General features: G+C 37.7%; 4 protein-coding genes across 8 annotated transcripts; 2 read left to right on the top strand and 2 right to left on the bottom strand.

Annotated features, from left to right (window-relative positions):
* Window positions 1-33,010: 33,010 nt before the first annotated feature.
* Window positions 33,011-38,076, top strand: LOC104098344 (uncharacterized). Its single transcript, XM_009605058.4, has 5 exons — window positions 33,011-33,454; window positions 33,933-34,055; window positions 35,077-35,173; window positions 36,358-36,467; window positions 37,736-38,076. The coding sequence occupies exons 1-5, from the start codon at window positions 33,122-33,124 to the stop codon at window positions 37,919-37,921; spliced, it is 849 nt and encodes a 282-aa protein (XP_009603353.1). The 5' UTR covers window positions 33,011-33,121; the 3' UTR covers window positions 37,922-38,076.
* A 33,868-nt stretch (window positions 38,077-71,944) lies between these two features.
* On the top strand, window positions 71,945-102,545 carry LOC104085966 (histone acetyltransferase HAC1-like). Its single transcript, XM_070199637.1, has 18 exons — window positions 71,945-72,102; window positions 73,606-73,918; window positions 74,951-75,062; window positions 75,184-75,463; window positions 75,565-76,077; window positions 76,177-76,725; window positions 76,875-77,986; window positions 79,000-79,293; window positions 79,491-79,769; window positions 93,386-93,514; window positions 95,642-95,842; window positions 95,918-96,060; window positions 96,165-96,477; window positions 96,997-97,136; window positions 98,490-98,568; window positions 98,661-99,053; window positions 101,057-101,274; window positions 101,761-102,545. The coding sequence occupies exons 2-18, from the start codon at window positions 73,728-73,730 to the stop codon at window positions 101,873-101,875; spliced, it is 5,061 nt and encodes a 1,686-aa protein (XP_070055738.1). The 5' UTR covers window positions 71,945-72,102; window positions 73,606-73,727; the 3' UTR covers window positions 101,876-102,545.
* A 3,041-nt stretch (window positions 102,546-105,586) lies between these two features.
* LOC104085965 (tricalbin-3-like) lies at window positions 105,587-114,157 on the bottom strand. Its single transcript, XM_009590093.4, has 9 exons — window positions 112,893-114,157; window positions 111,695-111,936; window positions 110,700-110,718; window positions 109,906-110,132; window positions 108,922-109,031; window positions 108,702-108,800; window positions 106,654-107,098; window positions 106,293-106,540; window positions 105,587-105,773 (listed from the first exon to the last, which is right to left on the bottom strand). Exons 1-8 carry the CDS (start codon window positions 113,693-113,695, stop codon window positions 106,452-106,454), a joined length of 2,034 nt encoding a protein of 677 aa, XP_009588388.1. The 5' UTR covers window positions 113,696-114,157; the 3' UTR covers window positions 105,587-105,773; window positions 106,293-106,451.
* Window positions 114,158-117,228: 3,071 nt separating this feature from the next.
* Window positions 117,229-125,628, bottom strand: LOC104085964 (autophagy-related protein 9). Of its 5 annotated transcripts, XM_009590092.4 has the most exons (11): window positions 125,013-125,628; window positions 121,812-122,458; window positions 121,259-121,579; window positions 120,893-121,115; window positions 119,811-119,990; window positions 119,680-119,702; window positions 119,459-119,600; window positions 118,785-118,862; window positions 118,622-118,692; window positions 118,400-118,510; window positions 117,229-118,310 (listed from the first exon to the last, which is right to left on the bottom strand). In XM_009590092.4, the coding sequence occupies exons 2-11, from the start codon at window positions 122,387-122,389 to the stop codon at window positions 117,503-117,505; spliced, it is 2,535 nt and encodes an 844-aa protein (XP_009588387.1). In that variant the 5' UTR covers window positions 122,390-122,458; window positions 125,013-125,628; the 3' UTR covers window positions 117,229-117,502. The 5 variants fall into 5 exon arrangements, with proteins under 5 accessions (XP_009588387.1, XP_009588383.1, XP_009588384.1 ...); XM_009590088.4 differs by having other exon boundaries at window positions 119,496-119,702; window positions 125,013-125,626; XM_009590089.4 differs by having other exon boundaries at window positions 119,496-119,702; window positions 121,812-122,419; window positions 125,013-125,626.
* Window positions 125,629-144,179: the final 18,551 nt, after the last annotated feature.

Here is a 144,179-nt window from a genome sequence, read left to right as displayed (position 1 = left end):
AGTGCCTCCACATGTAAACACATAGCATGTTTGATATCAAGCCTTGTGTGGGTCGGATACATACCAAGCATAGGCATAACCAACAAGATCAAGACTGCAATTATTGCCATAAAATAAGCCCATATCGGTAGTCCTTTTTAGATATCGCAATATGTGTTTGATTCCATTCCAATGTTTCCTTGTAGGGGCAGAGTTATACCATGCTAAGACATTAACTGAAAAAGTTATGTCAGGACTTGTAGTGTTAGCAATATACGTTAGTGCACTAATTGCACTACGATATGGTACTTCAAGACCAAGAATGTGATGACCCAAAAGGTCATCTGTAAATTTAATACTTATTTCTGTGATTTAAGACCTCGAAAAGTACTATTTATCATTCCTCGACTTGCGTGCACAATCCGTATAATTTTTTTTGGAAAGTTTTATATGAAATATTGACTAAAAGGTGAAATAGAGCCTCAAAACTCAACTGAATTAATTTTGGTCAACATTCTAAGCAAACATACTCAGATCAGTATTTTGACAGTTCTGATAGGTCCGTATCGTGATTTGGGACTTGGGCGTATGCCCAAAATTAAATTTTTTGGTCCCTAGCTTGAATTATCGCCAATTGGCGAAAACTAGAAACCTAAAGACTTAACGATTTCAAAGTTTGACTACAAATTGACTTTTATTGATATCAGGGTTGGATTCGAGTTCTGAAAATTTTTATAGGTTTGTTTTATTATTTATGACTTGTCTGTCGAATTTGGTGAGAAATGGAGTTGATTTGACGTGATTCGGACGTTCAGTTGTGAAAATATAAGTTTTAAAGTTTTCTTAAAAATTTCATTTGATTTGGTGTCCGATTCGTAATCCTAGGTGTTAAATTAGTGTTTTGATCATGAGAGCGAGTTCGTATGAGGTTTTTGGACTTGTGTGCATGTTTGGTTTGGAGCCCCGAGGGCTCGGGTGAGTTTCGGATGGTTAATGGATAAAAAATTTGGACTTGAACAGCTGCCGGAATTTTCTGATATCTGATTCTGTTTTTCTTCTACGCGATCGCGTGAATGTGTCTGCGATCGCGTAGGCTTAGTTGGGCAGTGGAGTTTTGTTCTATGCGATCGCGTGGGGATATCCGCGATAGCATAGGGGTAATTGGGGGCTGCTGAATTTGTTCTACGCGATCGCGTGAAGAGGGATGAGATCGCGTAGCTCTGGGAGTTTGTGACTCGCGAACGCGTGATGAGGGTTGTGATCGCGTAGAGTTGGAATCGTGTGCTTCGCGATCACGTGAATGTGTCTGCGATCACGTAGAATTAATTTGGACAGTGGAAAAATTGTTCTTCGCGATCGCGTGTGAATGTTCGTGATCACGATGAGTAAAAATCTGGGCAAAAAGAACTTAAGTTCTAAAAATGGGATTTCGACCCATTTTTTTTACCATTTTCGATTTTGAGCGCGTGTAAAATGATTTTTGGGCGATTTTCACGGGAAAATATTAGGTTAAGTGTTCCTTATCCTATATTGATTATATTTCATGTTTCCATACTCATTTACATCATGAATCCGTGAATTTATAGAAGAAAAATCATATTTTTATAAAATCTTCTAAAAATGTAAAATGAAGATTTGAAAGCCAATTCGATGTCGGAATTCGATAATTTTTATATGGTTAAACTCATATCGGAACGGGTGTTCAGATTTCGTGAGTTTTTCTGGAATTCGAGACGTGGGTCCCGCTGTTAAATTTTAAAATGAATTTCGAATTTTTATCTGGAAAGTTTGTAAATTCATATGGAATTAATTCCTACAATTTGTATTGAGTATATTGAATTATTTATGACTAGATTTGAGTATTTCGGACACGAATTCGCGAGGCAAAGGTTTATTGGATTCTTGAAATTTGGTTGCAAAGCGAAGTAAGTGTCGTGGTTAACCTTGACTTGAGGGAGTAGGACTGAATTGTCCATTTACCACATGATTGAATGTGCGGGTACAACGTATATGTGAGGTGACGAGTACTTATGCGTTGCAGTTGAGTCAAAGCATGCGAGTAGAATTTGTTTATTGTGAATAATTATTTATTTAATTAAGATATTCCTGGTTAAGTTTATTATTGATTATTTGATCATTATTCATGAAATTATTATTCATTTAATTATTGTTGAATATTTGGAAGGTGAAGTCGGTATTTGGTATTGAATTGATTGATAAGTGTATATCCCCGCACTTAAAAACTCTTCCGAATTTATATTATTATTTTCATGATAAGGAAGAGTATAAAAACATGAAGGGTGTTGTCGTGCCATTTGTGAGTGTAAAAGCATGAAGGGTGTTGTCGTGCCATTTGTGAGTGTAAAAGTACGAAGGGTATTGCCGTGCCATTTGAGAGTATAAAAGCACGAATGGTGATGCCGTGTCAAATGAGAGTAAAAGCACAAAGGATGGTGCCGTGCCATTTTCATATTATCATTTGCTCATTTTATTGTTGATAAATTAATTGGCTGCTAAATAACACTCCTCCGGCCGAAATTATTATATCCTTCCCCTTCGCATGTTCCCTCCCAATTTATAAATTATTATTTGTTGTATTATTGTTATTTTGTATTTGTATATACCTGTACATGTGGTTTACATATGTGTCTTGTCATAGCCTCGTCACTACTTCGTCGAGGTTAGGCTCGGCACTTACCAGTACATAGGGTCAATTGAACTGATACTGCACTCTGCACTTCTTGTGCAGATTTCAGAGTTGGTCCCAGCGGCGTACTGTAGATTTGCCCGGATACAGCTACCAGTGGAGACTTGAGGTATAATTGCACAGCGTTTACAGTTCTGAAGTCCCCTTCTATATTATCTCAGCTGTGTATTGTATTTCAAACAGCTTGAATTTTATTCAGACCTCTATTTGTATTATTCTAGAAGCTCGTGCATTTGTGACTCTAGTTCTGGGATAGTATTTAGACATCGCTATTATTATGGATTATTCAATACATTTCAGACCTTACTTTCGCATTTGTTTCTTTGTTATTAATTAGTTTAAAATTATTTTAAAATGGCTAATATTATTCTAACGTTGGCTTGCCTAGCAAGTGAAATGTTAGGCGCCATCACGGTCCCGAAGGTGGGAATTTTGGGTCATGACAGTTGGTATCAGAGTACTAGGTTACATAGGTCTCACGAGTCACAAGCAAGCTTAGTAGAGTCTGAAGGATCGGTACGGAGATGTCTGTACTTATCTCTCAGAGGCTATGAAGTTTAGGAATAATATCACTTCTTTCTTATCCTGTCGTGCGATCTTATTCTATCATCGATAATTGAACCATTCTATTATAATTCTCTCGCAGATGGTGCGAACACGTAATACATCTACCGACGGACAGGGACCAGATCCCCCGGTGACAACTATGGCCAGGGGTAAAGGCCGAGGTGGTGCTAGAGGCTGAGGTCATGCTAGAGGCCGAGGTAGAGGCAGAGGTAGAGCTCCGTCTAGAGCTCGAGCAACAGCACCTGTTGTAGAACCTCGGGTGGATCTTTAGGAGGAGGTTCCCGTTCAGACTGTACCGGTTAGACCAGTTCGAGTCCCGGAAGGATTTATAGCTACTCCAGTTCTTCAGGACGCTCTAGTCCGTTTGGTAAGTCTTATGGAGGGTGTGGCCCAAAATGGTACATTACCAGTGGCACCAGCCATCTCACAGGCTGGGGGAGGAGCACAAACTCCCACTACTCCCGCTCCAAAGCAGATGGCTCCCCAGAATCAGGCTCCAACAGTCCCGCCAGTTGGGGTAGTTCAGCCAGTTATTGCGGAACATGCCGGTGATAAGCCCGCCATGTCTTCTGAGGCCTTATTGATACTGAATAAGCTCTTTCCAATTCACTTCAGTGGTACACCTTCTGAGGACACACAGGATTATCTTGACCGGTGCTATGAGGTGCGGCAAAACATGGGTATAGTTGAGACCAGTGGGGTCGATTTTGCTGCATTTCAGAAGACGGGTTCCGCCATGAGGTGGTGGAGAGATTATACATTGACCAGACCAGTTGGATTGCCTGCATTGACATGGGAATAGTTCTCACGGCTATTTTTAAAGAAGTTTCTCCCTATCACATTGAGAGAGGATTACCGCAAGCAATTTGAGCGTCTACGGCAGGGCGGTATGACGGTTACTCAGTATGAATCCCATTTTGTGGATTTAGCCCATCATGCTCTCCTTTTACTACCTACTGAGGGATAGAGAGTGAGAAGTTTTATTGAGGGACTCACTCACCCTATCAGGCTTCAGATGGCTAAGGAGGCCGAAAGTGAGATTTCCTTTCAGGCGACTGCTAATGTCGCGAGGAGGATCGAGATGGTTCTTACACAAGAGAGAGGGCAGAGGTCTGATAAGAGGCCTCATTAGTTCGGTGGTTTCAGTGGTGCCTCGTCTGGAGGCAGGGGTAATTTTGGTAGGGGTCATCCTCCCAGACCGTTTCATTCAGCACTTCAGGCATCTCTCACTGCTTGAGAAAGTCACGGTCCTATTATGCCTTACTCTGGGAAACCAGCATTTAGTGCACATTCAGTTCCTATCAGTGCACCACCACTCCAGAGTCACTACAACGGTTATTCGGCTCGTTCGGGTCAGCAGTCACAACAGCCGAGGTCCTGTTATACTTGTGGTGATTCGAGGCACATTGTTAGACTCTGCCCCATATCTCAGGGCAGCATGCAGTAGCAGGGATTCTTCACCGCCTGCTCAGCTAACTAGAGGTAGGGGTCAGGCAGCTAGAGGTGGAGGTCACATCGTTAAAGGTGGAGGTCAGACCGTTAGAGGTGGAGGCCAGCTAGTTAGAGGTCGTCCTAGTGACGCAGTTCAGAGTGGTGGGGCTCAGCCTCGATTTTATGCTTTTCCAACTAGGCCTGAGGCCGAATCATCTGATGTCGTGATTACAGGTATTGTTCCAGTTTGCCATAGAGATGTTTCAGTTCTATTTGATCCAGAATATACTTATTCCTATATGTCCTTTTATTTTGCTTTATATCTGGTGATTCTCTGAGTGATCTTGTGTGTGTGTCCACTCCGGTGGGAGATTCTATCATGGTAGATCATGTCTATCATTCATATGTGGTTACTATTGGGAGTCTTGAGACTAATGTGGATCTTCTACTTCTTGATATGGTAGATTTTGATGTCATCTTGGGAATGGATTGGTTGTTACCTTATCATGCCAAGACGGTGACCATAGCCATGCAGGGGTTACCTTGATTAGAGTGGAAAGGAACTCTTGATCATTCTACCAGCAGGGTTATTTCTTATATGAAGGCTCGGCGTATGGTCGAGAAAGGGTGTTTAGCCTATTTGGATTATATTCGCGATCCCTGTGCAGATGTTTCTTCTATGGACTCAATACCAGTTGTTCATGAATTTCCAGAAGTATTTCCTGCAGATTTGCCAGGAATGCCACCCGACAGAGATATTAACTTCTGTATTGATTTAGCTCTGGGCACTCAGCCCAATTCTATCCCACCATACCGTATGGCCCCGCCAGAGTTGAAAGAATTGAAGGAGCAGTTACAAGAATTACTTGATCAGGGATTCATTAGACCCAGTGTCTCGCCCTGGGGTGCATCAGTACTATTTGTAAAGAAGAAAGATGGTTCAATGCGAATGTGTATAGATTATCGGTAGTTGAACAAGGCTACTATTAAGAACAAGTATCCACTGCCAAGAATTGATGACTTATTCGATCAGCTTTAGGGTGCCAAGGTGTTTTCAAAGATCGACTTGAGGTCTAGATACCATCAGTTAAAGATTAGGGCATCTGATGTCCCTAAGACAGCTTTTCGGACTCGGTATGGGCATTACAAATTCCTAGTGATGTCATTGGGTTGACAAATGCCCCAGATATATTTATGGATTTGATGAATCGGGTGTTCAAACCCTATTTGGATTCTTTTGTAGTTGTATTTATTGATGATATCTTGATTTACTCCAGCAGTTGAGAGGAGCATGAGCAACATCTTCGGAGTATGCTTCAGACTTTGAAGAATAATCAGCTATATGCCAAATTTTCAAAATGTGAATTTTGGTTAGACTCAGTTGCCTTTTTGGGGCATGTTGTATCGGCAGAAGGCATAAAAGTGGATCCTAAGAAGATTGAGGTTGTTCAGAATTGGACTAGACCTACTTCAGTTACAGAGATCCGGAGTTTCCTGGGTTTGGCAGGTTATTATCGTCGATTCGTGGAGGGAATTCATCTATAGCAAGCCCATTGACCAGACTGACCCGGAAAGGTGTTCCATTCAGATGGTCAAACGAGTGTAAGATGAGCTTTCAGAAGCTCAAGACTGCTTTGACTACGGTGCCAGTGTTGGTATTACCCATAGGTTCAGGATCTTATACGGTGTATTGTGATATATCTCGCGTTGGGCTTGGTGCAGTATTGATGCAAGATTGCAGGGTGATTGCATATGCATCGTGGTAGTTGAAAGTTCATAAGAAGAATTATCATGTTCATGACTTAGAATTGGAAGCCATTGTCCACACTTTGAAGATTTGGAGACATTACCTTTAGGGTGTCTCGTGTGAGGTATTTACTGATCATCGTAGTCTGCAGTATCTGTTTAGGCAAAAAGATCTCAATTTGAGGCAGAGAAGATGGTTGGAGTTGTTGAAATATTATGATATCACCATTTTGTATCACCCCGGAAAGGCTAATGTGGTGGCTGATGCTTTGAGTAGAAAGGCTGTGAGTATGGGCAGCCTTGCTTATATTCCGGTTGGTGAGAGGCCGTTAGCTGTAGATGTCCAAACTTTGGCTAATCAGTTTGTGAGGTTAGATATTTTGGAGCCCAGTCGGGTTTTAGCATACACAGTCGCTCGGTCTTCTTTATGTGAGCGCATCAGAGGGCGACAATATAATGATCCTCATTTACTTGTCCTAAAGGACACGGTGCGGCACAGTGATGCCAAACAGGTTGTTGTGGGGGAAGATGGAGTTCTACGAATGCAGGGTTGTATTTGTATGCCTAATGTGGATGGGCTTCATGAATTAAGTCTGGAAGAGGCCCACAGTTCCAGGTATTCTATTCATCCAAGTACCGCCAAAATGTATCAAGATTTACGGAAATATTATTGGTGGAGGAGAATGAAGAAGGATATAGTTGCGTATGTAGCTCGGTGTCTGAATTGTCAGCAAGTTAAGTGCGAGCATCAGAGACCTGGTGGTTCGCTTCAGAAGTTAGAAATTCCTGAGTGGAAGTGAGGGCGTATCACTATGTATTTTGTTGTTGGGCTCCCACGGACTCAGAGAAAATTTGATGCAGTTTGGGTCATTGTGGACAGGTTGACCAAGTCAGCACATTTCATTCCGGTGGCAGTTACCTATTCTTCAGAGCGGTTAGCTGAAATTTACATTCGTGAGATTATTCGCCTTCACAGTGTGCCCGTGTCTATTATTTCAGATCGAGGTACGCAGTTTACCTCACACTTCTGGAAGGTTGTACAGCGTGATTTAGGCACGCAGGTTGAGTTGAGTATAGCATTTCATCCATAGACAGACGGACAATCAGAGCGCACTATTCAGATATTAGAAGATATGCTACGCGCTTGTGTTATAGACTTTGGAAGTTCTTGTGATCAATTATTGCCACTTGCGAAGTTTGCTTATAATAATAACTACCAGTCAAGCATTCAGATGGATCCATATGAGGCATTATATGGAAGGCGATGTCATTCACCAGTTGGATGGTTTGAACCAGGAGAGGCTCGATTGTTGGGTACCTATTTGGTATAGGATGCTTTGGATAAGGTCAAAGTTATTCAGGATCGACTTCGCACAGCTCAGTCTAGGCAAAAGAGTTATGCTGATCGTAAGGTTCGTGATATTTCATTCATGGTTAGAGAAAGAATATTGCTCCGGGTTTCACCTATTAAAGGTGTAATGAGGTTCGGAAAGAAGGGTAAGTTGAGCCCTAGGTATATTGGACCCTTTGAAATTCTTGAAAGGGTGGGTAAAGTAGCCTACAGGCTTGCATTACCACCTAGTTTATCAGCAGTTCTTCCGGTGTTCCATGTGTCTATGCTTCAAAAATATCATGGTGATCCGTCCCATGTGTTAGATTTCAGCTCAGTCCAATTGGACAGAGATTTGGCTTATGAAGAGGAGCAAATAACTATTCTAACCCGGCTGGTCCGACAGTTGAGGTCTAAGAGTTACCCTTCAGTTCGGGTGCAATGGAGAGGTCAGCCGATAGAAGCATCTACCTGGGAGTCCGAGTCGGACATGCGGAGTAAATATCCACACCTTTTTACCAGCTCAGGTACTTTTTCTAACTCCATTCGAGTACGAATATTTGTTTTAGAGGTGGAGAATGTGATGACCCAAAAAGTCATCTTTAAATTTAATAATTATTTCTATGATCTAAGACCTTAAAAAGCATTATTTATCATTCCTTAACTTGCGTGTGCAGTCCGTGTAATTTTTTCGGAAAGTTTTATATGAAAAATTGACTAAAATGTGAAATAGTGCCTTAAAACGCAACTGAGTTAACTTTGGTCAACATTCTGAGCAAACAGACTCGGATCAGTGTTTTGATAGTTCCGATAGGTCCGTATCGTGATTTGGGACTTGGACGTATATCCGGAATTTAATTTGGAGGTCCCTAGCTTGAATTATCGCCAGTTGGCGAAAACTAGAAGCTTAAAGGCTTAAAGATTTCAAAGTTTAACTACAAATTGACTTTTATTGATATCGGGCTCGGATTCGAGTTCTGAAAATTTTCATAGGTCCATTATGTCATTTATGACTTGTCTGTCGAATTTGGTGAGAAGCGGAGTTGATTTGACGTGATTCGAATGTTCGGTTGTGAAAATAGAAGTTTTAAAGTTTTCTTCAAAATTTCATTTAATTTGGTGTCTGATTCGTAATTCTAGGTGTTAAATTGGTATTTTGATCATGCGAACGAGTTTGTATGAGGTTTTTGGACTTGTGTGTATGTTTGGTTTGGAGCCCCGAGGTCTCGGGTGAGTTTCGGATAGTTAACTGATCAAAATTTTGGACTTGAACAGCTGCTGGAATTTTCTGATATCTAATTATGTTTTTCTTCTACGCGATCGCGTGAATGTGTCTGCGATCGCGTAGGCTTAGTTGGACAGTGGAATTTTGTTCTATGCGATCACGTGGGGATATCCGCGATCGCATAGGGTTAACTGGGGGCTGCTGAATTTGTTCTACGCGATTGCGTGAAGAGAGATGCGATCGCGTAGCTCTGGGAATTTGTGACTCGTGAACGCGTGATGAGGGATGCGATCGCGTAGAGTTAGAATCGTGTGCTTCGTGATCGCGTGAATGTGTCTGCGATCGCGTAAAGTAATTTGGGCAGTGCAAAAATTGTTCTTCGCGATCGCGTGTGAATGTTCGCGATCACGATGAGTAAAAACCAGGGCAAACAGAACTTAAGTTCTGGAAATGGGATTTCGACCCATTTTCTACCATTTTCGATTTTGAGCTCGGGTAAAATGATTTTTGGGCTATTTTCACAGAAAAACATTGGGGTAAGTATTATTTATTCTATATTGATTATATTTCATGATTCCATACTCATTTACATCATGAATCCGTGAATTTATGGAAGAAAAATCAGATTTTTATAAAATCTTCCAAAAATGTAAAATGAAGATTTGAAAGCCAATCCGATGTCGGAATTCGATAATTTTTATATGGTTGAACTCGTATCGGAACGAGAGTTCGTATTTCGTGAGTTTTTCGGGATTCGAGATGTGGGTCCCATTATTTATTTTAAAATAAATTTCGGATTTTTATCCGAAAAATTTATAAATTCATATGGAATTAATTCCTACGGTTTGTATTGAGTATATTGAATTGTTTATGACTAGATTTGAGTATTTCGGACACGAATTCGTGAGGCAAAGGTGTATTGGATTCTTGAAATTTAGTTGCAAAGCGAGGTAAGTATCATGGTTAACCTTGACTTGAGGGAGTAGGAATTAATTGTCTATTCACTACATGATTTAATGTGCGGGTACAACGTATATGTGAGGTGACGAGTACATATGCGTTATGGTTGAGTCAAAGCATGCGAGTGAAATTTGTTTATTGTGAATAATTGTCTATTTAATTAAGATATTCTTGCTTAAGTTTATTATTGATTATTTGATCATTATTCGTGAAATTATTATTTATTTAATTATTGTTGAATATTTGGAAGGTGAAGCCGGTATTTGGTATTGAATTGACTGATAAGTGTATATCTCCGCACTTAAAATCTCTTCTGAATTTATATTATTATTTTCATGATAAGGAAGAGTGTAAAAGCACGAAGGGTGTTGTCGTGCCATTTGTCAGTGTAAAAGCACAAAGGGTGTTGCCGTGTCATTTGTCAGTGTAAAATCACGAAGGATGTTATCGTGGTATTTGAGAGTGTAAAAGCACGAAGGGTGATGCCGTGTCAAATGAGAGTAAAAGCACGAAGGGTGGTGCTGTGCCATTTTCATATTATCATTTACTCATTTTATTGTTGATAAATTAATTGGTTGCTAAGTAACACTCCTCAGGCTGGAATTATTATATCTTTCCCCTTTGCATGTTCCCTCCCAATTTATAAATTATTATTTGTTGTATTATTGTTACTTTGTATTTGTATATACTTGTACAGGTGGTTTACATGCGTATCTTGTCATAGTCTCGTCACTACTTCGTCGAGGTTAGGCTCGGCACTTACCAGTACATGGGGTCGATTGTACTGATACTGCACTCTACATTTTTTGTGCAGATTTTGGAGTTGGTCCCAGGGGCATACTGTAGATTTGCCTGGATATAGCTACCAGTGGAGACTTGAGGTATAACTGCACAACGTTCGCAGTTCTGAAGTCCCCTTCAATATTATCTCAGCTGTGTATTATATTTCAAATAGCTTGAATTTTATTCAGATCTTTATTTGTATTATTCTAGAAGCTTGTGCACTTGTGACTCCAGTTCTGGGATGGTATTTAGACATCACTATTATTATGGATTATTCACTACATTTCAGACTTTACTTCCGCATTTATTTTTTTGTTATTAATTAGTTTAAAATTATTTTAAAATGGCTAATATTATTCTAACGTTGGCTTGTCTAGGAAGTGAAATGTTAGGCGTCATCACGGTCCCGAAGGTAGGAATTTCGGGTCGTGACAAAGAAGCTCTTCATTCTTTTCTTGAGGTCGGAACGGGTCCTTATTCACATCAAGTGATCGAACAACCATCAGAGTACTTAATGTATGTGCTCCATCCATGTAAAACTGTTTCAATACCTTTTCTGTGTAGGTAGATTGATGAACAAAAATCCCGTTTGTCAAATGTTCAATTTTCAAATCGAGACATAATTTTGTCTTTCCGAGATCTTTCATCTTGAATTCCTTCTTTAAATAATCAATTGCCTTTTGGAGTTCTACAGGAGTTCCAATAAGGTTTATGTCATCAACATATACGGCAAGTACAATAAATCCCAATGTTGTTTTCTTTATAAAAACACACGGGTAAATGGCATCATTTATATAACCTTCCTTTAATAAATGCTCACTAAGACGGTTATACCACATTCGTCCTGATTGCTTTAGACCATACAAATATCTTTTTAATTTCATTAAAAATATTTCTCGGGACTTTGAATTATGGGTGTTAGGCATTTTATCAAGTGAGCCATAGTGGTAGGTTGTAACCACGTCCATTAAATGTATGTCAAGATTTTCATGGACAACAAAACTAATGAGATAACGGAACATTCATTAATAACCGGAGAATACGTCTTTTCATAATCGACACTAGGCCTTTGTGAAAATCCTTGTGCAACAAGGCGTGCCTTATATCTTTGTACCTCATTTTTCTCATTCCTCTTGCGTACAAAGACCCAAAAATTTCACGTTTCACAAGCGAATCCAACTCGAATTGGATTGCTTCTTGCCATTTTGACCAATCACATCTTTGTCGATATTCTCCAACACATTGAGGTTCAAAATTCTCACTATATTTTATAATGCTAAATGCAATATTATATGCAAATAATCCACCACCATATCCAATTGATTCAAATTTGTCTCAATATCGGTTGGATTTATTGATAGTTCCTTATTATCTTGAGTATCAAGCTTAGTGATTTTCTCATGAATCTCAAGATTGGTTAAATCATGGATTTCTTCATGAGACTATTTCGTAGTGTCATCTTGATCATTTGTTTTCTTTTTCTCGGATTTCGATCTTTAGAACCCAATGGTCTGCCACGTTTTAGGCATACTTTTTACACATTAGCTATGACACTAGAAGATTGTCCAACAGGGACATCAATACGGATTGGAATATTCTCTGCAGGGATATGTAATTTTGTTATACTTTTCAGATCTGTAAATGCGTCTGGCATTTGATTTGCTATTTTTTACAAATGAATAATCTTTTGCACCTCTTTTTCACAAATATAGGCACGTGGATCAAGATGAGACAATGATGGATTTTTTTACAAAATTTCCCATTTAGTTTCACCAATTTCTCCCCCTAATTTTGGGAAGAGTGTCTCATCGAATCGACAGTCTGCAAATCGAGTAGTGAACAAATCCCACGTTAATGTATTGAGGTAGCGAATAATGGATGGCGATTCAAAACCAACATATATTCCTAACCTTCTTTGGGGACCTATTTTGGTGCGATATGGCGGTTCTACAAGCACATATACTGCGCATCCAAAAATTTATAAATGGGATATATTAGGTTCATGACCCAAAACTAATTACAACGGAGAATATTTATGATAATTTGTCGATCTGAGACGAACTAGCATTGTTGCATGCAAAATGGCATGACCTCAAACAAAAGTGGGTAACCTCATTTTCATGAGTAACGAACTGTCTTGCTATCAATTGCAGACATTTAATCAAAGACTCTGCAAGTCCATTTTGAGTGTAACATGAGCTACAAGATGTTCCATTGTTATCTCAATTGATAAGCAATAATCATTACATTCTTGGGATGAAAACTCAGCAGCATTATCAAGTCTAATAGACTTAATTAGATTATCCGGAAACTATGCCCTTAATCGAATTATTTGTGCCATTAATTTTGCAAATGCCAGGTTGCGAGATGATAATAGCCACACATGAGACCATGTAGAAGATGCATCTATTAAGACCATAAAATATCTAAACGGCCCACTAGGTGGGTGAATAGGTCCATAAATGTCCCCTTGTATATGTTCCAAAAACGCATGGGACTCAATCCCAACCTTTGTTGATGATGGTTTAATAATTAACTTGCCTTGATAACAAGAAGTGCAAGAACATTCATTATTTAAAAGAATCTTTAATATCTTTAATGGATGCCCATTTGAGTTTTTGTGATGACCAAAAATTTTATCTTTAATTTAAACATTCATTTATATGTTATAAGACCTCGAAAAGCACTATTCATCACTCCTCAACTTGCATGCATAGTCCGTATAATATTTCGAAAAGTTTTTATGTAAAAAATTGATTAAAATATAAAATAGAGCCTAAAAACTCAACTGAGTTGACTTTGGTCAATATTTTGAGTAAACGAACTCAAATCAGTATTTTGACAGCACTGGTAGGTCTGTATCATAATTTGGGACTTGGGCGTATGTCCGGAATCGAATTCGGAGGTCCCTTGCTCAAATTATCGCTATTTAACGGAAACTAGGAATTTAAATGCTAAAGATTTTCATAATTTGACCGCGAATCTTACTTTTTGATATCGGGGTCTAAATCTGATTCTAGAAATTTGAATAGGTCTGTTATGTCATTTATGACTTGTGTGCAAAATTTGAGGTCAATTGGACTTGATTTGATAGGTTTCGGCATCGAATGCAGAAGTTGAAAATTCTTAAGTTCCTTAAGCTTGAATTGGGGTATGATTCGTGGTTTTAGCGTTGTTTGATGTGATTTGAGGTCTCGGCTAGGTTCATATGATGTTTTAGGACTTGTTGGTATATTTGGTTGAGGTCTCGAGTACCCCGAGTGTGATTCAGATAGAAATCGGAACAAAAATTGGACTTAAGCAAAATCTGGAATTTTGCTACTTCTGGTGTCTTCGCTTCTACGAAGCCTTGGCCGCAAAAGAGGCTCCGCAGAAGCGAGAAATCCCTCGCAGAAGCGGCCTAGGCAAGCTGGGCAAAAAGTCGCATGGCGGAACCTTGAACGCACTCGCGCGTCCGCAGAAGCGGACTCTTCGATCGCAGAAGCGGAAGGCAGCGCAGATGTGCATTTGGCTCCGCAGAAGCGAGACCGCAGGCGTGGTCAAGTCCACCGCAGAAGCGAAAATCAATGGACAGTGTATAAATCGAAGAGTCCGAGATTTTTACTCATTTTTTAACATTTCAAGCACGGATTTGGGCGATTCCAAAGGGGTTTTTTCACGATTTCGACTTGGGTAAGTATTCTATATCCGAAAGTGATTATATTTCATAAATACATGTCAATATTCATCATTTATTTCAGATTTAGATGGAAGAAATTGGAATTTTTGTAAAACTTTCCAAAAATAAAAATTTAAGATTTGAAGGTCCATTTGACATCGGAATTTGATAATATTTGTATGGTTGGACTCGTCTCGGAACGGGTGTTCGGATTTCGTAAGTTTTTTCGAGATTCGAGACGTGGTCCCCATTGTTAATTTTTGAGATGAATTTTGGATTTTAATCCGGTAAATTAGTAAATTCATATGGAATTAATTCCTACGATTTGTATTGAGTATATTGAATTGTTTATGACTAGCTTTGTGGATTTTGGACACGAATTCGCGAGGCAAAGGTTTATTGGAATCTTGAATTTGGTTGCAAAGCGAGGTAAGTGTCGTGGTTAATCTTGACTTGAGGGAGTAGGATTTATTTGTCTATTTGCTACGTGATTTAATGTGAGGGTACAATGTATATGTGAGGTGACGAGTACTTATGCGTTGTTGTTGAGTCAAAGCATGCTGGAAGAATTTATTTCACTTTGAATAATTGCTTATTTAATTAAGATATTTCTGTTTAAGTTTATCATTGATTATTTGATCATTAATCATGAAATTTTTATTGATTTAATTATTGTTGAATATGGTGAGAACGAGTGTAAAAGAACGAAGGGTGATGTTGTATCATTTTTATTATTTATACTATCATTGTCATGGTGAGAAAGAGTGTAAAAGCACGAAGGGTGTTGTCGTGTCATTTTTAAGAGTAAAAGCATGAAAGGTGATGTTATGCCATTTTCAGAGAGTGTAAAAGCACGAAGGGTGATACCGTACCAAAAGAGAGTTAAAGCACGAAGGGTGATATCGTGCCAATTATTATTATTATTATTATTATTATTATTATTATTATTATTATTATTATTATTATTATTATTATTATAATTATTATTATTATTATTTATTTATCGGTTTATGGGAGGAATGAGAGTAAAAGCACGAAGGGTGGTGCCGTGCCATTTTCATATTATTAGTTGCTCATTTTATTGTTGATGAATTAATTGGCTGCTAAGTGATACTGCTTCGTATGTCCCCTCCCAATTATTTATTATATTATTGTTGTTTCGTATTTGTAAATACTTGTACAGGTTGTTTACGTACGTGTCTTGTCATAGCCTTGTCACTACTTCATTGGGGTTAGGCTCGACACTTACGGAGTACATGGGGTCGGTTATACTCATACTACACTCTGCACCTTTTGCGTAGATTTTGGAGTTGGTCCCAGCGGCGTACCATAGACTTGCTCGGATTCAGCTACCTAGAGGAGACTTGAGGTATAACTGCATAGCGTCCCTAGTTCTGAAGTCATCTTCTATCTTATCTTAGTTGTGCATTGCCTTTCAAACAGTTTGAATTTTATTCAGACCATTATTTGTATTATCCTAGTAGCTCGTGCACTTGTGACACCAGATTCGAGTATGTATTTTGATGATTCGTTTGTTGTGGTCTTCCGCACTTTGTTTCAGTAATTGACTTCTACTTAAATTGATTTGTTTAAAAATGGTTAAGATTTTTCTTACGTTGGCTTCCCTAGCAAGTGAAATGTTAGGCATCATCATAGTCCTGAAGGTGGGAATTTCGGGTCATGACAAGTTGGTATCAGAGCACTAGGTTACTTAGGTCTCACGAGTCACGAGCAAGCTTAGTAGAGTCTGAAGGAACGGTACAGAGACGTCTATACTTATCTTTCAGAGGCTATGAAGTTTAGGAACAATATCACTTCTTTCTTATCCTGTTATGCGATCTTATTCTACCATCGATGATTGAACCATTCTATTTTTATTATCTCGCAAATGGTGAGAACACGTAATACATCTACCAATGGACAGGGACCAGAGCCCCCAGTGGCAACTATAACTAGGGGTAGAGGTCGAGGCAAAGGCAGAAGTAGAGCTCAATCTAGAGCTCGAGCAGCAACACTTGTTGTAGAACTTTAGGTGGATCTTCAAAAGGAGGTTCTAGTTCAAACTGTACCGGTTGGACCGGTTCAGGTTCCGGAAGAATTCATAGCTACTCCAGTGCTTCATGACGCTCTAGTCTGTTTGGTGAGTTTTATGGAGGACGTGGCCCATAATGGTACATTTCCAGTGGCACCAGCCGTCTCACAGGCTGGGGGAGCACAAACTCCCACTACTCCCGCTCTGGAGCAGATGGCTCCCTAGTATCAGGCTTCAGCAGCCCCGCCAGTTAGGGTAGTTCAGCCAGTTGTTGCGGCGCAGGCTGGTGATAGGCCTGCCATGTCTTCTGAGGCTTTACTAAGGTTGGAAAAGATTACTAAACTCTTTCCAGTTCACTTTTGTGGTACACCTTCTGAGGACCCACATGATTACCTTGACCACTGCCATGAGGTGTTGCGGAACATGGGTATAGTTGAGACCAATGGGGTCGATTTTGCCGTATTTCAGATGACGAGTTCCGCCAAGAGGTAGTGGAGGGATTATACGTTGACCAGACCAGTTGGATCGCCTGCATTGACCTGGGAGTAGTTCTCATGGCTATTTCTAGAGAAGTTCCTCCATATCACATTGAGAGAGGATTATCGTAGGCAATTTGAGCATCTACAGCATGGCAGTATGACTGTAACTCAATACGAAACCCGTTTTGTGGATTTAACCCATCATGCTCTCCTTTTACTACCTACTGAGGGAGAGAGAGTGAAGAGGTTTATTGAGGGACTCACTCACCCTATCAGGCTTCAGATGGCTAAGGAGATCGGAAGTGAGATTTTCTTTCAGGCGGCTGCTAATGTTGCGAGGAAGATCGAGATGGTTCTTGCACAAGAGAGAGGGCATGGGTCTTATAATAGGCCTCGTCAGTTTGGTGGGTTCAGCGGTGCCTCGTCTAGAGGCAGGGGTAATTTTGGTAGAGGCCATCCTCCCAGGCCGTTTCTGTAACGACCTAGACGGTCGTTTTGAATATTATGACCCCATTTCCCCATTTACTGCTCAATTTATGCCTTGCTATTGATTTATGACTTATCGGGTTAGTTGGTTCGGGTCCGGAAGGAATTCGGAGTGAAATGAGACACTTAGTCTCATAATTGAAAAAAACAATTAAGTTAGAAAAGTGGACCGGATATGGAACTATGTGTAAACGAACTCGGATTGGAATTCTGATAATTCTAATAGCTCCGTATGGTAATTTCGGACTTAGGAAAGTGTCCGGAAGAATTTGTGGAGGTCCGTAGAGGAATTAGACTTGAAATGCCGAAAGTTGAATTTATAGGAAGTTTGACCGAGGGGTTGACTTTTTGATATCTGGGCCGAAATCTGATTCAGAAAATTTTAATAGGTGTGTTATGTCATTTATGACTTGTGTACAAAATTTGAGGTCAATCGGACGTGATTTGATAGGTTTCGGCGTTATTTGTAGAAATTGAAAATTTCAAAGTTCAATAGGCTTGAATTGGGGCGTAATTCATGGTTTTAGCATTGTTTGAGGTGATTTGAGAATTCAACTAAGTTCGTATGATGTTTTAGGACTTGTTGGTACATTTGGTTGAGGTTCCAAGGGCCTCGGGTGGGTTTCGAATAGTTAACAGATAAAAAAATTGAACTACAGCATCTGCTACAATTTCCTTCTGTTGGAAATTTCTTTTGCAATATTCGAGCCCAGAAATCTCTCACGATCGAAGCCATGATCGAGCCCAGGTTCGAGGGCCACGATCGAAGCCATGATCGAGCCCAAGATCGAAGGCCAAGATCGAGGCAGAACCGAGGTTGTCTGGGCAGAATTATAAAAACAGGGACTTCGTCCCATTCGCCATTTTTGACAAATTGGAGCTTGAGGAGAGGCGATTTTTTATATATTTTCAATGAAAACTTGAGGTAAGTCCCTTGTGATTATTTCTACTCCATAATATTGAATTATCATCGAATAATCCGGCTAGATTACATGATTTTGAGGTGTAAATTGGAGATTGGAACTTAGAAATTTGGAAATAAGATTTGTAGATTTGAGGGTCGAGTTGAGGTCGAATTTTGGTAAAATTGGTATGGGTAGACTCGTGGTTGAATGGGCTTTCGGATTTTGTAACTTTTGTCGGGTTCCGAGACGTGGGATCCACAGGCGATATTTGAGCTAAATTTCGGATGTTTATGAAAAATTAGTATTTTCTTATGGAATTAATTCTAATAAATTTTATTGACTGAAACGAATTATTTGTGACTAGATTCGAGGCATTCGGAGGCTGATTTGCGAGGCAAAGGCATAGCACAGTAAAGAGTTTCACGTTTTGAGGTAAGTAACAGTTTTAAATCTGGTCCTGAGGGTATTAAACCCCAAATTTTGGTATCATGTGATTATTTTGGAGGTGACGCACATGCTAGGTGACGGGCGTGTGGGCGTGCACCGAGGGGATTATGACGTGGTCCATCCCGGGAAACTGTAAAGTTGAATAATTTGTTGTTAGCTATATGCTCTCTATGTGTTGATAAAATTTGACTGTAAATCATGTTAGAAATCATGCTTAGGCTAAATTTGACTGTAAATCATGTTAGAAATCATGCTTAGGCTATGTAATAGTACTGTTGGGACCCAAAGAGGTCGCGTACTTGTTGAATTGCCTGCTAAATGCTATATGTACTCAGTCTCAGTTTTTACTTGCACATTTTATCTCAGTCTCTGTTATTATTATTGAAAGATCATATCATTGTTGTTTGGGCTGATTTCATGATTAATGAGAGCCCGCGAGATTGGAGAGATCTATGACTGAGAGAGGCCGAGGGCCTGATTGTGAGATATTGATATCATAGCACGTGAGTTGTTCGTGCAGCACGTGAGTTGGCCGTGCAAATCCTTATATTATACTATAGCAAGTGAGCTGGCCGTGCAACACGTGAGTTGGCCGTGCGGATCCTTATATTATACTATAGCACGTGAGTTGGCCGTGCAGCACGTGAGTTGGCCGTGCAGACCCAGATATTTATATTATGGCACGTGAGTTGTCCGTGCAGATTATAGCGCTTGGGCTGTAGGAGTCCCTCCGGAGTCTGTACACCTCCAGTGAGCGCGGGTACCCATTGAGAGTGAGTGATGAGAGCTGGGAGCCCAGGTAGTGATAAGGTCTGGGAGCCCAGAGAGTGATTGTTGTCCTAAAAGGTTGTACTTGATTTCCATTTGTTGTTGTACTTAGTTGCAATCTGTCATTGTTGTAAAATCTCTAAAAGATTATTGATATACGGATTACATGAACATGAACTGTATAAAAATTTATTTGACATTAAACTACCAGATTTGATAGCATGTCTATTCTTTACTGGAATTACTGGAAATGAACCATAACTGTGTAGCTCATTACTATCTTCAGTTCCTTATTTATTATTGTTACTTGCTGAGTTGGTTGTACTCATACTACACCCTGCACTTCGTGTGTAGATCCACGTGTTCCCAGATATAGCGGGTGTTGATCCTTTCGCGCGGTTGATTTTCAGGAGATTTTGAGGTAGATGCCGTGTTCCGTAGACCTTGTCTCTCCTTCTCTATCTCCTTGTTTACTGTATTTGGTCTCAGACTATTATAGACTATATTTTCCAGACTTGTACTCATATTAGATGCTCATGTACTCAGTGACACCAGGTTTTGGGGAGTGTTTGTATTGTATTTAAACATTATATTTTCAGCCTTAAAGAGAAGTTTTGGTTTATTGAGATTATCGACTTGCCTAGTATCGAGATAGGCGTTATCACGACATGTTGAGATTTTGGGTCGTGACAGTTTCATTCAGCGCTCCAGGCATCCCACAGTACTTCAGGTGGTCACGGCCCTTACGTGTCTTATTTCGACCAGCTAGCTTACAATGCACCATCAGCTCCTATTAATTCACCTCCGATCCGGAGTCATCAGAGTGGTTATCCAAGTCGACATGGCCAATTCCAGGGTCAGTAGTCACAACAACCGAAGACCAGTTATACTTGTGGTGATCTGAGACAGATTGCTAGATTTTGCCCTCGGGCATCGGGATTCCAACACCATCTATTCTGTCACCTGCCCAGCCAGTTTGGGGTAGGGGTCAGACAGCTAGAGGTGGAGGCCAGCCAGTTAGAGGTCGTCCCAGGGACGCGGTTTAGAGTGGTGGGGCTCATCCCCGATTTTATGCTTTTCCAGCTAGGCCTGAGCCGAGTCATCCGATGCAGTAATCACATGTATTGTTCCAGTTTTCCATAGAGATGCTTCAGTTCTATTTGATCCAGGATCTACTTATTCTTATGTATCCTCCTATTTTGCTTCATATCTGGTTGTGCCTCGTGATTATCTGAGTGCTTCTGTGTATGTGTCCACATCGATGGGAGATTTTGTTGTAGTAGATCATGTCTATCGTTCATGTGTGGTTACTAATGGGAGTCTCGAGACTAGCGTGGATCTTCTACTACTTGACACAGAAGATTTTGATATCATCTTGGGTATGGATTGGCTGTCACCTTATCATGCTATATTGGATTGTCATGCCAAAACGGTGACCTTATCCATGCCAGGGTTACCTCAACTATAGTGGAAAGGGACTCTTGGCCATTCTATCGGCAAGGTTATCTCTTATGTCAAAGCTCGGCGTATGGTCGAGAAGGGGTATCTAGCTTATTTGACTTATATTCGAGATCCCAGTGCGGAAGTTCCTTCTATGGATTCAGTTCTAGTTGTCCTTAAATTTCCAGATGTATTTCCTGCAGATCTGTCGGGGAGGCCACCCAACAGAGATATTGGCTTATGTATAGATTTAGCTCCGGGCACTCAGCCCATTTCTATCCCACCATACTGTATGGCCCCGCCAGAGTTGAAAGAATTGAAGGAGCAGTTACAAGACTTGTTTAATCAAGGATTCTTTAGACCCAGTGTCTCGCCCTGGGGTGCACCAGTACTATTTGTAAAGAAGAAAGATGGCTTTATGCGGATGTGTATCGATTATTGACAGTTGAACAAGGCCACTATCAAAAACAAATATCTATTGCCAAGATTTGATGACTTATTCGATCAGCTTCAGGGTGCCAAGGTATTTTCAAAGAGTGACTTGAGGTCTGGTTACCATTAGTTGAAGATTATGGCATCTGATATCCCTAAAATAACTTTTCGGACTAGGTATGGGCATTACGAATTCCTAGTGATGTCATTTGGGCTCACAAATGCCCCAACATCATTTATAAATTTGATAAACCGGGTGTTCAACCCCTATTTGGATTCTTTTGTGGTTGTATTCATTGATGATATCTTGATTTACTCCAGCAGTCAAGAGGAGCATGAGCAACATCTTTGAATTGTGCTTCAGACTTTGAAGAATAATCAGTTATATGCCAAATTTTCAAAATGCAAATTTTGGTTTGATTCAGTTGCCTTTTTGGGTCATGTTGTATCGGCAGAAGGCATAAAAGTGGATCCTAGGAAGATTGAGGCTGTTCAGAATTGGCCTAGACCTACTTCAGCTACAAAGATCCGGAGTTTCCTGGGTTTGGCAGGTTATTATCCCCGATTTGAGGAGGGGTTTTCATCCATAGCATCCCCACTGACCAAATTGACCCAGAAGGGCGCCCCATTCAGATGGTCAGACGAGTGTGAGTTGAGTTTTCAAAAGCTCAAGACTTCTTTGACTACGGCGCCAGTGTTGGTATTATCCACAGGTTTAGGATCTTATACGATATATTGTGATGCGTCTCGCGTTGGGCTTAGTGCAGTATTGATGCAAGATGGCAGGGTGATTGCATATGCGTCGCGGAAGTTGAAAGTTCACAAGATGAATTATCCTGTCCATGAATTAGAATTGGCAGCCATTGTCCAGGCACTGACGATTTAGAGGCATTACCTTTACGGTGTCTCGTGTGAGGTATTCACTGATCATCGTAGCCTACAATATTTGTTCAGGCAAAAAGATCTCAATTTGAGGCAGAGAAGATGGTTGGAGTTGTTGAAAGATTATGATATCGCCATTTTGTATCACCCCGGAAAGGCCAATGTGGTGGCCGATACTTTGAGTAGAAAGGCTATAAGTTTGGGCAGTCTTGCGTATATTCTAGTTGGTGAGAGACCGACAGACCGTTAGCTGCTGATGTTCAGACTTTGGCTAATCAGTTCGTGAGGTTAGAAGTTTAAGAACCCGGTCAGGTTCTAGCTTGCACAGTCGTTCGGTCTTCTTTATATGAGCGCATCAGAGAGAGGCAGTATGATGATCCTCATTTGCTTGTCCTTAAGGACACGGTACGGCACCGTGGTGCCAAACAGATTGTTGTAGGGGAAGATGGAGTTCTGCGAATGTAGGGTCGTATTTGTGTGCCTAATGTGGATGGGTTTCGTGAATTAATTCTTGAAAAGGCACATAGTTCTAGGTATTCTATTCATACAGGTACCGCCAAAATGTATCAAGATTTACGGCAACATTATTGGTGGAGGAGAATGAAGAAGGAAATAGTTGCATATGTAGCTCGGTGTCTGAATTGTCAGCAAGTTAAGTACGAGCATCAGAGACCTGGTGGTTTGCTTCAGAAGTTAGAAATTCATGAGTGTAAGTGGGAGCATTTCACTATGGATTTTGTTGTTGGGCTCTCACAGACTCAAAGAAAATCGACGCAGTTTAGATCATTGTGGACAGGTTGACCAAGTTAGCACATTTCATTCCAGTAGCAGTTACCAATTCTTCAGAGCGGTTAGCGGAGATCTACATCCGCGAGATTGTCCGCCTTCATGATATGCCCGTGTCTATCATTTCTGATCGAGGTACGTAGTTCACTTTGCACTTCTTGAGGGCTGTACAGCGTGAGTTAGGCACGCAGGTTGAGTTGAGTACAGCATTTCATCCACAGACAGACGGACAGTCAGAGCGCACTATTCAGATATTGGAAGATATACTTCGCACTTGTGTTATAGACTTTGGAGGTTATTGTGATCAATTCTTGCTACTTGCGGAGTTTGCCTATAATAATAGCTATCAGTCGAGCATTCATATGGCTCCATATGAGGCATTATACGGAAGATAATGTCGTTTGCCAGTTGGCTGGTTTGAACCGGGAGAAGCTCGGTTGCTGGGTACCAATTTGGTACAGGATGCCGTGCATAAGGTTAAAATTATCCAGGATCGACTTCGCACAGCTCAGTCTAGGCTTGTGTTATGCCGGCCGTAAAGTTTGTGATGTTGCATTCATAGTTGGAGAAAGAGTATTGCTCCGGGTTTCACCTATGAAAGGTGTAATGAGGTTTGGAAAGAAGGGCAAGTTGAGCCCTAGGTATATTGGACCCTTTGAAATTCTCGAAAGGGTGGGTGAAGTAGCCTACAGGCTTGCATTATCGCCTAGTTTATCAGCAATTCATATGGTGTTCCATGTGTCTATGCTCCAAAAATATCAGGGTGATCCTTTCCATGAGTTAGATTTCAGCTCAGTCCAATTGGACAAGGATTTGACTTATGCGGAGGAGCCGGTAGCAATTCTAGTCCGGCAGGTCCGATAGTTGAGGTCTAAGAGTTATCCATCAGTTTGAGTGCAATGAAGAGGTCAGTCCGTAGAATCACCTACCTGGGAGTCCGAGTCGGGCATGCGGGGTAGATATCCAGACCTTTTTACCAGTCCGGGTACTTTTTCTAATTTCGTTCGAGGACGAACGTTTGTTTAGAGGTGGAGAATATGATGATCCAAAATGTCATCTTTAATTTAAACATTCATTTATGTGTTATAAAACCTCGAAAAGCATAATTCATCACTCCTCAACTTGCGTGCGCAATTCGTATAATTTTTCGAAAAGTTTTTATGTGAAAAATGGATTAAAATATGAAATAGAGCATTTAAAACTCAATTGAGTTGACTTTGATCAACATTTTGAGCAAACGGACTCGGATAAGTGTCTTGACAGTTCCGGTATATCCATATCGTGATTTGTTACTTGGGCATATGCTCAAAATAAAATTCGGAGGTCACTAGCTCAAATTATCGCTATTTAACGGAACTAGAAATTTATAGGCTAAAATTTTTCAAAGTTTGACCACATATTTGACTTTTTGATATCAGGGTCGGAATCTGATTCTGAAAATTTGAATAGGTCTGTTATGTCATTTATGACTTGTGTGCAAAATTTGAGGTCAATCGGACTTGATTTGATAGGTTTCGGCATCGAATGTAGAAGTTGAAAATTCTTAAGTTCCTTAAGCTTGAATTTGGGTATGATTTGTGGTTTTAACATTGTTTGATGTGATTTTAGGTCTTGACTAAGTTCGTATGATGTTTTAGGACTTGTTGGTGTATTTGGTTGAGGTCCCGAGTACCCCGACTGTGATTCGGATCGAAATCGGAACAAAAATTGGACTTAAGCAAAATCTAGAATTTTGCTGCTTCTGGTGCCTTCACTTCTGCGAAGCCTTGGCCGCACAAGCGGCTCCGCAGAAGCGAAAAATCCCCCGCATAAGCAGTTTGGGCAAGCTGGGCAAAAAGTTGCAGGTGCGGAACCTTGAACGCACCCGCGTGTCCACAGAAGCGGACTCTTCGGTCGCAGAACCGGAAGGTAGTGCATATGCGCATTTGGATCCGCAGAACGAGACCGCAGGCGCGGTCAAGTCCACCGCATAAGCGAAAATCCTTGGACAGTGTATAAATCGAAGAGTCCGAGATTTTTACTCATTTTTAGACATTTCAAGCACGTGATTTTTTACAATTCCAAAGGGTTTTGTTTTACGATTTCGACTTGGGTAAGTATTCTATATCCGAAAGTGATTATATTTTATAAATCCATGACAATATTCATCATTTATTTTGGATTTAGATGGAATAAATTGGAATTTTTGTAAAACTTTTCAAAAACGAAAATTTAAGATTTGAAGGTCCATTTGACATCGGAATTTGATAATTTTTGTATGATTGGACTCATCTCGGAACGGGTGTTTGGATTTTGTATATTTTTATGAGATTTGAGACGTGGGCCCCATTATTGATTTTTGAGATGAATTTTGGATTTTAATCCGGAAAATTAGTAAATTCATATGGAATTAATTCCTATGATTTGTATTGAGTATATTGAATTGTTTATGACTAAATTTGATAATTTCAGACACGAATTCGCGAGGCAAAGGTTTATTGGAATCTTGAATTTTGTTGCAAAACGAGGTAAGTGCCGTGGTTAATCTTGACTTGAGGGAGTAAGATTTATTTGTCTATTTGCTACGTGACTTAATGTGCGGGTACAATGTATATGTGAGGTGACGAGTACTATTATTATATCATTCCCCTTCGCATGTCCCCTCCCAATTTATAAATTGTTATTTATTATATTATTGTTGCTTCGTATATGTATATACTTGTATAGGTTGTTTACGTACGTGTCTTGTCATAGCCTCGTCACTACTTCGTCGAGGTTAGGCTCGACACTTACGTAGTACATGGGGTCGGTTGTACTCATACTACACTCTGCACTTCTTGTGCAGATTTTGGAGTTGGTCCCAGCGGCGTACCATAGACTTGCTCGGATTTAGCTACCTAGAGGAGACTTGAGGTATAACTGCACAACGTCCGCACTTCTGAAGTCCCCTTATATCTTATCTTAGATGTGTATTATCTTTCAAACAACTTAAATTTTATTTAGACCATTATTTGTATTATCCTAGTAGCTCGTGCACTTGTGATACCAGATTCGGGGATGTATTTTGATGATTCGGTTGTTGTGGTCTTCCGCACTTTATTTTAGTAATTGACTTCCGCTTAAATTGATTTGCTTAAAAATGGTTAAGATTTTTTTAACGTTGACTTGCCTAGCAAGTGAAATGTTAGGCGCCATCACGGTCCCGAAGGTAAAAATTTTGGGTCGTGACAGTTTTCTATAATTTGTCTCATCATAATTAATTCAAAATGTCTCAATCGATCATGCCAAAGTACAAAAGTATTGGAATTAGTAACCTTTTGATTTACGATAGAATGTGCTTCAATTGCACTACGATAAATATGGAAAATTCTCAATAACCCTTTTTTGACCAGAGACATTCCTGGTAACGATGCGATATTCAAGGTTATTCTCATCTATTGTCTCAATATGATATCAATTTCGGGGAATATCTTTAAAACTCAACAAGTTCCTTGTAATGACCCAACCGGTCATTTTGACTTTTATAATCCTGTTCCCTAAAATAAAACTTCCCGTATGTACTTTTATTAATTTATGACTTGCGGAGATGGTTGGTTCGGAATTTTAAAGTGTTTAGGTTGAAATCGGAACACTTGGTTCCTTAAGTTGGCTTTAAAAGGCCAAGTTTGACTTCGGTCAACATTTTGAGAAAACAACCACGAAATAGAATTTTGACGATTCCAACAGCTTTGTATGGTAATTTTGGACTTAGGAGCGTATTCGGAATTTTATTTGGAAGTCTATAGTTAAATTAGGCTTGAAATGGCTAAAATAGGAATTTAAGTTTGGAAGTTTGACGGAGAGTTGACTTTTTCATATCGGAGTCGAAATCCAGTTCCAAAAATTTTCATAGCTCCGTTATGTCATTTATGACTTGTGTGCAAAATTTGAGGTCAATCGGACTTGATTTAATAGGTTTCGACAATGAATGTAGAAGTTGGAAATTTTAAGTTTCATTAAGCTTGAATTGGAGCATGATTCGTGGTTTTAGCATCGTTTTATGTGATTTGAGGTTTCAAATAAGTTTGTATGATGTTTTAGGACTTGTTGGTGTATTTGGTTGAGGTCCAGAGGGCCTCAGTGAGTTTCGGATGGTTAACGGATCAAAAGTTGGACTTAAAAAGCTGCTGCAATTTTTTTCTCTTCTGCTGGATATTCTGGGCTTTGATCGAGCCCATATATCGAGCCCAGGGTCGACGGCCAAGGTCGAAGCTAGGGATGAGGCTCAAAATCGAAGCCATGATCGAAGGCCCAGCTCTAGGGCCATGATCGAAGGCAAGGCTCGAGGTTCAGGATCGAGACCCAAGATCGAGGGCACAATCGAAGGCCCAGGCTCGATGCCATGATCGAGTCCATGACCGACGCCCAGGATCGAGGCCATGATCGAGGTCATGACCGAAGCCCAGGCTCGAGGCCATGATCGAAGCCACGATCGAGGCCCAGTTCCGAAGGCTGCCTCACAGATTTATAAAAGAGGGCATTCGTCCCATTTGCCATTTTTGACGAACTTGAGCTTGAGTAGAGGCGGCTTTTGATAGATTTTCAAGGAAAGACATTGGGGTAAGTGATTCTAACTCGGATTTGGTCTATATACACAAATATATCGTTGTTTTCACCACTTAATTAGTGTTTTGAGATTGAAATTTGGGAAATTTTTAGAAATCTCATAGAAACGAATTTTTGTGATTTCGGTATCGATTCGGAGTAGGATTTGAGTGAAACTGGTATGGTTGGACTCGTAATTGAATGGGTTGTCGGATTTCGTAACTTTCACCAGATTCTGAGATGTTGGCCCCACAGACGAATATTTTAATTATTTTCAATATTTTTATTAAAAATGTAGTATTTTCTTATAGAATTGATTCCTATAAAATTTAGTGATTGTATCGAATTATTTTTGGTTAGATTCGAGCCAATCAAAGTTGGATAATCGAGGAAAAGGCATACTAGTGGATTAAATCGGAGCAAGACGGGGTAAGTCTCTTGTCTAATCTTGTAAGGAAAAAATTACCCCATAGGTAATTAAAGTAATAATTGTTGCTAATTGTGGGGGCTACGTACGCACGAGGTAACGAGAGTCCGTGCGTAACTACTATTAATGCTAAAGTCCAGGTAGTTTAGGACTCAAAGCGTGAATTACTTGTGTAAATTGTATTCTTTGTTTAATTAATATTATTTGATATATATGTATATATATTGTGAATTTTTAGATAAAAATATTAAAGGATGGAAATCTCATATGCTTGATTTTCTGTTTAAATTAATTAATTGTTAAGAGAAATTGTTCTTCCTCTCGAAATTATCTTAATAAATATACTCTCTTTCCGGAGGTACATAAGAAAATGTTCTCCTTTCTTGTGGAGCAGGTTGAACGCCTTGGCAGGATAGATGCATCTATGGATCGCGTCGCACGTCCCTCGGCAGTGTACACGACACTCTGGATCGGGTCGTACGACCTCGGCATAAATCGTGCCTAATAATAATAATTACACGATACTTATTGCAGCTTGTGAAGCTATATTGATAAATTGAAAATCTTTGGAATTTAAAAGGAATTATTATCTCTGTTTGTTAAGGAATTATTATTTTTTTCTGTAAATGAGGCTAATTGATAAATTAAAAATTTACTGGAATTGAAGGAATTTAATTAATATATTGAGAATTGTTGCGTTTGAAGGAATTTAATTATTTTTGCTGGTTAAATAAATTATTATTATATTTTGTGAATCATGCTGCTTTAGATATTCTAGTTTTATTTCAATTATTACTATTGACCCACAGTGAGTGTCAAAGTCGGCCATCTCGTCTCTACCACTTCGAGATTATGCTTGATACTTACTGGGTAAACATTATTTACGTACTCATACTACACTTGCTGTACTTTTTGTGCAGGACCTGAGGCAAGTATTAGTGGGGGACCTATCGTCTTACACCCACATTATCCAGAGGCATAGTAGTGAGCTGCCTTTCTGAGCCGTTCTGCAGCTACCAGTGTCTCTTCTTATATATACATTCTGTCTATTTTATTTCAGACAGTATTTGGAGTTTTGTATAAACTAATAGATGCTCATACACTTATGACACCAGGTCTTGGCACATACATTGGTAGAATTGGGATTTGAATATTTTTTGGATTTAAGTTAACCGGTATCTTTTCTATTTTCTTTAATATTACTAGTAAAAGAATAAAATTTCTTAGAATTTTTTTTTCCAATAATTGATATATGCTTAATTTATTTGTTGGCTTGCCTAGCTGTAGTGTTGGGTGTCATCATGACCTATAGGTGAAATTGGATCGTGACATTCCTCTTAGACTTGGAGGAGAATATTGCATTATCTATGATAAATATTGTTCCCCTAGACAAAGTTATAGTAGCTCTTCCAGAACCTTCAATTAAATTACTACTACCAGAAATTATGTATGTGTCATACATGAATCAATGGAGCAAATATTTTTAGTTTTTATAATTGAATTTTGATCCATGTTTGCTTTGTGAGATATTCATATTTGTTTCCCATGGTTTGACATACAAAACAAATATACGAATAAACATTAGTATTTTCAAAGAAAAAGGGAAAAAAAACAAAGTTAAATCAATAACTCAATAATGACTTATTCAATTAGTGTGCCGATAATTTTCCGTAAGACACTTTCTTTGATTGAACAACTTAATTAGAAAACAAATGTCGTATTTCAATACAAAAGTTTCATACAGTACCAGTTGATTTAAAACCAATCCTTTTAAACATATGGAAAAGCTTTAGCAAACAGTGGTACATCAATTTAATTTAGACTATGTACTAAGAGTACGAATTTAAGTCTATTAGCATGTTTCTAAAAATTCTTCTCATATATTAAAAGTAACACGATCAATTGAATGAAGTAAACAGCGGGCAAACCTTTACCTCTAACAAAGTAAGAAAGTAGATTCTTGTTTGTCCTTTAATAAGATCAATATTCAAACTCAATAAGGTAGTGCGATAACAAGCAGACTAAAACCAAACTTTATTCAATGAAGTATTATACTAATTCGACATACTAATTAATTCTAATAGCAAAGCTACTACTCATGTAAACTACGATAATTACATGATATTTATTCACTAACTGATACGAATAAGTAAAAATTAAAATCAAACTATTCAATCTTCTTTAACTACAAATTCATCTCCGATCAAGTGGTATATTTTTCCATCAGAGTAATCAAAGAAGTTTGCTACATTCAAGTGGGTGATGTCAAATTCATTGTCAGAGACAAAATTAATTTTAGGGCCTTTATTCTTTATGGATGCTTAAAGCTCATCCAAATGTCTTGGTGTATGACAAATATTTATCCAATGCCCTTTTTCCACCGCAACGATGACATTCAGTTTCTGAACCCTTTGTCTTTGGCCTCTCATCTTTCCTTCCACTTTTGGTGGTTATTTCTCTTTGGGGGATGATTAACACCAGAAAAATTTCTTCCTTGGCCACGACCACAATCATGAACACATGTAGGCCCACGACCTTTTTCACGCTTAACATAATAGGAAATACACCTCATCCACTTCAGGGAATGGGTAGACCCAGTGGGTTGATTATCGTGATTTCTCATTAGCAAGTCATTATTTCGTTCAGCCACAAGGAGAAGAAAAATCAACTCAAAGTACTTCTTGAAACCTTTCTCTCTGTAATGCTGTTGCAAGACCATATTTGAGGCATAAAACATTGTGAACGTTTTTTCAAGTATATCATAATCAGTGATACTATCTCCACAGAGTGTCAATTTAGAAGTAATTATGAACATCGCCGAATTATATTCAAAAATAAACTTAAAGTCTTGGAGCCTCAGATGAGCCCAATCATATCGTGCTTGTGGAAGTGTGACCAACTTTAAGTTGTTATATCTTTCCTTTAAGTCATTTCACAAAACAAGTGGATTTTGACTGTGAGATATTCTATTTTCAGCACTTCATCAAGGTGATGGCGCAAGAAAATCAAGGTCTTAGCATAGTCTTGGGTAAATACTTTATTTTTATCTTTAATGGCGTCTCCAAAACCCATTGCATCTAAATGGATTTCAGCATCCAACACTCATGTTATATAGTTCTTTCTCGAAATTTCAAGAGCAACAAACTTTCTTTTTATAATAGGGTATCATAATTAAAAAAGGAGAAAAATTATATCTTAATCTTCTCAAAGAACTTCTTGAGACGGTAGAGTTTCGTAGTGATAACATGTAATGAAACAATAAAGAAGAATATTGCAAAGAAAGAGAGAATTCTTATTGATTTTGGGATGAATTACAATGGAATAAAACACCTCTATTTATATGGAAAAAATGGCGTAGCTACCAAGTAACAAACCCTAAGACCTCTCTAAAATGTATACATTACCTTAAATATAATTCTATTTATAACACATTCAAGTTATTCAATTATTATTTGTTCCTTCGGTGGACATCTAACAATATTAGAATTCAACTATAAATTTTGTTCGTCCTTGAGAAGGAACAACAATCAATGAGGAACTTCTTTCTTTCTTATTTTTGATATTTTGAATTTTTTTCTTTGAAGATACTTTTTATTTTTTAGTTTAGTCTTAGTAAAAATATTTAAGTTTCGTTTATTATGTTATGAAAGTATGTTATAAAGTTTTGGACGCTTTCAATTCCAGCTATGATAGTTTGGGTATGAAAAGTTTAGTATGTTATCAACTAATATTTAAGTTGTTATATTATTATTTTGTATTTATTCCAATGACAACTCCTTGTTTATTTTATATATTAAGTTATTTGTTGTAAAAAATTAAATTAATATTGGTCATTTTGGACTTTATATTGTCACTTATTTAGAGATAGTTGAATGAAATTAATATTCATTATTTTTAAGACTTATACCTTTTTTATTTATAACTTACACACATTATTTGATAATGTCAATATTTTTTAAAACTATATATTCATTATATGGGTACGTGCATCGCACGTATCCTAAAGACTAATAGTAAATAAATAAGGGGAAATGCAGGCCTGCCTGTTGTTTTTGGTTGGCTTATAGAAAGAAAAATCATTGAGAATGAAAATAGTAAAAAGGTGCATATAAAGATCTCTCAAGAACATCATATTTAAAAAAACTAAATAGTACTGCCCATATCCCATTTTATATGGCAATATTTGATTACATAAGATGTTTAAGAATTTTCTTTATCATATATATTGGATAATTTAAAAAAAAAATCTAAAATTTGACTAGCTATATGAATTTGAATTCCAAAAGTTTGCCACAATTATATAGGATAATATTATTATCAGTGAAATGATGTTAAATATTTTGAAACATCCTAAACCTAAAATAACTTAAAAAGTTGTATAATTTGGAGCAAAAATATGATACAGCGGTATTTTAAAAATTAGAAATAACTAAAATGGAAGGTGCATATTCTAATTTGAGTATAAAAATGACGAAAGAGAAATGAACTTAAATAGCCATTTACTCAAAAAAGAAAACAATAATAGATGAAAAATGTATAATATATCTATAATTAATATAGAATTTATGTATATTGGATAATAATATAAATATTATTTGTCGGCCAAATGTGTAACTTCTCCCAAACGAAATATATAAGGGGCAAGTGCACATATAACTATTCTTAGGGGATTTTATTTAGAGATTAGTCAGTACTTATTTTGTCCTGAAATTTTAAACTAAAAATTTTAACTTCAGGACAATTCAGGATATTTTTGTCATGAAAAATTAGATTGAAAAACTGAAATTCAGGACGCACTGACTAATTTTTAAAATAGCAACCCTTTAGAGTGCTACATGGTGTCATTTCTACAATAGAGTGAATCATACGGCCCAATTTCTTAGCCCAGTAGGAATGTCTGGCCCAATGACCCATTAATACACATCGGCCCTCCTTTCACTATCTCATAGTTTCCCTCCTCAATTTCCCGCCAAACACTGAAAAACATCAAAATCTTAGATTTCGCCTTTACCAATACAACCAGAAATTGAAAAAAAATCATTCCACTCTAAAAACCTTCTGAATTTCAAAGAGTGCAAAAACGAGACAATGGAAAAATCCGGCAACGGCGGCGGCGGTGGTTCAGCGCCTACAGGTTGCTACAAGTGCGGTCGTCCAGGTCATTGGTCAAGAGATTGCCCTTCCAATCCAAACAGTACCGATAAACCTAATCCCAATACCACGATGGCGTATGCTTCAAAGTCCGGCGTCGATGCTGGATCCGGATCCGTTTCCGGTGCCGGAGCTTCTGCCTCTAAGCCGAAGAAAGTTCCTAGGTCAATGCCTAAGCTAACTCCGGATATCCTTCTCTCTGATAAAGGACTTGGCTACGTTCTCCGTCATTTTCCCCGTGCTTTCAAATATCGCGGCCGCGGTCATGAGGTACAGAGGCTGATCCACACTGACTAGTTCTATATGCACTAACTTTTGCTCTGACCTTGTAGATGTACTAAAAAATTCGCTAAATACATGTATAGTGAATACAAATTTGTAGAAAGACAACTTTGTTTTCTGGGGTTTTAATTTAATTTTATTTTATTTTATTTGATCCAGAATAACATACACTTTTTAAGCACTTAACATGCAGTACTATTAGTTTTATTTTATAAACGTTTTGAAGCAGACTTGCTGCTCCCTGTTTAATTTGTGCAAGTAGAAAAGAAAAATAAGCAATCATTCATCTTGTGTCTTATTAAGATTGGTAAGTTAGAATGCTTAGTCCATCGTTTTGGTTATATGATACGCTACCCGTTTAGTTGCATTCTTGCTATAAAATGAACAATATTGGAAGCATATGTACTTATATGTGGTACTCCATCATCGAGTAATTTGTTCATAGTGCAATCTTAATTTGTCGCAGGTTGCTGACTTGGGATACCTACTTGGCTTATATGCTGAATGGCACTCAGGGTTACTTCCTTATTACTCATTTGATCAGTTCATACATAAGGTGGAAAGACTTGGTGGGTCAAAGAGAGTTAAGGTAACCACTTTCACTTCCCCAGCTCTGATATTCCAATTTTGTTAGATACACTTGTGAAGAAATGCGTATCATATTTCAATTAAATTTATTATTTTCTTGGTTTTCACTAGAGTTGCGTGCCTGCATCATTAACTGGAATATATGGAAAAGAAAGCTTTTGGAAAATGGAGACCCTTTAATCATGTCTAAACAGAATACTCAGTCTTGGAAAAAAAAATACTGACAGTGCTTTTTAGCCTAACTCAACAAGTTACTAGAAGTCTAGAACTATTTTGTTGTACTCTTATGATGTTTTAAGAAGTAGATGTATCTACATCTAGTAAATTTGACAGTATCTGTGACCTAGAAGTTATCCATATTTTGATATTCTCTTGATTGTGTTAGTTTGATATTTGCGAATAGATAGCTCATAACTTAATCATCTGCATCCTGTCATATAAGAACTAAGAGGTCGTTATTCTTGTAGGTGGACCACCCTTCTTTAGATTAAATACCTATTTTATACGTGGATGAAAAATCGTCTTGTCATTTGCTTCTAGGTGTTTTCTTAATATTAAGAGGCCGAGCACATTAAATTTCAAGCCCGCCACTTTTTCTCCTTTCTTCATTTACTTACTCATGATCAAACAAGGTAATGACCTCTCCCCTTCACTAAACTCCTCTTCCTTCTTTACATCTTTCAACAAGGCATTCTTTCTCTTAGTGAATGTTCTATGGAAATCCTTCACCTAGATGCTGTGTTTAGGATATTACGTCCAAATTTATTGCCATAATGCATCATTTGTTGCTAAATAGCATTCTGTTGTAGATAGCCTGTTATATGAGCTTAATATTCACTTAACACATATTACATAGCTGACTTTTAACTAGATAAATCTCACTCCATGCAAGAGACTGTGTACCCCAATATATAATGATTGAAAGATAGTTTCTTGTATGACCTTCACTGAACACATAACAAGTATTAAAGATTCCATGTTTTCCTTAACAAGCTTACAGAGTTTCTTTTATCTTTGAACAGCTATGCATGAAAGGACTACGAGACAGGGTTGCCGATGGAGTGGATCCTGCAAAACTGTATGAGCCACAGGTTCAAGAACAAGAAACAAATCAACAGGGTATATCTCTATCAGTTTCTATACTCTTTAAGTATTTTTGTTTTCTAATCTTGAATTACTTCCAGCTGTGAAAAGCAACAATATATGGTCATTAACTAATTACTGGTAAAATGAACTTCTGTTAATTTTTTTAATATCACTTGTTTTACTTTTCTCCTAAAGCATATACTAAAGTTTGAAAGTACTATGATTTCAGTATCTCAGATACTAAACTTTAATATTTGAAATTCTGGTAAACTATTGAGATATTGGTTTGAGTAGTATTTCAAGTGAATAGTGGTTTCTATTCACAATGTTTCAACTTTTATAAACTATTTTCCCAAGTGAAGTTATATCCAAACACAACCTCAACTTCAAATTACTCCTTTTCAAATTCAACTTACAAATACTCTTTTTTCAACTTCATCTAAGTATTGTCCCATTGCCTACCTACTTAAATCAGGAAAACAAAATGCGGCTGTTCGGTAATTATAGGAGACATTAAATTATTTTTTGTCAAATGTGAATTCTAATTATTTCATTTGCAGAGTGCCTTAAACTTTGACTCTTACTCAGTCATAATTGTTTTATGTATTGATTCTCAACAATACCTCTTCTCTATGTTTACCCAAGGAAAATAACCTAATTTTAATCTTACGGGCTTGTACTTTATTCTTCAGTTTTCTATCACACGTCTATGTTCGGTGAATTATGTAAGATTTCATACCGTTTGAGATTGGAACATTTAGGCTAAGAGTTAAACTTGATAACTAGGAGCCGTCTTGTTATATTTCACTAACAAATAGTTATTTAGGGTATACGGTTTCAAGGCTAGCTTGACATTCTAGTGTTTTAAAATTGAATGTCTAAATGTATACACATATTAGCCCTTTCCTTCTTTTTAAACATTGAAGAACTACTATGATGAACAAGTAACGTTATTGATTATGCAAAGTTCAAAGAAGATGTGCATTTTTGCTCTGAAAAACTAAATATTGTTTTTCTACAGAATGTGATATACCTATGTATGCCAGTAGTCATTTGCAATCATGATGGTCACTTCCAAGTAAACATTTTGTTGATTCTGTAAATAGCAAAGAAGGAGAATTCATGTTATGTTTCTCCCATGAATAAGTTTGCTCTTCTACTCGTGAATGCTTGGATTTGAAATCAGAAATTGCATTTGTGCTGTATATTGAATGCAGAACTCAAGGACTCAGAACCAACTGACTATCCAGAAGATACCACACAAAATCCAAATCCTAAAGATTTTCAGGAAATCATGCTTAATGATGTGTGGGAGAAGGCAATTGGGGTAAGCATAATGGAACTTCCAACTGATTTCTATGTCAATGTTTGTTTTATTTCCAAAAATAACTATCGAGTGTTTACTTTTATCTGGCATACTTTAAGCCCAAATTTTACATCTAATCAGTGATCATTATTCCCTACTTAGAAGCATACAATAACATTCTGTTTTCTTTCATTTTGTATGCCAAAATGCCGTTGGTCACAAGTATTTACACAGTTATTCCCTTGTGTTTGGAATACCAATTTACCATCTGTCACCCAAGAAAAAAAAGAAAAAGAAAATGATTCTTTAAGATTTTGAGAGTCAAACAGTTGTCAATTTGCATTTGATGTGCTTGGGCTACATCTATTTCAAGTGAGACAAGATGAACTACACATTGGAAAGTATATACACTTGTGCTTTGAAAGTGATGCTCAAGTACTGTGATTCTGATAACTTTTACCAGGTTCATATAAATGCCCTTGGAACTATAGGGGATGAAACTCTCATCTTAACACCCAAAATAGGGCCCAACAGCCCTTTCTATTGAATCACCTCTAGAGTAAGAAATTAAGCCTATTCGTAGTCTATTTATTTTCCTTGTTTCTGTGTTATGATATTTTATGCAGTTTGCTACAGCACACTTCCACAATAGTACAACTAGAATGAGAGTAGGGTTTGTTGAGACCAGGATCAGGCCATTCCTTGAACAATTTGTCAATCCCTTGTTCGGCTCTCCATGTGCCACCTCAGAGAAATTGATATATAGATCGTTAAAGGTAGTGCAACAGAAGACTAGTGAATTCAATCAATTCATTCTAGTATTTCTTATGCGTACCAATCTCTAACTATCTGAATAGCACAAAGTAGATTAGGGTTATTTTTCTAGCTAGCTTAAGGAAAATATCAAGCTTGACCCATAGCAACTAGGAAATCGTTTGTGCTTCAAGTTCAAAGGGAGTGCTCTTAGAACTTGAAGTTCTCACTTTACTCTTAGAAGCTTGAGGATATTTGCTAGAGAAAGAGTAGTGTGTGCTATATTCGGCTTTAGAATAGTTTTTTGAAAGTAACTCTTGGAGAATTTTTCTGAAGTATTTTGAAGAACTTCCAATTAAATTCTCATATGAAGAGAACTTGCCTGATAGTTACCTATCTAGCCAGTGACTTATCCTCACATATGTTTTAGTCTCGTGTGCCACACTGGTAATATATTTGGCTACAATGATTATTAGCATCCTTTACTTACCTACTGCTGCAGATTTTTTGACCATATTGTGTTGCATATTTGGCAGGAGCCATCTCAACTATCCCCTCAAAAAATTGTTGCTGCTGAGAAAGATAGAGTAAATCAGGCTCCGGATAATGTAGCACGAAGTTCTATTCAGATCTCTGAAGAACAAAGAGCTCGGATGGAGGCTAATAAGTTGAAGGCATTGCAGAGAGCTGCTGCTCGAACCTCTCATATCAAGTCTACGTGATGGTTTTTACATAGAGCTCCATAGAGGTTTCTAACTAATTATATCCTTTCTTATTGTAAATGCTTCAGATTACCTTCAATCTTGAACGTCCAGAGACTTGTCCAAATGATAAATCTTTTTACTCTTTCACCCAAATTGTATGTCATTTTCATTAATTGACTATTTAAACAAACATAGGAGATGATTAAAGCTTGTTTAATTAATCCGTTAAAGGAACTACATTCTAGTCGTCTATTGTACATTCTTAGTGTAAAAAAGAAAACTACTTAATCCATCGAGTCTTACTAATAGAAACGCTTCACAAATGAAAAAAAACATATTATTTTTTGGTACTATAGTAATTCAATAACAAGCCAGTGGATTTTGTATTTGATAAGAAACTTCGTATGAATTATAATACTTAGATAAAACTAAGACACAAGTTTGCAATAAGGGTTAATTACGTGGATTTTCACTTTATTATAGCAAAACTGTTAAATTCTTTTTGTAATGACAAAGTTCTAACTTGATTTTAAGTATTATGAAAGTTATTGAATTATTTTTTTGTAGTAAAAAAGTTGCTTTAACTTTGTTTAATCATATCATCAAAGTCACTAAAGTAACTTTCTGTCATATGTGGGCAAAGTTGAATGATTTCTTTGTTACAAAAGATAGTTTCATAATTTTAGTGCAATAAAGAAAAACTACACATTTAAAGGAAGAATTTGTTGTATTATTCAATACCTGGTGATGTTATTATTAACAGAACTTAATTAAGCGTAGATACCTCTAAATTTTTACACAAATATCTGATACTACTTCCTTGAATTCTGTTAGTATATGTTTTTAACATTTGAAGTAAAGAGCTTTTAAATGAAAAAAAGTCTCGTGATTTCTATCTTATTTTTAATTTAGATAAATTGGAATAATTATATAATCACTTTTTTGTCCATAAAACAAATCTGATGCTGGGTTTATTCTTTTTATCAAAGGGAATGGAACTTTATCCTAATATAATTTGCATGATTAAAAGATTTTAAACGAATATCAAGTGATTTTAGTAGCATATAGTTTCATATTTAGCATAAAAGGAAAATAAAATAAAATAAAATATGAAACCATGTAGAATCTTTAATGAAAAATATCGATCAAAGAACTCATGTAATTTTGATATAAAAGATATGTTAACTTCAACAACGGGCGTTGATGAATATCGATTACTTCTCCAAGTAGAATGTGACCATTTTTGTGCAAAGAGAGTTGAAGAGAATGTTCGATATTTCAATATCAGAAACATCACCTAACATTAAGAAATTGATTTTTACTCGAATAGCTTGCCGAATTCATTATTTATTTTTCATAGCTGTTAAACGTAAACTATACATTAATTATACATTATTATCCACATATTATACATGAGTTATACATGAAAGACTTTCTAATATATTGTATTGAAAATACTCTATCATATTTATACATACAAATCACGTAAAAGTGCTAGAATAAGTCGTGTACAGAGGATAACAATCCTATGCAAACTAGGACACAAGTAGACAAAACCAATTAGAAATATACTACAACTGAACATTATTTTTCTTCATTCCCCCTCAATTTGAGCAGGGGTCTCGACCACCATCAACTTGAATTTCAACTCAAGAAAGCGTGACTTCGACAATGGCTTCGTCAATACATCCGCAACTTGATCATGAGAACTAACATACCGAACTTAAAGCGTCGTAACGCGAACCTTGTCTCAAACAAAATGGAAATCAACTTCCATGCGTTTCGTACGAGAATGGAAAATGGGATTGGTTGTTAAGTATGTAGCACTTGTTGGGATTTTAAGCTTGTGTAGCTTAAAGAGGGTGAATGAGAAATGGAGAAAAAATAAAATATTTGAGTTTCCCTCCTTGGCAAAGGGACATTGTCCCATATTGGAGGAAGAAAAGGCTTTTGATGGGTATATATATAATTGCTCTTCTTCTAGCTCTTAAAGAGTTAAGAAGAAGGCAAGCCTCGTGCCGTCGTCGCTCGCTCGACCTCGGATTGATTGATTAATCTTTTTAGACAAAATTTCTTTCAATTATCCATGACCCGCGACCCGGTCCGGTCAAGCCCGTTTTCTTTTCCGAATTTTTTAAAATCTGCTTTCCCGCAATATTTCAAACAACCTGTTCCAACAGCCATAGCTGTTTCTGAAAGGTTGCAAACCTTTTCAGAAACAATGCCAGCAACTCTATAAATATACTTTGAATCCCAGAATCTTTCCTTACGAAATTTTTTGATCTTTTTCTTCTTCTTCTGCACAAAAATTTCAGTGTGTTTTACAGCCTTCGAGTGGCTCGCTGTTCACCGGCGTTTTTGGTACTTACACTCCGGTGAGTTAAATTGTTCTATCTTGGGAGGATATATTCCAGCACCTCGGGTACTTGAGGGGAATAATTTTCTTAAGGATACACTGTGTATTCAGTGGGCTCGATTTATTCCTATACTATTTTTCCAGAATTTATTTCGTTAAACAAGTATTACTAACTTTCTGTTTTGTTTATATATTTCAGAAAGTTTAATGGTTTAATTATTTATTACAGCAACCCAGATTTATAACAATCTTAAGAAAATTATTTTATTATATTCTGTATTTTGTTTGTGGAGATTAAAACCTGGGTGGTTTTCTACTCCTTCTGAATTTTACTATTCTGATTTGAAGATATAAAATTTTTATCAGAGTATTGAAATTCAGAAAACGATTTGAAGAACATAAAAATTTCATCGTTTTCTGTGAAACAGTATATAAAAACTTCGGTTTTATTTATTATACATACTGTTTGTTATTAATAACAGTATTGTTTATTGTTCTGGTTTTGCCATTAATTGGACTCTTCTGTTGTTTACAGTGAGAAATGGTAATTGATAACGGAAATTCTTCTTTGACTGTTACGGCAACGACGATAGCCTCGTCAAGCCGGACTGTTGTTCCACCGGCAGAGAAACCGGGGAAATTTTCCGGAGCCAACTTCAAAGGATGTCAGCAAAGAGTGTTCTTGTGGCTTACCATACTTGGTATGCAGAAATTCACTAGTGAAGAACCTCCAGTGCCTGCTGCGGACATGCCGGACAACGAGAAATTCATGATTGCTGAGGCGTGGAAGCAGGCAGATTTTCTTTGCAAAGGTTATATCTTAAGCGCTTTAGAGGATGACTTGTACAATGTCTACAGTGCGATGAATAATTCAAAAGAATTATGGGACACACTTGGGAAGAAGTACAAGACTGAAGATGCATGCTTGAAGAAGTTCGTGGTTTCCAAGTTTCTAGACTATAAAATGATAGACAGCAAAACTGTTGGAACCCAAGTTCAGGAGCTTCAACTTATTTTTTATGACCTTATTGCTGAAGGTATGGTCGTGAATGAAGCATTTCAAGTGGCTACAATGATTGAAAAATTGCCTCCTTCGTGGAGAGATTTCAAGAACTATCCTAAGCACAAGCGCAAAGAAATGAAGTTGGAAGATCTTGTGATTTGTCTCAAGATTGAGGAAGACAACAAAACAGCCGAGAAGAAGTCTCGTGGAAATTCAACGATCATGGGAGCTAATATCGTTGAGGAGACTGCTCCAAAAAGTAAGAAGAGAAAGAGGTCTTCTGGACAGACTAAGGAGCAGAACAAAAAGAAATTCAAGGGCAGGTGCTACAATTGTGGAAAAATCGGTCACAAAACCCCTGATTGTCGTCTCCCAAAAAACTATAAGAAGAAGGGACATGCCAACATAGTGGAGAAGAATGATGACATTGATGATCTGTGTGCAATGCTTTCGGAATGCAACCTAGTTGGAAATCCGAAGGAGTGGTGGATTGACTCTGGAGCCACTCGACATGTTTGTGCTGTCAAGGAAGCATTTGCGACTTACTCTACTGCTGGCCCCGAAGAAGAGTTTTCCATGGGAAATACTGCAACAACCAAGATTGAAGGTTATGGGAAGATATTCCTGAAGATGACTTCCGGCAAGGTGTTAACGCTCAACAACGTTCTTCATATTCCTACTATTAGGAAGAATTTAGTTTCTACTTCTTTACTTGTTAAGAATGAATTCAAATGTGTATTTGTTTCTGATAAAGTTGTTGTAAGCAAGAATGAAATGTATGTTGGAAAGGGCTACCTCACAGAGGGTCTCTTCAAACTAAATGTAATGGTTGTTGACAGTATGAATAAAATTTCATCTTCTTCTTAATTATTGGAGTCAAATGATTTATGGCATATTCGTTTAGGACATATCAATTACAAAACCTTGCGGAAGTTAATTAATTTAGAAGTATTGCCTAAATTCGAGTGTAATAATTCAAAATGTCAAATATGTGTTGAGTTTAAGTTTGTAAAACATCCTTATAAGTCTATCTGAAAGAAATTCAAATCCTTTAGACTTAATTCATACTGACATTTGTGATATGAAGTCGACACCATCTCGAGGTGGGAAAAAGTATTTTATTACTTTTATTGACGATTGCACTCGATATTGTTATGTTTATTTGCTTAATAGTAAGGATGAAGCAATTGAAGCATTTAAGCAATACAAGAATGAAGTGGAGAATCAATTGAATAAAAAGATCAAAATGATTAGAAGTTATATGGGTAGAGAATATGAATCTCCGTTTGCAGAAATATGTTCGGAATATGGAATTATCCATCAAACTACTGCACCTTACACACCTCAATCCAATGGAATTGCGGAAAGAAAAAATCGGACATTAAAGGAAATAATGAATTCTTTATTAATAAGTTCCGGATTACCGCAGAGTTTGTGGGGCGAAGCTATCCTTACAATTAACCGAATACTCAACAGAGTACCCCACAGCAAAACGCAATCTATTCCATATGAAAAATGGAAAGGAAGAAAACCCAACTTGAAATATTTCAAAGTGTGGGGGTGTCTAGCAAATGTAAAAATTTCTTTACCTAAAAGGGTTAAAATCGGACTAAAAACTATTGATTGTATTTTCATTGGATATGCTACAAACAGTAAAGCATGTCGGTTTTTGGTTCATAAATCCGATAATCCCGAAATTCACGTTAATACGGTAATGGAATCAGATAATGTTGAATTCTTTGAAAGCATCTATCCGTATAAAACTGAATGTGAGTCGTTAAGTGAAAGACCTAAACGACCTAGGGAAGAACCAAAGGAAAATACTCATAAGTACAGAAGATCCAAGGCGTAGCAAACGTCAAAGAACATCTACTTCCTTTGGACCAGATTTTATGACATTCTTGCTTGAAAATGAGCCTCAAACTTTTAAAGCAGCTATGTCATCTTCTGATTCAGTGTTTTGGAAAGAGGCAGTCAATAGTGAGATTCAATCAATTTTGGATAACCATACATGGGAATTGGTAGATCTTCCTCTGGGAAATAAGCTTTTAGGTTCGAAATGGATCTTTAAACAGAAAGTGAAAGCTGATGGCACTATTGACAAATATAAGGCAAGACTTGTTGTCAAAGGTTATAGACAAAAGGAAGGCCTTGATTACTTTGACACTTACTCGCCAGTAACGAGAATAACATCTATTAGGGTATTAGTGGCACTAGCGACCGTGTATGGTCTTGAAATCCATCAAATGAATGTTAAAACGGCTTTCTTAAATGGAGAATTAGAGGAAGATATTTACATGGAACAACCTGAGAGTTTTGTGGTTCCTGGTAAAGAAAAGAAAGTGTGCAAACTTGTTAAGTCACTTTATGGACTTAAACAAGCACCCAAACAATGGCATGCCAAATTTGACCAAACAATGTTGGCAAGTGGGTTTAAAATCAACGAGTGCGATAAATGTGTTTACATTAAAAACACTCCAGGTCATGAAGTCATTATTTGTTTATATGGTGATGACATGTTGATAATGAGCAAAAACATGGCAGATATAAATGCTACTAAGCGCATGTTAAATTCTATATGAAAGACTTAGGAGTTGCTGATGTGATCTTAGGAATCAGAATTCACAAGACTCCACAATATCTAGCATTATTACAGTCTCACTACATTGAAAAGGTACTTGACAAGTTCAAGTATTTGGCTTTCAAAATTTCCAAGACTCCAATTGACATGAGTTATGCACTTCAAAAGAATGAAGGTGAAAGTGACTCACAACTGGACTATGCAAGAGTATTGGGAAGTTTGATGTATATCATGAATTGTATGCGACCAGATATAGCATGTGCTATTAGTAAATTGAGTCGGTTTACAAGTAATCCCAATCACATACATTGGATGGCAATGAAACGAGTTTTGGGGTATCTCAAACATACCCAAAATTACGCTTTGCATTATAACAAATATCCCTCCGTGATCGAGGGATATAGTGATGAAAATTGGATCACTGGATCATCTGAAGTTAAATCCACGAGTGGATATGTTTTCACAATTGGGGGTGGAGCAGTGTCTTGGAAATCATCCAAACAAACATGCATCGCCCGTTCTACAATGGAATCTGAATTCATAGCTTTAGATAAGGCCGGTGAAGAAGCTGAATGGCTCCGGAATTTCTTAGAAGATATTCCATTTTGGCCCAAAACTTTGGCACCTATTTGTATACATTGTGATAGTCAATCGGCAATATGCAGGGCAGGGAGCGTTATGTATAACGGAAAATTTCGTCATATACGATGGAGACACAATACCGTTAGACAACTACTCTCTAGTGGTGTTATCACAATTGACTGCGTAAAGTCAAGAGATAACGTGTTGGATCCACTTACAAAAGGCATATCTAGAGAGGCAGTTGAAAGATCATCAAAGGGAATGAGGTTAAGGTCTAGGACAAGTCATCATGGCGGTAACTCTACCTAACAGACTGGATATCCCACGAGCTAGGTTTAAAGAGATCAAACAAAATTATGAATGACGGTTCAACATTGTCAAATAACTCAACCCATTCTCGTGATGAAGACAGTGTTCAAAAATCGAGGTAAAGCATTAAGGCTTTTTGATGAGTCAACAAAGCTTAAAGGTTTTTTAATAATTTGCTAAGTCTGGCAGAATATGACCAGATAGTGTGTCTATAGGATTACACGTTTAGAAATCACCTATGTGAGTGTAAAGTGTAAGCCGCTTCAAGGGGAATGAAAGTAAAGGCCTATTCTCTAACCACTCATGAAACCACGCGGTGTTCATGGCTGAAACGAACACAACTGTGAGAACCATATATGGTTAAGTATTGATTGTGTGACTTATGTTGTCTAGGTATACAACAAAGCTCGACGGTTCAAGGATATCAAATCTTCCGATTGACCGAGTATATCAGATATAAGTTCACTACGGAAAGTTCAAAGGGAAACCTACTTATCCATATGCAATTAATTCTTGCATGTAAAACACACACGCGTCCGTGCATTCCTTTATTTTATAGTCATTCCCCATTCATGTGGGGAATTGTTGGGATTTTAAGCTTGTGTAGTTTAAAGAGGGTGAATGAGAAATGGAGGAAAAATAAAATATTTGAGTTTCCCTCCTTGGCAAAGGGACATTGTCCTATATTGGAGGAAGAAAAGGCTTTTGAGGGGTATATATATAATTGCTCTTCTTCTTGATCTTAAAGAGTTAAGAATAAGGCAAGCCTAGCGCCGTCGTCATCGTCGCTCGCTCGGTTCGGCTTCGGCTTTGGATTTGGATTTGGATTTGGATTTGGTCAAAGATCGATTGATTGATTAATCTTTTTGGACAAAATTTCTTTCAATTAATTAATTAATTAACGAAAAATTTAATCCGGAATAACCCATGACCCGCGACCGGATCCGGTCAGGCCCGTTTTCTTTCCCGGATTATTTTAAATCCGTTTTCCAGCAATATTTCAAACAACCTGTTCCAACAGCCATGGCTGTTTCTGAAAGGGTTATTTCTGAAAGGTTGCAAACCTTTTCAGAAACAATGCCAGCAACTCTATAAATATACTTTGAATCCCAGAATCTTTCCTTACAAAATTTTTTGATCTTCTTCTTCTTCTTCTGCACAAAAATTTCAGTGTGTTTTATAACCTTCGAGTGGCTCGCTATTCACCGGCGTTTTTGGTACCAACACTCCAGTGAGTTAAATCGTTCTATCCTGGGAGGATATATTCCAGCACCTAGGATACTTGAGGGGAATAATTTTCTTAAGGACACATTGTGTATTCAGTGGGCTCGATTTATTCCTATACTGTTTTTCCAGAATTTATTTCGTTAAACAAGTATTACTAACTTTCTGTTTTGGTTATATATTTCAGAAAGTTTAATGGTTTATTACAGCAATCCAGATTTATAACAGCACCCAAATTGTCACACCATATAATAGGAGTGGAAGAGGTAAAACATCCAATTTCTCTAAGCAGAAACTCCACCCAAGTGATTTCTCAAGTTGCAGCAGCTAGTGCTTGATCGGGATACAATTTTTTGCTTTCGTGGTGACCATGATATCAAATGATTACCCAGGTATATGGCGAAACCAATGGTGGACTTCCTATAATCCATGTCTCCCCCAAATCAGAATTTGCATAGCCATGAAGTAATGTAGTAGATCTACGTGAAAAGAACAGACCATGAGCTAATGAACCTTTGATATATCGCAATATACATTGCTCTACCACCCAATGAATATCCCTAGGACAATGCATGAATTGAGAAACCTCGTTCACTGCATATGCCACATCTGGATGCGTGAAGGTCAAGTATTGCAGCACACCAACTATGTTACGATAAAACGTCAGATCATTGAATGGAACACCACTAGATGATGAAAGTTTGGAAGCCGGGGAAATCAATCCTTTACTTGTCCAAGATGTTGTTATACCCAAAAAATAGGATAGAGTCCCCAAATCACGTACTGCAAATTGACTGGAGTTGCGCAACCAAAGACTTAATACGAGCAGGGTAATTACCAAGCACCAAGATATCATCCACATATATTAGACAAAAAAGCTTGTCACTAGGAGTAGACATTTAGAACAAAGAACTATCTATCTTAGATCCCGAGAATCCTAGCGAAGTAAGACATCAGTGAGTCGCTTGTTCCACAATCGAGGAGCTTGTTTGAGACTATAAAGGGATCACTTGAGAAGACACACATGATCTGGACGAGAGAGATCTATAAACCAGGAGGTTGAGACATATAGACAATTGCATCCAAGTTACCATGAAGAAAAGCATTGGAGATGTCCAACTGTGTGATATGCCAACCATTAGTCACATCCAAGAATAAACAACAACCAAATCGTGACTCACTTAACTACAGGACTAAACGTATCCACAAAATCGATCACAGGTCGTTGATGATGCCGTTTGGAAATAAGTCAGGCCTTGTAACGATCTAAAGAACCACCGGCTTTCAGCTTTGTCTTAAACACCCATCGACAACCAATAATATTCTGAGTTGGAGACGAAAGAACAAGCTGCCAGGTTCCATTGCATATTAATGCATTGTATTCGTTAGCCATACCACAGAGCCAATGCTCATGCTTAATATTCTGAGAATAGCAAGAAGGTTCCTCAAAGGCAGTAGTGACAACAGACATGGAGAATAGCTGCTTGGGCTTTATTGAACCAGTTTGAGCCCGAGTGACCATACGCTGAGTAGGTGGTGAATGTGGCAACTCAGGCTGAGGTAACACATGTGTGTCAGTCGAATTTGGAGGCTAAACAACAAGAGGTGGGAGATGTGAAGATCTTTCGGATACATGTAGCTTAGGTATTGGCGAGGTAAGGGTCTGATCTGATTCAGAATGATTTAGTAAAAGAGGATGGGAACGATTAGAAAGAAAATTATCTGGAGATGGAGGTCTTGTATAAGCAAGAGTTATTTGTAGTGTGAGAGGCTTTGTAGGAGTAGTGGTTGATTTCATGGGCACCAAGGCATCTTGTGAAGAAAACGGAAACACGGATTCATCAAAAATTACATGACGTGATACAAAAAGTTTCGAGGAAATAGGATCAAAAATTTTATATCTGTTAGTTTACACATATGTACATAATGTAGTCTTGTCCCACATTGGAATATGAGTAATATGTCCTTGTAGAGTATAACTATAAATAAAGATCTCTTGTATTGTATTGAGTATCTAATATCAATAATATATTTTCTCTCGTGCTTTATCACATGGTATCAGAGCAATCGTGAGAGATTTATCGTTGTGCATAAATTCCAGCGACTCAGGGAAGAGAAATCAGTCACCGAAAGTCTTTTTTCGGTGACTTTTTTTTCCAAGGTTGTTTGCGTCTTCTTTGTCTCCATGAGTGTTGTGCAAAATCCAACACTACCACAAGAGTCGTCATTGTTCGGAAACCAAACCCCAGTGAAAATATCTAGCAGCAGCCTCCTCATGCGCCACCAGAAGCTCACGCGCGTGAGATCACGCGCTTGCGCGTACGACCACTTCCGGCCATTTTTTGAAAAAATTTCTGCAGAACAGTTGGGTCGCCTGGTAATTCTAATCCTACCCTTACTGTTTTCCTTTCATTCCAACCACTTTGAGTTTTTTCCGGCAACTACAACAAGATTTCGATGACTACAGTATTCCCTTATTTTGTTTCAGTATTTCCTTACTCTGTTTCAGTAGATTACAATTGATTCTTTCTCTTATTTGGTAATAATTTGCAATGATGTCTTTGGGATTTGATATTTTTGGGGTTAGAAACATGAGTTCTGGAAGCTTTAGTGTTATGATTACCTCGGAACCTTTAATGGGAAGTTCAAACTACTTAGCTTGGGCTTCATATGTCGAGTTGTGGTGTAAAGGTTAAGGTGTTCAATATCATCTAATCAAACAGTCTAACGAAGGATATGAAAAGGCGATAGCACTTTGGACAAAGATCGATACTCAGTTATGTAGCATCTTGTGGCGATCTATTGATTACAAGTTGATGCCCTTGTTTCGTCCATTCCAGACATGTTATTTGGTTTGGGCAATTGCTCGTACCTTATACACTAATGACATATCTCGCTTCTATGATTTGATATCACGGATGACAAATTTAAAGAAGTAGGAATTAGATATGTCTACTTATTTGGGTCAAGTATAGACAGTCATGGAGAAATTTGAGAAGTTGATGCCAGTTTCTGCTAGTGTTGAAAAACAACAAGAGCAACGACAGAAGATGTTTATAGTTCTTACCCTCGCTGGACTTCTTAATGATCTTGATTCAGTACGCGACCAGATTTTGGCTAGTCTGATTGTCCCCACATTTGATGAATTATTCTCTCGATTACTCCGCCTTGCTGCAGCACTAAGTCACCCAATGATCTCATCACAGATACTTGATTCCTCTGTTCTCGCATCCTAGATAGTAGATGTTCGGGCATCTCAAACTATGGAGAATAGACGAGAAGGAGGTTATTTTGGAAGATCTAGACCTAAGTGTTCTTATTGTCACAAACCTGGACACACTCGTGAAATGTGATGTTCCTTACATGGTCATCCACCCAAAAATGCTTATATTGCTCAGACCGAGACTACAGGTAACCAGGGATTTTCCTTATATAAAGAAGAATAAAATGAGCTCCAGTATTGAGCAAGTAAGTAGACATCTCCACAAGTAGCCTCAGTTACTCATACTGATACTTTTGTTGCTGGTAATTCTTTTGCTTGTGTTTCCTAGTCTATTACTCTTGGACCATGGGTCATGGACTCAGGCGCTTCTGATCACATCTCTAGTAATATATCACTTTTGTCGAATATTGTATATTCACAGCCTCTACCCACTGTTGCTTTAGCCAATGGATATCAAACTAAGGCAAAAGGAGTTGGACAAGCTAATCCCTTGTCTTTTATCACCTAGATTCCGTTCTTTATGTCACTGGCTGCCCTTTTAGTCTTGCATCTGTTAGTCATTTGACTCGTTCCCTCCATTGTGGTATATATTTATTGATGATTCTTTTATTATGAAGGACCGTAGTACGGGACAAACAATTGGTACAGGACGTGAATTAGAAGGCCTTTACTACCTTAACTCACTCAGTCCTTCCACAACATGTCTAGTTACAGATACTCCAGACCTAATCCACAGACGTTTAGGATATCCGAGTTTATCCAAACTTCAGAAGATGGTGCCTAGTTTATCTAGTTTGTCTACATTAGATTGTGAGGCGTGTCAGCTTGGGAAACATACCCGAGCCTCCTTTCCGCGTAGTATTGAGAGTCATGCAGAGTCAATTTTCTCCTAATTCATTATGATATATGGGGTCCTAGAAGAGTTAGTTCAACCTTGGGATTTCGTTATTTTGTTAGTTTTATTGATGATTATTTAAGATGTACTTGGATTTTCTTAATGAAAGATCGTTCTGAGTTATTTTATATATTCCAGAGTTTCTGTGCTGAAATCAAAAACCAATTTGGTGTTTCTATTCGCATTTTTCGCAGTGATAATGCCTTAGAATATTTATCTTCTCAGTTTTAGCAGTTTATAATTTCTCAAGGAATTATTCATCAGACATCTTGTCCTTATACCCCTCAGCAAAATGGGGTTGGAGAGAGAAAGAATAAGCACCTTATTTGGACTTCTCCCACACTTCTAATTGAATCTAGTGTTCCGTTGTATTTTTGGGGCGATGCAGTTCTCACAGCTTGTTATTTGATTAATCGTATGCCTTTATCTCCCATCAAGGATCAGATTCCACATTCAGTATTGTTTCCCCAGTCACCCATATACTCTCTTCCACCTTGTGTTTTAGGAGCACGTGTTTTGTTCATAACTTAGCCACTGGGAAAGATAAGTTAGCTCCTCGTGCTCTCAAGTGTATCTTCCTTGGTTAATCTCGTGTTCAGAAGGGATATCATTGTTATTCCCCTGATCTTCGTAGGTATCTTATGTCAGCCGACGTCATATTTTTTGAGTCTAAACCTTTTTTTACCTTTGCTGACCACCATGATATATCTGAGGTCTTACCTATACCGACCTTTGAGGAGTTTACTATAGCTCCTCCTGCACCTTCGACCGTTGAGGAGTCTGGTGTTCCTCCTCCTAGATCCTCAGCCACATGAACACCATTTTTGACTTATCATTGTCGTATGCGTCTTACATCAGGCCCAACTGGTTCTTGTCCTGCACTTGACTCTGATCCTACTGCGGACTTGTCTCTTCCTAGTACACCGATTGCACTCCGGAAAGGTATACTGACCACACTTAATCCTAATCCCCATTATGTCGGTTTACGTTATCATCATTTGTCATCTCTCCATTGTGCTTTTATATCTTCTTTATCCTCGATTTCTATTCCTAAGTCTACAGGTAAAGCGTTGTCTCATCCAGGATGGCGACAGGCTATGAGTGATGAGATGTTTGCTTTACAAACAAGTGGTACTTGGGATCTTGTTTCTCTTCCTTCAGGTAAATCTACTGTTGGTTGTCATTCGGTTAATGCATTTGTCATGCCCCAAACCTGAAGAGGCGTGGCCGGCACCCGACACCATACTTGACCCGAGCGTACCACTCTGTAACTATGAAATCTAGAGAGGTAACCCTCAACCTAGGCCGATGAGGCAATATAAGGGCATTAGTAGAGAGAGAATTCTTGACTATGTGGCCCTGTTTGAGATCCTATTAGATCGTGCTTACCATATTGTGCGAATTTCCCATTTACCCTAAGACGGGAATATCTAACATACCCCGTGAATAGCAGGCCATGGAAGTATCAGAAGGTAAAAGTATAAGTTTCAACAGGTAACAGAAGCAAGGTGAAGAAGGGTACGAGGTACATAGTTAATAAAGATTATCCGAATTTCCACGTCATACAGAGAAATAAAAGGATTCTAAGTTACCTTCAACAGAAATAGAGGTATGTACAATTGGCCACACCCATCTCAGTTATGCCCTATGAGAGCTAACATATATAGTTTAAGAGAAAGATAGGATATCAAGATCCAACTTGGGTTAGAGTAACCCGAAATGGTGGATTGAGCCAGGGGAGCTAAAAGTGAAACAATGTTTTGTTGAAGTTTTCAGAATAATGCGATAGACAGAAGTATTAATAGGAGAATACGAAGAGAGTAAATGAAGTATTATGAGTAAGATGTGATAAATCGGTGATATCGATAAATCAAAATATGATATGATGACAGAGTCTATAGTCAAATGAAGGAAAAGACAAGAGGTGACAGACCTTGAGACAATAAAAGAGTATAGGCCAAAAGTCATATTCTCATTTTGAGAAATGAGTTGGTGCGTCCAACGTGATTACCAAAATAAAAAATTTTAGACCCTTGGAGTAATAGAAATCAGCATGGGCTAGTGAACAAGTTAAACTAAACATCAATTAGGGATCAAATAAGGTGATGATAGTCGACATCAAAAGAATTTCAACGATCGCATTCCAGCAATAATACAATCGACAATAGAAGAATAACCTTTAAAGGTCACTCAGGAAGACGCTTCCCTAAAGCAAGCACTTTGAGCAAAGTTAAGCTTAAGGGACTAAGTGTTCCAGTTACACTAGCTATCTGATACCGTCGTGTGTAAGATATTCAATTATCTTTGGTACATAGGGGTTACTGCAAGACGACTAAGAATCAATAAAGACGTGAAAAGACGTTGAAGATGAAGAGGTAAAATATTTATAAGTAAGTCTTCATAGCATTAAATGTTAATACTCCCCTAAAGGGGGGAAGATGATGTAATATGGTATTAAGTCGGAGTTAAGTGGTTCAGGTAACTATGGAATAGTAAAGGAAGAATGCAATAAATGGCGAAAGGAATGATATTACATTTATTCAGATACTACAGACATAATACAACTCCAGAACATTATGCAAGCACGACGCCGGGGAGAGGCAGTAAGGGATCCCACACCAGATTCTATTGATAAATAAGTGTGAATGAACACTTGATACATTAGGAGCCGGTGCAAAAGTTAAGTTAAGACAGAAGACATAACCCAAGAGAGGTTACCTATAATGTAAATATGAGCATGGACCGACAAGTAGTTAGTAGTTCATTCAGGAATTCAGGAAGAGCCTAGTCATGGCTAGACAAGAGGTCTCAGATAAATCAGTAGATCATGCAAGATAAACGAAGTGAAACCCAGCATAGGAAAATCGGTCTCGTAGATACGACATCGTAATCCTTGAGAAATATTCTGATAGGAGTTGGGGTAGTAAAAGGTACCGTATAAGTGTTATGGAAATAAAAGAGAGAGTGCCACTAAGGAGATAATAAATATTTGAGTGCAAAAGTAACTCTACGAGCATAAGGGTGCAGAGATAAGTAACAAAGGATAATTATTGGCGAGTCAGTACATCAAAATTTTTGCTGGGTATATGATGTAAAATTCTCCCAGCTTTACAAGAGTCATAAGGTCTTTCCTAAGTGTTACAACGAAAGACTAGCTGAGAAAATAAGGAAGAAGGCTTCAACATAAGCACGATGACCTAAAGAAGAAATGATCTTGTAACAACAGTCTCACTACAATATTGTATACACTCCATAAGAAAGTGACACCTATCGTGGCTAATGATTGGGAAGTAAAAATCAAAAGTAATATTTGATATCATATGAGTTGCACGAAATTCCAATAGGTGTGGGCACTGAGATAAGCCAAGTATTCATGCAACAAGTGGCAGAACGACCAGGAGAAGTAGTTGCGCACTTTTAAAGAAAACTGAGAAGGCACGAAAGGAATTATTCAATCAATGACCCAGAGTTAGTCACGTTATGACCGTACTTAACATTTCAGAGTATTATCCATGCAACATATATGTTGACATTCCTACAGCTATAGAAGATTCCGGTATAAAGTTAAAAGAAAGAATTGAGTCCACCTCACAGACAAAGGCTTGAATTGTTAGAAGATTATATTATGGATGTTCCATGGCGTCCACCAAAGGTGAAAGTAATAATACCCTGAGCAGCAGATCGGAAGATAGCTTAAGCCTACTTAAAGGCTGGGAGAGAATAGGAAACTAACGAGTTACATCAGGTAAGTAAATCAGGAGTCTGATTATTAGACCAATATAATTATAGAAATCATGATTCTAAACATTGCAAAATCACTCTTAATATTAGAGGTACAAGAAAGATAGTACAACAACCATATTCTATAACGGCTCTATAATAAAGCCAGATAAAAAAAGAGTACCAACCTCATAAGGAGTAAGTATGAAGCTCCTACCGGATTGTGTACGCACTAGAGGTATAAGTTTATAGTAGAGCTTCAAGTTGTAGATGTGAATTCTACCTATGTGGAAGGGAGGTTATAAAAGAGACAGAAGATACAATGCGAGATTTAAAGCTAAGTAAGGTAAAGGTTAAGAAGGTACGAGATGCTCAAGTGTAGAAGGTTATGAATAGTCCATACATCAGATATAGGTCTAGAACCATCGTGATTCAGTATCCAAAAATGATAGTGGTATTGTCAGTGACATATCTTCTAATCTATAGTTTCCAAGTACCGAGAGGTCTAGTTAAGAGAGTAAAGAAGTGTTAGAGACGATTTGATGTCTCACTTGAACTTACAGAATAACATAAGGAAATGTATGGTGCTAGAAAGTTAAAGGAAAGTTGTGAGTACTATAAATAGATATGTGCAGGTCGCAAGCTAAAGTATAGTAGAGCAACAAAGTTTCTGGTGGACAAGAGTAAGGATAAGCAGAGGTGATTGAGAAGGTGACGAGAATAGGTAAGGCCTAAGAATTAAGCCCATCAAAAGAAGAGAGCTGGTGGTTTCCGTAAGTTATAAAGAATCCCAGTATAGCCTGAATGAACTCAGAGGAGTCTAATACTATGAGCAATTTGAAGAGAAGAAATGTTGCCCTGGTAGTAGAATAAGGGTGTAATTACTCTGAACATATAATGTCATACTTTGGGGGTCATGGGCCACATTGCAAGACAATTGCGAATGCTGACTAAACATTAATATAAAGCTAGACCGATAAGGCCGTCATAACTACTACGGCTGGCAAACCAACAAAATATACATAAAAGGCTTACAAGCCCAACATACTGCACTAACTGACAGGATATGTCTACAAGCCTCTACTGATGGATATATTGTGATCAGAATAGGGCCCCGACCTACTCATAACATATATACATATATACATAAGATGTACATAAAGCTCTAGACCCGGCAACTCTGAAGGGCATGGAGCTTGCCGATCAAGCTGAACTCTGGCAACACCTAATGGGGAGGTCTACCCGTCTGTCTGTCTGAACCTGCACGCATGAAATGCAGCGCCCCTAGAAAAGGGACGTCGGTACGAAATAATGTATCGAGTATGTAAGGCAATATACTGAAAGCTGAAACTGAACTGATAATACAATAACTGAAAGTAACTGGAAGTCAAAGATAATCTGAAGATATGCTTACCTGCTGATATTGACTCAACTCTCCCAATATAATAAGTAAAATAGTTGTCTGGCCCTATAAGGCTCAGTATATATATATATATATATATCCGGCCCTATAAGGCTCAGTATATATATAACTGCTCTACCGTAGTAGGCTCGCTCATAGGTGCTCGGCCATACTAGGCTCTGTATCTCGGCCATTCTGGGCTTGCTTATAGGCGTTCGGCCACAATAGGCTCGGTATATAACTTACCATCTGATCAGAGGTTGCCCAATAGGGGCCTGCCCACCGATTATAGCTTTATGGTGGTGAAAATACTGTAGTACTGTATATATATATACACACACACACACTCTCTGCTCTCTTGGCTGAAAGAAGATAATACTAAACTGAATATGAAGTCCCGATAAGAGAGAATATTGTAACTTACAAGACTAGAAAAATATACATAAATTCCGGGACATGAATTTTTTCTTTATACCTTGTTATCAAACTTGTGTAATTACGAGATCATGCAAAATAAAGGAAGAGCTTTGCCTTAACATACCTGGAGTAGAGAAAAATCCGTATGACATTCTTGGAAAAGGTTGCACCGTACTCCTTTAGAATCGCAAAATCGCACGTTACTAAAGTGCTAAGAAATCTCGTTGGAATTTTTTTGTGTTTCAAGAAGTCTTGTTGAAATCTTGTTGGGTTGAAGCTACGTCCATTTTGAAATTATTTACTATATATAAGTGAGAATTGGAATGATCCCATCGTACAAACACAATCCTCCCTTATTTCACCATATCAATATCAAGAATAACATGTAAAATCTGTTGCGGTGCGCAACCCGATCCCACCATATAATCAGAATCAATATCTTAATCATCCCTTATTTCACCATATCAAAATCACATATAAAATTCAATGCGGTGTGCAATCCGATCCCACCATATCAATATCAATCCTCTCTTATTTCACCCGTTGCGATGTGTAACCCGATCCATAGACAAAATCAATAAATATAATCAATTAAGCAACTCAATTCACAAGAATCTCTATGACTAAATAATATGAAAGCAAAGCCATATAGGAACCCCGTACCAAATCAAGGAATGCTACAATTAATACAAAGCAACATGACAAGCCCAATATATGACAATTAAAGTGTACAAGTAACACAACTAAGGCAAGTAGCAATTAATCATGTAATCATGAAAGAAATGAGCATTTCAATACAAGAGTAAATAAATGACAAGTGACAAGTTACGACATAGAAAGCAATTAAAACATGTAACAGTTGAGACATGGAATAAGATAGTTAATGAAATATGGGAAAGCATGAAAATAACTATTTTACACATAAGAACACCTGTACTGCACTGTTCTGTAACATTGTGTACTGTTTTCCTCTTGATAAAATACGCGTACTGTATTTTAGCATCTAAAAATATACACTGAACCTCTTTCCCTCTCTCACCAGTGATTTTACTAAGGTGTTGTGCATGGATTTCAGTAGTTGTAAATCATTTTCTTTGTAGTCTTTTGCCTATATTTTATTCCTCCTGTTACGATACATCTTTATGAGTAAGTAAAAGTTTGATTTTCTTTGTCGTGGAGATTACTGATAGATAAGAGGATGTCGTTAAGGCCATTGATTGGTTAATGATTCAAAGAGAAGGGATTGCATGAATTGTATGAGATTAGAATACCCCTCATAAGATGAATCACGTTGGGATGCGATGAAATACGGTTATTGAAGTATAGTATCGTCCCTAGGTGGATCAAGAAAATAACTTCAAATATTCCCTGATGAGACGTGATCCCTAAGGACAATGTATTACGTAAGAGGTTTCAAGTTATAAGTGGTAGATTATAGATAAACATTAAGGTGAATCAACAATAGGTAGATAAAAGTTCCAAAGTATGAGATGATATTAGACCGTCATTCTTAAGATGAACAGTAATGAGGAAGAACTAAAGGACTTAGATTTATACATATAGGATAAGCAACGAGAGGGTAACCTGGAGTTAGGTAGCAAACCTCGGCAATAATAAACCGAAGTAAGTGTGATGGTGTAGTATAACCTACCTAGATGTAGTAAAGCCATAAGGATATATTTACAAGGCTACGAAACAAGATATCGCAACAGTTGTAAGTTTGACAAAGTACCGAGCGAAGAACTTCACTACACCTATATACACCGGGAGGGACAACTTGTCATAGTTCTGTATATGTTCCTAAAGTGAGGCCTAGAGATTGGCTAAAAGCTAGAGAAAAAGGAATAGAAGAGTCGCATAGGCGCACATACAAGGACAAAGTCGTACAGGCTGCATAATAGAATGTCGTAATAATTACGATATTGGAAGGATTCCGACCACAAGTCGTGGTGTGAGAAAGAGGCCTAAAAGGGGGAATGCCCTGGCATATGGATTTATTCATAGAATAATTGCCTAGATGGAAAGGCCAACAATAAAGTATTTATAAGAGCTATAGGTTATGAGACTGATAAGTGCACCAGTCAACATTCGAGGACGAATGTTCCAAAGGGGGGGAATGATGTTACAACCTATGTTTTCGTGCGTACGAGTACGTCGTAAGTCAATTGATGTAAGATCAGAAATGAAATCATATTTGAAAAGTTTACAAAGTAATTTAATCATGTTACCTTTGAGGTTACAAATATTGAAGATCATGAACAACAAGTACAAAGAGAGTTGGAAGTTTCAGAAGCTAAAGAAATTGAAGAAATTAATGTTTCGTCGAAAGTCGACAAGTTGGGACTTGGAAATGTTATAGCATATACTTTTAGGGTGATAACACGGTGTTTAACATGATAAGGAGGTTATGTTATGAGTTATGTTAGTTGCTTGTTATTTTTTGAAGTCAAGCTAGTGGTGGAACAAAAGTCGATGGAAGTCATCACAAGTTACGTTCATAAGATTTATTGAAACTTTAGGTCAAATGTAATTGCCATTTTATCCTAATATACTTAGAGTTATGGGGTATTCTACACATAAAATTAAATATATATGAGTCTATTTTCTAACGCATTAAACCGTTTGTCAATACGATATCGGAGTACAGAGATATGGGCATTTTTGCGATACTGCGCAGACTGTCACCTACTTGCTTAAACGAGAATCCAAAATTGGGCCAGATCAGGTCGTCCAAATAGAAATTTTTAAAGGCCTATCCCCTTCATATATTAAACTGATAATAGGGCAAAATAACCAGACATAATCTCTGCAAAAATCCTCCCAAAAATTGCTCACAAACCCTAATTGATTTTCTCTTCCTTTCAAGTTCTAATTGGAGGTAAAGCCTAGAGTTTGAAGAACCAAGATAGGAGCTGAGTTATCCAACAAATAAGGTAAGTTTACTGCTCATTTTCATCCATTTTTTTCTGCTGTAGATTCATAGTAAGTCGTTCTATATTTGTAAGAACTCACGGGACGGTGATCGGAAGCCGCGAGTTCGAGTTATTCACTTGTAGCGGACTGTTTTGTAAAAAGTTTTGTGGTGCTGTTGGGCTGTGTATTTTACTACTATTTTGTGGAGTTTTGGAGGAGGAATGGTGTGGAGAAACACCACATAAATACAGGGTGGTGGGCTGGTCGTTCGTCGTAACATTTTCAGATTGTTTGACACTACTACGGTGGTCGTTTTGCGTATGAAGAGATTGGGGTGTGTTGGACTGTTTTATAGTATTTTGTGGTGTATATAAGGTTGGAAATCAATGTATACATGTTGATATATTGTATTCTTGTGTTGTTGGTGTTATCTTGAATTTGGAGGAAGTAAGGATTATAGGGGAGATGATGCCCATTTTAATACAAAATAAGCTTGTCGTTCATTGTGCGATAGTTCTACCTTTCGTAACTTAATGATAGTATTATTATCGTTGTTGTAGATTAAGGTACGAAGAGGCGAGTTCAACTTGGTGATTGGAAAGATTGTGATAAGGTATATTAAGGCTAAACCTTTCTTCATTTTGGCATGATCCCGTAACTACAATAGTTTGATAATGAGGCATAAAGAGAAGTTCGTATTCCTGAACTTATGTACATTATCCTAGTCTCATAAGTTATAGTTTTCTCCCTTATCGGGACTTCATATTCAGTTTAGTATTATCTTCTTTCAGCCAATATATATATATATATATATATATATATATATATATATATATATATATATATATATATATATATATATATATAGTATTACAATATTTTCACCACTATCGAGCTATAATCGGTGGGCAGGCCCCTATTGAGCAACCTCTAATCAGATAGTAAGTTATATACCGAGCCTACTGTGGTTGAGAGCCTATAAGCGAGCCCAGAATGGCCGAGATACAGAGCCTAGTATGGTCGAGCGCCTATGAGCGAGCCTACTACGGCAGGGCAGTTACACATACCGAGCATTATAGGGTCGGACAGCTATTTTACATACTATATGGAGAGAGTTGAGTCAGTATCAACATGTAAGCATATCTTCAGATTATGTTTGACTCCCAGTTACATTCAGTTATTATATCATAAGTTCAGTTTCAGCTTTTAATTATTCTGTTACCTTACATACTCAGTACATTATTTTGTACTGACGTCCTTTTGTTGGGAACGCTGCATTTCATGCCTGCAGGTCCTGATAGACAGATGAATAGACCTTCCCAATAGACCGAGCCAAATATCAGCTTAGTTGGTAAGCTCCACTTCCTCGGAGTTATCATGTCTAAACCTTGGAGTCTGTTTTATATGTACAGGTTTGATGGGTAGGTCGAGGCCCTATCCCGACCATGATACAATTCAACTAACTCTAGAGGCTTGTAGACAAGTCCTGTATAGTTTGTATCTCAGTAGATGTTCATGATGACCTTGTCAGCCTACACATTTATATATATATATATATATATATATAAAAATATAAATATAAATATATATGAGTTTTTTGGTATGTTTACCCCTTAGATGAGAGAGACGATATTTTTAGATGATTCAGAATATGGCCTCATCGGCCTAGGTTGAGGGTTACTAGAGTTCACAGTTACAGAGTGGTACGCTCGGGCCGAGTATGGTGTCGGGTGCCGGTACCTCCTCTTCAGGTTTCGGGCGTTACAACAGTCAAAGTTGGTCCCGATGGCCAGGTTGATCGACTTAAGGCTTGTCTTGTTGCCAAAGGATATACTCAGATATTTGAGCTCGATTACAGTGATACCTTCTCTCCCATGGCTAAAGTTGCATCAGTCCGCCTTTTTCTATCCATGGTTGTGGTTCGTCATTGGCCTCTCTATCAACTGGACATTAAGAATGCCTTTCCTCACGGTGATCTTGATGATGCGGTTTATATGGAGCAACCACCTGGTTTTGTTGCTCAGGAGGAGTCTCGTGACTTTGTATGTCGCTTGCGTCAGTCACGTTATGACCTAAAGCAGTCTCCTCAAGCCTAGTTTGGTAAGTTCAGAACAGTTATTCAGGAGTTTGGCATGACTCGTAGTGAAGCTGATCACTCTGTGTTTTATCGGCACTCTGCTTCAAGTCTTTGTATTTATTTAGTAGTCTATGTTGATGCAATTGTTATTACTGTCAATGATCAGGATGGTATTACCAATCTGAAGCAGCATCTTATCCAGCACTTCCAGACTAAGGATCTAGGCAGATTGAAGTACTTTCTAGGTATTGAGGTTGCTCAGTCTAGCTCAGGTATTGTTATTTCTCAAAGAAAATATGCTTTAGACATTCTTGAGGAGACAAGGATGATACGTTGCAGACCAGTTGACACTCCGATGGATCCGAATTCTAAACTTTTGCCAGGACAGGGGGAGTCGCTTAGCGATCCTACAAGCTATAGGCGGCTAGTTGGTAAATTAAATTATCTCACAGTGACTAGACCCGACATTTCTTATCATGTGAGTGTTGTAAGTCAGTTTATGAATTCTTCTTGTGATAGTCATTGGGATGTAGTTGTCCACATTATTCGATATATAAAATCGGCTCCAGGCAAAGGGTTACTATTTGAGGATCGAGGTCATGACCAAATCGTTGGATACTCATATGCTGATTGGGCAGGATCACCTTCTGATAGACGTTTTATGTCTGGATATTGTGTTTTAGTTAGAGGAAATTTGGTATCTTGGAAGAGCAAGAAATAGAATGTAGTTGCTCGGTCTAGTGCAGAAGCGGAATATCGATCAATGGCTATGACAACATGTGAGCTAGTCTGGACCAAACAATTGCTCAAGGAGTTGAAATTTGATGAAATCAGTCGGATGGAACTTGTGTGCGATAATCAAGCTGCCCTTCATATTGCATCAAATCCGGTGTTCCATGAGAGAACTAAACACATTGAGATTGATTGTCACTTCGTCAGAGAAAAGATACTTTCAGGAGAGATTGCTGCAAAGTTTGTGAGGTCGAATGATCAGCTTGCAGATATTTTTACCAAGTCCCTCATTGGTCCATGTATAGGTTATATATGTAACAAGCTTGGTACATATAATTTGTATGCAACGACTTGAGGGAGAGTGTTAGTTTATAAATATATACATAATGTAGTCTTGTCCCACATTGAAATAGTAATAACATGTCCTTGTAGAGTATATCTATAAATAAGGATCTCTTGTATTATATTGAGTATATAATATCAATAATATATTTTTTCTCGTGCTTTCTCACAATATCCTTTATGAATTTTACTGTACCCTAAAAACACACAGAGTTTAGATCGAGGTGAAAATTTGTCCTTCGTGTAAGGACGAAGCCAGGGGAAACATAGGTAACCAAAAATACGCAATAGAGAATAGTCGAGATCCTTTTGAAAAGGTACGTAAAATGGTGATCGATTTTTCAACCGTGGTGTGGGTAATCTATTAATAGTATATACTACAGTCTCAAATGCATTTGTCCAAAAATGAGAAGGGATATTGGCATAATGTAATAATGCTCTACCAGTTTCGACAATATGCGTATGTTTACGTTCTGCACAACCATTTTGTTCAAGAGTGTAAGGTCAAGAAACGCGCCGTATAATTCCATTATCACGTAAATAATTGGTCAATACTCGAAACTTCCCCCCCCCCTCCAGCTTGAAAACATTTAATTGGGCGACCAAAGTATTTTTCAACAAGAGTGCGAAACTGAATAAAAACTGAAAGAACTTCAGATTTAAAGCGAATAAAATAAATCCAAGTGTATTTACTGAAATGATAAGAAAAATATCACATAATAATGATAACCATCTTAGAAACAACTGGGGCAGGGCCCCAAACATCGGGACAAATTAATTCAAGAGGGCCAGATGCTTGAAAACTAGACTCACTAAAAGAAATCTTATGACTTTTGCTAACAACACAACTAGTGCATAAATTGAGAGGTTTACTAGACTGAAAAATAGTAGATGGTAATGCTTGACGAACTGTAGGATAAGATGCATGAGCCAGATGAGCATGCCAAACACCAAGAGAAGCTGCAAAGGAAGCTGAAGATGGTAGTATTGTCATAGGAAGCGAATATTATCCTCTACTATTCCGCGCTGTGTGCAGTGGTGTCCTCGTTGCCAAATCCTTAATAAAAATGGTTAAGAAAGAATCCAACGAAAACAGTATTAGATTTAGTAAAGGAACTAATATAAATCAAATTTTGAGTAGCAGTAGGGACATGAAGAATATCTTCAAGATTGAATTTTTTGTCAGAAGCAATAATAGAACTTGCATCTATATGTGAGATTGGTAATTTAGAGACATTACCTAGAGTTACTTCCTCGGGACCTTGATATTTAGAGTGAATGTCAAGGTTATCCAGATCATATGTCAGATGATGCGTGGTGCCTCCATCGACCAATTTTGGGTAGTAAGATTTTGGGTGTTTGCTAGGTTAGAGATAGGTCGTCCAGAAACACGAGTGCCTTTAGATGTCCTGGGTGATGGGAAAAATCGTGCGATATGGCCTTTTCCTGCAAAATTGTGACAAATAGTTATTGACATATCTGAGGTTGAAGACAAAATATTGGAGGATTAAGTGGTGTCCTGGAAACCACGTTGTTGGTCATCGAAAGAAAACCATAATTTTGAGAGCGTCCACAACCTTTATTACCTCTACCTCTACCACGATCACGAGTGGGGGCAACAAAACTTTGAGTAAATTGTGATTTGGGTGCTATGACATTAAGAGTCTCATCTCTCTTTAATTGTCGTTCTTCATTCAACAATAATTCATATAAAGCATCAAACGAGATATCCTCTTGACGCGATTCAAGCGATCTTGTAAAGGGATGATTGGCTGATCCCAGTCCAGCAAGAACAAATTTGACTAAGTTATCATTAGGAACTTGATGCTGCAATGCAGCTAACTTGTCCGCAATTTCTTTTGCCTTTTGCACATAAGAATCAATGCTAGAATTGTCTCTTTGCAATGTGTGTGGTTGTGTTTTGAACTCACGAATCTGGGGATTCGAACCTGAGGCATAGGCAGTAACCAGTTTGTTCCAAGCTGTTTGGGCCGTCTCAGCACCAACCAGTTGGGGCAGTATTTATTCCGACACAAAATCAACAATCCAACTTAACACAAGTTGATCTTCTCTTACACAAATATGATTATCTGGGTTAGGTTGATTACCAGTCAGAAACTAATCTGGAATCACCTTACTACCATCAATATGGTGACCAAGTCCACAACCTCGAACCATCGGAAGAAACTGTGTATTACACAGCAAAAAACTTTACGATGTAAGTTTAACCGGTAACTGATGTGCAAGATTAAGAGATGGTAGAGTGGCGAACATGAAGGTCTATGTTCCAGCAGCTGTTCCGGAGGAACCGGATGAGATGTTGTCATCCACCATTGAAGTTGTTTCGAAGCTTATGTGATTTTTATTTGGGTTGCTTTAACCTCTTAAGTCTCTTGATACCATGAAAGATTTTTTAATATATTGTATTGAAAATACTTTGCCATATTTATACCTACAGATCACGTAAGAGTCCTAGAATAAGTCATGTACATAGGATAGTTATCCTACGCAAACTAGGACACAAGTAGACAAAACCAATTGATAATATTCTACAACTGAACGTTATCCTTCTTCAATACATATATTATACATCTACCTTGTAGATTACGTATAAGCGGTTGAGTGAGCAGCTATTTAGGTTAATTCTTCTATGAAGTTTCTAGCATATTTAAATAGTGGGCATTTCCCCCTAAAATTAATGACAAAATTACGTAAAAGTTTTGTGTAAAGCACTGTAATTGTTCAATATATTATGTTGCTACTACATGCTAAGAATTCAACAAAAAAGTTATGCAGCTTACTAAAAGATGTCGTATTTAAATCATAATAAGATGTCAGTACTGGATATGGATGACATGATAGGTGAAATTTCAGTTACCATGGCTGAGGTAACTAATTTTCAGCAATGTGTAATTTTGTATGGACTGATAGAGCTTCCCCAAAAGGAAGTAGATACACATGAAGTGATAGACAATGAAGCAACGTGGTATATTAAAGATTGATTGGTTTTTTTTTATTAATAATGACTGGTTGGATGTGTTGTGCTATTTGATTCTGTTATCTTATTTTTTTGCCATTGTTACTATTTGCTTATTGTGTCCTTTTCACTATTCTTGAGTCGAGGGTCTATCGAAAATAACCTATCTTCCTTCATAAGATAGGGATAAGATCTGCGTACAAATTACTCTCCCCAGACCCCATGCGTCGGATTGCACTGAGTTTGTTGTTGTTGTTGACAGGTTGAATGCCATGCCTGACTTAATAGTTATCTTCCAACATGAGGGAATCAATGACCAATACCTAATGAAGATAGAACATGTTCATGTAACAAAGAAACCAATCAGACCTTTTAAGTATTACAATGTATGGTCATGCCATCCAAAAATTGTGTCTAGAGTTGAAACAGTTTGGCAAACACCTGTTGAGGGATGCCTTATGCTACAAGTAGTGAAGAAATTAAAGTTAAACAGGAAACATTTCGGAAATATAATAACTGAAGTTGCAGAGGATAAAGGTGAGTTAACAAAGGCTCAACTAGCATTGCAAATGGATCCAATGGACCAGGCATTACAAGAGAAGGAAAAAGCTAAATTTCAAAAGTTTAGGAGATCCTTATATCTAGCAGAAGTGTTTCTTCAATAAAGAAGTAAAGCAACTTGAATACAATTGGGTGATGACAATACAAAATACTTCTATGTTGTCATTAAGCATAAGAAGCTTCAACAAGCAATAGTACAAATGAAGGATAATGAAGGAGTAGTGCAGACTGATCCTGAGGCTTTCAATAGTTATTGGGAAGGAAAGAAATTCACAGACTAAAAGCTTTTAATTTTTTCCTAAAGAATGGGCATACCCTCATAGTGGATCAACAACTAAAACTAGTAAGAGATTACACTGGGGGAGATGTGAAAAAAGCCATGTTTAGTATTGATGTAAACAAGAGCTAAGGTCCAGATGGTTATGGAAGTGGTTTTGTAAGAAAAGCTTGGAATATTGTGGGGGAGGAGGTGACCAATGTTGTGTTGCAGTTTCTCATAAATGGAAAGCTACTTAGTCACATAAACTCAACTCTTATTGCTTTGATTTCTAAAGTACCAACATCTCATACTGCAAGTCAGTCCAGGCCAATTTCTTGCTGCAATGTATTGTATAAATGTATCTCAAAGTTGTTATGTATTAGGCTGAAGAAATCACTTAAGCATTTGATCACAGACACACAAGCTGTTTTATGGAGGGAATATCACTGGTCCATAATGAACTGATTTGCCAAGACTTACTGAGACACTATAAACGATATGGTTAGTTGGGACTTCATAAAAGAAGCCTTAGTTGGTGAATGTAATGATTCAATCGATCGTTTTGCCTTCTAGAATCCCGTTTCCTTAAATAAGACTCCCCATATATACTTTTACTATTTTATGACTTGCGGGGGTGGTTAGTTCAGGATTTTGAAGGGTTCAGGTCAAAATCGGAACACTTGGCCCCTTAGTTTGGCTTTAAAAGGGTAAGTTTGACTTTTGTCAATGTTTTGAGTAAACGACCCCGGAATCGGGATTTGACAGTTCCAATAGGTCCATATGATGATTTTGGACTTGGACGTATATTCGAATCGGTTTTTGGACAACCCGAGAGCGTTTCGGCGCTTAACAGTGAGAGCTCACTATTTGAAGGTTTTAAAGTTATTTAAATTTGGTTTGGAGTATGTTTTGGAGTAATTGAGGTCCATTCAGAATTTCGGGCCTGAGAATAGTTCGTATGGTGATTCAATACTTGCACGCAAAATTTGGTGTCATTCCGAGTAGTTTAAGTATATTTTGGCGCGTTCAGAGTAAGTTTGAAGAATTTGAAATTTCTAAGTCGAACAGATTTGGTTTGGGGTATGATTCTTCATTTTGATGTTGTTTTATGCGTTCCGAGAGTTCGAGCGAGCCCGTTTTATGATTTTAAACTTGTTGGTATATTTGGACGGCCCCCCGGAGACCTCGGGAGTTAATCGGACGAGGGTCGGACCAAGTTTGGACTTAGGAGCAGCAATTGAAGCTTCCAGCTTCTGCTGCAATCGCATCTGCGCTTGGCCAGCCACATGTGCGAGCTCGCATAAGCGGCCAAAAGGGGGCTGCTAGACCGTAGAATAAGCGTGGTGTGCGCATAAGCAACCACGCTTCTGCGATGAAGAGCCGCAAAAGCGAGACCGCAAAGGCGAAAAAACGCCCGCAGAAGCGGCCAGCGCTGGCCCTGTGCATCACCGCAGATGTGGCCCTCCGCCCGCAGAAGTGGAACCGCAGGTGCGGCCCTCTGCTCGCAGATGCGAAAATTGCAGAAGGCAAAACCTTCATTTAAGTCGGGGTTTGAGTATTTTTGACTCATTTTCTCTATTTTTGGGCGATTTTTTGAGCTTCTTGAGAGGGGTATTCACCTAGCAAATTGGAGGTAAGTTAATTCTACCTATTGTGAGTTAAATACATAGATTATGGATAGATTATAACATGTAAATTGTGAAAATCAAGGGTTTAGATGAAAAACCTAGGTTTTGATAAAAATGAGATTTTTAACCACGAAAATAGTTATGGAATGAGATAAAAATTGTATATTTGAGTTCTTGAGGTCATGGGTGATGATTTCCTCCAAAAATTTTCGGAATCCCGGCATGTGAGCCCGGGGTAAATTTTAAGAATTTTACCAATTTGGGTTGGGTAATTACTCTAATAGATAAATTATGAAATTTTGAGTATTTATTGATTAAACTTTGTATAACATTTGGCTAGTTTCGTATTTTCGGCACCAATTGAGGCTTTAACGCGAAATTGTGATCGGGAAGTGAACTTTGAGACGAGGTAAGCCTCTTGTCTAACCTTGTAAGGGGGAATTTACCTCATAGATTTTATAAATAAATATTTGTTTCAAATTGTGGGGGGCTACGTACGTACGAGGTAACGAGAGTTTGTGCGTAGCTACTATTATGCTATTGTTCGGGTAGTTTTAGGACCCAATTCATGAACTATTTGGAATTTTGCACTATACTTGTTAAATTAAAATGCCTAAATTATATTAGAACTTGTTAGAGAAATTTTGAGAGGTAGTTAATGAAATTTGCATTATCTTGGATATAAATTATTAATAATGTTTAAGTCAAATGCTTATAAAATATCCTTCTCTTCTTGTGGAGCGGGCCGAACGCCTCGGCAGTAGATAAATGCATCTGGATCGTGCCGCACGTCCCTCGGCAATGTACACGTTACTCTGGATCGGGTCGTACGACCTCGGCATAAATCATGCCTAATAATAACAATCACACAATGCTTTGACATTTTATTGCAGCTTGTGAACATAAATGATTTATTGGAAATTATTAAATTATGAGAGAATTATTTATTTCTGCTTGTTAAGGAAATTATTATTATTCACATAAAATCGTGTTTATTTAAAAATCTTTATCTTAATATTATCGACCCATAGTGAGTGTCAAAGTCGACCTCTCGTCACTACTTCTTCGAGATTAGACTTGATACTTACTGGGTATACGTTGTTTACGTACTCATACCACTCTTGCTGCACTTTTGTGCAGGATCTGAGACAGGTGCATCGGGCGGTCCTACCGATGCGCATCCCCGTTATCCCGGGGCCTAGTGGTGAGCTGCCTTCCTTGAGCTGTTTTGTAACACCTAGTGTCTCTCCTTGTATTTGTATTCTATCTATTATGTTCAGACAATACTTGAAATTTTGTATAATCTACTAGATGCTCATACACTTGTGACACTAGGTCTTTACACATACACTAGTAGAATTGTGGTCTTGAAATTAATATTTTGGTTTTTATTTATTTAGACTTTCTATTTTTCTTAAATATTGCAAGTAAGGAAAGTTTAATTACTCGAAAATTTATTAAAATAGGAAATATATGTTTAATTCACTAGTTGGCTTGCCTAGCGGCGATGTTGGGCGCCATCACGACCTATAGGTGAATTTGGGTCGTGATAGTTATGGTTTCCCAAGCTCATTTGTTAATATGATTATGGCTTGTATTACCTCTACTAAATTCTCAATAAGTATGAATAGGGAAAGCTATAAGTACTTTGAAGGAGGAGAGGGCTTAGACAAGAGGACTCAATATCACCATTATTATTTGTTTTAGTGTTGGAGTATCTATCCAGAACCTTGAAGAGAATGGGTGAACTGCCATATTTTAAGTTCCATCCAATGTGCAAGAGTCTGAAGCTTACTCATTTGATCTTTGCAGATGTTCTCATGATCTTTTGTAAGAGTGACAAGAAGTCAATACAGAGAGTAATGGAAGTATTAGGGAATTTTAACATAGTCACAGGATTGGTGGCAAATACTGAAAAGTCAAACATTCAGAGATCACAAAAGAAGAACATGGAGAGATAATTGCTATGATAGAATTTATCCAGGATACTTTACCCATGAGATATCTTGGTCTACCCCTCTCATCCAAGAAATGGAGCAAAATGGAATGCAACCAGCTGCTAGACACGATAAGACATAAGATTACCAAAGCATACTCAAAACAATTATCCTATGCAGGAAGATTGTAGATTCTTAATGTTGGGGGCTATTTTTATACTCCCCTACAGTATTTTTAAGGAGGTGGATAAGATATGTAGGGATTACTTCTGGGGCACCTCTGAAGAACAAAAGAAAGTCTCATTGGTTGCATGGGAGAAAATGTGCAGGCCTAATAAATATGGGGGTCTAAATATAAAAGGGTGTAGGAGCTGGAATGTGGCTTTAGTTAGGAAGTTATTATGGCAGCTAAATGAGAAAAAAGATCTTTTATAGGTGATATGGGTGCATGGAGTATATATAAAGCAAGATGGAAATATATGGGATCATAACCCTCCAATTGATAGTAGTTGGTATTGGAGGAAACTAAATACCCTTAAGAGTGGGATGGTGCAATGGTACCAGAACAATAGATATTAACTTACAACTAATGGTGAGTACACAGTGGCTAATAGTTACAATGCAATGCTAACATGGTTAGAGAGATTAAAGGAGGCTAACTTAATATGGACCAAAGCATTGTAGCAAAGCACATGTTCATCGTTTGGTGAGCCAATCAGAAAAAGTTTCTCATAAAAGAGAGGCTCCAGATATAAGTGGAAGACACCACATATTGTCTGTGTAATGAAGGAAAACAGAAACTCCACAACACCTATTTGCAGAGAGTGCATGGATAACTAAAGTTAGGTATGGTCTTAGTAATTGGTCTGGAATAATATAGCTAATAGGGGAGTCACACATCAGTTGCAGTGGATGAAGAATAGGAGATGAAAGCATATGAAGAAAGAAGTGGCGGCAGCCATATCGGGAGCAATGGGATACCATACATGGCAAGTAAGGAATTAGAGGATTTTTAGAGGCACCAATGTGAATACACAATTTGCAATTGCATATATACATAAAGAAAACAAAATTAGATAGAAAAGTATACAAACATCAAGGAAAGCACAGAGTTGTCAAAGTCTGTTCCAACAGTTATGTAATTAGCTAATTATGATTTCTTTGTTATTGTTTCTATTTGCTTGATTAAAATAGGAGGATGGGCAAGGACATCGTGAAAAGTTAATTAATTATTTTATTTTTAGTTGATTGGAGACTTGTAGCACGCACCAGGTCTGATTTGAAATTCAAAAATGAGTAGAGCGAGGGGCTTTAGAGGGAGGGGGCTTTTAGTTGAAGTAGGGGCGGAGCTCCTCTCCTTATAGTCAAGCGACTTTCACTCCTCATAAAGAGTTAGAAAGTGCCAGTTTTCATACCAAGGCTTAGGCCGACGAGGTAGGCCCCTCCCCCTCCTTGTTGATGGAGGTTGCAAACCTAGGCGCTCATGAGTTGTACAAAAGTTGGTTGTTAGTAGTAATATTTTCACATTTATTACTAATTTTTTTTCCACAAAATAATTTAAAACTCTGAATAGTATAGAACAAATCGTCTAATAATGGTCAATCTACTCCTCTTTATTATTATACGAAATTAAGTTGAGTTGCTTTTCAAATGCGATTCCATCATAATTCAAGGTATTAGAAATAAAGAAAATACTCATCTATGCTTTAAGGAACCGAGTCTCGCCAATTTGACATTCTTGAGTGATATCCTCAAGGGCTGATTGGACTACTCAAATGGTTGTTAAGCTCCTCATTCGAGTTATTGAATTCTATGACAACTCATTAGCCTTTGGTACTGGATGCTCAAAAATGTCGAACACTTGACATAAGTGATGATTATACTCCATATATTTGGGAAGGATAAAAACCTCTTTACCAACTGAATAGTTGAGTTGCCTCTCCTCACTTGACATAAGTGATGATTATACTCCATATATTTGGGAAGGATAAAAACCTCTTTACCAACTGAATAGTTGAGTTGCCTCTCCTCACTTGACATAAGTGATGATTATACTCCATATATTTGGGAAGGATAAAAACCTCTTTACCAACTGAATAGTTGAGTTGCCTCTCCTTGAGCTTCATGTGTTGACTTGTGAGCACAACATGGTTCACTTGCAAGCAAGATCGTTGGCATAAACATATAATAATGGGACGACACTACACTTTGGGGACATAATTATGTTTGTGAGAAAAATATTTGCAAATGCCACAAAATGCTTGCGCACACTTTACGGATGCACGTGACATAAGCCAAGGAATAGGAGTTGCCTTAATCGAGCAAGGCAATGCCGCATTTGTCATGGGTAGGCACACAACAAGTATTACAATGAGAATTGGATTGTACACCAACGAGTGATGTTCAGTGCCCAGGTGAGGGACAAGCATGTCGCCAACCTCGAGTGTGCACTTAGACGAGACACAACATATGAGAAGCGCACCATGAGTAAGATGTCTAATTAAGTTTTAAGTTCTAACATATAAGAGGTGGCACAATTGAAAGCCAAGCCTTTGTGTCACTTGGAATAAGAAAAGGCTCGTTTTTTATTGAGCAAGAGCGAGAGAAGTTGACCATCGACATTCATTACTCACGTTACAAAGAGTGTAACATAAAATTAATAATTCTATAATGACATAAATACATTCTTTTATTTCTCATTTTATGTGTATTTGTCATCAATTTCTATACTCCTTTTAGTTGAAAGAAAATTTATAGAATAAATTCTAAAATTAAATTTATATTCTTACTAATTTAATCTAACATCCATAATTCAAGTGTATCCTATAAGAAAAAGAAAAACCTTGTATTAGTAAAAAAAATTAAAAACATATATCCCAAAATAATTCCAAAAAAGTTACTACAACAAATTACACACACACGAGTCTTCCAAACAGCATCTCTTCCCCATTCCCCTGTCTCTGTATATCGTTTCGCGAACTTTCAATTTCTCTTTCTCGCCAATCTCTCACCGCCGATCACCGCCGTATATCTCCACTACCCACCCTATCGGTCTCACAAGGTTCGACGTTAACTCTTGCTTCAATCTCCCCAAAAAAGAAAAACCTGTTATTTCACTTCGATTCTTCTTCGCCACCGGCAATTTCTATAAATTCGTGGGATTTCAGTCATATTTTTTCAGAAATTTTGAAATTCAAAATGTAATTGGAATGTTTTATGTAGGTATTTGAATTCAGCTTTCTTCAATTTCTCCAATGAAAATGATTTTTTCCTTCCTATGTTTAAAAAATTAGGGCTTTATATGCTCTCATTGAATTCGGTAGGAAAGCTATGTTTTTTGGTGTGTTTGTTAGTTTATGTATAAAGTTTTGTTAATTTTTTTTCATTTTATATTTGGTTAACATAGTTGTGATTAGTTGAGCTTTTTTCCCTCTTTCTATTTTGGTTAAAATAGTTGGTGTCTGCTATATGAATCTTTGTATATCATTTTTGCTCTATAAAGCCATGATCAGAGTATTGATCATAGACTATTCTATCGGGTACCTGCGACCTCCTAGTAATACAAGTACCAGGTAACTCTCCCCCGGCTTAGGTAGATGAGAAGAAATCACATAGTGTTCTTTGCCTCTATTGCTGCTAACTTACTACAATGTTCCTTGTTTACCTGGGTTTGGGAACTGCTGTACATTGTGAAGCTCACATAGGTTGAGTCAGTGAAATTAGTTGAGCAGTTGTTTTCAGCCTGAGTTTTGAGCTGATATTGGGGCTTGATCATGCACCAATTTTTTTGGCTTTATTGAAGTTCAGCTAATAAAGTTCAGCTTTAGAGAGCGTTCCCTCAGAGTCTCTTGCTTGATTGTACACATGGCTGATATAAGTGATTATACCATTTTATGTCTTGGATATGGTGAACGTAAATGTTGATCAAATATGGTAAATTTAATGCTGTTTAAACATGATATCAGTGCCTTAGACTGTGATTTTAACAGCAAACTAACATACTCTGTTTTTTTGTAAGTGGAATTTCATTAACAAAACACAAAGTTGGTGTCGAAAATTATGTATATTTGTGTCTATGACTCAATCTTGTCCTACACATTCTTCTGAATTTACTTTTGGTTATATGGCTTGTGTATCACTTTTTCTTGATTGTCATATGACTTGTGTATCTCCTTTGCCTCGAAATTGTCAACATGAGCACTCACTGTTTTTTATTCGGAGTCAAGTATTGTATTAGTTAGTGGTCTTTTTTTTAAAATTTTTATACAATGCTGTTGTTCTTTTGAATATGAATCATGTGTAGAGTCTGTTGTTTAGCGAGGAAGCTAGTTGGAGTCCCCATCACTGGGAATGTATTGCTGTTCCTGTGCTTGTCCTGTTGTTCATATACATGAGAATCGTTATTTGATTTTTTCTCTTTTCTTTTTTAATGACATCATGTTGTAGCTACTGTTTTTTGCTATTTCCCTCTTTCAAATTGCAATTTCTCTTGTATTCTTTTAGATTACGTGATAAATTAGACACCCAACCTTTTATTTATCTTTGGTTATTATTTCAACTGCAGGTTTCACAATATTCCCAAAATTGATTAAGCAGCTAATGAAGTATGGGATTCTCACCCATTTGATGGGGTGCTGATAGTTCACTTTATGAAGTATACCTTATTTAGAAGGATACAAGAAAGAGATGAATTTCCAGCATATGTCAGGGCAGATTTCAGGGCAGGTTCCAAATCAAAGTGGCACTTCTTTGTCTGGGCTAGCCCAGCAGAATGGAAGTCCTTTTCCTATGCAGATGCAAAATCCAGGTGTCCATCGTACTATGCCCAACATGGAGTCTGAGTTCTTGAAAGCTCGCAAACATATTTCACGGAAGATGTAAGATATTATATTTCTTGTCTTTTTTTATTTGATTTAAAAATCAACAAAGGAAGATATTATATTTCTTTTTAAAATATGAAGGAAGATACATTATACATCCAGGCATCCATTAGTATTTTCCTAAGGCAATTTCTTTCTTTCTTAGTCCTTATAGAGAAGGATGTGGAGTTGGATTGTGTAGACAGACTGAGGTGAAGTGCTACTAATGACCAACTTATTAACATTAGTTAAACACATTTTCTTTGATAACTAAGTTTTCTTCAATGCTGAAAGAATTTTCTTGCTGCAGCACTTTGGTGGTCATATTTGATAACTAGAGGTTGGATACACATATTTTGTTCTTCTAGTTATTCCAGTATGAACTTATTTGAAAAGCTTTTTAAGGAGGCAAAACTTATTTGTTCTGGTCATCTTGTCAGACTCTGCTATTTGTTCATCTGCTGGGCTCCTTACCATTCTTTTGCTCCTAAAGCACTGACTCTCTTGAAAGTTGTTTTAACAAGCTATTGTTCTGTTTTAGTGATGAATTTTTATAGAAGTATTATTAATTAGGATTCTAGAAAGCACCTCAACTTCGAAATGCTAGAGTATTCCGTTGACATTTAAAGACAACAATAGAAGATGATGAAAGAGAGTATTTGAGGTGTTGTTTAGCTTCTACAAAAACTTGTGGAGGGCTTTGTTATCTACCCTTCGGTACGAACTCTGATGCGTTGATTTGATGACTTTTGGGAGGTAAACACTATAAATACTCGGGGCAATGGTGTGTGAACATAAAGAGGTGCTTGAGTGCTTTTCAAAACTTCAATTACATTGTTTAAAATGAGCCTAGTGTCTCATTATTTTAAGATTCTCCGTAACGTACTCTCTCTTCAAAAGGATGCTCTTGTTTTTGCATTGTTCGTGATTCTTCTTCCAAAATTTCCAGTTATTTGCTAAATCTCTTTTGTATGGAATTGATTCCTCTGCATTGCTGCTGAGTTATCTGATGATAGCTGATGTGAAGTTGACAACCTTTTTATTCTCCAGCTATGAGTATCTCATGCGGCGGCAGCAGCAAGCCCAGGAGATGCAACCACAGAGGGTTATAGATCTAGTTAAACGCCTGGAGGAGAGCTTGTTTAAGACTGCTTCGTCGAAGGTTTATTGTTGTTTCAGTTTTGCTTATTATAATATTGTTATGTTGTACAAGATGGTGCTATCATGAAAGGTCATTTCTATTCATTTTGCAAATGAAGCTTCTTCTTTTTTCATGTTTTTAGGAGGAGTATCTGGATCTATCGACTCTGGAAAACCGATTACTTGCCCTGATTAAACGCCTTCCTATGAATAATCATAACCAACAATTTTCCCAGATTAATTCGTCAACCTCCATTGGTACAATGATACCAACTCCAGGCATGTCTCGAAGTGTGAATTCGTCCCTTATTGGGACATCATCTGTCGACAGTTCCGTGACTGGTGGAAGTACTATTCCATCCTCTGCAGTTAACTCTGGAAGCTTCGTGCCGACAACCGATTTGCCCTCTGGCAGTATACATGGTGTTTCATTTATTTATGCTGATAGTAACTTTAAGCATTACTGTTTTCCAAATTCATAAGGTATTTACTTCACTCTGGTGTAACAGAACTCATCGTTGCAGGCCCCTTGGCAAATGGATATCAACAGTCTACATCCAATTTCTCGATCAATTCTAGTGGGAACAACCTGGTACCATCCATGGGTGGACAAAGAATAACAAGCCAAATGATTCCCACTCCTGGGTTTAGTAATAGTAATAAATCCAATAGTAATACCAGTGTACCGTCTTACATCAATTTGGAATCATCTAATAGTGGTGCTGCCTTTTCTGGCGTTGATTCCACAACCGTGTCACAGCCACTACAACAAAAGCAGCATATTTCTGGTCAAAACAGCCGTATACTGCATACACTTGGCAGCCATATGGGTGGTGGAATCAGGTCAGGATTGCAGAATAGATCCTATGGACAGTCAACTGCGCCTCTGAATGGGGGGCTTGGAATGATTGGGAATAATTTGCAGCATTTGAATGGTCCTGGAGCCTCCGAGGGCTATACATCAGCGACCGTGTATGGGAACTCTCCAAAGTCGCTATCTCAACATTTTGATCAACATCAGCGACCAGTAATGCAAGGTAACTCCTCAGCACCACACATACCGTTAAGCTAATTCCGGCAATATACTACTTTCCATGTTTTGAGTATTGTGAGCTATTTCATTGTTTTGATAACAGGTGATAGATATGGTATTAGCGACTGTGAAACTTCAGTGTCTGGAAACTTGTATGCTCCTGTGTCTTCTGCAGGGACGGTCATTGGCAATCAGAGCTCGAGTGCTGTAGCCTTACAGTCCATGTCCAAAGTAAACTCAACTCTGATGAGCAATCAGTCGAACTTGACTGCCTCTCAGCAGATGCCAAATCTAAAGGTTCAATCTGTCGATCAATCGGAGAAGATGAACTTTCAGTCCCAGCATTATCTGGGAGATGACCATTTATCTTCTCGTCAGCATCAACAATATCAGCAGCAGCCTCAACAATTCCATCATCAACATCGATTTGCTCAGCATTTAACCCAACAGAAGCTACAAAGTCAGCACCAACTTTTGTTAAGGAGCAATGTTTTTGGTCAAGCTCAGCTGCCATCTAATCCTGGTACTCAAGTAAAATCTGAACTTGAAAATCATGATGATGCCCAGCGCTCACAGATCTCTGCTGAGCAATTTCAGTTTTCTGATATGCAAAATCAATTTCAACAGAATACTGTTGGAGACCAATCTAAAGGTAATCAGTTGCTTCTCCTTTATTTAGTCAGCAGGATATCTGTTCATCACTTTCTCAATCTTCAGATCCAACACAACAACGTTGCATCCAAACCAGCTTATTGCTTCTTGGTTTAAGCTGTCGCTCTGATAGAGTTTATTCTGATGCAGCATTGCAGGGTCAATGGTATCCCAAGTCTCATGATGGGTCTCAGATACCAGGTAGCTTCTTTGAACCGAATGCACAAGAGGAATTGCGTCAGAGAACTTCCACACAAGAGGAAGCCCAGCCCAATACAGAGGGGTCTTTGGCCAGTCAATCTGTTGCTAATAGAGCAGTTGAAACCAATAATTCGAGCAGTACGATATGCAGATCTGGTAACGTTCCTCGTGAACGACAGTATCTTAATCAGAAGAGGTGGCTGTTGTTTTTGATCCATGCACGTCGATGTTCTGCTCCTGAAGGAAAATGTCCTGAAAACAATTGCATACATGCACAAAAACTATTGAGGCATATGGAAAGATGCATTAAATTTGATTGCCCATATCCTCGGTGCCCTGAAACAAAGGTTTTAATTAACCATCATAAGCATTGCAAGAATGAAAACTGTCCCGTTTGCATTCCTGTTAAGAAATTTCTGCAGGCGCATCAAAAAGTGTGTGCTCGTCCTGGCTATATGTCTGATATGGCAAATTCTCTCAATGGTACTTGTAGAACCTATGATGCTGTTGAAACTGCTTCTAAGTTCACTGCCAAGACGAGTCCAGTGGCAGTTAAAACTCCAGAAGATTTGCAGCCTTCTCTTAAACGCATGAAAATAGAGCCATCTTCTCAACCTCTTGTCTTGGAAACTGAAAATCTTGTGCCAGTTTCGGCCGGTGAGTCTAATGTTTTACAAAATGCTCAGCTTGTCGAACAGAATGATGCTGTGGCAATGAAGACTGCAGACACTGAAGTAAAGAGCGAAACTCTTGCAAATGCTGTGCAAGTTAACCCTGGTAGTACCAATATAGCAAATGATAATTTGGAGGATACATACACTCAAAGGCCTGCTGGTGATTCTGTTGCATCAAGTACTCCAGCTTGTCTTGTGAAGCAGGAAAATGTTAATGCTGACAAGGACATAGATCAGCCTAAACAGGAAAATACATCAGCGCCTTCTGAAAGTACGAGTGGATCCAAATCTGGGAAGCCTAAAATAAAGGGTGTCTCAATGATGGAACTTTTCACCCCCGAGCAAGTCCGGGAACACATTAAAGGTCTGAGACAGTGGATAGGCCAGGTCTGTCAAATATGGTTTTCCTAACTTGGGATTGTTTTGCTCACGCTTTGTTGTCCGACATACTTATTTACATTTGGAATTTTGCAGTTGATTGCTAAAGAACATGCCATTTAAGTATGAGTTGATTTACTTTTTCTTTTCCTTTTCTAGATAAGAACTCGATAACCAGTTAGTTAAAAAAAAATACGGATGCTCCGTAACCTGAAGAAGTGGCCAGAGTTGCTTAAAGGATTAAATAGAGGGCATGTTTTGAGAAATTCCTTAAGATTTAGCAGTTCTACACCTTGACCAAGTATGCTAAAGTTATAAGGGCATACTTTGAATTGAGTTTGTATTGCATTGGGCTGAAATGATTTTTCCAATGTCAAGAGCGTGCATTTTCTGTTTTAACTGTTGGTTGGGTCATATATATTTGTTGTCCTGGTCTCAATTGTGTTACCTGGGGTCATTGAAGCTGGAATGAACCATGTTTCAAATACTAGCAGAAGCAAAAAACGGTTCCTTTCTGTATGTCTAAGGCCTTGGGGACAAAGTTATGTGGTACTTGTGCTGGTGGGAGATAGCAAGTACCCGGTGAATTAGTCTTGAGATGCAATGCAAGAACTTCTTGTACTCAAGCTGAAGTTGAAATCAAGAACAATGGGTAATTTGGGAGTTATATTATGTATCTTAATTTTCCATATAGTCAGTGAGTGGCTAATCAAATCTGTTAGACATAATTCGTTGTCAAGGAAGGTTTAACTCTGAGTTGTTGATGATAATGAAGTGCTATGCTATTTACAGGAATTGTACTATTCTAACTTCTTTCATGTATGCCTTCTACCATGTTATGTTGACTTTATAAAACTGTTAATACTCGTTTTTTTCCTATTAGTCTTCAATGTGTGTGGTTCGACAAGTAGCTGATTTGTTGCCCTCTACGGTCTTTATTCCAGTGACATGTTTGGTTTCATTTCTAATCTGCATGAGTAAACTCTTTCCATGGATGAAATTCTGTTCTATTTGTTTGACAGAGCAAAGCAAAAGCAGAAAAAAATCAAGCAATGGAGCATTCTATGAGTGAAAATTCTTGTCAGTTATGTGCAGTTGAGAAGCTAACTTTTGAACCTCCACCCATATATTGTACTCCATGTGGTGCTCGTCTTAAACGTAATGCGATGTATTATACCATTGGAGCTGGTGATACGCGGCACTACTTCTGCATTCCATGCTATAATGAGGCCCGTGGAGACACCATTGTTGATGGAACCACCATTCCAAAGGCGAAGATGGAGAAAAAGAGAAATGATGAGGAAACTGAAGAATGGGTATCTACTCTATGCATTTTATTTGACAAATATAGTATCTCTTTTGCTGTTGAAATGGGGCGTGGAAACTTGTATGGTCCATGCTTTGTGTCAATAACATGTTTTGTTTCTTCTAATTTTAAATTTTATTGGTCTTAATTGCCAAAAACAATAAATTTTATTGGTCTGATCAAATCAGAGGTTACTGCTTTGTGCAGTGGGTGCAATGTGACAAGTGTGAAGCTTGGCAACATCAGATTTGTGCTTTATTTAATGGTAGAAGGAATGATGGTGGGCAAGCTGAGTATACCTGTCCCAATTGCTACGTAGCAGAAGTTGAAAGAGGTGAGCGCACACCCTTACCACAAAGTGCTGTTCTTGGAGCAAAAGATCTGCCTCGAACAATTCTCAGTGATCATATTGAGCAACGATTAGCTAGCCGTTTGGAGTGGGAAAGGCAAGAAAGAGCAATGCGTGAAGGAAGAGGTTATGATGAGGTAATTTATCAGGCCAATTTAAGTGATTAATGCATTGAGACTTGATTTCTCTGATAAGTAAACAACAAGAACTACCATTTCGCCTCAGTCCTAAACAAGGTTATATGAATCCTCACTGACAATCTTTGTCTATTTAATTAATCTCAACCCAACATCATGCAAAATAAAAATAAAAAGTATTAGAATTTCTCTATATTTTATAATGGCATAAAATCTGTGATGGGGCTAAAAGACTTTTAGAAAGCATGCCCAAAGATTCAGTAAAATCTTATTACTTTAAAAATTGAGTCTTAGAGAGCATAAGATCTAAAATAAACGCACTAACATGGCTAAAACACATTTCCAACTAGTTGGTATCGCTTGTGTTGATCTTTTCTTCCATTATACTCTATCTTTCGCCAGGTTTGATTGGATTCCAAGAGATGTAGGTCCTTAGACGACTTTTCTGTGTGGTTTTAGGTCTAGCTCGTCCTCTTATACACCTTCACTCATCACGGTTCACACTTACAAATCAACACATTTGGAGGTCGATGTAGGACATGACCAAATCATCCTAAGATTGTCTCAGTTCATGCTTTTTAAGTGCTTCTTGCACTTTCTGGCGGATGTGTCATGTTTAGTCTTATCTAATCTTGTATATACATTCATCTTAGTATTTGCATCTGGCATCTTGGGAACACTGATACTGTGGATGTGTGGCCTTTAACACCTTTACATTCACTCCCATATAAATTACTTGGCGTATAACTGTTTATAGAATTTACCTTCCACTTTGATAGGCATCCTTATCATATAACACTCTGGTAGCACTTATCCATTTCAATCATTTGATTTTGATTCCGTGTGTAACATCCTCATCTATCCTTCCATTCTCCGGGAACTAAGAGCCTAAATATCTAAATTGTTTGCATTTAATTACCACAACCCCGTCTAATCTCACTTCAGTCTTCTTATGAAGACTAAACTCGCAGTGCACATATTCAATTTTACTTTTACTTATCCTAAAACCATTGCTCTCTTGAGTGCTTCTCCTTAGTTTAAGCTTTTGGTTGACACCGTCGCAGTTATTGTCAAGTAGCAGTATCATCAAACAGCATGCACCACAGGACCTGCTGGTTAGCTCATGTTCCTGGTGTAAACCCACGATTATGGGTAACTCCTTTGTATTTGCTGCTACTATGGCATTTACATATTTGACTTGGAATTAAAAAATAACTTAAGTAGTGTTGTATACAGGGGTGGTAAAGATGCTCTCAGGCACTTACCCCGAGGCATTTTTCTTCATGAATCCTAGGATTATACCACCACCATCCAAGAGACAAACCTATCGCGACCAAAACCCAGCTAGAATCTCCGGTGTACGACCACCCACGCGCCTTCACGCGCGGCGTAGCTCCGATGACTCCTTTTCCACGCGCCGGCGCGTGAGCCATTTCCAGGCCAGATCTCACTTCTTCTTCAGACAGCCCCATCGCGAGGCTGTTCCGAGCCCTCCAGTCCAAGAATATCCTAATTCCGACGTCTTTTACTATTTTTCGGTGTACCTTCTCATCGGAATCCTCTTTTTCTTTCTTAAAAACCAGTGTCCACCCACTGTAAAGTCCTCTGCTCATCCATACAAATACTGCAATGAGAGAGGATAACATCATCTATTTTGCAGTGGGCTTAAAGTCATATGACATTGTTAGATGCTTATCCAATGCTGAAGAATGGTATGAATGGACAGAACGAGGTCGGAATCTCATTCGAAGATCTACTTTCAGCAGGAAGACGATGGTGTGGTTGTGTGAAAAATTAAAGGAAGCATCGAAGATGAAGGGAAACTATGTGAAAAGATGGAAAACCAAGGAGCATTACTCAGAAATCTTCTGTGCGAGGAACTACAACAAACATGGTCGTTATACAACCATCATTAGGGTCCAAGGCAGGGGGAGGTCAGTAATTATTGTTCCAGAAGTAGCATTCAATTCGGGTTGGTTAGATATTGCAGCAAAAATCGAAAGATTCATTAATAGCGGGGTACGGAGGAATGTCATTAATGCTCCCAAAATCATTGAGGAAGGTTTTACTCAAACACAGTCAGAAATCATAAATGGGCAAGCAGAGAAATGAATGAAGCGGCGGTCCAACCAGAAGGAGACATTATTCACATCTCTGGTGATCTAACACACAACGATGTGCTAGGCAGGTGCTTGGTGGGGTTCATTACAGAAGAAAATTCCGAAATTGCAACTCTATCGGAAATTCGTAGATGGGCATCTAGTTCTTGGAAACAAGCACATGGAACCAATATTTATGAGATGGGTCAGAATCGGTTTCTCTTCGAATTTTCTTCGAAATTAATTGCTGACCATGTTTTGAGTAGCGACTGGTACGGGAAGAAACACAAAGTTAAGCTTCAGTGGTGGACTCCGACGGTGGGATCCGTTCCAAGCAATAAGACGATGAACCATGCATGGATTAGGCTAGTAGGGCTTCTGTTACATCTATGGTCCCAAAAAGTCTTCAAAGAAGTTGGGGAGTTTTACGGTGGCTGGATTCAAACTGAGGAGGAGACGGAGCTAAAAAATCACTTGAAATGGGCAAGAATAAAGGTTAGAGGAGATGGATCCGCAGTACCAAAAGCAGTGAAGGTAGAATTTGAAGGGGTAGTCTTCGAAATCCAGATCTGGTGTGAAGCTCCGGTGAGAACGTTCAACGGTGCAAATGGTGAAGAAATTCGCTCGAACCAGCGGGTAATAGAGGACAAGCAGAGACCAGGGGGAGAGACTCAATGTTATACAGTTCTGACGGGGCACGTGGGGAGTTCGAAAGAAGTACAACCTATTCCTAAAAACTCACGTGACCAGTCACGTGAATCTTTAGTCACAACTAAAAAGGCTGCCCAACAATGTAATTTAAAGGAATTGGGCCCAGATTTTTGGCCGAATTTATATCTGAAGAAAAGGCTTTTAAATTGCCCAATACAAAGCCGAGGCCAGATCCTTTTAATGAAGAGGTTACAGCTCTACACTTTGAACCTTATGTGGGAAATCAAATAACCATTTGCGTAGTGGATCCCAGTGACAACAAAATCAACTACAATACAGAAGAAGATGAAGAAAAGAGGGACGATGATGGAGAAAAGGAGAATCAACAAGAATCTATCCATGGGGAACATGCTATGTCGATCATTACTGAGCACGAAGGGAAGGGAGACGTTTCAGAAGATTACAATAACATGCACATGCAATTAAAAGAATCTGATATGTTTGTGGACTGGGTAATTGAAGAAGCAGTGCCTCTAAACCATCAAAGCTTAGAAGGCATCGATTTGGGTGCATCAGAAGGCATCGACAAGGGGATCCCCTTTCCCCTTTCCTATTCATTATCGCCATAGAAGGATTGAATGATATGCTGAAAAGAGCTCAGACAAATAATTGGATAAAGGGCTTCAATGTGAATTGTAGGGCTGATAGCAACATGATGATTTCCCACTTGCAGTATGCTGATGACACCTTGGTGTTTTGGGAAGCTGATAGAGAACAACTGAAAGTATTAAGGGTGATCTTCATTCATTTTGAAGCCATTTCTGGGCTACACATAAATTGGCACAAAAGCTACATTTATCCAGTCAATGAGGTAATGGAGCTACAAAGTCTTGCTGATATTCTTGGTGGGAATGTAGGTGAATTACCTGCTGTATATTTGGGGATGCCATTGGGAGCCAAGAGCAAATCAAAAGAAATTTGGAATGGTGTGCTAGAGAAATGTGAAAAGAAGCTAGCAAATTGGAAGAATCAATATCTATCTAGGGGGGTAGACTAACCTTGATTAACTCCGTACTTGATGCCATGCCTACTTATATGATGTCTCTATTCCCAATTCCAGCCAATGTAGTGAAAAGAATTGATGCATTAAGAAGAAATTTCTTATGGGAAGGCAACAGTGAGAAAAAGAAGATTCATCTAGTTAAATGAAATTTTTTTACTACTAGCAAGAGACAGGGGGATTGGGAATAAAAAACCTGAGAGCCCAGAATCATAGTTTGATGATGAAGTGGCTATGGAAATTTGCGGCAGATGAGCAATCACTGTGGAGAGAGGTCGTTAGGGAGAAGTATGGAATGAAAGGAAAATGGACAACCAAACCAGTGAGAAGTCCATATTCAAAGTATTAGGAATTTGTGGCCAAAGGTGATTAAGAAATGGACAACCAAGTTTGTGGAAGTCAATTAGGAATTTGTGGCCAAAGGTGATTAAGAAATCCAGATTCAAAGTAGGAAATGGTATGAAGATTTCCTTGTGGGATGACAATTGGCTAGGCCAAGGTTCGTTGAAGCTACTTTTTCCAGACATATATACTTTGAATCAACAACAACAAGCAATGCTAGATGAGGCATGGACTAGTCAAGGTTGGAATCTTACCTTCAGAAGACTTCCAAATGATTGAGAGATTGATAGAGTAATAGAGTTTTACAATACTTTGGAGCTATTCAATGGAATCAACTTTAATTAAGATCTCATCATATGGCAAGGGAATAGGCAGGGGAAGTTTTCTGTTAAGTCTGCTTATAAGGAATTCAACCTGTCTAATAACCAGGTTGGATGTTAGCCATGGAAGATGATATGGAAAGTAAAAATCCCTTACAAGGTTGCTTGCTTTACATGATTACTAGCAAAAGAAGCGGTTCCAACACAAGATAATCTAATTAAGAGAGGTTTTCACTTGTGCTCTAGATGTTACTTATGTGGAGAGGAGGCGGAGACAATCAGTCATCTCTTTTTGCATTGCAAATTCACTGTTCAAATATGGAGGATTTTTATCAGTTTTACGGGAATTTTATGGGCAATGCCGGGAAGAATTCTTGATGTTCTAGCTTGCTGGAATAAAGAGGGTTGCCTTTCTAGTTATAAAGAGAGATGGAGAATTGTCCCGGCGTGCATATGGTGGACAATTTGGGAAGAGAGAAATCAGAGATGTTTTGAAGACAAATCCAGAAACATCCAGAAGACGAAGATGAAATGTCTAGCTCTCTTCTATTTTTGGTGTAAAGGATAGTTTTTGGAGGATCATGAATCCATTTTTGATGTGATAGATTCCTTGTGAGAAGAACAAGGATTATAAGTGTTTTAATTTCCTTTTTGGGCACTCATTTTGTAATTATGGGTGACTTCACAAATTTAGTGAAGTCTATATATTAATATACAAATATGTTTCCATCTCAAAAAAATATTTGACTTGGAATTTCTTTCTTCTCCAACATCCACCGAAGTACCTTTTTTGGTACTCTATCACATACTTTCTAGAGGTCAATGAACACCATGCTTAGATCTTTCTGCTCCTCACGGTAAATTTCCATCAATCTTCTTAGCAAGAATGTAGCCTCTACTGTAGATCTAAAGGGAAAAAATCCAAATTGATTCTCCGTCACTCTTGTAGTGTCCTAATAGATGAAGATTAGGTGTGTACACTATTCCATTGGAGAAAACGATACCTAACTGTTGAGTTCAGTTTAAATGGTTTGGTTTATTGGTTTTTTCTGTTTTTTCCTGTAATTTCGAATTTATTATTTGATCAACTGGTTTGCTTTTTGATATTTTGTACTGGAAATTGACCGAACTAAGTGACTCTTAAAAAATTAAAAAAAGAATTTTCATAAAAAGGGACGACTTTGATTAAAAAATAGAAGAGGAATATATATGTGTGTGTGAGTATATTTTTTTTGATAAGGTAAATTGTATTAATCAAAAGGGAGAAAAAACTCCCGCATACAAGAAGTATACAAAAAGTAGAGAATTTACATCAGTACATGATTCCCTACAAATGACGCCCAATCTTCTACACAAGTAGGGGCTACATGTGTGCACCAAAAAACGATCAGAGATAAAAGACTATTCTTAAGATGTGAAAACGAAGACTCAATCCCCTCAAAAACTCTCCTATTTCTCTCTCCCCAGACTAACCACATGAGAGCTAACGGGGCGAACTTCCACGCCTTTTGCTTGCTTCTTCTACGGAAACCGGCCCAGCTATATAGCATTTCCTTTACAGTGTTTGGCATCACCCATTGAACACCAAAGAGATTCAGGATTGCCCTCCATAGACCCCAGGACACAGGGCAATGCAACATAAGATGATCAACTTCTTCCCTGAGCTTTTATACATGTAGCACCAACTAACATGTGTAATTCCTCTCTTTCGCAGATTTTCAGATGTCAAGATCACTCCCCTCGCTGCTAGCCACGCGAAGAAACACACCTTCGTGGGCGCCTTGGGAATCCAGATCGATGAGTATGGGAAAGTAGCCTCCTGTCTCACCAACATACTCTGGTAGAAGGACTTTACGGTGAACAAGCCATCATCACGCAACCCCCATCTCCAAGAGTCATAAGATGGATGGGGCATATCTTGCCCGTATAGCAGTGCCAATAAATTTTGGAGCTCCGCAATCTCCCAATCTTGCATGTTCCTTCTAAAAGAGAGGTCCCATACTATCTCCCCTTCATGCTCCTTGCGTATTTGTTGGACCATCAATTCCTTCTGGTTTGAAGCTCTGTAGACGTGTGGGAAAGAGACCCTCAGAGTAGCCTCTCCACACCACTTGTGATTCCAAAAGCTGATTCTCCTTCCATCTCCCACCCTGTAAGTGATGCTGCTATAGAAAGCTTCCCAGTTCTTCATGATGTTCCTCCACATGCCACACCCGAACGGTGTTGTGATTGCCTTGGTCCTCCAACCCCCTCCCGTGGAATCATACTTTTCTGCTATGACCTCCCTCCATAGAGCATGCTCTTCTACCCCGAATCTCCACAGCCACTTCCCCAGCAAAGCTCTGTTGAATACCCTGAGATCTTTTACTCCAAGTCCACCCCACTTCTTTGGGGAAGTGACTGTCTGCCAATTCACTAGATGAAACTTTCTAGTTCCATCTGCCGCATCCCAGAGAAAATTCCTTTGAAGTCGCTCCAGTTTTTCTGTGATGCTCATAGGTGCTTGCAACAGGGATAAGTAATAGGTAGGGATACTTGACAAAGTGCTTTTAATAAGCACTTCCTTACCGCCTTTTGACAAATACCGTTTCTGCCAGCCTGCTAATCGTTTTTCAACCCTTTCAATGACTGGATTCCAAACAGTAGTATCCTTTTTCAAAGCACCCAACGGTAGACCCAGGTAAGTAGTGGGGAGAGAGCCCATCTTGCATCCGAGAACATGCGACAAAGCATCAATGTTAGCAACCTCACCCACCGGGAAAATCTCACACTTGCCGAGGTTGATTTTGAGTCCTGATATTATCTGAAACCACTGCAGTACCTGCTTCAGGTAGGTCAACTGATCCATATCGGCATCACAGAAAACTAGGGTGTCATCCGCAAAAAGCAAATGAGAGACTCTTCGGGCACTGAGCACCCCGATCGGAGCTGAGAAACCTCTCAAGAAGCTTCCACTCGCCGCACGATCCATCATTTTACTCAGAGCATCCATCACTAAAATGAATAGCATGGGGGATAGGGAAAGAAACCACACGGGCTACCATTAACTAGGACAGAGAATCTGACTGTTGAAATGCAAAACTTGATCCATCCCCTCCATCTTTTCCCAAACCCCATCTGTTTCATAATGAAGTCCAGGAACTCCCAATTGACATGATCGAAAGCCTTCTCAAGGTCCAACTTGCACAGTAATCCGGATTCTCTATTTTTCCTTCTGGAGTCTACAAGTTCATTTGCCACAAGAGCAGCATCCAGGATCTGCCTACCTTCCACAAACGCATTCTGGGAGGACGAAACGGACACGTCAAGAACCTTCTTTAGTCTGTTGGAAAGCATTTTAGAAATAATCTTGTAAATGCTCCCCACTAGACTGATAGGCCTATAGTCTCTGATACAAGATGCGTCTTCTTTCTTAGGCACAATGGTAATAAAAGAAGCATTGATGCTTCTCTCGAAAGCACCATTCACGTGGAAGTATTCGATGGCTTCCATCAACTTCCCCTTAACAGTGTCCCAACAGAGCTGGAAGAAAGCCAAGGAGAAACCATCAGGCCCAGGGGCCTTATCACCAGCACAACTCGATACAGCATCGTGCACCTCCTCCTCCTCGAAAGCTCTTTCTAGCCACTCATTGTCTCCCTCCCCTATGTGGTTGAACTCTATTCCCCCCAAAGTAGGCCTCCAGCTAACTTCCTCTTTGTATAAGTTCTCATAAAACCCCACTATCACCCCTTTTACCTCTTCCTCTCCCTCGATCCTTACCCCATCTACAACTAAGGACTCTATGAAGTTTTTCCTTCGATTTGCAATCGCAACCCTGTGGAAAAACTTAGTATTCGAATCCCCCTCCTTTAACCAGAGCGCCCTTGATTTTTGTCGCCAACTAGTCTCCTGAGCTATTGCTAGCTCGACTATTTCACTTTTAACCTCCCCCAATCTCACTTTCTCAGTTTCATCTAGCTCCCTCGCCCCTTCCCCTCTCTCTAATTCCCCCAATTCATGCATAAGCTCCCTCATTTTGACCTCCACCCTCCCGAAGACCTCCTTGTTCCATCTAATAATATCTCCCTTGAGCAATTTGAGTTTCTTCGACAGACGGAATGAGGGTGACCCTGATATCCCGTAATTGGTCCACCATTCTTTCACTTTGTCACAAAATCCTGGCCCTTTCAACCACATGTTCTCGAACCGGAAGGGAGCACGGACCCCCCTCCCTCTGCATCCATCTAGCAAGATAGGCAAGTGATCCGAAGTCAGCCTAGGTAAAGGGATCTGCAACACATTCGGCACCAGCTCATCCCAAGAGGACGATATTAGAAATCTATCGAGTCTGGACTTTGAGTTTGAATCCTCCGCCCTGGCCCAAGTAAACCTTTCCCCTGACAGAGGAAGATCAATGAGAAAGTGATCATTGATGAAGTCAGAAAACTCCTCCATGGCCCTCGAAATCACATTGCACCCTAATCTCTCCTCCGGGAATCTAATTGTGTTAAAGTCTCCACCTATAACCCATGGAATGTCCCATTCCCCCATAATATTAGCAAGCTCCTCCCAGAAAGACACTTTGGACCCTTCCCCTACCGGCCCATACACTCCCCCAAATCCCATTCCATTCCACTCACTCTATCTTTGACGAGAGCTGCCAAAGAGAAAGCTCCCTTCCTAATCTCCTTTACCTCCAAACTTCTATCATCCCACATAAGTAGAATACCCCCGGCACTTCCCGCTGCAGGGACCCAGTCATATTTCACCCAACTACCTCCCCAGAGACTTCTCACGATCGCATCCGACAAAACTTCCATTTTGGTCTCCTGAAAACAAACTAGGTTGGCACCCCACTCCCTAACTCCCACTTTGATGATGGCCCTTTTGTTCGGGTCATTCATCCCCCTGACATTCCATGAAAGGATCTTAACTTCCATAAGCAACAATAGCCCCCATTTCCCCACCCCCCTAGACGAGGTCCCCTTCTCCGTGTCACCCACTCGACCCCTTCTCTGATACACCACTACATCCCCTGTTTTATTTTGATTAACACATTTACCCAACTCCCTCCCTGCGCCTTCGTAACAGGGTTGTTGCTCAATCTCCCTCAACAGTTCCAGCACCCTATCTTCCTTCCCTTCAAAAGAAACACCTAAGAACTTCCCAAAGTTTAATAGTTTATCCTCCATCCATAAGGACATGTCCACTTCTCTGATCCGTGACGAAATTGTACATGCGTCTTCTGTAATTACCTTTTCCTTGCCCCTACCGGAGGAATGCAAGACCATAGCATTGCTAGTAGTAGGAACTCTGGGTGCCTGGTGGATCACGTCGTTTCGTTGAGAGGCACCAACCTCAGGAAATAATGCCTCTCTCGGAGGAGATTGTATTGCAGCCTCAGCACATCTAAGCACAGTGGGAGATTAAGGGGCGATGGAGCTGGGTCCATCACAGGCGGGGGGCCGTGGAATAACACCGCCAGCTTTTGCCGGTGCTGCCCCTGGAACAGTGGCTGAAGAGGAGCACAAGCCCCTAGTGTTTGGTACAGCACTGTTTGAGGCATCATTGGCAGAAGGAGGAGGAGTGACTGCTCCCATATGATTAGGAGCCTTATCGGACGCCGCTTGATATAATTTGGGCCCCTTTGGATCGATTCTAATAGAATTGGGAAAGGTTGCTGGGCCCATGTGTAGAGGCCCGGACATATGCTTGCTGAAATCTTGCCCGACCCTATGATAGTTAAAAGAGGACCGACTCATTCTACCTTTCCAGCCCGCATCACTAACCCATTCACGTTTTGTACTCCTGTTAGGATTTTGTCTTCTTCTCCCAAGTTTAAACCTCCCGTCACTTCTCGATCTACCGTCTGATTCCAGCTTAGTCCACTGGTCCGGTGAGCCCTCCCCTCCTCTCAGAAACTGGTTTCCCCTTCCCTCCCTTCTATTTGACTTTTCCTTTTCTTACGCCAAAATCGCAGGCATAAAGACAGGGCGAAATTCAGGGCTCAACCAAACCCTGTAGCTCAGGTAGCCATCTTCCACAACAGTGGAGACAGGGATTCGGCCCCCTTTCCTCACCACAATCCTTACTCGCGAGAGATCGTGCAAGCTGCAAGTGACATCAATGAAACCCCCACAGATTTCCCCAACCTTCTTGAATAGGTCAAGACACCAGAGATGCACCGGGAGACCCACCATGTTGACCACCAATGTTTCGGCAGGGAAACGAGGGTCGAGACACCCATCGTGCTCCACCCATCTGTCTAACTTCAAGAAATTCCCATCAAACCACCTGTTTCCTCTTACGAGAATTTCTGAAGCTTGAGACTCGGTGACAAATCGAAAGAGATATTGCGTGTCACCCAGTTTCGATATTTTCAGCCCGTCCTTGACGTTCCATGCCTCTGCTGCCCAGTTCCTAACAGCTTCTGGGGAACCAACCCATTTGGAGAAAGAGCCAATCAAACAAGAGTCCAAGAAACCTTTACGCCTGAAAGTGTGCTCCTCGGACAGCGAGAAGTGTGGCTCCTGCCCTCCGTCAAGCTTTCGCTGGCATCTTCCCCCAAGTTCGAGGGCTGGCCAAGATGCAGCTTTGCTAAAAGACATGCTTTCTAATTTTCTAGATTCTAGGGAGAAGTAGGAGCTTCTCTCTGTAGAGTCCGTCATAGCTAAACCAAGAGCCTCGCAAGGTGACTGACTGAAGAAGGGAAAGTGAGAGGGAGTGAAATCTGGCCGGAAAAAGACACCTCTGTCGCTGGAAAATAGCAAAAGTGGTCGGAAGTTGGAGGTTGATGGATGGGTGAGGTCGGAATAGCCTCTCGAAGAGGCTGTCCGAAGGAAAAAAGTTGGGATCTTGCCTGAAAAGGCGTCACGCGCCGGCGCGTGGGCTAGGGGTCGTCGGAGATCTGCAGCGCGTGACGGCGCGTGGGGTGTCAGATCCCGGCGATTCTTTCTGGGGTAGAGTCGCGGCAGGGTTGGCTCTCGGATGGTGGTGGTGGAATCCTAGGATTCATGGTTCATGGTGGTGGTGAAGGGGTGGGTTAGTATGTCTGTGTGCTACAGTGCTTCCGAGTCATTCTTTATTTTGGGTTAGTCTTATAAAAGAAGGGAAAGTTCGATAATGTACACATTTTTGTGTTCATTCCCCTTAGATCTCCCTCAACTAGTAGTCCAGTGCCCACGTTATCAACCCTCGCTATTTAGCTTATGTCCGTCTTCACTCTCTCACTCATCTTCCCAGCTCCTTTTACTCTCGCCCGTGCTTGACAACATAGCTAAATGTAGCTTTAAGCACCCTCTTCCAACGGGCTCCTTAGTGATCTCCAGTTATGCTTCTCTATCTTGTGTTCTACATGTTTCTAGATGTGCTTGGTTTTGAAATTTGTGACGGATCTTTACTTTGCTATTGATATCTTTATAATATCTTTAAATTTCAAAACCCCATGGCAGTGATCCCACAAAAAAGAGAAGATTAAAATCCCTAGTAGACTATGACTTGCGCAGTGGAAAGGGCTTAAGGCCTTTGCTTTGGAGCTTAACTCCTTTAATTTATCATTTGGTTTCTCTCTCTCTCTCTCTCTCTCTCTCTCTCTCTCTCTCTCTCCTCCTCCTCTCTGTTTCCTTTTCCTTTTCCCCTGTTGAGTTACAGAGTTGTCTGAACATGGGCTGTGTTGTGTAAGGGCTTCCTAAGGGGTTTATACTTTATAAAGGTTTTGGGCTACTCCATCCATTCCCTAAGATTTTGTAGTGGAAGCACATTCTTTCTCATGGTATTAGGCTGCCTTAGGTAAGCTCATTCTCGCTCTGGTAAGTCGCATTAAAATTCACATGTGAACCCAAAATTGGGTTACATGTTTTTTGAAAATGAAAAAAAAAGAACATGTAAGGTTTTGAATTTTGGATGCTCAGATTTTATCATACTCCCCTTCAAGTTGCTGATCTTTCTTCTGCTATGTTTTTTTGCTTGCTTGTAATCTTGGCCGTCTTTCCCTGTCAACTTGTTTCATTTGTACTCCTTCATCGGTATGAGGTCATTTCAGTCATTCGATTACTGGGAGAGAGGTGCTATTCAAATCTTAAGAATTTCAGATTAAAAGCAAACATAAGATTGTGTTGGAAAATCTCAAGAAAGAAGAAAAGTTGAAATGGACAAGAAAAAGAGCTTAAGAAAAAATAATTTGGCCCATTCAAATTGTCCCAACTGAATTTGTAACTGAGCGGTAGTCGAATTCGGTTGGCCTCACCTTTTGAAATTATAAACCGAAGTTCAGACACTAAAACAAATAACATTTCAAAACTGATATAACTGAATGAACAGCCACTCTTGAGTCCAAAGTATATACAAGGAGGGCAGTTGGAACGTATAAGAACTAATAGGTCCCAGTGTTGTTAAAGACACGCTTAAAGTGCGGTTAAGCCCTGAAGCGAGGCTCAAAACATGTTGAGCGCTTCGCCTCGCTTTGTGGGTGCTTCAGTGTTGTATCAAGGCTCTAAACCATACTTTTCCTTGCCAATGAGTGTAATCCTAGAAAGACGACACTAAATAATTGATACTTCACTTTATCATAATTTTTTTCCAATTTCTTTGTCCATATATTTGTTATTCATGCTTATAATTATTGGTGTTAGACTACATATACATATTTTTACTCTTTCTCTAGTTGCGCCTTTTTTCATTGAAGCTCACGCTTTATTTGCGCTTATAGCCCCAACGGACCTTGGAGCTTTTTTTGCGCTTTTCGCCTTTGATAACACTGATAGGTCCAGACATCCACAAATCAAGGTCTGCTCTGTTTTATGGATGCTGCATTTGTTACTTTCAACCGATATTGTTGTTATAGTCCAGAATATTGATTAGATCCAGCCTTCTAGAGGAAAAGACTAGAAATTAAAGTTCTAGGATCCTGATCTGCGGTTATAAGTGTTTGGAGATGTTTAGAAGTGAATTTGCATTTGTCTGTAGCTTATGGGTTTTAGCTAATTAGTGAACAGGTCACTGTCATCTGCCTTTTTCCTTCAATGCTCCTTTCTGGCTTTCTTCTTGGGAAAAATATCATCTTTAATTTTTGTAACTTCTGTCTCTGCATTTAGTGATTCGTAGTGGTGTTAGCAAGTTCACTTGTGCCTTCCTACCTTAGCTCCTGCTTATACTGGTTTCCAGGTTCCTGGAGTGGAAGGACTTGTTGTAAGAATTGTGTCATCAGTGGACAAAAAGTTAGAAGTGAAACCACGATTTCTTGAGATATTTCAGGAAGAGAACTATCCGCTGGAGTTTCCATATAAATCAAAGGTATCTTCATGCAGAATCATTTAACGTCAAATTTGGGTTTAATGATTTGAATGAATGTCACGTTGTTAGTTTTTTTTTTCCATCTAAAAAAAAAGAACGTTTTTTATGTTAGAACTAGATCTTTATCTCGCACTATTTTACTGAGAATTAATTGCAGGAGGATCTGAATAATTTATTTTTTTGTAAAGGTAAGGTGATTTATAGATAAAAACAAACACAAAGGATGTGCTGTTGCAGGTGTTCACTATTTAAAGAAGCCAAAACAGCAAAGCATGCCCGTTTTAGTCTAATCTCCTAGTCTTTTAGGGCCTCTAACATCTTAAAACTGTTTCAACTTTCAACATCATTTACACGTTTTGATCTACACCATGAGAAAAACAGAAGTATACATTTAGACTTTATGTTAACGGCAGAATCAGTGAAGTCATCAAAACAGCTACTGTTTCTTTCTGTCCAAATAGTCCACCAAATATATGCAGGTCTCCTGTTCCACCACCTATGCTTGTTCTTTCGTCGTCTAATTCTGTTTCAGCATCTCAGCAACTCAGTTGTTGAATAGGCATGACCCAATGCAGACCAGTGCCTAAGAGCATAAGGGGTTTGCTAGAATGCTGGCAGGGGCAGGAAATTCAGAAAGACCTGAAACAGGTCTGGATCATTGTCCCTCTGGGCATCCTTTGGACACTATGGCTGGAGAGGAATAAAGCTTGTTTTGAAGGACAAAAAAGCGATATTTCTAGAATTAAGAATAAGTGTTTGCATACTTTCTTTCTCGTGTAAGAGGAGACATATTGGAAGTATGGATCAGTATATGGATTTCTTAGAATTGTTATGAGGAAGTAAGTAGTTGCATATTTGTCGTAGTATAGTATCTTCTGCTCTTTCTCGAGTCCTGTACCTTTCTGTGCCATGATACCTTCTAATAATACCTTTACCATTTCAAAAGATGACCAAATGCGGACCAGTAATATTCAGGAAAAGCTGCCACAGTTGTGCAGTAACTTGGCAGTGCAAAAACAAATGAGAATGGCTTTTTGTTTGTTTCCCATGTAGGAGGCATTTACTTCATAGAACCAGCCGTCTTTCTTGTAGATTCTCTGAATATAAGCTTTAGTAGAACTCCAAAATGTCCTCCTTGATCTCCTCTGTTTCGTCCTTCAAGACTCCATTGACTTCCAATCTCCCAATGTAATTGTATTCTTTATTAACATTGGTCACCCTGTGAAAGAACTTGGTATTCTATCCCTTGCGTCAACCATAAGTTCTCGACTTTGTCTTCAAGCAATCTCTTCGTATTTGGCAATTTCCTCTACTTCCATCTGTAAATTAGCCCGGACCAACAATTCTTACTCCTGAATATTATCATTTCCGGTGCACTATCCAACTGTGCAACTTGTGCAAGAAGTTCGTTTTTTTATATTTTCCAGACTTCCATAGTTGCTTTTGTTCCATTTCCTCAGCCTTCCTTTCAGAAGTTGTAATTTTTTTGACGGTACATGATCTGGTGTTCCAGTTATCCCAAAGGAATTCCACCAAACATTAACCTTTTCTACATATCCCTCAACGTCCAACAACCATTTTTCAAACTTGATATAGGATCAGCTCCTTTCCCAGTCACTGCATAGAAGTCGTATAGGAGCATGATCCTCGTTCCGTTGGGTAATAAAAAGAAAAAAGTTTTAGATATATATAGATAAGGGCTGGTGTGCCATTAGAAAAAGCTTTTCACGCGCAAAAGGTGATGGCATCATGGTCCTGTCTATATCATATTCATTTGTTTCATCTTCCATGACCCGAAATATTGTCTCAAATGTTTCCTCCAGATCTTGAATAACCTTCAACTTTACTTTCTTTAATCTCCTCCGTTGTCCCCTGCAAAGAAGGCGTTCTTTGGAGGACGTTTGACATCCATAAAAGTTTTGATCATACTATGATTGTGGGAGGCCAAGTTTCAAAGGGTTGTTTCTGAAATACGATTGTTTACTGATTAATGAAATGCCAGATAATGTTCAGACATTGTTATGTCTCAATATGTTTAACTCTGGCATTATCCTCAGATAGGAGTCTGTCTTTTCCATTTCACTTGCAATTTGGCGATAATTGTTACTGAAAAGTCGCATTCTTCAGGTGTTATTGTTATTTCAGAGAATTGAAGGTGTAGAAGTGTGCCTCTTTGGCATGTATGTTCAGGAATTTGGATCTGAATGCCTACAGCCAAATCATCGCCGTGTTTATCTCTCGTATCTAGATTCTGTTAAATATTTCAGGCCAGAGATCAGAGCAGTGACTGGAGAGGCTCTCCGCACATTTGTGTACCATGAAATTTTGGTAATCTTTCTTCACATCAATTCCAATGTTGATTCTAGATGTTTGTTGTATATTAATATATTTGATTCCACTCAGATTGGATATCTAGAATATTGCAAAAAGCGTGGTTTCACGAGTTGTTATATTTGGGCGTGTCCTCCATTGAAGGGTGAAGATTATATATTATATTGCCACCCCGAAATTCAGAAGACCCCAAAATCTGACAAACTCAGAGAGTGGTGAGCTTAATAATTTTTTTCCATATAGATTACATATTGCTGTAATATGAATTTTTTTTCTCATTCTTGTTACATTGATTAAACTAGTGTTTCTCATATTTCAGGTATTTATCAATGCTAAGAAAAGCTAAGAAGGAAAATATAGTTGTTGATCTCACTAATTTATACGACCATTTCTTTATATCCACGGGAGAATGTAAGGCTAAAGTTACTGCAGCTCGTCTGCCTTATTTTGATGGGGACTATTGGCCTGGTGCTGCAGAGGATATGATTTATCAACTTCAGCAAGAAGAGGATGGGAGAAAGCAGCATAAGAAGGGAACTATAAAGAAGACCATAACAAAAAGAGCTCTAAAAGCATCTGGTCAATCTGACTTGTCTGGGAATGTATCTAAGGATCTGCTTCTAATGCACAAAGTAATTCTAATTGCTAAACATCTTCGTTTACTCATTTGCCTTCTACTTTCTATATATTAATATTATGGGAGTTGTGGCTTGCAACTCCCGAGCAATTAAACTATGATTAAGTATTACGCTTTAGAGTGAATTTTGCACTCGTTTCTGCATCCAAAGGTGTGCCTAATGGTTAATGAAGTAGGTGAAATTCATGGGATACCAGGATTCAGAACCCAGCAGGGATAGAAAGCTAGGTGATCTTTTCCTATCTGCCTCTTAAGCTTTGATGGACAGGAGTTACTCGGTGCCTGTGACAGTGAGAGGTAGCAGGCACCCGGTGGAATAATCGAGTGTGCACACATGGTGGTCTGGATACCCCCTTATATCAGGAAAAAAAAAATTGCACTTATTTTTCATCTTAATGTGATGTTTTGTCTCTGTTTCGCTTTATTTTTTATTCTTTGTTATGAAAGCTGATGGTACTGCCAGTCTCCATTGATTCTGCACTTTTAACTCTGTCCATTTTTTTACTTGCCACAGCTCGGTGAGACAATTTCTCCAATGAAGGAGGATTTTATTATGGTTCATTTACAGCACGCATGTACCCATTGCTGCATACTAATGGTATCTGGAAATCGTTGGGAGTGCAAGCAATGCAAGAACTTTCAGCTCTGTGACAAGTATGGATCTCATCTCTCTATATGCTTAGAGTTGTAAAAGTTCTCTGGTTGTTTATGCTCGTTGCAACCTTGAATGTGGATTGGTTAAAAGTTTACTCAGTTGTAGATCATGTACTGTTTTGTTTTTCCTCCACACACACACCGAATGAATTTAAGTCTTAGTTTAATGCCAACTGCATCCTTGATTTGGTGAAAGGGATCTGCAATTACCAAGTGTTTCTTTATTAGTTTAAGTATTTTATGCAATCTCAGAGCCAACCAGAGAGATCATGTGAAGAAAGGTATTACGTCTATACGAGGCTAGAAAAGACACTGTATAACGTTCAAAGCAGGAATCAAAACATAAAGGAAGGCAGAGGCCTTAAATTTTTTAAAGCAACTAGCTTTTTCTGTCATTCCTCTGTTACTCCAGAAATGGAGTTGTGTGCTGCACGTTTTTCAATTTTAAGTTTGAACCCCGAGCACAAATTTTCTGGAAATGTAGCTGTGCACTGCGCATTCCCAGATTCTATATGTCTTCTCATTTACGAGGCTTGAACTTCTACTGTCTGCAGTACAACTCATTGAATGACACACCTCCACTTTGTCATCACTGGTGTGTTTCACCAGTACAGGTGAGTTGGGAAATGTAGTGTCATTTGGTGGTGGTTGTGCCATTTTGCCTCTTTGTGAGCATGAATTAGATAGATCTCCTTCTCAACTATCCATCTTGCTGGCAGAGAAACAAAGAACCCCCTGGCGGGGTTGCTGTCTAGGTGGGAGATCTTTATGGAGCAATTTTTGGTTCCGGTGGGGAGACCTTATCTCTCCCCCTCCCCCCCAAAACCCCCTTTATTTTCCCTTTGTGGTGACTGGTGAAAACTAGGTATATTTAATATATTATTGATTGAAGTGTCTAAAAATTTTTATGCTGTGAAGGTCGAGGTTATAGAATAAAGTTGTTCAATAAGAGCATCTTTAAAGACCCAAATAATGTGAAAAGTATATGATGTGAAGAAGCTCAGTTTTTTGCTGCACCCTTCCCTGGGTAGGTTTAGCTCAAATGGGTCCCTAGTTTTTTCATTATTTTTTTTATAGCTGACAAAGAGATGACATATTGATAAATAAATTAATCTTAGGAATTTCTAGGAATGTAAAAAAAAAAACAAAAAAAAAAAAAGAAATGTTGCAGTTACATTTTGTTTTGCCAAGTTCTTTTTGGTGTATGAAAATTTTCACAAAAGAAAATTTTGTTTTGCCAAGTTCTTTTTGGTGTATGAAAATTTTCACAAAAGAAACCATTTGAGGATATGATAGTTTCATATTCCTAATGTTTTTCTTTGTAACATTTGGTCTGTATTGGTACTGTTTCAGGTGCTATGAAACTGAGCAAAGACTTGAAGATAGAGAAAGACATCCTATTAATCAAAAGGACAAGCACACACTTTATCCAGTAAGTACTTCTCCCCCCCCCCCCCCCCCCCAAAAAAACCCCGGAATAGGTATTGGGTTCCATGATTGAGAAATACAATGAAAATTTTCCAGTGTGAAATCAAGGAGGTACCTCATGACACCAAGGATGAAGATGAAATTCTTGAGAGTGAGTTTTTTGATACAAGGCAGGCATTTTTGAGCCTTTGTCAAGGAAATCATTACCAGTATGATACCCTGAGGCGTGCTAAACATTCCTCAATGATGGTCCTTTACCACCTTCATAATCCCACTGCACCAGCATTTGTGACAACTTGCACCATTTGTCACCTTGATATAGAAACTGGTCAAGGTTGGCGGTGTGAAGTTTGCCCAGATTATGATGTTTGCAATGCCTGTTATAAAAAAGATGGTGGAATTGATCATCCTCATAAGTTGACTAATCATCCATCCCTGGCCGAACGTGATGCACAGAATAAAGAAGCTAGGCAACTACGAGTTTTGCAGGTGCATTCTTCTTGGCCCTTATTTAATTTGTTGTTTTCGTGCTGCTTCCTATGTTTAGTCTATGAAGTTGTAAAAAGCTAGGCAACTACGAGTTTTGCAGGTGCATTCTTCTTGGCCCTTATTTAATTTGTTGTTTCGTGCTGCTTCCTATGTTTAGTCTATGAAGTCCTCTGTTACAACTTTTGGGTCAGTTCTAGATCCCTGGCACCTACCTCTGCTTTGTTCTTTCGGAGCACTTTCATCCTCTTTGAATAACTATATGTTAGTCCTAGTTCACTGCAGCTTCTATGTGGTTCTCTCCTTGTGTTTGATTCACTTTAGGTTACTCGATATTCTTTTTTTTCTTTTTTGAGACGGTAACATTGTGTATTAATATATAACAGTACGTAGGTTGTACTGAAACCATATTTACAAGAGAACAAAAGGGAAGAATAACTGATCTACGATCCTAGCAGTATTGTAAGACTTCTAGGATTGATACAGTATCTTCTGGACACTTCTGTTTACACCAAAAAATAAAAAAGTAGAACACAATTCAGTTTGATCTTTGCTACTGTCTTCAAAACACCTAGAGTTTCTCTCCTTCCAGATTGTCCACCATATACATGCAGGGACAGTCCTCCATCTATCTGTCTCTAGCTGCAGTTCCAGCTTCATCCTAACTAGTAAGCACTTCAGTATTCTTACAAGGCATTGTCCATGAGATACCTCTGAGATTAATAAAGATCTTCCATAGTTGATCTGCTATCCTGCTGTGTAAAAATAGATGGCTAACTGTCTCAGCTGTTTCCCCACATAGAAAGCACCTTGAGCACAGTAGAATTCCTCTCTTTATGAGATTATCCTGGGTCAGAACTGCCCCCTTTGCTAGTAACCAAGTGAAACAAGATACCTTGTAGGGTATCTTGACTTTCCAGATATGCTTCCATGGCCAAGTAGTAATCTGTAGATTAGTGTGATTCAGAATCTTGTATGCAACATTCACCTTATAGATGCCTCTGTTGTGGCCCTTCCACCATAGTGAATCCATCCCATTTTCAAGTCCTTTGAAGACTTACCAGTTGCTTGTACAGCTCAGTTCCCAATCATTCAGCATTCTTCTAAGTATCAGATCCCAACCTTGAGGAGTCCGCATTCTTCTAAGTTCTAGGTTACTCGTTATTCTACTACCCACTTTCCTATGAAATAAGCTATTGTATAGCTACATGTTAGTGTATCACACCTTAAGGCTGAAGTTTGCACTAGATGGGTACTACTTGCTCAAAATTCCTGCGACCATTCTCCGGAACAATTGTTTTTTTGGACAAATAAATATTCTTTCATTAATAACACGCCAAGATGGCGTCAAAAGTATGTACAATTTAGCGATGTTGCTCAATGACAATCACCAATCAAAATTATCCCAATTATCTCTTCTTTGAGTAGTAGTGATGATTGCTTTTCACCAATCAAAATTATCCCAATTATCTCTTCTTTGAGTAGTAGTGATGATTGCTTTTCACCAATCAAAATTATCCCAATTATCTCTTCTTTGAATAGTAGTGATGATTGCTTCATTCATTTTCCTTATGTGAATACAAGGTCTTATTTGTGATGTGAATTTGCAAATTTGCACAACAGGTCTGTCTTTTGAAAAACTTTTTTTACTTTGAAGATTAGAGCTATCCAAGACTGTTATCTTTCTGCAAAAACTTTTTCTTTTTCAATTTTTTTTACAAATGTTATCCAAACAACTCCTTAAGAACTTCTTGATTGAACATCTGGAAATTCATTTGAAAGAGAAAAGTATTAGATGCTTTAGCAGTTCTCCATCCTAATTGAAAAGATAAGAGGACAATGATTAAGCGATACCTTACGGTTTAAGTATCATTCTATGATATCGATGGCTCTGTTCACATATAAATGAAATTATTTTAGCCAGATTATATTTTCTTCCATTTTATTGAAAATATATATACTAGACATTTGAGATCTGACATGATTTCTCCCTTTTAACTCTGCAGCTTAGGAAGATGCTTGGCCTTCTGGTGCATGCTTCTCAGTGCCGCTTTCTACATTGTGAATATCCAAACTGTCGCAAAGTTAAGGGGCTTTTCCGCCACGGTATACAGTGCAAAATACGAGTTTCAGGAGGTTGTTTACTCTGTAAGAAGATGTGGTATCTCCTTCAACTGCATGCTCGTGCATGCAAAGAATTTGAATGTCGTGTTCCACGTTGCAGGTTTGTTGGCTAATGCTTCTTTACATTTTTGTAATCAATCAATTGTCAGTTGTCATAGTTTGATAATGTCATAATAATTAATTAAATGATGATTAGCCAATGCTACTGTTTCCTGCTATTAACAGCAGTAGCTACTACGAGTAGTAATCAATCAGAATCAAACAACTATGATTCAGCCCAAATTGATTGGGGTTGGCTACATGAATCCTCTATACCCCATTTCGGTCTATTCTTCCGAGTATTAATCATAGTTATTGAATATTCTTTATGCTTTGCAATCAACCTGCGGCAACCCTCTTTTATCTTACTGGGGATTGGTTAAGCTTTGCATAGGTCATATAGGTGGATTTTAGTGATTGATAGATTAGCAAAAGATTTTCATAAAACGCAATCACTTTATCTCCCTCTCCGCCTCTCCTTTTTGGCAGTTCTCACTTTTGAATTTCAGCTTAAATTAAATTTGCTATATTTCTACCCTTTATACAGAGATTTGAAAGAACATCTGCGGAGGATGCAGCAGCAATCTGATTCTCGGCGGAGGGCTGCTGTCATGGAGATGATGAGACAGCGTGCCGCAGAGGTTGCAAGCGGTTCTGGGTGAAGATATTGTACATACTGAAATAGGCGTCGTTCTTTAGTCTTATTGGAGGTAGGAGTACAGAAGTAAGGAAGCGTTGGACAAACCTGCTTCGAGCAAACAGGGTGTGTTCATCCCTAGGAAGATCCTCTCCCATGACAAAAGAAACTGGACGTGTCTGGTTGACTAATGATTCTTCCTTCTATGGCACATCTTTGGATTACCTCTATTATGATGGTTATAGATCCAAGCTGCTCTTGACAACGGTTCCCTGGAGTATAGCATACCAACGAGCTCATATGCCCGTGGCTCATAGGCGATTCTTTGATTTCATTCTCTTTGCATTCTACCAAAAGCAGCCATCATTTGATGGCAGATGTAACATAGCGTTCCTTATTTAACTTGAGCTTGCACTGCAAAGGGGGGCAAATCAGTTTTTCTTTAGTGAAATTGTTTTGTTTTGTTCCGTTCCGTTCCAGTTCATGGGTTCTCAAACTTGTCTTCCGTTCTATGGATGTTTCCCTTATTTAAAGATGCAAGAGTTACAATTAGCAACTTGCAATTGATTCAGTTTTCCAAGCCAAAATGTACACAGTATGAGTGTAATTATTTCCTCATGTTTTCCATTTCAATTAAACAACCTTACTTCTTTCCTTAGCTTGACCGACAATAAATTGGATTTTGATTAATGTTATCTCCAAAGCTTTTAAAAGATTTTGTAGTTAGGCATGAATGGCATTTTGAAATTTGTTTAGCAAGCAAGGTTACATGTTAAGAAGTACAAAAACAGCTCTTGTTCCTTTCTAAGTATTAATTACAGAATACATTTGACCACACAAGATCAGTAAAGAGGATAGTTTATAATATTCGCCAACGAATTGTATAAACCTCTTATACTACAATCAAATAATTACTCCTCCATCCAACATACATAGCGCTAGCGGGTAGTAATGATAGGATGTCCAAATACTCTACCAATACGTAATGTGCAACATTGACAGTATCGTCATATAATAATACAGTTTCCCTTCTCTTACCACTTTAACAATGAAGAAAAAGAAAGGTTAGGTTAGGTTGAAGGGGACACCAGTTTATGACAACTATTTTCACTAGTCTCAACGGCATAATAGAGAAAGAAAAATGCTCATTTCATTCACGACAAGGACAATTACAACGGAAACACTGCTATATAGAAGGAAAATAACAGAAACAGCTAATATCCTAACAAACCGACACATGGGACGACATGTGTTTATATTCTAGAACCTCCTAAAGGACTGATTAATGTAAAGACCAAGCTGGACTCAATATGGACTATGTCACACCTGCTTTTTCCCGATAGGGTAGTGGTAAATTTTTTCAATTAAAGCGACATTAATTAAAATACGATTATTTTATTTATTCGGAGTCGTCACTTGAAATAATTTATGGTGTCCCAAGTCACCGATTTATTTTAGAATCCCAAATCGAGGAAAATTGACTCTTATTTATGGTATGCGAACACAGAAGATCGGGTAGGAATTCTGTTAACCCGAGAAAAGGTGTGAGGCACTCCCGAGTTCCGTGGTTTTAGTACGGTCGCTCAACTATTAATAATTGGCCTAGTTATCTAATTTAATACATGCTTTAAACCTATATGTGCATTTTTATTCCTTTTACCGCTTTTATTACATTACTGCATTTTAAACTTTTATGGAATTAATATGAGACGAGTTACGTTATCGTACACTCGTTTATACACATCGCAAATCGCGTCACGTGAAACGCACCCGCAATCTACATCGTGTTTAATTTTATTTATTATTGTTTGAAGTTGTGGTCAAGTCGCGTAAAACGCGCATTCGAATTGGGATTTACGTATCGTGACCATGCCACGGGAACCGTACACATTGCCACGATAATTTATTAATCGCGCCTAAAGTAAGCTACGAAATTTATGAATTATTTGTCTTAAACTAATTTGAGATTTGTAAAGCCATAAGAGTATGTCATTGTAGAAAAGCATGAAATAAATTAAATTAATTATTCAAGAACTACAAAAATGGGTCATTGTATGGGATTTATGGACCTAGCAGATTTCAAATTTTGGCCCAAAAATAAAATAACTTTCTCCATTAGCTTATAGTAACCTCACAACTCCACTTCCTTCAACAACCCATGTGTCTAGGCCCAAACATTGGATCTTCACCAGTGACATAATTCTAGTTAAACTTGTTTAACAACTTAACTCGATACTTTAGACAATTGACATCTTAATTTAAAATAAAGATGGAACTACTAAAGCTCATTTATTAACACATGAAGGACTAAATAACCAAATAGAGACATAACATTGCTTGAGCTTCCATTTCAATAAAAAATTATTTTTTTTATGAACAATCACAACTCACTTATCAATTAGCAAATTTCATTAAATCATTCATGGATGAACCCTTTTTCAAGAGAACATGCTAATAAACTAAAATAAATATACAAAGAGGAAGCTCAAAAATTGGTATGTTTAACAGAGAATAATTTCATTCATTCAAGATATAAATGAACACCAAAGAACACCAAAAGAAAAAGAAGCAACTCATATCATTAATCAAAACAAGATAAGAAGTGGACCTCAAAAGTTGAATCTAAAACTTTACGGTTTTACAGCTTTGAATCTTAAACTCATTCAGACCGCACGCAAGACCTCAAAGGGAGCATCGAAACTCGCCGACGACCTCAACTAAAAACCTCACTAAATTTATTTTCTTCTCTCCCTCCCCTTTTTCCCCCCACATTTCTCTTCCATTTATAGAAAAAAAATTCGGAATTTTCAGTTTTTTTTTTAATTAAAAGGAATTCCCACTTCTCATTTTTTTAAAATAAAATAAAATAAATAATTCCCCACTTTTCTTTACTTTTATTTTTAAATTTCTCACTTTTTTAATTAAAAATCCCACTTTTTTTACTTTTCTTTTTTTATTTCCCACTTTTTTACTTTTCTTTTTTTATTTTTCACTTATTTTACTTTTTTTTAAAAATTTTCACTTACTTTTACTTTTATTCTTTTATTAAAAAAAATCAGATACCCTTACTTTATTTTACTTTTCATTTTTTTAAATTTTCACATTCTTTTACTTTTATTTTTTAAATTTTTCACTTTCTTTTACTTTTTTTTATTAAACAATTTCTACCTACTTTTACTTTTACTTTTAAATTTTATATTTCTACTTTTACTATTTTTTTAATTCCCATCCGCAATTTTAAAAAAATAAAATAATAACAATTAATTTTTATTTATTTTCGATTTTTTTAATTTATTTTATTTAAAAATAAAGATAAAAAAAATACTAATATTAATAATTGACCCTTTTAAATTATTATTAATTTTTACCCTATATAAAAAAAAGTAACAAAGCTAAAAATATATATATTAAATTTCTGAAAATATTTATATAGTAAAAGGTGATAAAAATTTAAATATAATCAAAAATTAGGTGCCGAGACTAAATGCCACTTGGGCCTTATTAAAGAGAACTAACGTGAGTTGATCCCAAAATCCCTTCTCACCCGCAAGACCCAACTCTTAACATAGCCATGGTTACATGAACCACGCCAAAAATAACTTATCACATTAAAGTCAAAGTTCAATGGCTGAATCCAACTCCGAGAGAGAGAGAGAGAGAGAGAGAGAGAGAGAGAGAGAGGCGAGAGAGAATTTACAGGATGAAACAAATACCTAGAAGAAAGGGATGGCCAAAATTTTCCGCCAACAAGAATATATACCTCATTGTATATATTTGAATATTCTCTTTTACATGTGTTTGGGGATCCTCTTCATTTGCTTTTGGAGGTTGTAGGGGGAGAGAGGGAGAGGGTTTGAGTATTTGATCTTGTTAAAATGTTAGTGTACACATTTGACAGAAAATGGAGGAGTCAGTTGCCCAGCCTGCCAGCAAACGAGAATAAGCAAATTAAGTTAAGAGCTCAGGAATTAAAAAAACACAACTTAAGATAACAATAGTAAACCGAGTTATGTTTTCATGAAAATAACTATCATGAATGAATATTTTTTTCCTAGTGTTAAAATCCCTATTTTCCTAGAAAAGTTCCTCGTGGATATGAATCTGTGATATGCAAATAGCACCATTCAGGGCATCTTTTGTGTTATCCACCAATTGTTAAGTCATACTATATTCTTCAAGGATATAAATAACTATCAAAGTGATAAAATTTTGAAACTGAAACACCAAGAAACAATGGTAAATCTGCTTATTTATACAAGGAAATAAGAAATATGTTGGTATTTTTCAATCTGAAATTAGATCAAACTGTAGGCTGTCAATATTCAAGATTAACTTAGTAATTGGTTGCTAAAGGTATACAGCAAGAGGTAGAGAAATGAATTTTAAGTGACAAATGCATGTGGAATAGTGAGTTAAGGTATAGAATCAGAAGAACAACATACCTCGAATGGAAGAACGACAAAAGGCACGAACTATGATAAGGTTTCCGTACGGGCAATCCCAGAGTGGGGACAACTGTGTGGTCTTGACAGAATCATCCCAGCAGAAGCTCTATATTGTATTCTTTACTAGGTGCTATCAATTTTATTTTGTTTCATATATCAGGGATTGAAAATGCTAGAACCACTGACATTGAGAGCAATTAGAACTGAGATACTTGTGATAACCGCAAGCCAAAACAGGGCCGATTCTGCAAATAAGAGATGTTAAATGAGACAAGTAAGAAATGAGAAGAACTTAAGATTTCCTGGGAGAAAACAAAATTGAAATTTGAACTATCCAGAGCAATTCAATGCACTTTACCTCCGAAATTTTCAGGGGTATCAGAATTTTGCTGTACAGGTTTAGCAGGAGTACGTTGTCTTGATGCTGACACTCTAGTTTTAAAATCATCTACAGTTTTAATATTGCCTGTTTCAGATGCCACGATCCCTTGGAATTCCTCACTGACAATTAACGCTGCTAATAAATCCACAAATGATTCTTTATCTGTTCCACTAGACACAGTCTTTCCACGCTGCTCATATACAGCAGTATCTCGTTCATCAAAGTCGGATAATTCATCATCTGAAGCATCCAAATCCAAGGACCTTGCTTCAATCCTTTCATCTTCCTCATCTTCGACATAAGCTTTATATGTCAGTCGGAGTAAGACCTCTCCTACAGGCCTTGGTCCCAGTAGTCCCCAGCCTCTGATGACCACAATTATGTCTGTCGGTACAGTATCTTCAAGAGATCCCAGATCAACCTAGATATAGCAGTCATTAGCAGGATACCTTTCAAAAAATTGTAAGTTACCCTCTTTTTTATTCTGTATATCATAAAAACCTCTACACTAATTTTGACCCATTCTCACCTAATATCAGTAAGCACAAAATTATTTCAAAATCTAGCAGTATCCACAAAGTTTTATTAAGTTCCAAGCAGAAGTTTGTAACTTTGCTGATACTTGACTAATATCTGAACTTAGCTAAGAAAAACAAAACAACAGAGAACGCAAATCCTCATACAATCTAGTAAAGAAGAATTACAACTTCGAAGCATATTTGTTTTATTGCAAGAATCACCTAACATAGCACTAAGCACAAAATTATTTCAAAATCTAGCAGTATCCACAAAGTGTTATTAAGTTCCAAGCAGAAGTTTGTAACTTCTGCTGATACTTGACTCATATCTGAACTTAGCTAAGAAAAACAAAACAACGGAGAACGCAAATCCTCATACAATCTAGTAAAGAAGAATTACAACTTCGAAGCATATTTGTTTTATTGCAAGAATCATCCTTAGCTCTTCACCCCAGAAGTGAAATAAGATGCGTCTTTTTTTCTAATAATTCAAAACAACTTCATCAATAATTGACCAATCAGTATTATTATTTAAGATGGGCTTAAGCCCTGAAGCTAGGTACAGGGCATGTTGGACGCTTCACCTTGCTTAGGCGACACTTCAATGCAGGTAAGAAAGCATTATGGCATGCACCTCATTGCCCATGTGCTGTCTTGAAGAAGGCAGCACCAAACAATAAATATGAGTGACAATGAGATATGCCAATTGGTAAAGAGAAGACGTAATTAATATGTTAGTAATTATTAGGAAACATAATTTAGTATAAAAAGACTAGTCACTTTATATAAATCAGAATCCTCATCTTGCATCTTTGCACCAGTATATGAAATATGACATGGTTTTCGAATTTGATTAACATAATATTTACTACATATATCTTACTTTATTGTAGTTTCTTTTTAAAATCATTCTCCATATAATTGGTTTGTGTCTACAATTATTTTTTCTTGCATTGTTATATGTTCATTTGAGCCATTCTTCAGTAAAGATCGTGCTTTAGCGCTTTGCACTCAAAGCCCCAGACATTGATGCTCTTCTACAAATTTAACTTAAGAGATAAATGACTTAGCTTTGAGTGTCCAAAAACTATATCCAACTATCTTTATAATTATCTACCATAATCATCACTAATAATTGAAAAAAGAAACGGCAATAGCATCCTTCTTCAAGTTGCCAAAATACAATTAACTAATTTGCATTTTTAGAGGCTGAGCCTTGTCGCTACGGCAACTGTAACCTGTAGGTCACTGGTTCGAGCCATGGAAACAGCCTCTTTGCATAAATGCAAGGGACAAGGATGACTACAGTATATCCAGTCTCCCCCACCCTTGAGTAGTCCGGAGTACTTTGTGCATGGTATAACTGTATAAGTCCTTTATTCATTTGCATTTTCCATTTTGTATAAGACACATCAGAAAACAAGAAATTAGATGGATCACCTTTGAGAAACAAAGACAATAGTCGTATGAGTTACAGCAAAAGTAAAATCTGTACAGGATGTTTACCTCTCCTCCCCCAATAGTAAAATCTGTAAATCCAAGGGAATCCTTTGTTTCTATATATAGCTTTTGTTTCCTGGGGTTTGTGACAAACATGTGAAAATCCTGCCAAATGACAAAGAAAAAATGGGCAACAGACTTATGAGTTACAGCAAAAGATTAAGCAACCGGGCCAACAAATAAATCCTACCACTATATCAGGCCAACAGATCTAAATTTAAATCACCTGATTCCATATAGGCTCTCCAGGAGGTCCAATAACAGTAGTTTGACTGTTTCTTTTGCTGCGTATTACTTGATCTCCAAGTCTTAGAATAACATAGGGATCAGTTTTGCCTGAATGACAGAGGCCAGGAGAATTTCACAAAGAGAGACATGGAACAATAGAAGAGGAAATTACATCTACAAAAAACATGTAGTATTCATGAAAGAAATGAGGCCTACAAAACCCTTATGTGATAACCTGATCTAAACATCTTATGTGCAAGGCTCTCCATGTGCTAACCTAGCATCTGGAAACAAAAGTTTTTATTTTTATTTTTTTGGTAAGTACCTAGCATCAGAATCCAGGCATGAACATCAATGAAGTCGCTGTTTCTTGGTGGTGGCCAATGTCATCGAATCACATAACGAACATACTTACTGATAAAATTGATACAAAGGTTATATATGTGCACCCAAGCCGTGGTTGGCACTTAAAAGAAAAGACAAAAGGGGAGAGATGAAGGCGACAGTAATTTAATGGAATCACTCATTTCTACCAAACTTTAACTACGAAATTATTTTATATTTGTCGGCGAGCATAGTCAAAAGTCTTCACATTTCCTTCTTCATAATGTGATTTCATTTGGTACTTTTTTCTTAATCAGTGATTTCATCCCGTAATTATTCTATTTGAAATAAGGATGATAAATTATGCTTCCACTGGTTCACTGTGATTACAGCACCAACTATGAGTCCCCAATGGATGGCTTTTATATTCACTTAAAGTAGTTGTTCATGCAATGGAAGTCACGTTGATCTTCGACTGATTTTCAAACAAATACCTTCTTTCTTTTTTCTTTCACCAGATTAGAATATGTACACAACATTTTTTTTACTAATAAAAGAATATGAAGAAACGAACTGACAAGCTTTTAGTGTTACAAAGAAGCAAAAATCAGAACTAGGAAAGATTGATGCCACTGATGATAGATGAACAAATTCATACCATAGATGATATAAGAGAGTTTCCTTGCATCAACAAGAGTCACTGATAGTTCTCCAGCAAAGTCCCTGTTTCCTTCTTGCATTTCTCCAGCCTTCACTTCATTTTGACCAGACTTAACATCATTTGGAACAGGGCCAACTGCCTTCCCTTTCTGAAAATCCAAAACAATTTTTTTCGGTCGGACGAAGAGACGAGGTAAATCCTCAGTAAGAAGTTTCTTCAAAAACCTGAAACATCCATAGAAGAAATAAAAACTCACACTCACTGCTGCAGTGGGAAAATGAGATAGTTCCATAGAATATTGTTAATTGAAAACAAGACGGGCAAGAAATCCAGAATGAATATGATGCTAGAACTATCTAGGCCTAGAATTAAATATAAAGAAGATCTGTGCTAAAGCACCAAATGCAACCATTACCGTAGACCATTTCAAATGACCAGAGATTTCCAAAAGAATCAGAGAGGATAAATGGGAAGCACGAGAGAGAGAGAGAGAGACAGAAATAATGTGGCAGATTCTCAAGAGAGTCATACATGATTGATGACAATTGAACATGACCCTATAACTTGAAATGCAAATGGTTTTTTTAATTGTAAAACTGAAAGAAGCATATTTGACTGCATAAGGTCGTAGGAGTAAAAGCGGTCGTCGAAAGCATTCTTCAATGAGCTGGCTTATCCCCACCAAAAAAAAGGACTCTTCAATGAGCTGGCAATTGGGATAAACAAACTGAAACAGAATACGCATGTGTAATAAAAACACAACAGAAGATAATGGATAAAATACTACTTACATTGATAGAACAGGAATTGCTGGTGTTGCCCAAATACATGCAAGAAAAAAACATAAATATGTGAATATCCTCATACTGGCCACATCAATAAAATCACTCGCCTAGTTTACAATTATTTTAGGTATCGTTATCCCATTTTAGAAACTGTGAAAAGAAAAATAAACAATGGGCAATCAATGATGACAACTCAGTCTCAGTAAGTAATCAACATTTGGTAACTACATACTGGAGATCTCACTTCACAGCAACTCAACAAAAAAGAGCTGGTTTTCACTAATAAAAAAATCAGGTTTTATGGCAGAAGAATGCTAGTTAGGGAGCTGAGTCCATAGAGAAGATTATGCGAGCAAGAAAGAAAACTAGAAAAGAAGAATGCAAATATGTTTCATAATCTTCAAAAGTATACCTAATCGGTGCTAAAGACTCGTATGAAGTTCCTAAAATTACATTACAGTACTCCATACGAATTAACTATATGGAGTTCATCCATATGTCTTAAAGAATATGTTCCAACAACAAAAATTTGAAACCTATGATTAAAACCACAATCTAAACACCTTTTCCACTCCATAAGTCATTGAATGGCTCACTCTTCTCTAAGAATGGGCGCTAACAAAAAGAAAGTCAAAGAGGTTTCACAAGAAACAAATTAAACACAAAAGAATGGTGAAACATTTGTTACACTTAAAAAAAAGAATGGTGAAACTTTTATAGGTAAAATCTTGAATATATCTGCTTTAAAACAGTGTTTAGTATCTAAATCATATGGGCATGCAAGAACAACAACTACGACTCAATCCCAAGCAAGTTAGAGTTAATCATATTCACTGTCCATGTCAAACCATCTAAGTTCATCTTAGTTCAATATTAATAAAATAAAATTAATAGGAAAACACTAGAATATCTCTATATTTTCTTCTGGCATTAAACACCAAGATTCACATTTCGCACATGATTCTCACAGATAATAGCCCTAAAGATTGAAATTCACATACCCATTAGGTTGAACAAACGGAATGGTGACAAGTCAAGCTTTATCTTCGGAAGGGAAACAAAAGCCCAAGAAACCGCTCCAACCCAAGGCTCTGTTTGTATTAATCGTAACTTGACCCAGAGTTCACCATCAATGTCAAAGTTCCGAACACCAACTGGCACAACAATGGGGATAACTCCAAATTTTAGTGACAGCATTAAAAGCATACGAGCACCACCAGTGTATCGGAGACCTATCTGATACCTAGGAAGCATTAAACAATGCACAAATCAGTTGATACATTCAATGAACTTTCACATAACAAAAAAGGTAAGGAGTTGTGTTTTTATCATGTCACTTTGATTGGAGCTAGAGAACTTTGTAGCACAGAGAAAAGTAGAGAAGATCATAGCTATACACATGTTCTAATTTCAAATAATTAACCAAAATTTATGGAGCTGAGTTGAATAATCGATAGTAAAATGAGACAGAGCATATGTGGAGAGCTAAAATTTGGTTGGAGATGTCCCAAAAAAATTACTTCCCTGGTTCAGAAGCAGGATTTTCTGGGTCAAGAGGATGTTTAAGTACATTGATAGCAAACAATGTTCTATGAAGTTTCATAACATTATCCTTCAATTTGTAAATCTATCTGAAACTACCTTGGCACAAAATGGAGGTAACTAATGTATAGCTCCACTACAAACTTTATCGAGAAAAAGAAAGGTCGTAATTATCAGATTCAAATTTCTCAAGGAGCTAATCTAATTTTTTTTTTCTTTTTTTGATCACTCTCACCTAGTCTAATTGTTTCTTTAAAAGAGTGAAAACACCACTATATCGAAAGAAAACATTCTCCTCCTAATTAAATGATGTCCCTATATTTTCCTTCTGATTCTAGACGTCAACTGAAACAAGGAACGAAAGCTAAGGAGAAAATATTAACTCGATAGCTTTCAACCAAGATAATTTCACAAGGAAATAGCTTTTCTCTAACTCTTTCCTCCTAATAGAATGTGTATATTTCTCTTTTGAGACTAGACCCCATCTCAATTGAAGAATGCAGACTAAGGAATATATAGCAACTTAAAGGCTGTCAACCAAGGAAATCAAACAAGTAAATAGCTGTTCTAATTTTAACTTCAACTTCTTCTTTTTTACAGTTAGGAGAGCTTTTCTAAATCAAACAAGTAAAGAGCTTTGCAAGAAATGTAACTCACTGCAAATCATTGACTCGACGAGAAGTTCTGCGCTCGACACTCCTAACAGAAAGAGGCTCATCCCCAAGCGAAAATTGCTTAATCTCAACTCTCTCCACATAATCAGGCTTCTTCAAATTATCAATAACAGGCTGAAGCAAACCAATGATCCAATTCTCAATGCCACCTCTATAGACCTTCCACAACTTCCCTAACACCATATTTACCCACTCCACTGACTCTTTCCTTTGCAAATCCTTCTCCAACAATGACGAAAGATTCATTGGGACCCGCGGCCACATCCCCTCGGGGTTCCCTCCATTCCCCCCTCCCTTAGAACTACTTTTTCTTGAAGTCCAAACCTTATCAAAAACAACACCAACAAAGAAAAACAAAGCAAAAAGCCCGAAAACGCCTCGATTTATTGGAGGTGAAGGTAATGGATGCATCACCCCTAATTGAGTCCTTAACTTATCTACAAAAGGGTCTTCTTGAAAACTAGCAAAATTGTTATTACTAGAACGACTAGTAGAAGCTTCTAATTCATCAGAGACACTTGTAGAAGGTTCTAATTCATCAGAAAATCTCTTAATTAGAATATTTCTAGCTCCTCTTGTGGCATTATTTGTAATATGTATATCAAAATTATGGTGGTCTCCACCACCATTCACACAACAAGGCCGAATTGCCCATTTAGTACAAATCCAATTCGAATTCAAATCCAAATTTGAGCCCAATTTCCTCAAACCCCTTCTCTTCCTTGTTGTGAATAGTGAATTGCGAGAGAAATCAGGCGTAATAGCGGAAATTGATTCAAAAACCATTAATTACAAAAGAGCCAGAAGACTTTGGAGCTATAATTAACAGTTGTTGAACTATACAGCGAAGTGCTAGTAAACATGAATCCAAAACTGAGATTGCAAAAGCTAGTACTAGTTTTGCTCAAAGCAAAGGGAATTGAAAACAACATTAGAAGCTATAGAAATTTTAGACTCAGCACACTTAGATGCATCAGAAGTTGAGAAGAAAACTCTGTGTGTGTGTGTGTGTGTGTGTGTGTGTGTGTGTGTGTGTGTGTGTGTGTGTGTGAGAGAGAGAGAGAGAGAGAGAGAGAGAGAGAGAGAGAGAGGAATAAGGAGAAGATAGGAAGATTGAAAAGGCCAAAAAGGAAGAAATAGAAAGTGGACGGTACAAATGTGGTATAGAAAATAAGAATCAGGATTGATCCTGATTCTCATTTGATTACAGGGTATTTTCAAGGCCTCAAAAATTTTGCAATCTGAAACACAAAATACACATTACACAAACAGTCCAAACTCCAAAGTGTGAAAGTACACCCCTTACCCCCCCACCCCCACAATAATCCAACAGTGAATTTTCATGATGACTGTGTTCCCAATATTTATTTATTTTTACTCTGTATTAAGGCTCAACTAATTTAATTCGCAGCCGGAAATTTTATATCATGGATTAAAACGCTTATTAAAAAAGACTCTTTGATTAGGATTGAAAGAGCGCCGGTAAGACTTTCGGATTAAGATTGAAAGAGTTTTAATCACTCGGCCTCTGCTTGTTGGTGTGTTGTCAATATTTTGTTTGAAAGTGATAATGCATATAGGGGCGGAGCTTTTAATGGAATAGAGGTTCGGTCAAACCTTGTATTGAATGTGAGGCTGCACGTTTAACATTTTTTCGTGGAGTTCAAAGAATATTAATTTAACAAGTATTAATCTCTTCCTATCAAATTTTTTTTTAGGTAATTATGTACGGTCAAAATCGATTCTCGGTCATAAAGACTGACCAAAACGATGACGTCTCGATCAAAGGGTATCCACATAACCAGTTCGGATGAATTTCGAGGTAAGAGCGTCGAGTTTCGAGCTATAAGACCGATCGACGGCAAAACTCGGTATTATTATCGAGCCTGTATCCGAATCGAACTACGAAGCAACTCCGACCGGTACAGGCCCCGAATATCGATGCCCCAAGGCAGAACGGGCTCGAACCAAGACCAGGGGTTCGACCTAACACCAAGCCTGAGCCAGCACCGAGCTCGCCGACAAAAGCCATTATAACCGCACCGAGAGAGAGAATCTTGGCAGGAATCAAGGAAGAGACAAACCACCATGGGTCCTCCACTATATGTATTATTTTATTATGTTGTTATAGATAAAATATAAAAAGGGACATAGATTGCAATAGAATCATCCTCCCATTAAGAGTTCATGTTGCTCATTGAGCCTTCCTATTGATTATTCCCATTCTATAACAAAATACTGGTATTGTCATTTTTTATCATAAGGAATTTACGTATCATTAGAACCCCACCTAAATTCAACGTTTCTCAATTTTCGGATAAACAATAATAATCTATGAATATTATCATAACAATCAAAAGTTTTACACCCTAATAAGCATGGACTAGGAAGTTCCGAGTACACCAAGACCTCAAGAAACATAGCTAAATATACATAAACTAGTTACAAAATATCTGCTAAACAAAACTAACTACACAATTTACTATTCAAAACTTTGCACTTCTTTGCTCTCCTCGTACGCTTGTTAATCTTTTCTTTGAGTTGTTTCTCTATTTGACCAATACAAAATTCTATATTTAAACTAACTTGTCGGAATATTCTTCGGTTCCTAGCTTGCCACGTGTGATAAACCAAAGCACTGTTGCTCTAAACTGCCTCCAATCCTATCAAATTTGTTTGGTCATCATTTCTTGTTAGACTAAACACGTTTCCTTCTAGATATGTGGCATATTATATGCTCCACTAAGTAGTAAGTACAAAACAAATGGTGTACTTTGATACTGTGAAGATACTTTTGATACTTCCATAATTAATTTGGGTCAAAAAGATTCAGCGTTTTGAAATTTATAATGTGCGTTAAAAGTTTTTTCTTTTTTTTTTCCTCAAATGTAATATCCAGTCAAATTATTTCAAAACCAATTGAATAAAGAAAATTATTAATGACAGTGATAGAAATATCAGGATGATGAATAAAGTTGGTTTGGTGAAAAAATATATAGTTGTATAAAATAACACTAGAACGTATCAAATTACAATATATGATTTTCATATAATTAAAAATGAGGAAATTATAAAAATCAAATAAGGTTCCCGTGGGCCGGAACCGACACGTTCTGGACTTTCTTACACGGCTCGCCCACCTCCAGCCTACAAGTTAGGTCGTTGACCCATTTGAAAATACTTTTTTGACATTAAAAAAGAAGTATTATTTGGTGTCCTAACTCCTGATATCTTATAAATTAATCAATTATAGTATGAAATTTTAAAATTTATCTCTGTAAACTAAATAAAAATGAAAACTATAGAATAAATTGAAATACCAATTATTAAGAATTTTGGCTTAACAAAGAGCAGAATCTGCCACTTTTAAGTAGCGATTACTTTAAGGGGGTCGTTTGATACAATGGTGGGACAAACAAGGATATCCCATAGAATTAACTATTTTACCTTCAATATGAGATAGCTAATCTTATCATTTTAAAGTAAAATTTATCTCGGGATTGGTTAATAATACATATAACCAAACATTAAATAAATAAAATTTCTCCTAATTCATCTCTCAAGTGGAAAGCACGCTTCCTAAAGCAGTAAGGCTAAAGGCAAAGTGTTTGCCGTGAGTGCTCTATTGTCGAAAAGTCAAACGTAAAAGTATTTTTTTATGGGATACAATTTTTTTGTTACCTCTACTTTTAACTTGAATTATATATATCCAAAAAAGTTTACTAGTATCATTTCCACTTAATCGATCATTCTATAAACTGTTTATATAAAGCAGATATGTAATGTTTTGTAGGAATCTACTTCCTTAATCTTAATGGAGTCACGATGTACTTATTATCTTGTTTTCAAAATTAAATATTCATCTTAAGCTAATATATTTTCCTGTTTTAGACAAGGTTTAAACAAACCCGAAGCCACGCAATAAAACTTGTATTTTCAATATTAATTAACAGATTTTCCTTGGCTACCTTTTTGGTGATTGTTAAAACTATTTATGTAAAAAGGTAATGCTTATTTTATTCCCCCCCCCCCCCCCCCTTTTTTTTTTGCCTGTTTATGTGATAAGTGTCACTAGTTCCGTCTTCACAAAGATCAAGATGAAAGAGCTCTATTCATGTACAATGCTTACATATATCGAATAAATATAGTTAAGTGATAAAAAATGTATATAAAACACAAATTTCATGCATTCATTAGTTTGGTATATAACACAAACACCATGTGTGAGGAAGTTTCCCCACTCTGTCATTTGCCCACTTGTTGCAGAAAGCTTAGAGGGAGGAGGAAAGTAACAACTGCTAATAGTAATAACCAAAGGGTAAAAGGAACATGAAACGAAATACTTGCTAAATTGAATTATGTACAGAGAATGTCTTCCATTGTCAGCAGCTCTGTGGTGCTTTACATTTTTAGAAGGATCAACGATGACATTCACATCCAATCGCTTTCCAAACGAACCTGAGGCCCTTTCCAGAAATCTAACCTCACAATCAACTATGCACAATAAAGAATGTAAAATATGAACAACTTTCTTGAAAGAAAACTTTTAAGACCCAGAAATTCATAACATTCCTAGTGTCTTTAGAGAAGAAATCAAACAAGATCTGAAGGATCTAACTCTCTTGTGGGGTTTTCTGAGGGCCTTCTATAAATACCATCAAAAGGAAGGTTGAAGTCTCCAACCGAATCATCCATGAAGAAGGTATTGGCCAACCTATTAGAGTTCTTCAAGTTAACGTGCTCGTGCTCATCTAGACTTCTATCAGAGAAATTATCATAATAATCGTGACGATTGCTATTGAAATTTGGAGGTTCAAGAAAGCTTGTCTGGGGATCTGCAACTTGTAGTCGAGTTCTATCCCACCACTGGCTCCTGATAGATTGCGCCATGCTACTTGAATCATCGTGATGTAGGATGCTCTCCCTTAAAACAGGAGCAGATGTGGTAGCTTCGAGATGACTTTGAGATCGGTCCTCAAATAGGTGCTCCCAGTTGTTATCAACTGTATCCTTGATTTGCACAAAATGAGATGGCATCCAAGGATCTTTAAGGCGTTCATTATCACTATGAGATGGCCTGGATTCAATGCCTCTTGAATCACTACTCGTATTGTGAGGATGCGAGGTATAATACCAATCAATAATGTACCTCTGTCCACCATCTATTAACCACATTGAGCCAAATCCAGCTCCCAAGTTGTTGAGAGGCACTTCCCTGGAGAACAAGTTATTTCTGTCACTTGAACCTCTAAAGTTGGGATTCCAGTGCTGTAACTCTGAAGGTCGATATACAGGTCCTATATCCTGCACCTGCAGCTTTTGCTCTCTGAACGTTTTGAGCGTTGATAGGAACTGTTTTCCTTGATCATCAGGTTCCCAGGAAGGGTAGCTATTTAGAAAGCTGCAATTGTTTGACATGTACTGTTTTTCAAAAGCGTCTTAAATCCAAAAATAATCCTAAAACAGGCTGCAAGTAGTCATTAGACCAACCTCAGAAATGATTTCTCCATTTTCCCTTGAGAACTTCTCTGCACGCGGGCGGAATTATATGGCGCTCCATATTTGCTATTGCCATGATTCTGAAAATCAAACACGCTGAAGCTGCAAAGAAAGACATTATATCAGTGCTTAACAATTGAAATGTGCATGCTCCAACAGTGGGAGCCACCAAAATATGAATGCATAAGAAAGTAAGCTGGTAAAATTACTAACCTGCACACATGGCCAACACCCTCAACATGAACAGTGAAGTCCACAATGAAATGCAAAATGTCATCTACCCTCTGACAAAAACTATCCAACTATTAGGGACCATCATCTCAAGGATTCTCAAGATAGGTAGGTAAGGAAATTATCCTTAAAAAACGAAGATCACCTTTGGCACAACAAATAGCAATAGATATGGCGTAAGAAAAATTGAGGCCATCTCCTCAAGTAACATCATTCCAGTATACTGCACAATAAGTTAATAAGAAGTCAGTAACAATCTCACACAGTAAAAAGTACTAAACAATCTATCCGTCGACAGTCAAACTCTTGCATAACCTGGTTATACATCAATGAAATTCTCTAAATGATACAAAAGGTACATTCTGGAGAAGAATATGACTTCAAATAAAGGAATCAAAAGCCTACCACTGGAGCTACTTAACTTCTTTTTTTTGTTGTTGATAAATTACAATAATTTAAAAAGGTTAAAATATGGAAGGCTACACAGAAGAGTCAAACTTCGAATCTAATATATATAAACCAAACCCACCCTCAAGCCTGGAACATGAAAAGGACTAAAAGGGTAAATCACCAAAAAGTGAAATTATGAAAGATCATGATAATGGTCTGTCTAGTCTGAATTTACAGTGTATGATTAAGTTCTATTGAAGCAACATTTAGTTATTAACTCTAAAAAGGATTGTTTAAAGAGCCAATGTGGTAATGATTTGCTTTATTTCATAAAAAATAAATGATTTTCTTGAAAAAACTAATAATACGCTCTTAATGAAATCATTAAATCTAGACATTGAGTTACTACAATGAAGTGTCCCTTCTCACATTTATCTGCTTATAAGTATCCGTAGGGCAAAAGCACCTGAAATAAAGTTTCAAACTCAATTCGTGCAGCCTCAGTATTTTCTTTCCCTCGCCATCTCTTTGGCATATAGTGTGTATGTTGGACAACAAGTGACATCGCTCCCTGTGGGTCAAGGACAAGAAGCTCATCTGTTATTGCAGCCCTGCTTATAGCTGTTATAGTTCCAAATACAGCAGCATACCAGAATAAGTTGCGACCAAATATCTGCAACATTTGAAGCAAAAGAAAATGCAGCATCAGATAGTGCGAATAGCATAAATGAGCAACTCTGCAAATAAATATTTGTTGGTTGTGGAAGTTTAAGTATTTTACATGGCCTTCCAGCAGAGATTCTTCTAGAAAAGCAATGATAATAAGAACAGCAGCAAATCCACCGGAAACAAAAGAAATGAACTTTGCGACGATAGATATAATAGGCGATGGGAATTGCTTTAGATAATCAGAAGCATGTATGACACTGCTGGTGATGCGATGCTTAAACAAATGATCAACCTGAAAACAAAGAAGACGTGCACAAGTATAAAAGTAAAAGCCATAACAGAATTCAAGTATGCGGATGGAAAGTACCAAACAATTTGTGGAGCAAAAGAGCTAATAAAAACCATAGCTCACATTCTCACTAGAATGTTAGCTCACAATATAGACACACGCACAAAACCAATCAATTGCACCTCAAACCCAAACTAGTTGGGGTTGGATGCATGAATCTGTTGTAGTCATTCCACTTAACCCATTTCATTTGGCTCAGTCTGTCTGTTACATAAATATGTTACAGAAAGTCTATCGTGCAATAGAGGGACTATGGAAAATATAGAAGTAATATACAGCTGAAAGGCGATAAGCTTGACGAGTTATAGTGACATTACCCTATACCCATACAAGTAACCTGAAAGCAAGAGAGTAAACGCAGTATGCTAAACGCATTTGCCCTTCCCAAGTCCCCATTCCCATCCCTCACCCCCCAAAAACAATAATACTCCTCTGTATATGTGGCACATTTTCCTTTTTACTTTGTCCCATCCTTTGCCCTTCCCAAGTCCCATTCCCACCCCTCACCTCCAAAAAGAAATAATACTCCTCTGTCCCATTTATGTGGCACATTTTCCTTTTTTACTTTGTCCCAAAAAAAATGATCCTTTCCTATATTTAGAAACAACTCCACTTTAAACTTCCTATTTTACCTTAATGAAATGATTTATAGCCCCACAAATGACTGTGATTTGTTTTAGGCCACAAGTTTCAAAAGTCTTTCTTTCTTTCTTAAAACTCCGTGCCCGGTCAAACACCGTCACATAAAATGGAGTAATAACCAAAGAAATGGGACCAAAAGAGAGATCCAAAATGACAAGTTCCATGTTTCTCAACCTATCAAGCTCATACCAGAGAAATGATACCTCGTTGAATTCCCTAAACATCCACTTGGCAAGATTTGACCATCTGCGAGACGATGCCGTACTTGGATGGTTGTAAAACTGTTCAGCATGCCTCAAGAAGAGATACACCAGCATGAATATGACGAGAAACGGAGATAGGAGAAGCATTAAAACTCCAACAATCATAAGCCTTTTCTTTAATGTTTTAGGATCAGAAATGAATTCCCTCCTTATACAAAAGTTTCTGCAGGAAAAAAAAACCCAGTTAAATTGTAGGAGTGGAGAACAAATTAGTAAGGGCATATGGAAGAAAACAAACTTCATTTACTTAAATTAGAAAGCACTACATGGCAATTTGACCGCAAGGTAGGGCATACTGTCAAATACCTGTCAAACATGCTCTGCAGTATGCACCAATTTAAGGTCCATTCAAGGGTTTTTGTCAGTATTAGACGACTACGCACTCCATTGGGGCCACATTTGATAGTTGGACCAGCGCCAGGTACCCAGTGAGAAATAGGAAAAGCAAGGAGCCCTTTGTTAAGCATTCCTATCAAATAATTTTCCTTCCGCATTAATCGCATAACCACATCATGAATAGAAAGATTCTTGACTACACAGAGTTGTTGCAATTCTTGTAACTGAACAACCCTTTCAAGAATAGATGCCCATGGAATGGTTTGTATCTCATTGTCTGTCACATGAAGACTGCACAAAAGCATAACACCATTGTGATTAGCTAGAGGAATGAAAGACTCCAAGACTCTCATAGTGATGAAAGAAGTATTGGCAGGCAATGATAACATGCAATATAAAAATTAAAAAAAAACAATCAGTACATCTTGAGTTTCCATTAATTATAACTAAAGCAAGAAAAAGAAATGAATGATATGTCAGAATATTTGACTTCCAGAAAATCTTTTAATATATTTCAGCGCACCTTCTGTAATAGAACTGACGGATTGCCAGGGTTTCTTTTAGCTGTGCAAAAAACCTCAAGAAGCAAAATATCCAGTAGACAGAAAATATCCCCAGGTAACCTAAAACAATGGCTTTGAAGAGCGTAAGAGGCTTCAATGGGTGCAGATGAAGAGCTTCATTGGCCAGATTACATTGCTTGATTCCAGATTCCACAGCATCCATTCCACATTTTGCGTTGCGGAGCCCATTCCAATCAACATACAACAGAAAAAACCCAGAAAAGCATATGGTGAAAGCTAGGCTCAGAAGTTCAAATATCCACTTTATAATAATGCACCATAATCCTTTCTCACAATAATAGTTGTAGAGCCTCTCAAAGAACAGGTCCAGATCAGCAATTGGCTCAACATTCAAGCTCTCACCATTAAGAAGCCCAGATGGGCTTTCACTACCAGGACTTGGTGCTATGCGATAGTCCGACAGTTCGATTTCAGGAGGCACATCATCAAGCAACCCTGTTCTCAACGATGATTCGCCATGCCATTTCCATTTGAATATGTTAAGGCCACTAGCGCCTTTTTGTCCACTGAACATCATTCATGTACGCTGACCATATGCAAACACAGCCTGACCATTCCCCATGCACCAATTAATTAAAATACTGCACTGAAAAGTAAAGAAAAAAGAAAAAGAAAAAAAAAGTCATTCTTCAGCTGGTCTTCAAAGTATGAACAAGTATGCTCCTACCTCAATGGGGTTCTTCATTGGTTGTTAAATGGTTTTAGGAAGAAGGATAATGAACATGTAGAATCATGCTTTAGCATCCCATAAATGATAAAATCAATCACGGAAGCATAAAATCATCAATGATTGTTTTATCTAAAGTTTTTCCTTTTCTATATATTAGTTAATAATATGTGAGAGTCCGACAGAGCTCCAGTTCTGCTATTAAGTACCGAAGCAAAATGACTACTTAAGCCTTGAGTAGAATGTCTTTTGGTCCTAGTTCTGCAAGACTCAGTTACCAGACAAACTCAAAGCATGTACCAAAGAAGACATGAAAACAAAGGTCACAACTCATAAGATCAGCAGATTCAAAGTTTTGCTAAAAGTTAGTTAAGGAAATTCACTTGCTTGTCACACTTCCAGTTGTAAGCCGCTGGACGTTTTACACTTACCAGTACTCAAGCAGATTTTAGTAATTTTGACAATTTCAAAAAGTTTTCTGCAGATCGGAGCTGGTTCATGGGTCTATGATCCTTTACATATTGAGTTGCATGTCTCCACTCAATGATAGGACAGGAGTAGGTCTTACAGTTCCTTTCCTCCTAGTATTTCAAGGGGAAAATCAATGGTGTTTGACATGCTAAGCGTGTGTTTGGGGTTTGAAGGGGAGGCATTGAATTTTTTGATGATTAAAAGGGAGCGAACCAAAGAGGAAGCATTAAAACTGCAGGACAGGACAAAAATACTAGGAAAAGGAGGAGGGCGGAGTTGAAGAAACATGACTAGTAAGGAGGGCAGACTTTTTCAAATTTCACTAATTGGCTAATTAACTTACAAGTATCAGGAGCAAAGTTTACATGAACCAATAGAATGTGTGCTTCCCGCATTCACAATTTGCAAATATATGCTGAATAGAAACTGAGGCTGATATATTACAACAAACATGTTGTTGCAGGTATCTGATCATGAGCTGATAATGCTCGATTGCAAGGAAACATGTAGAGGTCAATATATTTTAAATTTGATTACATAACTACAGATGCCGAAGAAAGCATAGTGGGACAATTATCATGTTCTTAAAGACCAATTACAAATGGCCACACAAATTGAAATAGTAAAGAAATGAACTTTGCGCCTAACACAACCCCAAAACTAGCTCATGAGGGGAAAACCGGAAGATTGTCGAAGACCGTATAAGGAGACCAAAAACCCCATCCACAATCGATGCAGTACTCTAACACACACCCTCCCCCCTCCCCCAACCGCACACATCTAGAGCGAGGACGATATAACATGGGGGCTCAACATCAAGTAAACCAAGAACTGAGATGCATTTGGCTATGATACCATGTAGAGAAATGAACTTTTGATCTAACTCAATCCCAAAAGCTAGCTCATGAGGGGAGGCTAACCCAAGACCTCATATAATGAGACAAAAGACCCCATCCAAACCCAATGTGAGACCCTAATAGAAGCAAATAAAGGAGGATTTGAGGAGTTGAATTAAGAAGTTTCATAAGAGTGGGAAAAAAAATCGCAAAGATGCTTGATAACTTACATGAATTGGAGTCACCTATCAAAAAGAAAAAAATAAGCTTACATGACTCGGAGAAAAACAAGCTAGCACGGATATTGTTGGAGGAGGACAAGCTACACAAAGAGTAATGAAAAGGACAAGTTGGAGATCTTAGTAGTACAGAAGGTTAGCTGGAGACAAAATCGAGGACAACGTGGTTAAGGAAGAGAAAGGCAATACTAAGATTTATCTACAGAATGGCAAATGTTCATGGAGATAAAACTCTACCGCAGAAGATTGAAAGTCGCGAACTTAAGGGGCAGTAGCAAATCCATGAGGGAGGAGTACAATTTTGTCCACAATTATACACTGAAACACAAGGAAGGAAGCCGGTTTTAATGGAGTGCGATGCGGAGCATCAATTATCCTGCTTTCTCTTTGGTTAATTTTATTGTGTATCATCTACTGCCATAGTTGAACAAGGTTTTCCAAATTAGATAATGTAGCCAGTCAAATACAATAGCCAATGTAGTAGTCAACTGGTCTAAAAAGAAAATTGATGATTCATATAATCAATCCCAACTAATTTCGAATTAAGGCCGTCGTCCATTTATTGATATCTCAATGGTTGACAATATTCCAAAGGCTACAACTTTCTAACTACAAGCTCTGATTATCTCGTATTCATATATCATACATTGTCAATCATGATACACTACAAAATACCCACTAATCCAATTTCAAGAGTCACATATCATATTCACAGTAGATAATTTTACCCATAAAATTGCAAACTATATGACACTACACATGCATTGTCCTGAATCCTACAATAACATCAATAACAAAGCCCAGTTCCAAACAAGTTGGGGTCGGCAATATGAATCCTCTTTGACCATGTTACTTCATATCTTGAATCCTAACCAAAAAAAAAATCACAATACAAGATAGATAATACAAGAGAACAAAGCAATTTACCTACAACTAGATTCACTGTCTCCACCAATACCCAGCTGAAATCCTCAATATACCATAAAGTAAACAACTAGGTGAAGCAATTCTAAGCAATTCCCAAAAAAAAAAAAAACGGTGTTCGGACCAGCTTGCCCACTATGTTCCCAAATAAAGGGATTCTAAACAACTAAAAAATCCCAATTGGGAAAGTGGTTTTTTTTTGTGTGTGTGTGATGATTGTACGAACAAGCTTGCCCGTATCCACGGCTAAAATATATGGGCTCACACTGAGGGTATAGGGGATTTTAAACCCCAAAATATTTAGGTTTTTCCCAAAATAAAGTGAAATAAAAACTATAAATTTCCCAAACAACCTCAAAAAGGGTGAGGCAAAAAGATTAGATGCTTAACAGGCGGTGGTGGATGAAGAAGAAGAAAGACGGCCGCCGCCGGTCGCCGCCGATAGAGAGTTTGGGTTGCGTGGAGAATGAAGGGGAGAATTACGTAGCGGGGTTCCGTTTAGTTTTCGTGTGCTATTGTAGATTGTTTTTCTTCTTCTTCTCCAAGTCCAATGCGTTAAAATGAAAAGTTTGCTATTCTCTTTTGATTAAGAGTTTCCTTTGTTTAATTATTAAGGAGACGTGACGATGGCTACTTTGCTTTCTCCTCATCTATTTAGTACTCTCTAAAGGTCTTCTTTTTTCTTTTTCTTTTTAACCTTTGGGCTCAATTGGTACAAGGAATAAAATATAATTAATTTCGAAATAAATTTGAAACTATTTTATCTCACGTTTAGTTAGGATAAAATTGAGGTATTATAATATTATTTTTATTCCTATGGGAGGTGGGACAACAATCCGGAATAACTAATTCGGGGATATTTAATCATGATATAACTTATTTTCCAACCAAACGACCCCTTAATATTCTTTTGGGCGAGTTTGTGTACTTATATGGCCTTTTTTATAATTGAGGTATTCGAGCTAATTTGCATGCAAATTAGTTATACATGTATCGAGTAACTATGTCTACCAAGACTTTGACAAATAAAAATATATCGTTAACATCACATAAGTACATGCGTCGAGCATGTACATCAAATTTATATTTTGTATAACTATTCAATTTTCGATGCCTGCTAATTCGACTAATTCAAATTTAAATCGATTAAAATCTATTAGAGTAGAAACGCGCCCTATTAATAAGGTTTAAGAGTGTTCATTCCCAAAACTAGAACCTTAAACATCTCATTAACGATACAGGGATAAGCTCATATGGAATGTTGCAGTTAAAATGTGACTAAATGGTTTATGATGTCTTAGTAACTAAGGTTGTTAGTACTAACTAGTTTTCCGAATGTTATTCTGAAAATAATTACCATTTTGTTAAAGTTATTTGAGGAATAGAACATACTTAACTAGATAGCATAAGGTCTTTGGATATGAATTCAAATTTGTTGGGTTATTGGACTCTAGTTGACCTAAAAACAACACATAATACTATTTGTGAAATATTATTTTTAACTTTCATCACAAAATGCTTAAAGATAAATTAATATGTTATAGTTTTAACTAGAGGTGTTAATGGTTCGGTTCGTCCGGTTATTTTATAAAATTTGTACTATACAATTTTTCGTTATTCTATTATGTATAATCAAAATTAAACTTTTCAAAATCGTCCTAATCATATCGGTTTCTCTTCAGTATTAGTATGGTTCGGTTAATTTTCGGTAATTTTTTTAAAATATCATGTAAAAGTCACTAGTAGAAGTAGAAAGCAATAACATAAGTACTTATAAACTATGTTGATATTTCTATCTCTTAAAAGGGAGTTTTTTTTTTGTCCATGTAGATATGGAGCCTCATCGCGGGCTTGTAATTGTTTTTCATGTCCATCTCCTATATGGGCCTAGATACTAATGGGCTAATTTCTTGGAAAAAATGACACTGAATAGGCGTTCTCAAAATAATAGGCGAAAAATCTATATTTTTATATTTTTTTTTTTTGTGTGTGTATATATATATATATGTTATATGCAAAAATTCTATAAATTTTATACAATATTTAGACTACCGAATGTAAATAGTTTCTAGCACGGGCTAAAAGTGAAAAAATACTAATTTCTTTGATCACTTTCGATTTTATAAGAAATAGGATCATTACACAAATAGCCGCTTGGATTTGCTGTTTTCTTTAGTGTACATAAATAAAATATGCTTAAACACATACTAGTCTCTAGACATGTGCGTTGCACGTGTATAAATAAAATATGCTTAAACACAACTTTGGTCGGTCAAAAAACCGACCAAAGTTGGTCGGTTTTTCAAAATATATATATATATATATATATATATATATATATATATATATATATATATATATATATATATATATATATTTATTTATTTTTTTGAAACCGACCAAAGTTGGCGCAAAAATGCGGGAAACTATTTTTGAGTCCCGCAAATTTTATGTTTCAAGAAACCGACCAACTTTGGTCGGTTTTTCAATTAAAATAAATAAAAATTAATATTAAAAAAACCGACCAAAATTGGTCGGTAATTCGGCGGATCATTTAAAAAAATTAACCAACTTTGGTCGGTTATTTTCGTGTGAAAATATAATTAAAGAGTATAAATCAAATAAAAGACAATCTTAAAATAAAATGTACCAATGGTCTAGTGGTAGAATAGTATCCTGCCACAGTACAGACTAAGGGTGGCAAGTAGGCCGGACCCGGTTCTAAGTGGGCTTCGCGGGCCCGGTCCTAAGTGGGTTGGTCCTATGCGGTCCGGTCCTAAATGGTCCCGGGCTTCGCGGGCTTATTGCTAGAACCGGCTCAGGACCGGGACCACGAACTAACGGTCTCGGGTTAAGTGGGCCGGTCCCAGGCCCAAACGGGCCCAAACAGGCCCAACAGAAACTTTGTATTTTAAATTTTTTTATATATAAAAGTTAGAGAAAAAAATAGTAATAAAGATATATAAGCTATATTCGATTTATATACTATATATACATCTTAAAATATATTTATATACTATATATACATCTTAAAATATATATATACTATATTATATATACATAGTATACATCTTAAAATATACTATATATACATCTTAAGATATACTATATATATATAGTATAGTATAGTAGATCTTAAGATATATATACATCTTAAGATATATAAGCTATATATATATATATAGTAAGATGTATATATAGTATATCTTAAGATGTATACTATCGAATATGACTTATAAACTATGTATATATATTATAGTATATATATAGTATATTATAGTATATATATTAACATCTTAAGATATATATATATACACACACTATACTATATATATATAGTATATTCGATATACTATATATATATATATATATATATATATATATAAGCTTATATATATATACTATACTATACTATATATACATCTTAAGATATATAAGCTATATTCAATTTATATACTATATATACATCTTAAGATATATATATATATATATATATATATATATATACACACACACTATACTATATATACATAGTATATAAGTCATATTCGATAGTATACATCTTAAGATATATATATAGTATATCTTAAGATGTATATATAATATATCGAATATAGTTTATATATCTTAAGTTGTATATATAGTATATATATATTATACTATAGTATATAAGTCATATTCTATAGTATACATCTTAAGATATATATATATATATATATATATATATGTATGTATATAGTAAGATGTATATATATTATAGTATAGTATAGTATAGTATATACTATATATAAAACTTAAGATACATAAGCTATATTCGATATATTCGATATACATATATATATATAAGCTTATATATATACTATACTATACTATAATATATATACATCTTACTATATATAAGCTATATTCGATTTATATACTATATATACATCTTAAGATATACTATATATACATGTATATCTACTATATATATATCTAGTATATCTAGTATACTATGTATATATAGTATATCTTAAGATGTATACTATCGAATATGACTTATAAACTATGTATATATATTATAGTATATATATAGTATATTATAGTATATATATAGTTATATACACACTACACTATATATACATAGTATATTCGATATACTATACTATATATACATATATATATATAAGCTTATATATATACACTACACTATACTATATATACATCTTAAGATATATAAGCTATATTCGATTTATATACTATAGTGTGTGTATATATATATATAGTAAGATGTATATATAGTATATAAATCGAATATAGCTTATATATCTTAAGATGTATATATAGTATAGTGTAGTGTATATATATAAGCTTATATATATATATATGTATATATAGTATAGTATATCGAATATACTATGTATATATAGTGTAGTGTGTATATAACTATATATATACTATAATATACTATATATATACTATAATATATATACATAGTTTATAAGTCATATTCGATAGTATACATCTTAAGATATACTATATATACATCTTACTATATATATATATAGCTTATATATCTTAAGATGTATATATATCTTAAGATCTACTATACTATACTATATATATACTATATATACTATACTATAGTATATAAGCCGTATTCGATAGTATATATATAGGCTTATATATATATGTATATCGAATATAGCTTATATATCTTATGAGATGTATATATAGTATATAATATAGTATACTATATATATATATATATATATACACACTATACTATATGTATAGCTTAAGATATATAAAAAGACAAAAATATTGTAAAGAGATATTCAAATCAATGCGTTATATTTTTATTATAGCATTAAAAATCATGGCAATATCTTTCTTAGTCTTCCTCCCCATATGGAATGAGCACAACAAGGTGCTAATACCACAATTGAGAAAAAAAATAAACTAATCAAGATGTGCCAAAATACAAGTTACATATTAATTTACATGGTATCTCTTACAAATTTCATAAATCCTTCAAGGTCCGGAGGAATTTCCGTTGGTGGTGGCGGAAATGAAGCTTGCTCATCACCGCTTCCAGGCGAAGCATCATCCTCCGCAAGTTCAACTAGCATTTCTTCGTAAGCTTCGTCTACCTCTGGTTGTGATTCAGCAAGTCCAAAATTTCTTCTTTCCGAACGGATCTAATCTCTGAAAAGAACTGATTTTTTCAAACTCTCCCTCATAGACGCTCTATAATCACCGAGTTGAAGTCTTGCTTGACTGGAAGCGCTCTCTCATGCCACTGTTGAAGCTTGAATAGTTAAAATATCTCGGGTCATCCTTGAAAGAATCGGAAAGTATTTTTCTTTGTCCTTCCACCATTCCAAAATATTAAAGGAGCCGTCGGGATTCACTTCCTCAATTCCCTGTGACAAATAAACTTCAAGCTCATTTAGTTGTGAAAAATCACTAGTACTAGAACCTTGAGAACCCCTGAACCCTGCCCAAGCACTAAGTGCTCTTACTCCCGCAGTTCTTTTAGATGATTGAGAACTAGAAGAAGAAGGAGTTGGAACATTTGGTCTAGCATGATCTAATGCAACTTGATAAGCATTATAAATAGTTTGAACATTTATTTTAATTGAGGCTATTGCGTTCGGAAGTTTAGACAACTCCTCATCTTCAAGTGCTAAACCATTATAAACAGTTTCATACCAAAATTGAGGACCTCCTAATTTCATAGTAGGATTTAACAATGCAGCAATACCATAAATAGGGGGAATAGGGAAAAAATATTTTTTAAACTTTTTTCTCATGGAATCAATAGCAAGTTGATAAATTTCCTCACCCTCTGAAAAATGATCAAACAAATTTGCAAGTTCTGCAATATAAACTAAACAGTTAGAAATAGTAGGATAATATTGCCCAGAAAATTCATTTGTAGCAATATGGAATTTTTCTAAAAAATCTACAAGCATTTTAACATTAGCCCAATCCGCATTTGTAAGGTGCTCATCATCATCACTTACATGAGCATTAAACGTTGAGTTTATGGGGTTTCTATATTCATATGCAATAACTAAACTTTCATACATGTAATTCCATCTAGTTGGACAAGGTTTAGGAACCTTTCTTTCTCTTAGGCCAAATTCATCGCATCTTTTAAAATATTCTATAAGTCTACTTCTACGGTTTGAATAAAAAAGCCAGTTAAGAGTCATTTTAACCTTTTCCATTTCAACATTTAAAATTCGCACACCATCACCCACAATTAAATGGTAAATATGACAAATACATCTAACGTGAAAAATATTACTAAATACAGGACTTAGTATAGTGGTAAGCAAGGCTACAACATTTGTGTTACTAGTAGCATTATCCAGTGAAACTGACATTATTTTATCACTAATGCAAAAATATCTACAAATATCCGCAATCGTGCTAGAAATAAACTGCCCTGTGTGACGTTAATATTAAAACTTAAGAGTTGGAACGAGTTTACCGAATTGACGAACAACTTGTTGGAAATTGATTATCGTTGAAGACTTCAATTCACCAACTTCACAATTGTTTCACAAATTGTAACAATAAAGTAAGCAATAGTAGCAATTATAGAAATAAATTAGAGAGAGATTGTGATAGATTGATGATTTTGTAAGAAAAACTAAAATAATGATGGGGTATTTATAGTTGAAAATAGAAAAAAGTGTAATTATAAAAAGTTTGGGATTAAAACAAAGTTGAGGGGTTAAATGGCTATTTCATAAATAGCCAACGGCTATTTTTGACAGCCCAACGGCTATTTTTTTTAAAAAAAATTAAAAATTAAAAAAATATCCGTTGGGCCCGCTAGGCCCGCTACGGGTCCGGTCCCGGGCCCTGGCGGGCCAAACGGCCCCGGGCTTGGCGGGCCCAAATCATAGGACCGGCCCACGAGACCGGACCAGGCCCGCTAAAACCGGACCAAACTGTCCTGACCCGTTTAACCGTTTGGCCCACGGTCCTGGGCCGGTCCCGGGCCTGGACCGGCCCACTTGCCAGCCTCAGTACAGACCCCGGTTCGATTCCCAGATGGTGAATCTTTTTATTACATAATTAAAATACCGACCAACTTTGGTCGGAAAAAACCGACTAACTTTGGTCGGTTTTTTTTGTAATATTTTTTTTTTTGAATTTAGTTGAAATCAAGCGAGTTGTGAAACAAAAGTCGACGAAAGTTGTCACAAATTACGTTCATAAATTGTACTGAAATTTAGGTCCAATATCACTGAGCTTTTCTCCCAATATACTTGGAGTTACTGGGTGATACACCCATCAAATTGAAGTTCTACGAGTCTAGTTTCTAACTCGTTAAACCGTTATTGATATGACGTAGGAGTAGAGAGATATTCGCGTTTTTGCGAGAGTGCACATGTAGCCCAGTTGGGACCCACTTGAGGGGGGCACCAACTTTACTTCTTTTAAAAGTCGTTTCAGCCTCACTTCTGGTCATTTCTCACCCAAACTTCGTCCATAAGCTCTCCAAAACCCTCTCTCACATGTCTCCAAGATCCAAGAACCAAATTCAAGGGAAATAAACTCAAATCATCATCAAAAGTGTTAAAGACTACAAAAGAATGCTTCTATGATGTTGTGGTGTGATTGAGGACTCTTGTGAGCTAATTTGTGATGAGGTTTCTAGTTGTAGCTGCCATCTAAGGTATGTATAACACCTTCTTGATTGTGTCTAAGGTGAATCTTGTGTTGGTTATGTTGTTTGAGTGAAAACCCATAAGATAACACTTGAAAGAACATGAGACGTGACTATCTTTTTGTTAGACTGTTTTGTGGCAACATATATGGTTTGTGGTGGCTGAAAATTATGAGAAATAATTTGATAATATTATGGTTGTTATTGTTAAGATTTTCTAGGTGTTAATAAAGTTGATTAAAGAAGAAAACATGAAAAATAAGTTATTGACTATAAAAGTTAAGATGCTAGGCGTGTGGACTGTTTTGAAGATTATTCTTATGATGTTTTGGGCTGAAAATTATATGGTAAATATAAGTATAATATTATTGATATTGTAAGCAGATTCACGAAGAACAAATTGGATTCAAACTCTAGTTTGTTATCGTAAATCGAGTTTGCCGCTCGTCGGGATTGTAAAAATATTTTCAAAGGCTTATTATGAGTATTGTTGATATTGCTTGGTTGTTGTTGGTTGTTGTGACTTGTGAGAAGTCATATAAACAGGGAAGGCGATGTCCGTTTTATCATAGAATAAAGTGTGTCTTTCAAATGCAATAAGTTATGGCTTTTCGTTTTGTGACAATAGTATTATTCATTGCTTGTAGACACAAGAGATGCAAGTTAAGTTAGCTTGAGGATTGGACGGGATATTATAAGGTATGTAAGGTCTTTCTTTCTTTTCTTTGGCATAATTTAAGTTGCTCTTATAAGGAATTCAAGGAGGCGAGTCTTTGTATATGTATTATTCCGACGATTAAGGTATGTTCACGAGTATAGTCATACGTATGTTGAAATGGATTGTATTGGTCATAGTTTCATGTATTCTTAAGGAGTAAATAGAGCCTTCCGAAAGGTCATTATCTTCTATATGTAACAAGATGTCCAGATGTCAATTAAAGATTACGTACGAATGGTCTAAAAAATCAGAAGCAATATAATGTTTGTATAATGATGGATAGTCATATACGAATAGTTCATCAAGGTAGCACAATGTATAATTTGCAGAATGATAATAATTATTCGACCTAAAGAATGATACGACTTTCAATACTTACACATTTGTATTCACGAAACTGATAAAGACCCACGAAGATAGTCACGTTGCTCTTAAGTTAAATAAGGTTGATTATATATGTTAAGAGACAATATACGTTACCTATGGAGTCGTAAACTATAGAATATGATAAGTTTAGCAATAAGAATATAAGTTGATAGAGCGTAAATCCTACAACTCTTATTACAAAATATATGTATGTATGTGTGTGTGTATAACGAGTAGCCTCATAAGCTAAGCATATTGCATGGCTATAAGTAGATATAATCATTTAATCCCAAAAAACTAGTCGTTAAGTGAAATAAGGATAGAAGTGCGATTCTGAAATAGTTACAACGTTCTTTACGGCTAAATAATATAGAATATGAAGGATAATACAGCAAGAGGACAAGTAATAAGGATTGGTTATTGTAACGAGCTACCCACGAACTTATATGTTAATGAATACGAGTTTACCTATTGATGATTGAATGATGTCTGCACGAGTGATATGAAATGAATATGTATAAGACATGATTCTTACGAACGGCCTATGAACCCATAGATGTACAGTGAAGCCCTATGGACGGTCTATGAACGCATAAGTGCATGATGAAGAATGGTTATGGACGGTCTCAGTTGCACGCATAGCCAGATCTTAGTATTGTGACCCATACATACGGTCTATTATATTATGCGTACGAGCCACAAGATATTCATGATTGTTGTGAGCCATATGGACGGTCTACTATGTTGCGCGTAAGAGCTACTGGTTATTCATGTTGAGTGAACCTTATGGCCGGTCTCTGCTAAAATGCATAAGTGCCACTTTTGTGTTTTTGTTTAGCCCTAGAGATGTTTGATTTGCTTGAGGTAAGTATTCAGATATAAGATATGATGGCTAGAAGAATGTTATAGATGAAGTTCCATAATATGATGGTTTCCAGTTCAGAGATCACGTGGGAACAAGTTTAGGTAAATCATGACGCGAATTAGATGTATATACGACCGTCGCGACATTAGAAGTTCTCGGCCCACGGAGCCTTCCCTTTTCCAGTCTAAATCCTTTGTAAGGTAAGTTGGATAATTCAATACTATAGATATGTTACGAATCAGAATAAGGTAAGTATGATTCCCCGATTTCATTGACCCTCCAATTACTTTCAGTATATCATATATACACGTTAGTTCAGTTTCAATTCAGTTATTCATATGTTATCTGCCTTACATATTTGGTACATTTATTTGTACCAATGTCCCATCGTTGGGGCACTGCATTCATGTATGTAGGTTCGGGTATCCAGTTTGATGGGCTCTTATCATAGACGGAGTTGATATCCAGTTGAGTATTGGCGAAACTCCATTTCATCCGGAGTACAGTTGAGTCTAGAGGTTATCAGACATTATCGGGATAGGGAATATATATATATATATATATATATATATATATATATATATATGGGTAGGTTGGAGCCATGTCCCAACCATGTTATGTAAGTAAGATATTCTTAGAGGCTTTTGTAGACGCATGAACACATGTGATTAGTTATGTCGCCGTTAGCAACATGATGTACATCGGCTCGAGTTTAAGTAAATCAGTAATCGTACAGAATGAGTCGCTATGTAAGTGAGGCAGTTGGTGCATGTCCACCTCACTTAGGTTGGGGTGTGACAATAGGCAAATAAACCAACATATGCTATGAAAGAAAATGACCATACGATAAATATTGGTTTCTTGCATTTTGCTTTACAGATCTATTGACGGGGCAAAAATAGATCAACAAAGACGTAATGTATAAATTATAGTAATTTGATTAGGAAAATCGATACAGAAACTTGCGCAGATCTAAGATACATTAGGCGAGATGCAACGGAGACTAATGTCGTCGCCATCTCGACTTTTCTTTCCAATGAAATCACCCAAAACCCTCTCTTTTGTTACTGGAGAAGATTTGTGTAGTGTTTTGTTTCCTGTAAAGATGGATCTTAATTAGGAAAATGACAATTAATTAAGCTAAAGAATGTAACATCAACTTTATCCAAGAATTTAAAGGTAAATAAATGGAAAAAAGTAATGGTAAAAAAGGTATCTCCAAACGTCATTTTATCTCATTATTTCACTATTTATAGGCATTTAATAGATGAATATAGTCCATTCATGTATTATTTACTGAATTTAGTGCATTAATTACTCAAAGTACTCTTCAAATTCTTTAGATACAACATCACGCTAATGACTTTTCATTTAATCAATTATCTATACTATTTATTAGAGGGTCAATTTACTATTTGGTAGTATTAAAATGTTATAAAAATAGTGTTTGTATGGGAGGTAATTTATTTGATCAACTTTTGAAGGGCATTTTCGTAATCCAACTTTCAACTTTGGGCTTCCCGCTTATATATATATATATATATATATATATATATATATATATATATAAAGCGATTGGGCTATCTGGATTAATTCTTCTAAATTGCAAAGCTAACCCTGTATAATACGTGTATAACTATTCTATAATCTATGTATACTGATTAGGAAAAATAAATAATGAACCCGACCGACTATTTGTGTAACGATTCCTTTTCTATAGTCGAAAGTGATCAAAGAAATTAGCCCATTAGTTAGCGCAATCCAGGCCCAATGTGGGCATGAGAGCTTAAAAGCTTGTTTTGGGCCATTGAAATGAAGATCGTACCCATTCTTGAGCTCATAAAATTAGGCCCAGTAAGGCACCAAATGAGGGTTACACGATTTATATATAAAAAAAGATCCTTACATGAATAAACGGTTGGATTTATTGTTTAATTTTTTTTAGCAATTATACATAGATTATACACAGTTATGCACATATTATACATGTATTAAACATCCGAAAGCTATTTTTAGTTTAAGAGGTTGGGATATTATAACGACCTGACTGGTCGTTTTGAATATTTTAACCTCGATCCCCTAATTATTGCTTCCTCTCTTTTGTATTATGGATATGTGATTTGATGGGGGTGTTTGGTTTTGGTTTCGGGCGAGTTTCGGAGTGGAATGAGACATCTAATCCCTAAGTCAGAGCTTTAAGTTGAAAAGGTTTATCGTAGTTTGACTTTTGTGTAGATGACTCTAGAATGGAATTTTGACGGTTCCAACAGTTCCACATTGTGATTTTGGACTTAGGAGCGTATCCGGATATCGATTTGGAGGTGTGTAGGTCGTTTCTGCGCGAATTGGCGAAAATTAGAAAATTTAAGGTTTGTAAGATTGGAAAGTTTGCCCAGGAGTTGACTTTGTTGACATCGGGGTCGAATTTCGATTCCGAAAGTTGGAATAGGTCCGTCATATCATTTAATACTTGTATGCAAAGTTTTAAGTCAATCAGAGTTGTCTTGGTATGAATCGACATTAGTTTTTGGAATTCAGAAGTTCATAGTTTCATACGCTTAAATTGGGTTGCGATTCGTAGAATCGATGTTGTTTTATGTGATTTTTGGCCTCGAGTAGGTTCGTTATATAGTTTGGTACTTGTTGCTATATTCGGATGGTGTCCCGGGGGGCCCGTGTGTGATTCAGATTGAATCCGAATTAATTTTGGACTTAGCCTCATTGCTGAAGTGTCAGCCTTCTGGTGTCATCGCACATGCGGAGGGAATGGTGCAGGTGCAGACTTGCAAATGCGAGTGATGGAGTGCAAAAGAGAAAAGGGCTGCCCAAGCCTGGGATCACAGGTGCGAGATAGTTTCCGCATCTGCGAGTCCGCAAAAGCGGAAGAAATGGTCGGAGATGTGGATTGTGCCAGCTTGGTCGGTCATCGCAGAAGCACAGATTATCCGCAGGTGCACGTTCCCAGGTGCACGAGTTTTGCCGCAGAAGCGGATTTCCCTGACCTTAGTGGGAACATCACCTGCGATGATTTTTTCGCAGGTACGACATCGCAGATGCGATTAAAGGCCCGCAAAAGCAAAATCAGTGGGCAGAAAAGACCTAATTTCGAGAGTTTGATTTCATAATCTATTTTTTGACCTAGAGAGCTCGGTTTGTGGCGATTTTTCGAGAGTTTTTCAAGAAAATCATTGGGGTAAAAAATTCTAACTCAGTTTTGATTAAATTACATGAATCTATTATTAATTTTATCATTTAATTAGTGATTTGAGTTGGAAATACGAGGAAAATTGTGAAAATTTCCTAGACTAAATTTTGAGGCTTTGAAAGGTGATTTGAGGTCGGATTTGAGTAATTCTTATATGGTTGGACTCGTTATCGGATTGATATTTGGATTTTGTAATTTTGGTCGGGTTCCGAGATGCGGGCCCATGTTGACCTTTTGAGCTGACTTTTTATTTCTTAGCAAATATCGTAATTTTATTGTTCGAAATAGTTTCTTATAGTTTATATTTATAGTATAAAGTTATTTAGTCCAGATTTGAGCCGTTCATAGTTGGATAATTGAGGGAAATGCCTATTAGTGGATTGAGTTTGCGTGTTTCGAGGTAAGTATCTTGCCTAACTTTGTGTGGGAAATTACCCCGCAGGATTGGTATTGTTTGTGATAATTATGATGTGTGGAAGTCGTGTACGCAAGGTGACAAGTGTGTACACCGGCTAAAAGTAAAAATTATCGGTTTTAGCTGTGTAGATTTTTTTCATGCCTTAATTGAGTTATCTTAATATGTTATATTCATCATCATTAGTCATTTTCACATGTTCTACTCGTCTTATCTCTTACTTGCTAATTGCTCGACACGTTTAGTTTAAGTTATTGTTTCCTTTATTCCATATTCGTTATTTAACCATTGAACTCTTTATTTGAAGTTGTTATTCTTGGAATATCTTATTGTTGAAATTGGTATTGAGCTATAAAGGTCGTGATTCGCATTGAGACAAAGTGTTAAGTTGTGAAATACTATTCTTGTTGATTTATTCACTACCAGTTGTTCTTGTTGAGACTCTTATATACATTGTGGTTGAGCCATTGGCTCTTTATTGCGAAAACACTGTTATTGTTGATTTCTTTAGCAAGTTGTGATATTGGGTATTTGAGGTGCGATTTGTGATACGTTGTGATATTGATACACATACGATGGTCTAAGGTTTTGGGGTTGAAATGCATGCGGTGAAATAAGTTGGGCTTGATACGCGTGGCTAGTAGGGGAACTACTAGAAGCCACGCGATGTGATAAGGTGGGCTAAAACGCGGAATGCTATTTCGTTAAAATAATTTTCAAAACTAAATGCAAGGCTCCCGCGGTGATATAAGAAAAGATTGTGAATTATTCTTGTAATTTGAGACTACGAGGTGGTACCTCGGTAGTGACTCTTGTTGGTATTGCTCTATTGCTGCACTTGTCTTTGGTTGTTTTGTTTCCTTAACATATCATTCCTTGTCTTCTCCGTGTTGCATTATTTGCTTTAGTTCCGTGTAGCTAACCTTGATATGTTATTTGTTGTTTCAATTTCATTACTTTCATTACTACACTGCCATACACTTGTGCAGTTTTTCTTATTTATTCCAGTAGGGCCTTGACCTGACCTCGTCACTACTCTACCTAGGATAGGCTTGGCACTTACTGGATATCACTGTGGTGTACTCATGCTACGCTTCTGCACATCCTTTGTGCAGATTCAGGTATCTCCTACCATTTTTGGCATCAATGAGCTAAGTTCGTACTTGAAGACTTCAAGGTACACATGTCGGCGTTCGCAGGCCTCGGAGTCACCTCCTGTCTATTTCTATATTTTCCTTCTTTTACCAGACACAGTTGTATAGGGATGACTATGCTATCGTTGTAGAGCTTGTGACTCGATATCATCAGGTTTTGAGGAAAATTGTAAATGTTGAGCTTTGGAGTTTTCTTTATTAAGAAATGTTGAGTATTTGACAGTTCACTTGCTATTTCAGTTATATTTCGCATGATTGTTAGGCTTACCTAGTCTTAGAGACTAGGTGCCATCACTACATCCTACAGAGGGAAATTGGGGTCATGACAAATTGGTATTAGAGCTCTAAGTTTATAGGTGTTATGAGTCACAAGCAGGCTTAGTAGAGCCTCGCGAATCGGTACAAAGATGTCTGTACTTGTCTTCGGGAGGCTATGGAACTGTTAGGAAAAGTTTCACTTCTTTGATTCCTTATCGTGCGAATTTGTTGGCTTCGAAATTCTAAATCTATGTCTTTCTATTCTTTCATAGATGGTGAGGACACACACAGATGAATCGGATGATAAGACACTCGTGCCCTGCCAGAGCCGCAAGAGGTCGGGGTTGGGGCAGAGGCCGAGGATGGGCACGTGGTACAGCTAGAGAACCTACCCTAGATGCTATAGAGGAGCCACCAGTAGCTCCAGTTGGAGGGCAGGCACCTGAGACCCCTGTAACTACCCCCACACTTCAGGAGACTCTCGCCTAATTTTTGAGCATGTTTGGCACTTTAGCACAGGTATGGTTGATCCCACTTACTCCTGGCATATCTCAGGCCGGGGGAGGAGCACAGACTCCCGCCGCCCATACCCCAGCACAGTGGGTCCATGTTGACCAGGTCCTAGAGGTCATACCAGTGCAGCCGGTTGTCCCAGTTCAGTCCGAGGTTAGGGCGGTAGCTTCTTAGGGGGAGGAACTCAAACTTGAGAGGTACAAAAAGTACCACCCTCATACTTTTAGATGATTGGCTTTAGAGGACGCACAAGGTTTTCTATAAGAGTGCCATTGTATCCTCCATACTATAGGTATTATGGAGTCGAATGGGGTTGCTTACACTATGTTTCAGCTTAAGGGAGCGGCTTATCAGTGGTGGAGAACGTATGAGTTGGTTAGCCCAACCGAGGCAACTTCACTCACTTGGGCTCATTTCTTAGAGATGTTCATGAGGGAATTTATTCCTCAGAGTCTTAGGGATGCATGGCACGCAAAGTTTGAGCAGTTGCGCCAGGGTGCTATGCCCGTATCAGAGTATGCAGTATGGTTCAGCGAGTTGTCGAGGCATGCACCTGCATTAGTTTCCACTGTAAGAGAGCGAGCTCGTCAATTTATCGAGGGGCTCAACCCCACGTAGTAGATTTAGCATGCCTCGAGAGTTGGAGACTGGCATCACATACCAGTAGACTGTGGAGATCACTCGGAGATTGGAGGGTGTGTGGGGCCTAAAAGAGAGGAGAAGGAGGCCAAGAGGCCTCGAGATTCTAGCACATATAGTGGTGCCCGTGCCCCAGTTGCAGCCCGTCATGGTAGAGACTATGTGAGTCGTCATGTTCATTCAGCACTACTCCTAGGCCTCAGGATGCCTATTATGCACTGCCACTGTCTAGTACATCTCCTGCACGGGGTATTTTCAGTGGCCCAGTCCAACCGACCGGGCCCGAACCAATTCCGACAGTCACGTCCTCTGATAGCTTGTTTTAAGTGTGGTGACACTCGTCATATGGTGAGGGACTGCCCGAGACTTAGGAAGGGTGCACCTCCACAGACTACTCAAGCCCCACGTATTCCACAGGACCCTCAGGCTTCTCAGGCCGTGGTTACCGCACCAGTTGCCACTCCACCTGCACAGCTAGCTAGAGGTGGAGGTCGGGCAGGTAAAGGTCGCCCTAGAGGGGGAGGCCAGTCCAGATGGTATGCTCTTCCTACTAGGACGTAGGCGGTTGCATCAGACTGAGTTATTACAAATACCGTTCCGGTTTGTCATAGAGATACATCTGTCTTATTTGATCCAGGCTCCACTTATACTTATGTATCATCTTACTTTGCCCCATATATGGGTATATCCCGTGCTTCTTTGAGTTCTCTTCTCTATGTGTCCATGCCTGTGGGAGATTCCATTATTGTTGACCGTGTGTATCGGTCATGTTTAGTTGATCTTGGTGTTTTTGAGACCATAGACGATCTATTGTTGCTCAGTATGGTAGATTTTGATGTTATTTTGGGCACGGACTGATTGTCACCCTATCATAATATCCTTGATTGTCACGCAAAGACGGTGAGTTGGCTATGCCAGGTTTGCCACGGTTGGAGTGGAGTGGTACCTTGGATTATGTTCCTAGCAGGGTGTTGTATTTCCTTAAGGCACAACAAATGGTTGGGAAGGGGTGTGAGGCATATCTAACCTACATGAGAGATGTCAGTGTTGATACTCGTACCGTTGAGTCAATTCCGATAGTGAGGGATTATCTAGATGTATTTCTGGCGGATCTTCCTAGCATGCCGCCCGACACGAATATCGATCTTGGTATTGATTTGTTATCGGGCACTCAGCCCATTTTTATTCCACCATATCGTATGGCCCAAGCAGAGTTAAAAGAGTTAAAGGAGCAGTTGCAAGAATTGCTTGATAAGGGTTTCATTCGGCCTAGTGTGTCACTTTGGGGTGCTCCAGTGTTATTTGTAAATAAGAAGGATGGTTCTATGCATATGCGTATTGATTATCGATAGTTGAACAAGGTGACAGTGGAGAACAAGTATCCATTACCATGCATTGATGACCTATTTGATTAACTATAGGGTGCTATAGTGTTCTCAAAGATTAATTTGCGGTCAGGCTATCATCATTTGAAGGTTCGGGAGCCAGATATCCCGAAGACTGCCTTCAAGACTTGGTATGGTCATTACGAGTTCCCTGTGATGTCATTTGGGCTGACCAACGACCCAACAACATTCATGCACTTAATAAACAGTGTATTCTAGCCCTATCTTGACTTATTCGTCATCGTGTTTATTGACGACATCTTGGTGTACTCCCGGAGCTGAGAGGATCATGAGCAGCACGTGAGGATCATGCTCCATACATTGAGAGAAAAGAAATTGTATGCCAAATTTTCAAAGTGTGAATTCTGGCATGATTCAGTGGCGTTTTTGGGTCATGTAATGTCAAGTGAGGGGATCAAGGTAGATCTGAAGAAGATTGAAGCAGTGCAGAGTTGGCTCAGACCGTCTTCAGATATTGAGATCCGGAGTTTTTGGTTTGGCACGGTATTATTTCCGATTCGTAAAGGGTTTCTCATTGCTGCACCTATGACCAGATTGACCCAGAAGGGTGCTCCGTTCAGGTGGACCGAGGAGTGCGATGAGAGCTTTCAAAAGTTCAAGACTACTTTGACTACAAACCAGTGTTGGTGTTGCCTACGGGTTTGGGGTCTTACACTGTATATTATGATGCATCGCGTGTTGGCCTTTACGCGGTGTTGATGCAGGACAGTAGGGTGATTGCCTACGCATCTCGAAAGTTGAAGGTGCATGAGAAGAATTATCTTGTCCACGACCTTGAGTTAGCAGCTATTCTTCATGTCTTGAAGATTTGACGGCACTATTTGTATGGTGTTCCTTGTGAGGTCTATACCGACCACTGAAGTCTGCAACATCTGTTCAAATAGAAGGATCTTAACTTGCGTCAGCGGAGATGATTAGCGTTACTTAAGGACTATGATATCATAATTCAATATCATCCTGGGAAGGCCAATGTGGTGGCCGATGCCTTAAGTCGTAAGGCGGAGAGCTTGGGCAGTTTAGCATATCTATTGACAGCAGAGAGGACATTAGCATTGGATGTTCAGACCTTGGCCTACCAGTTGGTTATATTGGATATTTCAGAGTCGAGTCGAGTCTTAGGCTTGTGTGGTTTCTCGGTCTTCTCTATATGATCGTATCAGAGATCATCAGTATAATGACTCCTATCAACTTGTCCTCAAGACACGGTTCTGCACGGCGACTCCATGAAGGTCACTATTGGGGATGGCAGTGTGTTATAGATGCAAGGTAAGCTATATGTGCCCAATATAGATAGATTGCATGAGTTGATTCTTCAGGAGGCCCATAATTCGCGGTACTCCATTCATCCTGGTGCCGCCAAGATATATCAGGACTTGAGGCAACACTATTGGTAGAGGAGAATGAAGAAGGACATAGTGGAGTATGTAGCTCGCTATCTAAACTGTCAGCAGGTGAAGTACGAGCATCAGCGGCCATGTGGATTACTTTAGAGGCTAGAGATTCCAGAGTGGAAATAGGAGCGAGTTACTGTGGATTTTGTTGTTGGGCTCCTACGAACTCAGAGGATGTTCGATGTAGTATGTGTAGTTGTGGATAGGTTGACAAAGCCGACTTATTTCATTCTAGTGGTAGCTACTTATTCTTTAGAGTAGCTGGCTCAGGTTTATATTAGCGAGATTGTCCGACTTCATGGCGTGCCGGTATCCATAATCTCTAACCGGGGTACGCAGTTTATATCACGATTCTGGAGGGTCGTACACCATGAGTTAGACACACGGGTTGAGTTGAGTACAATATTTCACCCTCAGACGGACGGGCAGTCCGAGCGCACTATTCAGATATTGGAGAATATGCTTTGTGCATGTGTGATGGAGTTTGGGGGTTCTTGGGATCAGTTATTGGCACCTGCGGAATTTGCCTACAATAACAGTTATCAGTCGATCATTCAGATGACTCCATATA

The sequence above is a fragment of the Nicotiana tomentosiformis genome, chromosome 4 (genome assembly GCF_000390325.3).
Source record: "Nicotiana tomentosiformis chromosome 4, ASM39032v3, whole genome shotgun sequence".
Lineage (NCBI taxonomy): Eukaryota > Viridiplantae > Streptophyta > Magnoliopsida > Solanales > Solanaceae > Nicotiana > Nicotiana tomentosiformis.
This window is presented reverse-complemented; position numbering and strand designations above follow the sequence as displayed.

Excerpts from the sequence above, each read along its gene's own strand:
- LOC104085965 (XM_009590093.4), bottom strand. The coding sequence starts at position 113,695 with ATGGTTTTTGAATCAATTTCCGCTATTACGCCTGATTTCTCTCGCAAT. Across the intron at positions 109,032-109,905 it reads ACTCTCTTATATCATCTATG|GCAAAACTGATCCCTATGTT; the intron begins GTATGAATTTGT and ends TCTGTCATTCAG. Across the intron at positions 106,541-106,653 it reads TACCCCTGAAAATTTCGGAG|AATCGGCCCTGTTTTGGCTT; the intron begins GTAAAGTGCATT and ends TCTTATTTGCAG.
- LOC104098344 (XM_009605058.4), top strand. The coding sequence starts at position 33,122 with ATGGAAAAATCCGGCAACGGCGGCGGCGGTGGTTCAGCGCCTACAGGT. Across the intron at positions 35,174-36,357 it reads ACAAGAAACAAATCAACAGG|AACTCAAGGACTCAGAACCA; the intron begins GTATATCTCTAT and ends TATTGAATGCAG. Across the intron at positions 36,468-37,735 it reads TGTGGGAGAAGGCAATTGGG|GAGCCATCTCAACTATCCCC; the intron begins GTAAGCATAATG and ends CATATTTGGCAG.
- LOC104085966 (XM_070199637.1), top strand. The coding sequence starts at position 73,728 with ATGAATTTCCAGCATATGTCAGGGCAGATTTCAGGGCAGGTTCCAAAT. Across the intron at positions 96,478-96,996 it reads ATCTGCTTCTAATGCACAAA|CTCGGTGAGACAATTTCTCC; the intron begins GTAATTCTAATT and ends TACTTGCCACAG. Across the intron at positions 101,275-101,760 it reads TGTCGTGTTCCACGTTGCAG|AGATTTGAAAGAACATCTGC; the intron begins GTTTGTTGGCTA and ends CCCTTTATACAG.
- LOC104085964 (XM_009590088.4), bottom strand. The coding sequence starts at position 122,389 with ATGATGTTCAGTGGACAAAAAGGCGCTAGTGGCCTTAACATATTCAAA. Across the intron at positions 121,116-121,258 it reads CTGCAGAGCATGTTTGACAG|AAACTTTTGTATAAGGAGGG; the intron begins GTATTTGACAGT and ends TTTTTCCTGCAG. Across the intron at positions 118,863-119,495 it reads AGTTTGAAACTTTATTTCAG|TATACTGGAATGATGTTACT; the intron begins GTGCTTTTGCCC and ends CTTATTGTGCAG.